Here is a 123,513-nt window from a genome sequence, read left to right on the forward strand (position 1 = left end):
CAGACTCAGCAATTTAGCAAGTCCTCGGCAACTCAGCGAGACCCTGTTTCAAAATAAAAAATAGAATAGGGCTGGTGGTATAGCTCTGAGGTTGAATGCCTCTGGGTTCAATCCTCAGTACCGCCAAATAAATAAATAAATAAATATTATAAAAACGGGGATGTAGCTTGAAGGTAGAATGCCCGTGGGTTCAATCTCCAGTAACACACACACACACACACACACACACACACACACACACACACACGCTGTGCCCAGAAGGGTCTGTCCCAGATAGACACTTACACGCATCTCTCCCTGGGAGTCCCTTGTTCCTTGTTTAAGGGATCTTGGAAAGGCAGACACCGGGCCTGGCTCCCGCGGGCCAGCTCAGGGCTGGGCGCTCCTGGGAGGACCCCGCAGAACTAGGGCAGCCGTCAACACCTAAACCGGCAGGGCAGGGTGCACCTGCCCAGTCCCAAGGACATCTAAAGGCCCGCCTCGCGACCTTCCGTTTGTGCTGGGCAAGGACTCAGAGCCCTGGAATCTCTCCTCGGCTGGGTGCTGCCTGGAGAGTCCTCTCACTGCTGGAGACTGGGCCTCAGTGGCCCCGCCTGGGAAATGGGTCCCACAGAGGAGGCCCAGAGGCCGGGCGCGGTGGCGCGCGCTCGTCATCCCAGCATTCGGGAGGCTGAGACCGGAGGATCAAGTTCGAGGCCAGCCTCGGCTACTTAGGCCCTCTGCAACTCAGCGAGAGTTTTATTCTTTATTTTGATTTATTTATCAAAATAAAGAATAAAAAATAGGGGAGGGGGGGTAGCTTGGAGGTCGAAGCTGCCCCTGGGTTCCATCCCCAGACCTGCAAAATAAAATGATAATAAAAATAATAAAAAATAATAAAGAATAAAGACTATGGACTGGGGGGTGTAGCTCGGAAGTAGAATGCCCCTGGGTTCCATCCCCGGTACCACTAAATAATAAATAAATAAGGCTGGGGTACAATGCCCCTGAGTTCCATCCCCAGTACCGGAAAAAAAAAAAAAAAAAAAGAGACCCAGGGTTGGACGGTGGTGGTGGCCCCAAGGGGTAATCGAAGGCCCTCCCTACTATGGGATTGGGGCTTGCTATGTGACCCCAGCTTCCAGACAGGGGTTCTGGGCCACCGTTCTCCACCTGCTTTAGCCAAAGTTTTCCCCTAAGGGGCCCTGGGGAAGCCAGCCAAACTGCCACCTGGCCCCCTTTGACCCATCTTCCGGGATGAGGCAGGAACTCCCATTCCCAACCACCCCTCTCTGGGCCCCCGGGGGACAGTCAGAGCCGAGGACTGTGCCAGCCAGGCCTCCCGGAGCTGTTCAGTCACCACCCTTATCCGGCGTCTGGCCCCACGGTTCACCTGGCTCAGTGGCCACAGTCTCTGAATTTTCCACAGGACCCGGCACTTCCTGTTGTTCTGCGGTAGGTCTGACCCGAAACTGGCAGGGGGGGTTGGAGTCCTCCCAGGACAGCCCCTGCTGGGTGACGGGGGCAGGGGGGGGTGAGCTGCTGGGGCCACCAACCCGGAAAGGGGGAAGGGAGGCTATTGTTTTTATGGGGTTATTTTGGGAGCTGGCACCTGGCACCCTTCCTGTTACCTAGTAAGTGCTCAAGAAACGGCCCAGCTCCTCCCCTAAGCGCCTTAAAGGCAATCCGTGGCTACAGACAACAGGTGCTTACAAAGCCTTAAGTGAGCTGGGCGCGATGGTGCACGCCTGTGATCCCAGTGCTTGGGAGGCGGAGACAGGAGGATTGAAGGGTCAAGACCAGCCTGGCAACTTAACGAGGCTCTCAGCAACCTGGGGAGACCCTGTTTCCAAATAAAAAAATAAAATAGAGCCGGGGGTGTGGCTTGGGGTAGGATGCTCCCGGGTCCCATCCCCAGTACCTCTAAATAAATAAATAAATAAATAAATAAATAAAGCCTCCAGTGGAGAAGTGCTGAACTCAGGGTTCAAGAGCAGAGGTTTTAAGCTGAGTATGGCTGCACATGCCCAGTACTTGGGAGGCTGAGAAAGGAGGATCCAAGGTTTGAGGCCAGGCTCAGCAACTTAGCAAGGCCATGTTTAAAAAAAAAAAAATTAGAGTCAGGCACGGTGGCGCACACTTGTCATCCCAGCGTTCGGGAGGCTGAGCCAGGAGGATCATGGTTCACGTACAGCCTCAACTACTTAGTGAGGCCCTTTGCAACTCAGTGAGACTCTGTTTCAAAATAAAGAATAAAAAGAAAAATAGGACTGGGGGTGTAGCTCAGAAGTAGAATGCCCCTGGGTTCCATCCCCAGTATCAAAAAAAAAAAAAGAACAAAATAAAAAATTAAAAACAGGGCTTGGGGGTATAGCTCGGAGGTAGAATGCCCTTGGGTTCAATCTCTAGTATCAAAAATAAAGGAGAGACAGACAGACAGATAACAGCAGAGGTCATAGGTCAGGCTGACCCTAGATCAAATCCTGACACCAGGTGTTCTTGAGCAAATGACTTTTCCTCCTGGTCCTCGGTTTCCTAAACCTGTTAATTGGGGCCAATAATAGCATCCACCTGCTAAGGATATATGTGAACCTGGAAAAAAATAAATGTCGGGCATTTCGCATACAGCAAGTGCCCACTAAGCGTCACGGCCATCGTGGGATGTCCTGACCCCACGCCTGAGCCCCCTCCTTGCTGGCTCCGCTCTGGGGCTGGGTCCTGAGGGCACAGCCAGGTGCACCCCCAGGCCGGACTCCCGGGACGGAGGGAGCGCACACTTCCGAGGTCAGCGCGGTTCTGGATCGCAGAGCTGGAGGAATCTGGGGATTTTTGTCCCGGCTGAGAAATCTGAGGGAGAGATGGCGCAATCGGGGCTCTGGCTGCCCCAGTGGGCCCCACTGCGGAGGACTGGCTGCCTCCTCCCTCTGGGACATGCTGGCCCTGTCCCCTGGGCGCTCACAGACGCAGAGTAAAGCAGGCCCTGCATTCACCGGGGACAGTGGCCCCTGTGCTGGGCCGGCCCTCACCTGACTCTGCTGTGCGCAGGACTCTCCTACCCATGATCAGTAACGTCGTCTTGGGAACCTAAAATTGACTATGGCAGAAAAATTTATAGCCCGGAAACTGGCAAATGCTAGAATGTTTCTTTTCTTTGCAGTACTGAAAATTAAACCCAGGGGCCTTCTACCTCTGAGCTACATCTCCGGCTCTGTTTTTCGTTCTTTATTTCTGAAACAGGGTCTCACTAAGTTGCAGAGGGCCTCACTAGGTAGTTCAGGCTGGCCTCAAACCTACAATCCCCCTGTCTCAGCCTCCCAGGTACTAAAATTATAAGCATGAGCCACCCCATCTGACTTACAATGTTTCTTTGAGCGTCTACAATGTTTCTTTGAGCGTCTACAATGTTTCTTTGAGGCTGCCATGTCTCTTTAGGAGTCTACAATGTTTCTTTGAGAGAGTTTGTTTACAAACTCAGTCCCCAGGCACTGGATTCTCCAGCCCTGTGGCCCTCTAGGCACTGCCCCTGAATTCCACACCCCTAATATTTTCTTACCTTCTCCCCCACACCCCAAACTCCCCTGCCTCCATCAAGTCTTTCATAAGGAGACTTCAAATTCCTGTTCCATCAAGTTACATAAACCCTCCCCATGCAATTGAATAAAGATGAGGGGGGAGGCCAGGCACTGCGGCACACGCCCGTGACCCCAGTACTCGAGAGGCTGAGACAGGAGGATCACAAGTTCAAGGCCAGCACCAGCAACTTGTCAAGATCTTCAGCAACCCGGTGAGACCCTGTTTAAAATATAAAAAAGGGGGAACAGGGAGGCTGGGAGTATAGCTCAGAGGTAAGATGTCTGTGGATTTAATTCCCAGTTGGGGGGGGGGGAGAAAGAAAGAAAGAAAGATAAAATCAGGAAGTAAAGCTGGGCGGTGGTGTGTGTCTAAGGCTGAGGCAGGAGGATGGCTTGAAGCCCAGAAGTTCAAGTCTAGCCTGGGCAACAGAGAGAGAGAGAGAGAGAGAGAGAGAGAGAGAGGGGGGGGGGTAGGTATCCTCGTGTCAAAATAAATAAATAAATAAAACCAGGAGGAATTCCTGCTTCCTCCAGCCTCTGAGGGAGCTGCCAGGCCGCCTCCTGGCAGCTGCTGGGAGCCCACAGGAACCCAGGGAGGGGGTCAATGGCTGCGGGGCATGGCGCCCCTCCCACAGCCCTGCTGGCAGGTTGGTGACCTCAGTCTCCAGGCCTCTTGTCCTTTGGCGATTTACACGTTCTCCCTCGCTCCTAAATGCCAGGGACGACGTCTGATTCATGCGGCACCTCCCACACTGCTTGGCACACAACACTCAAAACACACGTACGGGTGAAGTCGGATCCAGTTCCCCTGCAGGGCGCTGTGTGTGCGTGGCTCTCATTATAAAAACAGTCGTGCTATCTCTCCTCTACGGTGGCAGCTGAATCGGGGGCCCCCTGTACCCTGCACCCCCAAACCGGGGCGGGAGGAGCTACCTGGCCACCTCTAGACTCAGTTTCCCCTCCTGGAAAGTGGCCCGGCCCCTTCTGAGGCCTCGGCCGGGCCAGGTGACAGGTCCCTGGCGTAGATGAAGGATGGGGCTCTTTGTCTGGGACCTGAAAGCCCGCTTGTGATCCAGGGGCGGATTCTAGGCAGGAAGCCACGTGGACCAGGAGGCTGCGGGGGAGGTACGGGCAGGATTTCCAACCCCCCTCCTGTGCCAGCCGCCCAGGAAGCAGAGCGGAGGTCCCCTCCTCCTCCCAGGGCCCCAAAACAAGGTGTCTGTCTCTCAGCCTGCGCCCGCTTCCTCCTTCTCCCCCACCGCTGCGCCCAGGCCTTGGAATGAGGTGAGGAGGAGCAGGAAGCCACCCAAGCCTGTGTGTGTGTGTGTGTGTGTGTGTGTGTGTGTGTGTGTGTGTGTGGATTTCCTGAGCGGGTTTGTGGCCCAGGGCAAGGTCAGCCGAGATATTACATCCTATTTCTAGACAACCCAATCCCGCCCTCCCCAGGAGATGGGAGAGAGAGCTGAGATGCTGGAGCCCCAGAGCACTTTGGAGCAGCACCCCTTTTCACAGCAGGATGCCCAAGTTGGGGTGCAGCGGCCAGTGCCCGCAGACCTGCCGGCCTTCTGTAGACCAGTTGTTCTTTTTTTATTATTTCTTTTTTTATTTTTTTTGTGATGCTGGGGTGGAACCCAGGGGTTTTTTTCTACCTCCGGGCTACACTCCCAGACCTATTTTATACTTTATTTGGAAACAGGGTCTCACTAAGTTGCTGAGAGCCTCACTAAGTAGCTGAGGCTGGCTTCGAACCCGTGCGATCCTCCTGTCTCAGCCCGCCAAGTTCTGGGATTACAAGCGTGCGTCACCACACCCGGCTTTGTTCTTTATTTTAAAACAGGGTCTCACTGAGTTGCAAAGGGCCTCACTAAGTAGCTGAGGCTGGCCTCAAACCATGATCCTCCGGCCTCAAACTGCAATCCTCCTGTCTCAGTCTCCCAAATGCTGGGATTACAAATCTGTGCCACCACACCCAGCTCCCCCAGCCTTTTAAAAATTTAAAACAGAGTCTCACTATATGCTGAGGCTGTCCTTAAACTTGTGATCTTCCTGTCTCAGTCTCCCAAGCACTAGGATTACAAGGGTGTGCCTCCATGCCCTGACTGCAGACCAGTTGTTTATGTGAGGACTCTCTCCTCCGCTGAGCCAGGAGGGATAATGGGTTGAGCCTGCTACTATTTCTTTGGAGCTGAGGATTGAACCCAGAGGATTCTACGTCCAAGCTATACCCCAGTCCTGTTTTATTTTTATTTTAAAACAAGGTACTAGGTATGGGGGCATACACTTGTAATCCCTGTACTTGGGAGGCTGAGACAGGAGGATCACAGGTTTCTGGCCTGCTTCAGGTAGTGAGGCTCTCCACAACTTGGGACCCTGTTTCAAAATGAAAAATGAAAAAATAGGGCTGGGGTATGGGGTATAGCTCAGATGTAGAGTGCCCCTGGGTTCATCCTCCCCAGTACCACAAAATAATAATAATAATAATAATAATAATAATAATAATAATAAGGCATGGTGGTGCATGCTTGTAATCCCAGCATTCAGGAGGCTGAGACAGGAGGATCGCAGTTTGCGGCCAGCCTCAGTTACTTAGTGAGGCCCTTTGCAACTCAGTGAGACCCGGTTTCAAAATAAAGAATGAAAAATAAGCCGGGCATGGTGGCGCACGCTTGTCATCCCCATGCTTGGGAGGCTGAGACAGGAGGATCGCGCAGGTTCGAAGCCAGCCTCAGCTACTTAGTGAGGCTCTCAGCAACTTAGTGAGATCCTGTTTCCAAATAAACTATAAAATAGGTCTGGGGGTATAGTCCGGAGGTAGAAGGCCCTTGGGTGTCACCCCAGTACAAAAAAAAAAAAAAAGAATGAAAAATAGGGCTGGGGGTGTCGCTTGGAGGTAGAATGCCCCTGGGTTCCATCCCCAGTGCCACAAATAACAACAACAACAACAGTAATACAATAAAAGAGGGTGCACTCCATGCCCAGGTGCCTGAGTGCAAACCCCACCTTCTACCTGATACCAGAAACAGAACACACTCAAGGGAGAGACAGATGGTGGGAACTCTTCAAAATTAAAATTTTTGCTTTGCAAAAGACCACGCAAAGAGGAAAATGCAAATCAAAGCTGCAGGGAGAGATAGTCTCCCTCCACTTAGAACAGCTCTTACCAAAAAAACAGAAGAGAAGTGACGCTGGCAAGGATGCCGGGAAGGGGAAGTCGTGCTCGTCATCTGCGGGGATGTCAGTCTGCACAGCCATGATGGGAAAGAGTGGAGGCTCCTCAGCCGACTAAAAGGAGGACCAGAGCGTCCGGCGATCCGCAAAGTGTGTCTAAGAGACACGGCCAGCCCCGTGGTGAATGCGGCCCAAGTCACGGTAGCCAAGAGGTGGGCTCAGCCTCAGTGTCCACGGATGGATGGGTGGATGAAGAAAATGGAGTACTATTCGGCCGTGAAAAGAGCGAAATCCTCTCAGTCGCAGCAACGTGGATGAACCTGGAGGACGTTACGCTAAGAGAAATAAGCCAGGTACGAGCGCTTGGGAGGCTGAGACAGGAGGATCGCAGGTTCCAGGACCGCTTCATTCAGCAATTTAGTGAGAGTCTTGGCAACCTAGTGAGACCCTGTTTCAGGATAAAAATAAGGCCAGGTGTGGTGGCACACATTTGTAATCCCAGTACTTGGGAGGCTGAGACAGGAGGATCACAGGTTCATGGTCAGCCTTAGTAACTTAGACCATTTCCAAATAAAAAATAAAATAGAGTCGGGCGTGGTGGCGCACGCTTGTAATCCCTGCGCTTGGGAGGCGGAGACAGGAGGATCGCGCAGGTTCGAAGCCAGCCGTGCTGGCTTAAGAGACCCAAATAAAAATATAAAAAAATAGGTGTCTGGGAGAGCCCGGAGGTAGAAGGGCTTCCAGAAACTCCAGTACCACCAAAAAATAAAATAAAATAGGTCTGAGGGTGTAACTCAGAGGTAGAATGCCCCTGGGTTCTATCCCTAGTAACACACACACACACACACACACACACACACACACACACACACACACACAGAATAAATGTCAGAGGAGATAGATAGGCTAATTTCCCTGATTTTGTCATTACTCACATGCTGAAATATTATGCCATATCTCACAAAACAATCTACAATTATGGGTTAATTGAAAATAAAAATTTTCTGGGCAGGGTGGTACGCACTCATAATCCCAGTACTTGGGAGGCTGAGAAAAGAGGGTTGCGGGCTTGAAGTAACAAGACGGTCACCAATTCAGTGAGACCTTGTTTCAAAAAAAAAAAAAAATTAAGCCAGGTGTGGTGGTGCACACTTGTAATCCCAGTACTTGGGAGGCTGAGACAGGAGGATCAGAGGTTCCAAGCCAGCTTCAACAATTTAGTGAGGCCCTCCACAACTTAGTGAGACCCTGTTTCCAAATAACGAATAAAAAATAGGTCTGGGAGTATAGCTGGTAGGTAGAATGCCCCTGGATTTAATCCCCAGTATCACAAAAATAAATAATAAATAAATAAATAAATAAATAAAGGACTGGGCTCAGAGGTAGGATGTCCATGGGTTCAATCCCCAGCACCACAAAAGAAAGAGAAAGAAAGACAGTGAATTAAGTTGCTTAAACTGGGGTCTGGTATAGCTCAGTGTTAGAGATTGTGCTTAGCATGCATGAGGCCCTGGGTACTCCTTCTTTCTTTCTTTCTTTCTTTCTTTCTTTCTTTCTTTCTTTCTTTTGGAAAGGGTTTGGCTATGACCCCCTTTTTATGGGGAAAAAAGAGCCAATCTGAACCACCCAGTGATGCCCCAGCACCTGTGCTGTCAGCAGGAGGCGCCTCAAAGGGCAGGAACATAGTAGGTCCTCAGCGCCTTTCCTGGGGCGAAGGGCTGCGCTCAGAACCTGCAAACTGGTGCCCGTAATAATCAACCTTCCACCTCTCTGTCTCTCTGTCTCTGTCTCTATCTCTCTCTGTCTCTCTCTCTTTTCATTTGTTTGTTTTTTCGGTGCTGGGGATCAGACTCTACCACTAAGCCCCCCCCCAACAATTATTTTTACTATAATTACTCTTCTGTAATTATGAGAGAGACTGGGAATCGCTCCCTGGGGCATTCTACCTCTGAGCTATACCCCCAGCCCTATTTTATTTTATTTTTTTATTTTTTGGTGGTACTGGGGTTCCTGGAAGCCCTTCTACCTCCGGGCTACACTCCCAGACCTATTTTATATTTGGAAACAGGGTCTCTTAAGCCAGCGAGGCTGGCTCCGAACCTGCGCGATCCTCCTGTCTCCGCCTCCCAAGCATGCGCCACCATGCCCGGTTCCTATTTTATTTTTATTTTGGAACAGGGTCTCACGAGGCTGATGGGAGTCTCGCTATTTGTTTAGACTGGCCTTGAACCTGCGACCCTCCTGTCTCGACCTCCCAAGTACTAGGATTACAGGTGTGTGCCAACACGCCAGGCTCTTTTTTTTTTTTTTTTAATAGTACAGGGGATTGAAGCCAGGAGCATTCTATCTCCAAGCTACACCCCATTTTTATTTTCTCTTTAATTTAATTTAATTTTGTTTTATTGATACTGAGGATTGAGCGCAAGGGCATTCTACCTCCAGACTATGTCCCCAGCTTTTTCTTTTTAATGTTTTGTTTTGAAACAGGGTCTCCCCAGGTTACTGACAGTCTCACTGCACTGCCGAGGCTGCTCTCAGACCTTTGCTTCTCCAAGTATCGGGATTACAGGAAGGTACCACCATGCCCATTTATTTTTATTTTTTAAATTTTATTTATTTATTTATTTATTTATTTATTTATTTATTTATTTATTTATTTAGTGGCACTGGGGTTCCTGGAAGCCCTTCTACCTTGGGGCTAAGCGCGGGGATTACAAGCGTGCGCCACCACGCCCGGCCCTATTTATTTATTTATTTATTTATTTATTTATTTATTTTGGTACTAGGGATGAAACCCAGGGGCATTCTACCTCTGAGCCACACCCCTAGCCCTATTTTTTATTCTTTATTTTGAAACAGGGTCTCACTGAGTTGCAAAGGGCCTCGCTAAGTAGCTGAGTCTGGCCCTGAACCGTGATCCTCCGGTCTCAGCCTCCCAAATACTGGGATTACAAGTGTGCGCCACTATGCCCAGCTTTCACTCCTTATTTTGAAACAGGGTCTCATTAAATTGTGAAGGCCCTCACTAAGTAGCTGAGGCTGTCCTTGAACTTTCGATCCTCCTGTCTCAGCCTCCCAAGTCCTGGGATTAAAGGCCGGCACCACCGCTCCCAGCTCCTGAGAGGCCAGTTCCTGACGGAGGACCCATGTTCCCTCCAGGGCACCCAGATTTAGATGTGGGGTCTGCTCCCCTTCCCCCTGGAAGGCTGCCTTTCCAGCCGCAGCCCAGCCCTGGAGCGTTGTGTTGTTGGTTACCTAGGCGACCGAAGCTGGGCTGCTGGGCCACTGGCGTCTGAGCGCCCAGAGCAGGCGTCTCCTCAGGCTCCATCACTACCTGCCAGGGCCTCCTGGGCCCCAGCAAAAGCCCAGCAGGTGGAAAGGCGGCCGAGGCAGCACTCGGACCATGGCGCTGCCCTGGGAGGAATATTTCCGACTGGCTTTGCAAAAGAAGCTGCCCGCGTGAGTGGACACAGAGGCAGGGAGGCCGAGGAAGGAGGCCGCCGGCCCTTCTCCCCCAGCCCCTGGTCTCCTCTCCTTTGTGCATTTCAGGGTGGGGAGGAAGAGACCGAGGGTCTCAGAGGCCCTGTGACCTCCCCAAGGCTCAGGGCTGCTTGGGGCCGAGCCGGGCGGCCAGGTCTCGACCTGCGCTCTCTCCCCAGCGCAGCGGACCTCTAGGGAGACCAAATCCTGGGAATCAAGGAATCGTCCTGTGAGCTGGGAATCTGCGCTTGTAGGACTGGCGGGGACTGGTTCTGTCCCTGGACTACGGGCGGCGTGACCGCTGGTCCCAACCTCTGTTTCAACATCTGGAAAATAGCGGGGAGATATTAAAATCTCCTTTCCGCTTCCCCTCTTGGGGCTGGAGAGGGGCAGCCGCTGCTGCCGGACCCCCCTCCCCAGGTGTCCCTTCAGCTTGGCCGAGCAGGGAGCTGGCCCCCCACCCCATCTGTGGGCCCCCCCCCCAGAGCAGCATCCAGCCCCTGCAGGTCGCCGCCGCCATCCTCCCCAGGGCCCCCTTGGCTCTGCTCTCAAATTCTTCCCAGAACGGCCCCTCCCCATCGGAATGGCGCCATTTGTGACTATCCTGCAGCGCCGTCCCCTGACTCCTGTGAACCCAGAGGCATTCTACTTCCCAGACCCCCCACCCCCACGCCCGGTACTGGGATGGAGCTCAGGGGCATTCTACCTCAAAGCTACACTCCCAGCCCTATTTTTTAGTTTTCTTGTTTTTTGTATCTGGAAACAGGGTCTCACTAAGTTGCAGAGGGCCTCACTAAGTAGCTGAAGCTGTCTGAGAACTGCGATCCTCCGGTCTCAGCCCTCCAAACTGGGATTACAAGTGTGCGCCTGGCTTTAAAAAAATGATATATATATATTTTTTGTGTGTGATACTGAGGACGGAACCCAGGGGCATTCCACTTCCGAGTTACACCCTCTGCCTTACTTTTTATTCTTTATTTTGAAGCAGGGTCTCACTGAGTTGCAAAAGGCCTCACTAAGTAGTAGCTGAGGCTGTAGGTGAATCAAAATCCTCCTGTCTCAGCCTCCCAAGCGCTGGGATTACAAGCATGCACCACCACGACCCGCAAAAATAAAGAATTAAAAATAGATGCCGGGCATGGTGGGGCACGCTTGTAATCCCAGCGCTTGGGAGGCAGAGACAGGAGGATCGCATGGGTTCAAAGCCAGCCTCAGCTACTTAGTGAGGCCCTCGGCAACTTAGTGAGACCCTGTTTCCAGATAAAGTATAAAATAGGTCTGGGAGTATAGCTCGGAGGTAGAAAGCCTCTGGGTTCCACCCCCAGTACCACCAATAAATAAATCAATAATGATCAATAATCAATAATAAAAAATAGAATTGAGGTGTACCTCAGAAGTAGAATGCCCCTGGGTTGCATCCCCAGTAACACACACACACACACACACACACACACACACACACACACACGAGTTTCCCCTTACCCTCATTTTTCACTTAGCGCCTGCAGCGTCCTGTGGTCCCGGTCCTCAGGAGCCGGGCTCTCTGTGGCTCCCAGCGGGCTCACTCCTGGGGGGCCGCCTCTGCCATCTCCCCAGCAGCTGCACCTCGGCACCTGGGAGGTGCTGATGGGGTCGGCACTCAGTATTGCATGGACGGGAAATCCAGGTGGGGCGTTCTGGGCCCCATGGGGAGCTGGGGGATCTTCATCTTGGCTTCTTCCACCCCCATCTCCCCCAGGAAGACCCGGGAGCAGAGGGAGGGCCGCTGCCCGCCGGTGCTGCGTCTCCTGGAGAAGAAGCAGGAGCTGGCGGACGCCGACCGGACCCTGCGGGCCCGGAAGGAGGTGCGTCCAGAGGGAGCTTCTCAGGAGCCCAGACCGCAGGCGGGTGGCGAGGGGAGGGAGCCAACGCCTTAGGTCTAAGACACGTCTGTCGGGGACCACGCTGAGCCCGGCTGTCCTCATCGAGGGAGCAAGTGACGCCCGCCATCCATGCCAATAAAACTGTGTACCCGGAGCGCCTCTGTGCCAGCCTCGCTTTGCGATCTGGAGGGGTCGCCATGCTCCCTGCCCACATGACACTTAACGGTCTAGAGAGAAAACCAGACAAATGTGCGGTCTCTAGTTGCAGGACTTGGGAGGCTGAGGTAGGAGGATCGCAGGGTCGGGGCCAGCCTCTGCAACTTAGTGAGATGTGTCTCAGAGTGAGCACAGATGGCCAAGTGACGGGAGGGAGGAGAGGGTGGCATAGGCGGTCAGGGAGGGCGTGGACACCGGCGCTCCCGCCAAGGGGTGGCAGTGGGGGCTCCTTCCTGGGGTGGCGGTGGGAGCCACGGATGGGTTTGAGCCGGGGTGGGGGGCAGCGGCAGGATGGGGAACAATGGATGGGTGGGAGGGGCTGGGTGTGAACCTGAGAGCGTGGGATGGCGGAACCCCCAACACAGACACGCTTACCGCTCACCCCAGGAGTTTCAGGCTACCATGGCAGCCCTGCAGCAGCGCTGGGAAGAGCTGGGACAGAGGGACCAGGCGCTGAAGGAGTCCTTCGTCTCCTGCGACAAGCTCCTGCAGGTGGGTGGTGCTGGGGGGGGGACCCAAGGGCCCACTGAGCCGCAGGCATAGCAGAAGTGAGCGCGTTCCCGGAATCCCAGGACTTGGGAGGCGGACACAGGAGGATCACAGATTTAAGGCCAGCCTCAGCAATTCAGCAAGGCCCTCAGCAACCTAGCAAGATCCCTTATTTTATTTTTTTTAGGAGGGTACTGGGAGTTGAATTCAGAGACATTCCACCTCCGGGCTACACCCCCCCCCCCCGCCTGATTTTATTTTTATTTATTTATTTTTCTTTTTTACGGTACTGGGGATGGAGCCCAGGGTCATTCTGCCTCCAAGCTACACCCCAGTCCCCCCTTTTTATTATTTTCTTTCTTTCTTTCTTTCTTTCTTTCTTATTTTTGTGGTACTAGGGATGGAACTCAGGGGCATTCTACCTCTGAGCTACACCCCGACCCTATTTTTTATTCTTTATTTTGAAACAGAGTCTCACTGAGTTGCGAAGGGGCCTCACTACGTAGCTGAGGCTGGCCTCGAACCGCGATCCTCTGGTCTCCGCCTCTCGGATGCTGGAATTACAAGCGCGGGCCACCACGCCTGACTATTTTTAAAAATTTATTTATTTACTTTTTACTTTATTTTTGCGGTACTGGGGATGGAACCCAGGGACATTCTACCTCCGAGCTACACCCCCCAGCCCTATTTTTTATTCTCTGTTTTGAAACAGGGTCTCGCTGAGTTGCGAAGGGCCTCGCTAAGTAAAGCTGAGGCTGTTGGTGAGCCGAGGAGCCTCCTGTCTCAGCCTCCCGAATGCTGGGATTTAAGACCCTGTTTTAAAATTAAAAACAGAGGGAGAACGCCCCTGGGGACAGTCTCCAGTAACACACACACACACACACACACACACACACACACACACACACACACACGGCCTAGTGATGCTCGGCGTGGGTACCAGCCGCACTGCCCCCTGGGAGGCGGAGCGAGGACGGGGCGGGAGCCTGGGCCCTGACCTGCTCCGCCCGCAGGACTCCGAGGCCCGGCGCGTGCGCGCGCGGCGCAGGGCGGCGTCTGAGCGCGGGCGCGCGCGCCGGCAGGAGGCGGAGGCGCAGCGGCTGCGCGCGCAGCGGGAGGAGCTGCGGCGGGAGCGCGCCCGGCTGCAGCGGCGACTGCAGCGCCTGGAGCCGTGCGCGCGCCTGCTGGAGCGCGCGCTGGAGCAGCTGCCCGAGGTGAGGCCCGGCCGCCGGCTTGGGCGCCGACCGTGTGCCGCGCCGGCGCTCGGGAGCGCGCGCTGCGGGCCGCGGGCACGCGCGGTTCTCGGCTCACCCCCCAGGCCCCCAGGGAAGTGGGTCCTGTGGCTGTTAACCCATTTCACAGATGGGGAGACAGGTTTCAGAAAGCCAAGTTTCACCCAGAGTCATACAGCGTGGCATACGTGCGTGCGTGTGCAGGGTGGGGGTAGTGTCCCGAAAAATCAGTCTTTAGTACTAGGGATTGCACTCAGGGCCGTTCTATCTCTGAACTACACCTCCAGCCCTGTTTTATTTTTTATTTTAAAGTCGGGTCTAAGTTGCTGGAGGCTCTCGCTATGGGCTGGCCTCGAACCTGCGACCCTCCTGTCCCAGCCTCCCAAGTACTGGGACCACAGGTGTGCACCACCACGCCCAGTCTTGATAAATAATAGGGCGGCAGCCGGGCGTGGTGGCGCACGCTTGTAAATCCCAGCATTTGGGAGGCTGAGACAGGAGAATCGCGGTTCGCGGACAGCCTCGGCTACTTAGTGAGGCCCTCTGAAACTTAGTGAGACCCTGTTTCAAAGAAAAGAATAAAAAATTGGGCAGGGGGTGTAACTCGGAGATCGAATGCTTCTGGATTCCATCCCCAGACCCGCAAAAAAAAAAAAAAAAAAAATCGGGCTGGGGGGTGTAGCTTGGAGGTAGAATGCCCCTGGGTTCCATCCCCAGACCCGCAAAAAAAAAAAAAAGAAAGAAAAAGAAAAAGAAAAAGAAATCGGGCTGGGGGTGTAGCTCGGAGGTAGAATGCCCCTGGGTTCCATCCCTAGTGTCACAAAAGTAAGTCAATAAATAACATCGATAAATTGACTAAAAATGAGGGCTGGGGGTGTAGCTGGGAGGTGCACCGCCCCGGGTCCACCCACCCCCAGTACTGCAAATTTAGTTAACAGGCTCGCGGAGGGCGGGGGCTCGTGCGTCCCGCTCCGGCCGAGGTGCAGTGTCCCCCCCCCCCAGTTCCAGGAGGTGTCCGAGCTGGTGGCGCGCTTCGGCGGCCTGGCGGACACGCGGGCGGCGCTGCGGGCGGCGGAGCGCGGGCGGCTGGCGGAGCTGGAGGCGCTGCGGGCGCGGCTGGGGCGGCTGCGGGCCTCGGGCCGGGACGAGCTGCTGGCGCGGGGCCAGAGGCGCGCGCAGCTGCAGGAGCGGCTGGAGGCGGCGCGGGAGCGCGCGCTGCAGTGGGTACGAGCCGCGCGCGCCCGCCGGGGGGGGGGTCCCGGGCCCCGGGCCGCCCTGCCGGCGCCACCCGCAGCGCCAGTCCCCCGGGGCACCTGAGCGCGCCCGGCAGGTGCCTGGGGGGACCCCGGGCCCTGGGGTGTCTGAGCCGGGTGGCTCTCCAGGAGTCCAAGTGGATTCAGATCCAGAACACGGCGGCTGAGAAGACCCTGCTCCTGGGCCGAGCCAGGATGTCCGTGCTGTACCTGTTCCAGCTGGTGGGCCGCCACCTGAGGGAGCCGCCCGCCCTGGACGTGGAGGACACCGAGGGGCAGCTGGAGCAGGTGGGCTCCCCTCCCCGGGACGCGCCCAGCCCTGATTAAGTCGTGGGCCCGAGGAGCTGGCCGTCAAGCCAGGTCCCCTGTGGACAGGAGCTTGCCCCCGTGTAGGCCCCAGCGCGGATCCATCCTGACTCCGTGATCTGCTCTGTGTCCCGCAGAGAGCTGCTCCCCCCAGGTTTCAGGGGACCCCCTTGCTCCAGGATGCCAGCCCAGGCACGTCCACGTCCGGGCACCGTAGGCTCACGCTCAGGGTCCCTCTTTATCTCAGGCTCAAACCGCATAAACCGGAGACATCGTCAACAGGAAATTAGGACCTGGGTGTGTTGGTGCACGTCTGAAATCCAGGACTTGGGAGGCTGAGACAGGAGGGTCGCAGGTTTGAGCCCAGCCTCAGCAACTTAGCAAGGCCCTTGGGAACTTAGTGAGACTGTTTCCAAATAAAAATAAAAAGGGCTGCGGGTGTGTAGCTCGGAGGTAGAGTGCTCCCGAATTCCATGCTCAGTACCACACACAGAAAGAAAAAAAAGAAGAAGGAAAAGGAGGGGAGGGAGGAAAGAAATTAGAAGGTGGATGGGCACGTCTCACTCATCTCTGGCCCTCTGCTCCCTGCACAAGACCAACAGGCCCCAGCGTCTCTCGGGAGGAGGGCAGGTGGGGCAGCAGGTGCACGGAGCTTTATTTCTGCACAATGGCGCCACCAAGTGTCAACTTGGATCAAGCACACCTGCTTTCTCCATTCAGTGTGTGTGTGTGTGTGTGTGTGTGTGTGTGTGTGTGTGTGTGGTGTCCTGGATATTAGACCCAGTAGCACTGCACCTCTGAGCTAAACCTCTAAGCCCTCTTTTATTTTTTGCTTTGAAAACAGGGTCTCCCTAGGTTGCTGAGTCTCGGTATATTGCTGAGGCTGGCCTGGAGTCTGCAATCCTCCTGTTTCAGCCTCCCAAGTACTGGGACTTGCAGGCGGGGCCACTGTGCTTGACTTCTGCTCAGTTTGACAGGTTTATAAGCAGGTGGCTCCGTGTGTGTGTGTGTGTGTGTGTGTGTGTGTGTGGTGTGTGCTGGGGACTAAATCCACGGGTGTTCTACCTCCGAGCTACACCCCCAGCCTTATTTTGTTATTTTATTTATTATTATTATTATTATTATTATTATTATTATTATTATTATTATTATTTTGTGGTACTGGGGTTCCTGGAAGCCCTTGTACCTCCGGGCTACACTCCCAGACCTATTTCTATTTTTACATTTTTTTATTTGGAAACAGGGTCTCCTAAGCCAGCGCACGCGGCTGGCTTCGAACCTGCGCCATCCTCCTGTCCCTGCCTCCCAAGCGCAGGGATTACAAGCGTGCGCCACCGCGCCCGGCTGTTATTTTATTTTGAAAGAGGGTCTCACTAAGTTGACGCCAAGGGTGTCATTAAGTAGCTGAGGCTGGGCATGGACCTGCAAGCCTCCAGTCCCAGCCTCCTGAGTACTGGGATTACAAGCATGTGTCCAGCATGCCTGGCTCTTATTTTTCTTTTGAAGCAGGGTCTTACTAGGTTGCCGAGAGTCTCACTCCGTGTGGAGGGGCCGGACACCTGCGATCCTCCTGTCTCAGCCTCCCAGCTGCTGGGATCACACCACGCTCCGCCTCTGGGAACTAGACATGGTGGCGAGCTCACCACCTTTTTGGTGCCCCCTCAGGTGTCACCTAAGCAAACCTCAGAAGGAAAGCAGCTCTACCAAAAATGGGCACCCAAAGCAGGGCCCTTGAGGGGGCATAAGGGAGCCGGCCCCGCCCACTCGCGCTGGCCAGCGGCCAAGAACCCACAACCAGGTGTCCTTTGGCGCCACCTTGAGGTCGGTTAGATTCGCTGATGCCGCTGCACACCCTGTGGGCACACGCAGGCCCACGGCGGGCATAGGGCCGTTAGCCCCTCCACAGTTGGGCCCCACGATTAGTTAATAATTAATACTGGGGGTTGAACCCAGAGGCATTGTACTTCCAAGCTATATCCCCAGCCTGATTTTATTTATTTGGAAACAGGGTCCCGCTAGGTTGCAAAGAGCCTTATTAAATTTCCAGGGCTGGCCTCCAACCTGTAATCCTCCTGTCTCAGTCTCCCTCCCAAGTAGTGGGATTACAGACGTGCACCAACACACCCAGCTCGATGTAAGTTTTTGTAAGTGTCCTATCTATAGGATGCCTGCATACAGGGCATTGAAAGAAGAAGGGCCACCGGGCGCGATGGCGCACGCCTGTCATCCCAGCATTCGGGAGGCTGAGACTGGAGGATCGTGGTTCACGGCCAGCCTCAACTACTTAGTGAGGCCCTCTGCAACTTAGTGAGACCCTGTCTCAAAATAAAGAATAAAAAGTAGGGCAGGGGGTGTAGCTCGGAACCCGAATGCCCCTGGATTCCATCCCCAGACCTGCAAAAAAAAAAGAAAAAAGAAAAATGGAAGCCAGGTGGTGCACGCTTATAATCCCAATACTTGGGAGGCTTGAGATAGGAGGGTCACAGGTTAGCGGCAAGCCTCAGCTACTTAGTGCGGCCCTCTGCAATTTAGTGAAACCCTGTTTCAAAATATAGAATAGGCCGGGTGTGGTGGCCCACGCTTGTAATCCCCGTGCTTGGGAGGCGGAGACAGGAGGATCGCGCAGGTTCGAAGCCAGCCGCGTTTCAAAAATATAAAATAGGTCTGGGAGTGTACCCCGGAGGTAGAAGGGCTTCCAGAAACCCCAGTGCCACTACACACACACACACACACACACACACACACACACACACACACAGAATAAAAAAATAAGGCTGGGGGTGTAGCTCAGATGTAGAATGCCCCTGGGCTCAATCCCCAGTATACCCCCCCACACACACACACACAGAAAAAAAGAAAAAGAAAAAAAAAAAAGAAAAAAAGAAAGCGGGAGGCCTAGCGTAAGCAAAATACTAACAAGTGGGACGGGTTCCAGCTAGCCTCAGCAACTTGAGATCCTGTTTCTAAATAAAAAAATAAAAAGGGCGGGGGGGGGGGTGTCCGCAGGTCAGAGGCAGAGCGTCCCAGGGTTCCAAATAACTCGCGCAGGGGAAGCGGGAACGGGTCTGGTTACGGACTCGTGGCGTGGCCGGAGGTGACCTGCTGTGCCGTGCCAGGTGAAGCTGTGCGTCCTCGACCTCTCCGCCACGCTGGCCAGCCTTCCGCAGCCCAAGCCTGCCGCCCCCCTGCCCTGACCCAGGTGAGCGGTGGGGACGGGCCGGCCTCCCGTGGGTGCGGGTGCGGCGGCCCCTGCCCGTGTTTGCTCATCAGGATGGGCGCCGTGCCTGCCGTGTGGCGGCAGGTTACAGGGGCACGCGGCAGCACTCAGTGACGCAGGCCGTGGGGATGCGTAGGTACGAGGGGCCAGTGCCCGGCGTCTCGCCCGCCACAAGGCCTGGGGCTGCCGCCAGACGTGCCCGGGAAGCGCTCCAGCGCTCGGCCAACCGTCCAGCGATGTCGGGTGGACTCTGCCGGGTCCCAGCTGCTAGAGGCTGCATCTGACTCTCAGGACACAAGGGCGGGGAGAGCCAGAGGCAGGCGGAGGCGCAGGCCTGCCCGCCCTCCGCGGCCACCGGCGGCTCATTCTTCGTCTGCTCAGAGATGGCTGCGAAGTGGCCTCGGGATGGGGACACGCGGCCGTGTTAGCCGGGAGGATGGCGCAGGGCCTCTCCCTCCGGCCCCCATGCAGACCCGGCACCACCAGAGGTGCTCAATAAAGATTTATTACACTAAAACCCTCTCGGGCCGTGAGGCACTCGGCCCAGACCCCGTGGCGCCGACCTCTGAGCCCAGCACGCGGGCGAGGACGGCGGCCGCAGGGCTGTCCCTGCGGGTCTGGGGCTGCCCGGCTTTGCTGGCGCACCGAGCACCCTTCAGGACCCTGCGGCAATGTCTCGGTCTAGGCAGAGGCCACGGCTGTCCCGGCCCCACCCCGGCAGCCTCTTCAGGACGCCCGCTGGTGCCCTGCATGGGAATGCCGACCACGCTGGGGCCGCGGCGGCGGGTCCTGGCCCTCACATCCTCTTCCTCATCTTGCCCTTCCTGGAGGGGGCGCCCCGGCCGAAGGCGCCCCGCTTCAGCTCCTGCACCCGGCGGCGGTTGCGCGCCGACAGCTGCTTGAGGCCCCCGCGCTGCAGGAAGCGCATCTTCTGCGCCCGGCGCCGCTGCTTCAGGATCTGCTGCTTGGTCTTGAGCTCGGAGCGCACGCGGCCCGTGGGGGCGCCGGGGCTGCGGGGCGGGGCTGCACCTGCTGGAGGGAGGGACGGGAGCTCGCCTCTGGGCTGCGGAGTGGGAGCCGCCTCTCCCAGGGCCCAGGCCACGCCCCTCGCTGGCCACGCCCCTCCCCCTCCTCCCAGGGGCACAGACCACACACCTCTGGCCACGCCCCCACCCCTCCTCCCAGGACACTGACCACGCCCCTACCCCTCCTCCCAGGGACGCAGACCACGCCCCTGCCCCTCCTCCCAGGGACGCAGACCACGCCCCTACCCCTCCTCCCAGGGCCAGGCCACGCCCCCTGTCTGACCATGCCCCACCCCTCATCCCAGGGACGCAGACCACGCCCCTACCCCTCCTCCCAGGGCCAGGCCACGCCCCCACCCGCTGCTAATCTGTGCCCACCGCTGTGGCTGGCATCTGTACTAGGTGCTTAAGAGGAAGGTAAAAGAAGCCGGGCGTGGCGTGGTGGCGCACGCTTGTAACCCCAGCATCTGGGAGGCTGAGACCGGAGGATCGCAGTTCAGACAGCCTCAGCTACTTAGGCCCTTTGCAACTCAGTGAGACCCGGTTTCAAAATAATAAAAAATAGGGCAGGGGGTGTAGCTCGGAGGTCAAACACCCCTGGGTTCCATCCTCAGACCCGCAAAAAAAAAAAAAAAAAAAAAAAATCTGGGCACAGTGGTGCAGGCCTGTAATCCTAGTACTTGGGAGGCTGAGATTGGGAGATCGCAGGTTTGAGGACGGCCTCAGCAAGTAGTGAGGCTCTCATCAATCTAGTGAGACCCTATTTCCAGAAAAAAGTAAAGCAGGGCTGGGGGTGCAGCCTGGAGGTAGAATGCCCCTGGGTTTAATCCCCAGTAACACACACACACACACACACACACACACACACACACACACACACACACACACACACGATGGTCCATGCCTGTAATCCTGGCCTCTGGAGGCTGAGAAAAGAGAATCGCGAGTTCAAAGCCAGCCTCATCGACTTAGTGAGACCCTGTTTCACACTTTAAAAATTAAAAGGGCTGGGTGGGGGTGTAGCTCAAAGGCACAGCCTCCTGGGCTTCTCAGTCCAAAACAAATAAATTAATTAATTAATTCAGACAGCGCAGAGGGGAAGGAATAGGGCCGAGTAGCCCCACGGGCAGGCTCAGAGGCAGGGGACGTGGCCAGCCCCGCAGGGCCTGCAGGATGAGCTCGGCCAGGCGCCCCACTGTATGCCAGGGCCGCCGGCCCCTCCCGCCCCACCTGTGCAGGGGGGCCGGGGACGCGGCCACGAGGGAAGGGCGCTGATCTGCCTCCGCTGTGTGTGGCGACGTGGGCAGGGGCGCTGAGAGGGATTGGCGATGCCCAGCTCTGGGCCGTGAGCGGCTGCACCTCTCTGCGCCCGTCCTGCCCCCTGCACGACCCGCTCCCCGCTCGGCTCTCACCTGGGCCACGACCGGGCTTCCCACCTCTGCGGGGGCCTCGCTGGCCAGACGGCCCTTCCTCCTCGGAGTCGCGATCATCGATTTTCTGTTTCTGTTTCCACTTCTGGTATCTGGGACAAGGAGTTAAGGAAACTCCGAGCGGCACCTGATCAGAAGGGGGTAGGTCCTGGCCCCCCAGTAGCCAGACCCCCACAGGACCTGCGGGAAGCAGCCTGGCCCCGCCCACCCAGCAGCCCGGGCCCGCCCCTCCTGGCCCTATGCTGTCCTGAAAGCACCCTGGCCCCGCCCCTCTGGCCCCGCCCACCCAGGAGCCCTCCTAGAAGAATCCCGGCTCCGCCCACCCTGGGGGCCTGGCCCCGCCCCTCCTGACAGTAGCAGTCCTGGAAGCACCTGCCCCGCCCCCTATGGCCCCGCCCCTGGCTGACAGGTGCCTCCTGGAAGCACCCGGCCCCGCCCCTCCAGCCCCGCCCACCCCGGGAGCTTGGCCCCGCCCCTTCTAGCTCTGACAGGAGTCACCCTGGAAGCCCCGCCCTCCAGCCCCGCCCACCCCGAGCCGGCCCCACTGCCTGGGCTGCAGAGGGCCGCGCCTCCCCAGCGCTGCGGGATACAGGTCTCGCTTGTAGGAGCTGCTGATGTAGCGGCCGCTCTCGGTCTTGATCTTCTTCCTGTCCTCCTGTCCCGACTGCCCCACAAAGCGCTTCTTCTTCCGGTCCCTGCGGCAGGGGAAGGAATGGGGGCAGCTGGAGGCGGGGCCTGCGATGTCCGCTTGCCCCTTGGTCCTTCCCCCTCACTTGACAGGGGCTCGATAAAGGCCGACCCCGCCTGTCCCCCTTCCTCTGGCCGCCAGGGCTCCGGAGGGAGTTGGGGGCCCTGGCTGGCACCAGCCTCGGGCGGGTCAGGCCTTCTGGAACGTCCCCGTGCCCACCGCCCCGCTGAGACCCAGGTGGCGTCACCTCAGAATGCTCATGAACAAAATGGGTCACGAAGCCCGTCTAGAGAGGCCAGCCAGCAGACGGGTCAGAATCCCCGCGCCCCGCGGTGTGAACCTCCCATCCCACTGCGCAGGGTCCAGGGCCTCGGTGTCCCTGGACGCCCCCCGGGACACACTCGGGCACTCACCACTTGAGCTGCTGCCGGCCTCTGCTCAGGTTCCCCGACTCATCCCCCATCAGGTCGAGGACGGCGCCGGCCACCTGCTGCTCGAAGGCCCCCTCGGCACCCCCGACACTCAGGCTGCAAGGGAGGGTGGGTAAGGCCGGGCAGATGGGGCCCAGCCCCGCCTGCCCACAGGGTCCAGTGCCACTCACCCCCTCTCGCTGTCGAAGTCCTTGGGCCGGTAGGGGACGTAGAACTCCTGGTCCCGCTGCCGGGCCTCCTCCCTCCGCCTCTTGGCCCCTCCCTCAGGCCCCGGCCTCCGGCGTCGCTTCTGGCCCACGACCTCTGCGAAGACGTCCTGGCAGGCAGGAGGCCCAGCGTCAGCCCTGTGCGCAGCCAGAGCTGAGGGGCCCAGGGCTCCCAGGGGCCTGTGTGTGGGCGTGGAGACCCCATGGGCTACGAAACTCGGAAGTGCTGGATGCCCCAGACCTGCTGAGGACGTCAGTGTCTGCTGGGTTTCATGAGGGATGGATGCGTAAAATATTCCTATCATAATTATTATTATTATTATTTGGTACCAGGGATGGAATCAGGGCATTCTACCTCTGAACTATACTCCCAGCCCTATTTTCTATTATTTATTTTGAAACAGGGTCTTACTAAGTTTCAGAGGGCCTAAGTAGCTGAGGCTAGCCAATGGCTGAAAACCCGCGAGCCTCCCGTCTCAGCTTCCCAACTCCTGGAATTACAAATGTGTACCACCACACCTGGCTTTTGTCTTTTATTTATTTATTTTTTTTTTTTTTGGTGGTACTGGGGTTCCTGGAAGCCCTTCTACCTCGGGGCTACACTCCCAGACCTATTTTTACATTTTCATTTTGGAAACAGGGTCTCCTAAGCCAGCGCGTGGCTGGCTTCGAACCTGCGCGATCCTCCTGTCTCCGCCTCCCAAGCGCGGGGATGACAAGTGTGCGCCACCACGCCCGGCTTGTCTTTTATTTTGAAACAGGTTTTTGCTAAGTTGCTGCGGTTGGCCAGGAAACTGCTATCTCAGCCTCCAAGTACTGGGATTACAGGGGTGCGCCACCACGTCCAGCTCCCCCAGCCTTTCTTATTTTTTGATTTGAAATAGGGTCTTTCTAGGTTGCCGAGGCTGTCCTTCAATCTACATCCTTTCTACCTCAGCCTCTAAAGTATTGGGACCACAGGTGGGCGCCACCGTGCCCGGCTACAAGGTCCTATCCTGCAGGCCGGGAAGCAGAGGCTGTGGCTGGGACTCTCCCACGCCCCCCCCCCAGGCCCAACTCAGGGGCTCCGGGGTGCGGCCTGTACCTCCACGCTCCCTCCTGTGTCCTCCACGCTTCCTCCCGCGTCCTCCTCTGCCTGCTCGGGCTCCTCCTGCGGCACCGGGCAGCCCGGGCCTGCGCCTGCCAGGCCTTCCTGCCGCTCCTGCCGCCCCTGCCTGAAGCTGGCGATGGCCTTGCGGTCCTTCTCTCGCTTGGCGCGCATCATCTGGCTGCTGGGGTCCCGGCTGGAGGCGTTGATCTCAAAGATGGTCTGCAGAGGGAAACCGAGTCTGTTGCCTGCCGGCGCGAGTCCCTCCTGCCCACCCGCATCCCTCCCCGGAGGCGGCACCGGCGCTCTGCGCTTGCCGCCAGGAGGGAGGCCCACTCACCGCCCGGGCGCGGTAGTTCTTGATACTGTCCACCAGCCGCAGCCGCTGCAGCTCCCCCTCCTGGAAGCGCGAGCCTGGCAGGGAGGGCGGCGTGAGCCGGGCACTGTCCACAGGGCCCCCCGCCGCCCCCCGCCAGCCCGCGCCGGTGGGACTCACTGAAGAGCGGGTGCAGGCCCACGGCCGCCAGGTCCAGCTCCTTGGCCCTCTTGATGGACTCAGGCGAGGGCGCCGGCCGCGAGCGCACGTACTGCAGCTGCGCGTTGTCGGCCACGCGGCCCAGGCCCCGCAGCTCCAGCGACGCCTCGAGCGAGCTCCGCAGGCCGCCGTCCTCGTCGTCCACCACGCTCTGCGGCACCCGGCCCAGCACGCCGTCCGCGCCCACAGCACCTGCCCGCCCGGGACAGTGAGGGGCTTCCTGCGGCGGCTGCCCCCGGCCCGGGCCACGAAGCCGGCGATGAGCCAGGCCCGCACCCCAGTTTGCAAGTAAAGCCCAGGGGGCCACGGCGACGCGGCCGTTTATGTACCGCCAGCACTAAGGGCAGTGTTGGGGGATCCAGCCTGTCTCCTCCCAAAGCCAGGCGGGGCTGCACCCCACCGGCAGCTCCACCCCACCGGGCACTGCAGGGACGGGGCCTACCCAGCCCCACTCACCCGCTGTCTCCTCCTGGGGCCGGGCCAGGCTCAGGGAGCGGCCCAGGAACAGGTGCAGGTCCAGCAGGTAGGGGACCTCGTCTGGGGCCACCAAGGAGTAGGCCGTGCCGCTTCGGCCGGCCCGGGCCACACGGCCTTCGGGAGGAAAGGGTCAGGTGTAAGCAAAGGAAAGGACCCGAGTTCAGCCTGTCTCTGAGCCAGCCCTGCACCCCCGAGCCGCGGCCCCCACTTTGGAAGGGCACGGTCAGTCATGGTCTGATGGCTCACCCGCAGGAGGGAGGCAACCCTTGCTTGTTATCAGGACTGAGTCCTTAGCACCCCACCTTGGGGAATGCCCCCCAAGAAATAGTCAAGGCTGCACAATCACAGGAGGCCTGGGGCCGTCCTGACCGCAACAGTCCCACCGCTCGAATCAGGCAGCCCGGAGGGCATGGTCTCCGAGCCCCACCCCTCACGGCCCCGCCCTCACCCACGCGGTGCAGGAAGAGCTTGCCCTTGGCGGGGAAGCTGTAGTTGATGACGTTGTCCAGCAGCGGGATGTCCAGGCCGCGGGCGGCCAGGTCCGTCACGATGAGGGCCGAGCACTTGCCGTGCGTGAACTTGGCCAGGTTGATCTTGCGCGCCGTCTGGTCCAGGGCGCTGTAGATGTGGGCGCAGCTCACGCGCTGGGCTGTCAGCAGCTGCAGGGAGGCAGGAGGTGGTGAGGTGGCCTGAGGCCATGGGTTTGAAGCCCAGCTCGGCTCAGGGGCCCCAGCGGCCTCTTCCCACCACCTCCAGCCCCTGCAGGGCCGTCTGGGTTTCAGAGGAGACTGGTGCGCAGGGGGGCGCTGTAAATACGCCCTCGGGCACAAGCCGCATCCCCATCAGGCAAGTGCCCGAGCCTCAGTTTCCCCAGCTATCCACGGGAGAAGCCCGCTCCTCAGTGGCTGTTATGAGGACCAGTTAACGCGTACACAGCACTCACAAGGGAGCCTAGGGCGGAGGGCCTGACGTGCCCGCCACTCTTTAGAGTAGACCGGGCTTCACTCGCTGGAGCCCCGCCATGTGTGCGCGTCAACGAGGGCCAGCGAGCTGCGGCCTCAGATGGCCGAGCCCGGGGGCGGCTGCCATGAGCCTCGGGACTCCCCACGCCTCGCCCTGCAGACGGCACGTGGGCAGCGCCTTTGCCAAAGGCACCGAGCTGCCCTCGTCCGCTAAGGGCACGTTACGCAGCTCGCTGCACACGCATCAGGCCTCAATTCTAAAAGGTCAATCACACTGCACACTGAAAATCAACGGGACGGCGGGGAGGCGCTTCACAACAGCCCGGATACAAGGGGAACACAGACGGATCAAGACTGGCCAGGGCTTGAGAGTAGTAATGGTTCCTAGGTAATGCAGTCACTGCACTCTCTGTCTTTAGTAGGTGAAATTTCTCATTATAAAAGGAAAAAGGAGCTGCTGGCTGTCCGCCTGCCCCAGGAGGCCGGGCCGCCTCAGTGCTGCCCTCTGCTGGCCACACTCGGAAGTGGGCTCCGGGCTCAGGATGAAGGGTTTATTCCGCCGTCCCATCTCCCAGCCTTGCTCACCTCCGTGAGGTACTCGGCGTGGTGCTTTGTGGCCACAAACACCACTGTCTGGTCCTGGGGCCGCACCACGGTGCGCAGCAGGTGCAGCAGCACGGCGGCCTTGGTGTCCTCACGCACCAGGAGGAAGGAGGTCTGTGGGGACAGGGGCGGCCGGTGGGCTCTGGGGTCCCGGCCGTGGACCTGCAGGGCCCACCCTGCCGCCCGCAGGCCTCACCTTGAGCTGTTCGCTGAGCTTGGCATCCACATCCAGCCGGATGAGCACGGGCTCCGTGAGGCCTGTGGGGCAGGGAGGCCAGAGGCGGTCACGGAGGGGCGGGGCCCCGGAGTGGGGTCACCGAGGGGCGGGCCAGACCCCCCTGCGCCCAGCACCCCCGCCCACTCACCAGCCCGGGCAAACTCCACCAGCAGCTTGGGCAGTGTGGCGGAGAACAGCACCGTCTGGTGGCCCCCAGGGAGGCGGCCGATGATCTCCTGTATCTGCTCAGCAAACCCCATCTCAAAGAGCCTGGGTGGGAGGGGAGGAGGGCTGGAGCCGGGGGTCCCCAAGGCGGCCCTCATCCACAGCTCCTGTGGTACGTGTCTCTTGTCTGTCTTTCTTTCTTTCTTTCTTTCTTTCTTTCTTTCTTTCTTTTTCTTTTTTTGGTACTGGGGATAAAACCCTGGCGGGCAGTCTACCTCCGAGCTACACCCCCAGCCCTAATTTTTATTCTTTATTTTGAAACAGGGTCTCACTGAGTTGCAGAGGGCCTCACGAAGTACCTGAGGCTGGCCGCGAACCTGTGATCCTGCTGTCCCAGCCTCTCAAGTCCTGGGATTACACACACATACTGCCGTGGCCGGCTTTGAAAATCTTTTTAATTTAATGTGTGTGTGTGTGTGTGTGTGTGTGTGTGTGTGTGTGTGTTGCTGGGGGCTGAACCCAGGGCATTCTACCTCCAAGCTACACCACAGCCCAGCCCTTTTTTATTTGAAAACAGGGTCTCGCTAAGCTACCGAAAGCCTCAGTAAATTGCTGAGGCAGGCTTCAAACCCGTGATCCTCTTAGCTCAGCCTCTCAAATCCCGTGATCACAGGCAGGCAGCACCACAGCGGGCTGACCCTGAAATCCCGCCGTGGTCTGAGTTTCCTGCAGACCCATGTTGAGCTCACAGAGCGACCCTCATTCTGCACCAAGCAGCGGCCTCGGGACTCTGCAAGTCTCAGACTTCTAGTCCCACGGCACCCTGGGGTGAGCGCCGTCCCTCTGCCTCTGTAGAAGCAGCAGCCTCGGCCTAGGTCGCCCATGGCTTAGAGCTGGGATCTGATCCTCCCCACCTGGTCCCCAAGTCCATGCTCCGGACTTTGTGCTATTTTTAAGAATCTCTTTGAAAGCAGATGATGCCAGGCGTGGTGGAGCACACCTGAAATCCTAGTACTTGGGAGGCTGAGACAGGAAGGTCATAGGTTTGAGGCCAGCCGCAGCAACTTAGGGAGGCTGTTTCCAAATAAAAAAAATAAACAGGGCTGAGGGTGTATATTGGAGGTAGAATACTCCTGAGTTCAATCCCCAGTACCAGAAAAAAAAAAAAGCAGGTATTAATTTTTATTTTTTTTATTTGCAGGTTTGGGGATGGAACCCAGGGGCATTTGACCTCTGAGCTACACCCCCTGCCCTATTTTTTATTCTTTTTTTTTTTTTTTTTTTGGTGGGTCTAGGGGGTAGAACCCATGGACATTTGACCTCTGAGTTACACCCTCCGCACTATTTTATTCTTTTATTTTGAAACCAGGTCTCACTGAGTTGCAGAGGGCCTCACTAAGTAGCTGAGGCTGTCCGCGAACCATGATCCTCTGGTTCAGCCGCCTGAATGCTGGGATGACAAGCGTGCGCCACCACGCCCGGCTAAACTTTAATTATTGTTATCAATATTCCTAAGCTGGGCGTGGTGGCCCACGCTTGTCATCCCAGCATTCGGGAGGCTGAGACAGGAGGATTGCAGTTCGAGGACAGCCTCAGCTACTTAGTGAGGCCTTTTACAACAGAGCGAGATGCTGTTTCAAAATAAAAATAAATAGAGCTGCGGTGTAGCTCAGAGGCAAAATGCCCATCCCCAGTACTGCAAAAAAAAAAAAAAACCACTCCTAAAATGTGAAATGAGTAAGTGTTGGCCCAAGGTGCCCCAGAGTGACTTAGTGAGGCCCTCTGCAACTCACTGAGACCCGGCTTCAAAATAAAAGAATAAAATTAATAAGTGTTGGCCAGGCCGTGTCTGCAGCCCACACCTGGGCCCCTCTGGACAGCGCCGCCTCCTCCCGGCTGACTCTCCCTGCCCGCGCTTCCCCGGCCTGCGACGGCCCTGCCGGCGCTCGGGACGCCCCGACACGCACCTGTCGGCTTCGTCGAACACCACGTACTCCACGCCCTGCAGCCTGAGGTTCATCTCCACAGCCACGTGCATCAACCGCCCGGGGGTGGCGATGATTCTGGAAGGGGGTGCCAGGCCAGGTCATCCCGGGGCCAGCGCCACCCCCAGGCCCCCCTGCCCCCCAGGCACTGGCCATCTGAGGACGGAGCCCAGAGCGCCCTCCCTGGCCCACGAACTCACATGTCGGGATTTTCGTGCAAGGCGGCAAACTGGTCCTCCATCCTGCGGAGAAGGGGGTCGGCTCAACAGAGCAGGCGTGTTAGTGTCCTTTCCCGCGACCAAACGCCCAGCGCGCGCCCCCCGCCCAGGAACGCAGAACCCAGGCTTAGGACTGAGGAAAGGCTACTGCTGGGACACTACACAACGATCGCCTTGACCAAAGGTACAAGTTCAGACATGCTCAAGAATTATTACCCCAAAAGTTCCTCTAAGAGGCTCAACCACAAACCCGCCCTGTTCCCTCCACCTTTGGCCCACAGCGCCACCTAGTGCCTTTCCCTGAAACCGCCAGCTTCAACTAGACCACAAATTCCCTTATCGCTAAATTCCAGTGCTTAAACCTTCTAGGCAAATCGGGAGTGGTGGCGCACTGAAATCCGGGTACTTGGGAGGCTGAGACAGGAGAACTGCAGGTTTGAGGCCGACCTCAGCAACTCAACTAGACCCTCGGCAACTTAGCAAGACCCTGTTTAAAACTAAATAGGGCTGGGAGTGTAGGTCAGAGGTAGAATATCCCTAGGTCCAATCCCCAGGACCAAAACAATACAAAAAAGCCCAAACTTTTGGGCACAGATCTCTAACTTTAGTCCTCCTGTTAAACACCCGAGACACCTCGGAGCCAGGATCCTGGGTCAGGGGTAGCGTAGGAAGGCCAGGCCTCACTACAGAGATAAGAAATCACAACACGGGCAAAAGCTTTGCAAAGCAAAACTCTCAGGACGCAGAGTGACTGTTAACAGTGGCATCCAGAGAGAAGACAAAGAAGGGGCTGCCCGAGCCGGGCGTGGTGGCGCACATTCGGGAGGCTGAGATAGAAGGGTCACAGTTCGCGGACAGCCTCAGCTACTTAGTGAGGCCCTTTGCAACTGAAACCCTGTTTCAAAATAAAGAACAAAAAATAGGGATGGAGGGTCTAACTCAGAGGTAGAATGCCCCTGGGTTCCATCCCCAGTACCGCAAAAAAAAAAAAAAAAAAAAAAAAAAAAGCCGAGTGCGGTGGCGCACGCTCACAATCCCAGCATTCGGGAGGCTGAGACAGGAGGATCGCAGGTACATGACCAGTCTCAGTTACTTAGTGAGGCCCTTTGCAACCCAATGAGACCCTGTTTCAAAATAAAGAATAAAAAATAGGGCTGGGGGTGCAGCTCAGGGAGGGTGCAGCTATGGGCCGGGTGGGACGGGAGAAGGCGCTGTGACCCCGGCATCACCACCTGGCTCCAGGGTGACATGGGCGTGCCTCGGAGGGATGGAGCAGCCGGCAGGGATCACCACAGCCTGCAAATCCGAACATTACTCACTCGCGCTACTTGGGGTCTGAACACCCCAGGGTCCGACACCCACACAGCCCGGGGTCTGGCTGGCCCCTGAGCCCAGCCCTTCCTCTCGGGAGCCTCAGAACCTCTCTGCATATTTCAGTATTCCACATGCAGAGGGGCTGCCAGTACTAACAAGCTACACGGCTCAATCAATCCTGTCCTTGGAGAGCCTTGGAGCCTGCTGGCAAGGGGCGAGAGGGGTGCGGCCTAGGGGACCCTTACTTGTCTCCGCCCAGGATCAGGGCTGTCTTGAGGCCGGTGAATTTGCCCAGCTGTGGGGAGAGACAGACAGACAGACGCTGCTGAGCGAGGGTGGGGGTCAGATGGCAGCCTACCCGCCTCCCTGCCTGGTCCGAGGCGCGCCCGTTGCCCCGGCCCCCAGCCCTGCCCGGGCACCTCCTTGGTGAACTTCATGGTCTGCAGGGCCAGCTCCCGGGTGGGCGAGAGGATGAGCGCGCGGGCCCCCGCCTGCGCGCTGTGGGCCTTGAGCCGCTCGAACATGGGCAGGAGGAAGCAGGCCGTCTTGCCGCTGCCCGTGCGGGCCATGGCCACCACGTCCTTGCCGTCCAGGATTACCGGGATGGTCTGCACACACAGGCCAGGGGAGGGGTCAGGTCCCGCACCCACGCCCCCTGGGGAGTGCGGTGGGCCACCAGGGGGTCTCAGTGAACCCGATCCCCTTCTTACAAACAGCTGCCTGCACACCTCAGGGAGGGGTGCACCACCCCCAACTCCTGGCCCCGCTGCCACTGCCTTCTGGACGCAAGCCAGCTCGGGCTGCCGGCTCAGCCCACACACTGTCGGGCCGAGCTTTCTCCAATGGGTAAGCTACGTGGGGCCTCTGGCGGAGTGAAGGGAGATGTGGGAGATGGACCGAATGGCGGCTGCCCCTGGGGTAGACAGGAGGACAGAGACCCCCCACCCTGCCCAGCCACCACCCTCACCTTCCTCTGGATGGGCGTCGGCACCTTGTAACCCTTCTTCATGATACCTTTGAACACGGGGTAGCTAAAGCCTGGGAGAGACGGGGGAGCAATCAGGGAGGCCCACGGCAGCCGCAGGACGCGTTCCAGGACGTAGGACAGGTTCATCGACAGGGCAGAAGGCGAGAAAACAGAAATCAATGGAACAGAAACCGGGAGACGGAGCGAGACGTCAGAGTCAAGTCTTATTTGGATTCTGGTTTGAGTCCACGGACGCCAGGGTCACCATTTCTGCCCACTTTGTGTCAGGCCTGTTGTCCCGACTTCCCTGGAGACCCCGTCTGGGGCCTCAGTCCACCCAACACCTCCCACAGTGCGGGGCCCGGAGCAGACAGGAGCAATTGAGTGCAGAAGGCAGGATAAGCTGCTGCAGCCTGCTCGCTCACCCACCCATGGACTGGAAGCCTCCGGACTTCTTCTTCTTCTTGTTCTGAGCCCGCACCATCTCCCGGGTGTCCGGCTCCACGTCCGAGGGGCACTCCGAGGTGGGGAAGGCAGGCAGGGGTCTGCCAGGTCCCAACTGGAAGAAAAGGACAGAGAGGAAGCATCACTCCAGGCTCAACCAGACCACCAGGGGCAGGAGGGCTGTCCTCGCCCCCTGGATCACATCACTTCTTGGCTAACAGGTTCTCTGGGTCTAGGCCAGGACAGGAGGGGGGGCAGGGCGGCGAGCGGGCTCTGCAGACAGGCTGAGTGGCTAAGTGTGGATTGTACCCCAGGAATAGAAGCTGAAGAATGTGAGAAGGGCCACCTGCTGTCTGCCTGTGGAGCCACCCTCAAAACCTTCCCTGGCCGGGCGTGGTGGCGCACGCTTGTAATCCCCGCGCTTGGGAGGCTGAGACAGGAGGATCACACAGGTTCGAAGCCAGCCTCAGCTACTTAGTGAGGCTCTCGGCACCTTAGTGAGACCCTGTTTCCAAATAAAATACAAAATAGGTCTGGGAGTGTAGCCCAAAGGTATAAAGCCTCTGGGTTCCATCCCCGGCACCTCCAAAAAAAAAAAAAAAAAAAAAAAAAACCTTCCCTGGCTCATCAAAGAATGAGATGTGAGTCCAACTTCCTGATGATACATACTGCCTTTTTCTTTTCCTTTGGTGGTGCTGGAGATTGAACCCAGGAGCATTCGACCTCTGAGCGACAGGGTCTCGGCAGGCTGTGGAGTCTTGATACACTGCTGAGGCTGTCCTCAAACCTGCGATCGTCTTGTGTCAGCCTCCCTCGGACTGGGCTTACTGACATGTGCCACCACATTCCACTTAGTCAACTTAGTCAAGTTTCTTTCTTTTTTTTTTTTTTTTTTTTTGCGGTACTGGGGACTGAACCCAGAGGTATTCTACCTACGAGTTACGCCCCGGCCTTATGTTTTATTCTTTATTTTGAAACAGGGTCTCACCAAGTTGCAGAGGGCCTAGGTAGCTGAGGCTGGCAGTGAGCCCGAGATCCTCGTGTCTCAGCCTCCCAAGTACTGGGATCACAGGCGCGCGCCGCCACGCCCGGCTCGGCCAAGTTTCTTAATCCATCTAGGCCCCGGTCTCCTCAAGAAAACGGGGCTAACAGTATTTGGTCATAGGATTGCTGCTAGGGCTACACGATACGGCTTGTAAAACCCTCGGCAGGGAGCATGACACGTAGTAAATGGCCAACGAATACAAGTTTAACTTATTATTAGCTCCCCAGGAGTTTGGGGACGTCACTGTCCCCAGCACCGGCTCCGGCCTCTCCTTTATTCCACCTCCTAAAACCTGCTCCAAACTCCAAATCCAACCTTCTGCATTCCCACTTCTCATTGGCTGGCTGGGAACTGAGGCCCGCCTCCGCGGGCCGAGGCAGCCAATGAGAGGCGCGCCCCGGAGGCAGGCCGGCGGGCCCCGGGCGCGGGGAGCCGGGGGCTGCGGCCCCCGCGATGACAGCGGCGGCCCCGAGCCGGGCGGGCGGAGCTGAGGCCCGGGGCTCGCCCGGCGACCCCTGCCGCCCTGCGCCGGGGGAAACTGAGGCCGCGGGGGCCGCCGGGCCCCGGCCTTCCTCGGGCCCCGCGCTCCTACCTTCCGCGCCCGGGCGTCATCTTCCGCCTGGATCTCGAACTCGCCGTCCTCCGAGTCGCTGTCGCGGGCCCGGGAGGCCGCGCCCCGGCGCTTTCGGAGCCCCTTCTTCTTCCTCCACTGGGCCATGGCGCTCGAACCGGACCGAGGTCCGGCCGCCGGGCGCGTGCCGGCCGCCATGCGGGCCCCGGCGCTCGAACCCGGAAGTGGGCGGGGCCTGCGGGCCGAACCAAGTGCGCGGGGGGCGGCGCCGCGTCCGCGCGGCCTGGCTGGGCCGGGGTCCCGGCGGCCCGGGAGCCCTGCGCGCGCCCCCCGGATGGACGTGAGCGCGCCCCTCCGCGCGGCCTGCGGGGGTCCCGGGGCGTCGGAGAGGCGCAGATCCCCCCCGCCCCGGGCGCTGGTGGGCCGGCCCGCCCCGCCCCCTGCTGCGGGCTGCTGTGCCCGCGCGTCGCTGGGGCCCTGCAGCAGCTGCGGAGCGGGGCTGCGGCGCGCGCCGCGGGTGCCCGTGCAGACCCGGGGGGGACCCCGGCGCCGGGAGAGGGCCCCAAAGGTTGGACCCGCCGCCCGCAAGCCAAGATGCAGAGGTAGAAAGGGACCCAAGGGCGCGGGAGCCTCGGGCCCCGGCTTGGGGGTCACGGGGCCGGGAGGGGTGGACCCCCGGAGCAGAGGGGCTCGGGGGGTACCCCCGGATTCGCTTCAGGTTTCAAGTCTGCCTCCGCTGTTCCAGGTTAATAGGCGTGACCTGCTCCTGTGGCTTCATCCTCTGAAATCTCAGATCTGGGATCTGCAAGATGGATGTAATCGAAACCCTTCCCCGGGCTGTTGAGAGGATTAAATGATCGCCGGAGGTAGGCAAGGGGTCCCAAGCCGCGGCCTGACCCCACCTCCAGCCGTGCGCGGGGGCCCGTGGGGACGCCCCCTCCCTCCTCTTGACATTTGTTTTTGTTTTGTGGCTGGTGAGAGCTCTCCTTCGTACCCTTGGCTATTCTGGAGATGTGTGTTGAGCACGCATTGTATGCCAGAAACGCATATTTATTTTCTCGTTAAATATTTACCACTGCCGGGTATGGAGGTGTTTGCCTGTGATCCCAATACTTGGGAGGCTGAGACAGGAGGATCTCAGGTTGGAGGCCAGCCTCAGTAACTTAGGCTCTCTGTAACTTAGCCGGACCCTGTTTAAAAATAAAAAAAAAAATAAAGCCAGGCATAGGGCACACATCTGTAATCGCAGTACTTGGGAAGCAAGATGGGCGGCTCTCAGGTTCAAAGACAGCCTCAGCAACGTAGTGAGGCTTCCAGTAACTGGAGACCCTGTTTCCAAACAAAAAAGTTACAAAAGTCGGGGGGGGGGGCGGTAGAATAAATGGGGATAGATCAGATGCAGGACACCCCTGGGTTCAATCTCTAGTACCAAATAAAATGCCAGTTATACCCCGTTCCTACCATAAAATCAAAATTTTCTAGAATGCTTTGGCCGTGCCCCTTTGAGGACTGTTGAGAGAGAAGTCAGCCTTATTCCTCCTGGGGCGGGGATGGGGATGGAGGCTCCCGGGCCCGCCGGCCTTCCTCCCTGTTGGCTCAGGGATGCCCGTGCCCCTTCCACAGGGAACCCTGGAGGCAAGCTCCCGCAGGCCGAGCCCACCCGCCATCACCCAGGACCGCCGGCAGCGTGAGGCGCCCCGGGGAGCTGGCCGTGGCGGGATGCAGGCCGTCCGCCTTCAGCAGCGCTGCCGGGGTGGCTGCCGGGTCAGGGCCAGGGTGTCCTACGTGGACGAAACTCTGTTCGGCAGCCCTGCGGGCACCCGGCCCACCCCGCCCGACTTTGACCCGCCTTGGGTGCAGAAGGCGAACGGAATCCCCCGGGGAGGGGGCACCGGGCAGACGCAGGCCTCGCTGGCCAAGGGGACCTGCGAGAGCCCCCCGTCGAGGGGCAGCACCCCGACCCTCACGCCAAGAAATAAGAACAAGTACAGGTAACAGGTGGGGAGTACAGGGTACAGCCCCGAGCACCTCTGTGTGACCTTGGGCGCCGCGTGCCTCGACCTCTCTGAGTAGCATTTTACTCGATTTCTACCAAGTAGGGACCCGTGAGCCCTATTGGTAGAATCGTGGGGAGGGGGCTAAAAGCAGAGGGTACGGAAACGGTAGAGAAGTGACCAAGAAAGCACCGTGGAGCCGGGCGTGGTGGCGCACGCTTGTAATCCCCAGGCTTGGGAGGCTGAGACCGGAGGATCGCAGGTTGCAGGCCGCGGCTACTTAGTGAGGCCCTGTTTCAAAATAAAGATTAAAAGTGCAGCTGGGGGTGTAGCTCGGAGGTAAAATGCCCCTGGGTTCAATCCCCAGTAACACACACACACACACACACACACACACACACACACACGTATTTTAGGGTGGTGGGGTGATCTCGGTACTTGAGAGAGATAGACAGGCAGGTTGCCGGTTCCAGGCCAGTCTCAGCAACTAATAGATCCTGTTTCAGAATAAAAAGTAAAATAGGAGCCGGGCGTGGTGGCGCACGCTTGTAATCCCAGCATTTAGGTTGCCGAGACCTGAGGATCGCGGTGTGCGTGGGGGGTAGACAACCAGCAAGGGGCCGGTGGCATCAAGGGGGTTAGCCTCGCTGTGGTGCTAGGCTGGGAGGCAGGTCCCCGGCACCCATGGGTGCCGCTTCCCGCGCGCTTACTGCCTCGCTCTCCTCATTGCCAGACTGATCGGCCACACCCCGTCCTACTGTGACGAGTCTCTGTTCGGCTCCCGACCCGAGGGTGCCAGCCTGGAGGCGGCTTCCCGGATGGCGAAGGGGGATGTCGCCAAGCTCCGAGCCCTCTGCTGGACGCCGCCGGCCACCCCGAGGGGCGGCCGCTCCCCCCGCCCCAGGGAGACCCCGCTGCGAGCGGTTCATCCAGCCGGCCCCTGCCAGACGGCGCCCCGGGCGGGGGCGGACTTCCGGAAGGCGTCCCTCGATGGCCTGGATGCCCTGTGGCCCCTGCGGCGGGGGCGGTCCCATTCCCTCACCCGCCTGAATGCCCCCAGCACTGGTCACCCAGCTACCAGTGCCCCCCACGCAAACGGACCTCAGGATCCCAGGCCTTCCACGGCAGGGCAGGCCCTGCGGAGCCCGCGGGTGACTTCCAGGGCTCGCTCGGTCAGTGTCTCTGTGCCGGCCGCCCCTCGACGCGGCGGGGCCCCCCAGAAGCCAAAGCCCCCTTGGAAATGAGGTTGGTCCGTCAGGCTTGCCCGTGGGGTCGCGGTGAGGAACTCGGAGGTCCTGGCGAGGCCTGTGTCACCTGGGTGTCCCCAAGAGTTAGGGATGCCCCTGTGGCCGAGGTGGGCGGGCCTCCCTCCATCCTGACATTCTCCAGCGTGGGCTTGGGCTGTCCCTTTCGGGCTCTCTCGGGTCCTGCCTCGGCCACTTCAAGTCAGTGCCAACCTCGGCTCTCCACCTCCCGCTGTCCGGGCCCAAGGGTCCCCCTGCAGGCCGCACCCTGCTCCGGACTTGGCCTCCGCTGGCGTGTGAAGGCCCAGAGGTGTTTTCCTGGCCTGTGTGTGGTCACCGGAAACAAGAGCATCTGGGTAATATGTGGGCGGGGCTCTCATTTGCATATCCATGTATTTCTTACCATGTATTGAATACATCAGCAGCTCATCGAGGCCATGAGTGTTACGGCTTTCCCCTCCCCTTAGGTGAGGCCATTGTCCGGCCTGAGTTGATTTAAGTAACAAAGTCAAACAGGAGTGAGTGTGGTACAAGAATGCGCACAACTCTGGAGGGTGGCGGGCAGGCCACAGGGCAGGCCACAGCGGCTCGGACACAGGCTGCAGGCCCGCTGGACCCGGTTCCCGTCGCTGTCCTGTGATGGAACTCACAGCTAGGTCGCGGGTTCTTCCCCGCCCACAGCATGGGCTGTGATTTTGTGTTGAAATTACATGTACATACATAAACTTCCCACCTTAAAAGATGACCATGGAGCCAGGCGTGGTGGCGCACGCTTGTAATCCCAGCGTTTGGGAGGCTGAGACAGGAGAACTGTGCAAGTTGGAAGCCAACCTCAGCTAGTGAGGCCCTCTGCAACTCAGTGAGACCCTGTTTCAAAATAAAGAATAATTTTTAAAAAAAAGGCCTGGGGGTGTCGCTCCAAGGTAGAATGCCCCTGGGTTCCATTCCCAGTACTAAAAAAACCAAAAAGATAATAATAGGCTAGGCATGATGATTCAAGCCTGTAATCCCAGCACTTGGGAGGCAGAGACAGGAGGATCACCAGTTCGAAGCCAGCTTCAGCAAGTGCTAAGACTCCGTTTCGAAAAAAAATAGGGCTGGGGGTGTAGCTCCAAGGTAGAATGGCCCTGGGTTCAATCCCCAGCACGGGAACACACACCCGAAGCCATGGTCTGTGCGCTGTGGGCAGCTGGCCGCGTCCTGCTGCCCTGGTGGGGGACGGGTCTGCTGGGGCCAGGAGCTACATACAGCCCAGGGTTTGGTCTCCCGCGGGATTAAAGATTGTTTAGGTAGGATGGACACCCGGCCCACACTCAGGAAGCCAGGCACCTGGAAGAGGTGAAGAGGTTTTATTTTATTTATGTTCTCAATTGAGTGGTTAATTTTTTAAAATTAAGCCTCCCGGGCAGGGCGGGCGCTGGCTCTGCGCCTGCGTGGCCGGCGCCCGGGCGGGCTCACTTCTTGTCCTTGCCCTTGCCCCGCTTCTTCTTCTTGGACCGGAGCATGGAGCGCACCAGGTAGCCCTTCCACACGGCCTGGATGAGCGTGGCCGCGCGCATCATGGTCATGAGCTCCCGCTCTGCCTCCATCCGCTTCTTGGCGTTGACCTCGCGCTCGCTGCGGATCTGGGCGAACTCCTCCACCAGCACGTCGTGCCGGCGCCTCAGCTCCTCCAGCTGCAGCTTCTCCTCCTTGTGGACCTGGTCCAGGTCCTCGTACTCGTCCTGGGGGCGGACGGGGCCGGGGCAGCCTGCTGGCCGGGGCGCCTGGCCCAGCGCGGGCAGCCGCAAGGGAGGGCAGGGCTCTCCAAAGCCCTTCAAACCTCATCCCAAGTGGGGCGCAATTCCAGCCCCGGGGGCTGTTTCTGGGGTCAAACGACTCCGTAAAGGCTCGTCCCCGACGGGGCGGGCACACACAGCTGGGGTCAGGGTCTCAGACGCCTGGGCAGGGGCTGCTCCCTCGCGCACTGAGCTGAGGTCCCTGTCTGCCTGCGGCCCCTCCTGCTGTAACTGACGCCTGTTTCTCTACCTCCCTCCCTTCCTTCCGCTCTTCCTTCCCTCCGTCCACGGAAACACTCTGGCCATCTAGCATAGGAAGGCATCTCCAGAGACAGGACGAAGCTGGGCACACCAGTGCCTGCCAGCCCACCAGCATTATCAGGCTCCTTTTCTTTTTTTTTCTTTTGCAGTACTGGGGATGGAACCCAGGGGCATATACTATCTCCAAGCTACACCCCGGCCCTATTTGTTATTTGTTATTTTTTTGGTGGTACTGGGGTTCCTGGAAGCCCTTCTACCTCCGGGCTACACCCCCAGACCTATTTTATACTTGTTTAAAATTTGTTAACAGGGTCTCCTAAGCCAGCGCGTGCGGCTGGCTTCGAACCTGCGCCATCCTCCTGTCTCCTCCTCCCAAGCGCGGGGATGACAAGCGTGCACCACCGCGCCCGGCGTTATTCCTTATTTTGAAACAGGGTCTCGCTGAGTTGCAGGGGGCCTCCCTGAGTAGCTGAGGCTGGCCTCGAACTGCGGCCTCAGCTTCCCCAGTACTGGGATTACCAGCGCGCGCGCCTCGCCCAGCTTGGACCGCATTTTTTGTCCGTTGTGCGGTACAGGGGAAGGGCCCCGGCATGCCGCTCTGTTGACCAGCCCCTTGGTCAAGGTCACGCAGCGGTGAGTGGCACCGGCGCCTGGCACTTCTCAGGCGCGGGAGGCCGGGAGGTGGCGCCAGCGTTGTGAGGCGAGGGGCGCAGGGTCTGCAGCTGCTGCAGGAACCCGGGGACGCGGGAGGGGCTGCCCCGGGGTCTCCGGGGAAGCTCAGCGCTCCATCCAGACCCCGCTCCCCACCCCAGGGTATCTTGGGAAAAGCCTCGAAAAAGATTTATACCTGCTTCTCCCCCATCTCCACGTCGTATTTCTGGATCCAGTTCTCCACTTCAGTCTCCACTTTATATTTTTTCTAAAGAGATCCAAAGAGTCTCTGTTCACGGGGACAGTGTACGCACTGGACAGTACTGAGCCCTGGACACTGCGGGCCCAGGTGCCCCCTCCCGCCTGGCTTACTGACCGGCACAGGCAGGCTCCTGCTTTCACTTCACAGCCGAGGAAACAGGCGCGGCCAGGCTAACTCTCTGGCCTAAAAGGACAGAGCTAATGGGCGCCGGAGCCTCAAAATGGATTTGCGCTCAGTAGTGTGACCCCTGCAAATTCCAGGCAGCAGCAGGTACAAAGGCCCTGAGGCGGAACTGGTCAGCACAGCTGGAATGGAGTGGCCGGCCCGGAGCGTCCCTAGCGGGGTCGGAGGGGGGCTGTCGTTGAGGGGGTGCAGCGAGAGCCCTGGGTTCTAGTGCGGCGGAGAGCCACCAGGTACATTACGACGCAGCTCCTGGAGAGACACCGTCTGATTTTTGTTTTTAAAAGATCAGTTCCCATTCATAGAATAGAATAGTATTCAGCTAGGAAAAGGAATGAAGCCCTGACCCATGCTGCACCATGGGCAAACCTGGAAAACATGCCTAGTGGGCAGGTCTGGTGACACATGCCTGTAATCCCCGTACGTGGGAGGCTGAGTCAGGGGGATGGCAGGTTTGAGGACAGCCTCAGCAATGTGTCAAGACTCTCGGCCACCTGGTGACACCCTGTTTCAGAACAAATATTAAGTTGGGCATGGTGGCGCATGCCTGTAATCCCAGGAGTTGGGAGGCTGAGACAGGAGGATCCAGGTTCTTGGCTGGCCTCAGTTATATAGTGAGGATCTCTGCAACTTAGTAAGACCCTGTTTCAAAATAAAGGATAAAGACTGAGCTGGGAAGCCGGGCGTGGTGGCGCACGCTTGTAATCCCAGCATTCCGGAGGCCGAGACCCGGAGGATCACGGTTCGCGGACAGCGTCAGCTACTTAGTGAGGCCCTCTGCAACTCAGTGAGACCCGGTTTCAGAGTAAAGAATAAAAAATAGGGCAGGGGGTGTAGCTTGGAGGGCGAATGCCCTGGGTTCCATCCCCAGCCACAAAAAGGTGGGGGGATGGGCTGAGGGCACAGCTGGAAGCAGAATTCCCCAAGGTTCAGCTGGGTATGAGGTGCATGCCTGGAACCCTAGTGCTTGGGAGGCTGAGTCAGGAGGACTGAGGACGGCCTCAACAACATAGCAAAACTCTCAGCTACCTAGTGAGACCCTATTTCAAAACAAAAAATTACGCTGGGCATGGGGGTACATGTCTGTAATCTTAGTACTTGGGAGGCTGAGACAGGAGAATTACAGGTTCAAAGCCAGCCTCAGCAATATAGGGAGGTCCTATTTCCAAATAAAAAAATCAAATACAGCCGGACATGGTGGCACACCCGTATAATCCCAGCAGTTGGGAGGCTGAGACCGGAGGATCATGGTTCGCGGCCAGCCTCAGCTGCTTAGTGAGGCCCTGTGCAACTCAGTGAGACCCTGTTTCCAAATAAAGACTAAATAATAGGGCTGGAGGTGTAGCTTGGAGGTAGAATGCCCCTGGGTTCCATCCCCAGTATTGCAAGATAAAATAAAAAAAGAGCTGGGGATGTAGCTTGGAGGTAGAATACCCCTGGGCTAATAACAATTCCCTTGAGTTCAATCCCTAGTACCACAAAAATGGGGAGAATAAAAGAAGAAAAGAAAAAAAATATATGCTTAGAGAGGCCAGTATCAAAAGGCCCCATTTGTGGCTTGTTTAGGTGGAATGCCAAGAAAAGGCAAAGTCACAGTGCGGGGAGGGCTGGGGAGGCGGGAGGGAGGAGGGGCTGCTTACTGGGTACTGGGTCTCACTGTGAAGTGGTACAATGGACTGGACCTAACACAGCTGGGGGGTCTCCGGGGGTCTCACAACCTCGTGAATACACTGGAGACCCTAAAAGGGCTCAAAGCAAGTTTTCTTTTTTTTCTTTTTTCTTTTGTTTTGCGGGTCTGGGGATGGAACCCAGAGGCATTTGAACTCCGAGCTGCGCCCCCTGCCCTATTTTTTATTCTTTAGTTTGAAACCGGGTCTCACTGAGTTGCAGAGGGCCTCGCTAAATAGCTGAGGCTGTCCGCGAACCGCGATCCTCCGGTCTCAGCCTCCCAAATGCTGGGATGAGTGTGCGCCGCCACACCCGGCCTTCAAAGCAAGTTTTCAACGTGAGTACGGAGTACCGTGGATGGGCTGGAATCAGGCAGCCTTGGGCAGAATGCCCCTGGGTTCAGTCCCCAGCACCCGAGCCGGCTTTGCTCCTGGGCCCTCCTCTTGGGCCAGCCTGCCCCGCCCAGTCCTGCTTGCTGAGCAGGTGAGGGACAGCGCTGCCCGCCTCCCCCACGCCGCCCGGCAGCACACGTCCATGCATCTGCGCCTCTTTTCCTGGGGAAGAGGCCCATGACCTTCATCAGATGCTCAAAAGAGCTCTGACACTAAGACTGGGGCAAGCTTTAAAAAGTGTGCCCTTAGCCGGACGTGGCGGGCACGCTTGTCATCCCCGCGCTCGGGAGGCAGAGACAGGAGGATTGCGCAGGTTCGAAGCCAGCCCCGCGCGCTGGCTTAGGAGACCCTGTTTCCAAAAAATGTAAAAATAGGTCTGGGAGCGTAGCCCGGAGGTAGAAGGGCTTCCAGGAACCCCAGTACCACCAAAAAAAAGAAAAGAAAAAGTGTGCCCTTAAACGGGGCACGGTGGCGCATGCTGTAGTCCTAGTACTTGGGAGGCTGAGACAGGAGGATTGCTGTTTTGTGCTGTGCTAGTATTTAAAAAGTGCTCTGGTATTAACTTCCAATAAAGATATAGGAAGCAGCCAGGGTCTGGGCGCCACACAGGCACCCTGGCAGGCAGGAGCAGAGCTGGGTCCTTCACACTTCGCGACAGGCTGCCCTCTGTCCCTCCCCTCTGGCCTTTGTCCTCATGTTAACCCCCAGTACAAACGTAGAGACGAGCCAGGCATGGTGGCACATGCCAGTAATCCCAGCATCGGGAGGCTGAGACAGGAGGATCACGGTTCGCAGCCAGCCTCAGCTACTGAGTGAGGCCCTTGCAACTTAGTGAGACCCTGTTTCGAAGGCTAAAAAATAGGGCTGGAATGTAGCTCGGAGGTAGACTGCCCCTGGTCCAGTTCCCAGTAACACACACACACACACACACACACACACACACACACACACGAAAGCAGAGACAATTAAAGCCTTTAACCTTAGAAACATGTCGAGGCAATTAAAGCTTTGAGCCCTACACATATATAAAAACAGCTAAAAACTCTAAGATCACCGTGCCGCTGCCTGGCGATGTCAAGGGCCTTAGAGATTACGCACAGCGGCACTGGCTGTCATTTGCGCCTCTGTCTCCCTCTTGTTCTTTGGGACCCGGCCTTGGTATGTGGAAACATAAGCTCCGTGTCACTTCAAAGCACCCATAGTTGCTGGGCAACCAATACAGAACAACACAACCGAGGTAAAAACAAAGCAGATTATTGACTCCGCACCCTGTTAAGTGTACGGTCTGGAGACAAGGAGGTACCAGCTTCCTAATAAGTACTAGCCCATTGTCTTGGTAACACCAATAAGAAAATGGCCTTTAAGGGCCGGGGTCTGAGAGGTAAGCAGCGTTCCGTTGTCCGGCTCCCCATGTGTCCGCCAGGCACACTGCTCTTCTCTTCCCTTTCTATTTCCTACTGACTTTGTACTAAAGACTTCTTGAAGCTGCAGCTGAGCTGTTTTTAATTTCCCGATTCAATTTATCTATTTGAGTCGAGGAAAAGAACCCACAGTGGTGCCCCAGCGGGAACATTAGTCAGCCTCAGCTACTCAGTGAGGCCGTCCACAACGCAGTGCAACTCTCATACAAAACAGGGCTGAGGGGGTAACTCGGGCAGGATGCCCCTGGGCTCCATTCCCAGAACCCCTCACACACACACACACACACACACACACACACACTGTGTCCTTTGTGAGGAGAGAGATTAGAAACTGGATGCTGAGGAGAAGAGGAAGAAGAGGAATGGAGAAATAATGTCCCCAACATCTCCTGTGATGATCCGACAAGCCCTGCCTGCCGTCTCCTCAGAGGGAGTTGATTCGGTTTGCCTGAAGTTTCTGAGCTACGTCATGTCCTTTGTGTGGCATCTGACACATCTGACAGGCTGTAGCTGTCATCCCTGCAGCGTCAGAGGTGTTGGGGAACCTCCCCAGGCTCACACGGCACGCAGCAGTGCGGGAGTGGGGACCCCGTCTGTATTCCCCGTTCCTGGTCCTGGGTGCTGCCCCTCAGGCCTCCCGGGGGACACTGCCCAGCACTGCCGGACGTGGCCCCAGGGCCCCGCTGTCCCGCTGCCCCCTTCCCTGTCACCTTCCTCAGGGCCTGCTCAGACTCCCGGTTCTCCGTGACCAGGTTGTGGTACTGTGAGCGGAGCGTCAGCGTCTCCTGCTGGATCTTGGCCACCCGGGCCTGCGAGGCCCGGAGGTCCGCCTTCTGCTGCTTCTCCGCCTCCTGCTTGGTGCGCTGGAGGCTGTTCTCTGAGAACTTGAGCACCTGGTACAGGTGGTTTTTCAGTTCTTGGATCACGAAATTCTCCTTCTCCACCTGCGCCAGGATGCAGAAAGGCTGAGTTAATGCTGGCATGGCTACTGGCTACAGGTGGTCCCGGGAGCGCCCTGGCAGCAAGGGCCCTGTGGCCGGCATCTGCTTCCCTGTGAGGCTGGAAGCGCACTGTGCATCCCAGAACTTGGGAGGCTGAGACAGGAGGATCGCAGGTTTGAAGCCAGCCTCAACAACTTAGCAAGACCCTCTGCAACTTAGTGAGACCTTGTTTCCAAATAAGAAATAAAAAACAGGCCGGGGTTTTAGGTCAGAGGTAAAATACATCTGGGTTCAATCACTAGTGCCACTAAATAAAAATAAAATAAAAAAAAATAAATAATAAGTCGGGCATAGTGGTGCATGCTTGTAATCCCAGTACCTGGCAAGGTGAGACAAGAAAATCACAGGCTTAAGGACAGTGTCAGCAAATAGACTCTCATCAAGCTAGTGAGAATCTGTTTCCAAATAGGGCTGGAGATGTAGCTCGGAGTACAAAGCCTTTGAGTTTAATCCCCACTGCCACAAAAAAGAAAAAAAAAATTAGAGTATCCACCCAACCCTTGCTTCAGGACAAAGACCAACCCGAGCTGAGCCCGGAAGGCCCTGTGTGAGCTGCCTCCTGCTCCTCTCTCTGGCCCTTCTTTTACCTTCCTTTTTGTTCTCTGGCAGGCTGGGTTTCTGAACCAGCCGGGCTTATTTCTCCCCTCTCAGGGTCTCAGTACACACTCTCCCGTCCACCTGGAACAGGGCTTAGCAGACTAAGGCCCAGAGGCAAAAGCCAGCCGGTCACCTGTATTTGTAAATAAAGCTTTATTGGAACACAGTCCATTTGTTTAGGCGTTGTTTATGGCTGCTCGCACACCATACTAGATAACAGAGTGGTGTTGAGTCGTTCCAGTAGAGTCCAGTGGCCCCCCAAGCCCAGCACAATCACTGTGCGGCCCTTTGCAGACAACTGGTCAACCCCGGCTTGGCAGTCCTTCCTCAGCTCTTGCTGGGGCCAACCCTGTCATTCTTCATGTCTTGACTTCAGTATTTCTGACCCCCAGTACCCTCCCCCGACCAAAAAAAAAAAAAAACAAAAAAACCATGGAATAACTGAATGAAATTAAAAAAACAATAAAAACCAACAACTATTTTTTTAAAAAATACTGGGGATGGAACACAGGGGTCTTCTACCTCCAGGCTATACTCCTATAAAATATTTTATATTTTATTTGGGAACAAGGTCTCACTGAGTTGCAAAGGGCCTCACTAAGTAGCTGAGGCTGTCCACGGACTTCGATCTTCCTATCTCAGCCTCCCGATACTGGGATTACAAGCGTGCGCCACGACGCCCGGCTAACCCAACAACTCTTTGAAGGTGGAGGGAAACCCGACCTCCAAAGCCTTACCTCGGCGTCCCTGTTCTTCACTCTCGCCGCCAGGTCACTCTCGAGAGAATCGATGACCTCTTGGTTCCTCCTGTTCCGCCTGCTGATGTCCTGTATGAACTGGGCCTTGTCCCTCACCTCCATGGGGCTGGTGAGGAGCTTCTCAAACAGGAAGCCCCGGAGCTCCTCCAGGCACTCAATGAAGCACTGGGCCTCGGCGCTCCTGCCCAGCGCCTGCATCCGCAGGAGCCGGGCGGCCTGCGGCTGGGTGAGCAGGAGCCTCAGAATGTTCTTGGTGGAGTCTCGGATCTCCTGCATCAGCGGCAGGAGGCTGGCCTTGTGCAGCTCGACGGCCGAGGTGTGCTCCTGCCACCAGGCTTCGTCCAGCTCCTCCGCCTCCTGCAGCCTCCTCTCCTCCTCCTGCAGCTCGCTGACGCTGTCCAGGAGGGCCTGGCACAGGTCTTCGTGCTCCCGCAGCGCCCTGCCCACATCCTCGCCCGGCATCCCCTCCAGGGCCTCCGGGTGCAGTGCCACGTACGGCAGCAGCGTCACCAGCTCCACCTTGTAGATGGTGTCGTCCAGCACCGACATGATCCTCTTGGCCTCGATGGTGGTGAGCTTAGACTTGGAGAGGACCGGGGCTTTCTGCTGGTTGGCCGGCTTGTCACAGAGCTCGGTCTTCAGCGGTATCCGGCTGAGGTCCGGGCTTTGGTAGAGCGGGGCCACGGACACGATGTCCAGGGCCATGGCGTGTCTGTTCTGCAGACGCGGTGGGTCTCCTGCTTGGATTGTGTCTAGCGACCCTGCAAAGAAAGGAGCGGTGTCAGAGCTGTGCTGGCATCAGCGCGGCCACCACGGCCGTGCTGTCAACGCCAAGAGCGCGTCTCAGGCACACTGCGCTTTCCCCCAAGACCGCTTGCCTGCCGGGCAGTGTGGCTCCTAGCATTCGGGAGGCTAAGACTGGAGGATCGTGGTTTGCAGACAGCCTCAGCTACTTAGTGAGGCCCTTTGCAACTCAGTGGACCCTGTTTCAAAATAAAAAATAAAAACTAGGGCTGGGAGCATAGTCAAAGGTAGAAAGCCCCTGGTTCCATCCCCAGCACCGCAAAATTAACTAATTAATTAATTAATTAAATAGAGTCGAAGGTCCCTGGATTCAATCCCCGGCACTGCAGGCAGACACTATCTTATATCAGTAATTCACTGCACACCCTGTTCCCACCCTCCAGCCAACGTCCTGAGCTCCTTCTTCTGACGCTTTTCTTGAACCTGAGGTTTTCAGGGCAGCCACGAGCCCCTCGGCTTCCCTGAGGATGCAGCTTTCCCCCACGGCCACAGACCGCCAACTGAGTATTTAATGGGCGCCCATCTCCCCGCGACCCCCCGAGCCCCCAGGCATAAATCAGAACGCAGAATCCTCCCGCGAGCCAGACGCGCCGTTAATAGGAAATGTTTGCTTTCAGCCAAATTACCTCTTTTGCTTTAAAAGGCAAACTTGTTTTCTTTGATTAGGATGATACCCATCAGCTCCTGACAGCTCATTTGGGTAAACAAGAAAAAAGCGGGGGGGGGGGGGCGCGTGTGAGCGAGCCCACGGACAGAGCCACGCACTCTCCCTTGAATCCCCATCTGATCGTCTCCTGGGCCTTTTAATGTCGCCAACCCTTCTGTTCAAATCATTTCCAGCGGAAGCCGCCCCCTTTAAAGCCCCCGCCCCGAGAGCTACGCGGGATTGTTAATAGATGGGGACCTTTCATTGGGTCGTCCTGTTTGTCATTAGTTCTGCTGCTGAACTTTATAAATGGAAATATAGCTTTATCATGCAAATGATACCTCATCTTCATTCAAATAGGCCTGCTGGATATTTTATTTTATTTTTTATTTTTTATTTTTTATTTTTTTTTGGTGGTACTGGGGTTCCTGGAAGCCCTTCTATCTCCGGGCTACACTCCCAGACCTATTTTTATATTTTTATTTGGAAACAGGGTCTCCTAAGCCAGCGCAAGCGGCTGGCTTCGAACCTGCGCGATCCTCCTGTCTCTGCCTCCCAAGTGCCGGGGATTACAAGCGTGCCCACCACGCCCGGCCTGCTGGATATTTTATTACCCTCGCTTGCAGAACATTGGGAGGTGGAGAAAAAGATTTGAGCTGAATAATATATATATGCTATATTATATTAAAAATATATATTTTTTCTCTTGAAGACAGAAAGGAGAAGACCAACACATGGAAACATCTTAGGAGTCCAAGGCCAGTTAATAGAGAATTCAGAGGGTATCAAAAACAAAACAAGCCAGGCGAGGTGGCGCACACCAGGAATCCTCATACTTGGAAGGCTGAGACAGGAGGATGACTGGTTCGAGACCAGCCTCAGCTACTTAGTGAGACTGTTTCAATATAAAAAGTAAAAAGGCTGGGGGTGTAGCTCGGAGGTAGAATGCTCCAGGGTACAAAATAATAATAATAATAATAATAATAATAATAATAATAATAATAATGATGGAAGAAAGAAGGAAAAGAAAGAAAACTGAATGAAACAAAACTGGAATGTGTACAGGGTGGATCTCATTTTATGGAATTCTCTTTTAATACTGGCGGACTCTCAAGAACTTCCCTTGCACCAGGCTCTGGTCTAAACGTTTTCCAGGAATGAATTCTTAGAGACCACAAGACTTTACAAGGTAGGTGTTATTGTTAAATCCACTTTACAGACAAGGAAAGAAGGAAAGGGGGAGAGAGAGAGAGAGAGAGAGAGAGAGAGAGAGAGAGAGGTGAGTTAGTGACCTGAGCTGAGATGTCAGCCCAAGCCTTCTCTTTCATGAACCTGTACCCCAGAGCCACCATTCTGTGCAGTTTGCCATTCATTCATTCATTCATTCATTCATTCATTCACTTATTTGTGTGTGTGTGGTGCTAGAACCCAGGAATATTCTACCTCCAAGCTACACCCAGCTATTTTTTTTTTTTTTTGTGGTGCTGGGGGATGGAACCCAGGGGCATTCGACCTCCAAGCTATACCCCCAGCCCTATTTTTTATTCTTTATTTTGAAACAGCGTCTCACCGAGTTGCAGAGGGCCTCACTAAGTAGCTGAGGTTGTCTGTGAACCACGATCCTCCTGTCTCAGCCTCCCCAATGCTGGGATTACCAAGTGAGAGCCGCCATGCCCGGCTCAATTTTAGGTTGACTTCGGAAGTGACAAAATAGAATGAGATTTTCCGGGTGGGTCTCAGTGAATCCTCCAAGTAGGAAAGATGTAAAATATAGACATGGTCAAGATTCAGGTCCCTCAGCTGGGCGTGGTGGCGCACGCTTGTAATCCCGCGCTTGGGAGGCTGAGACGGGAGGATCGCACAGGTTCGAAGCCAGCCTCAGCTACTTAGTGAGGCTCTCGGCAACTTAGTGAGACCCTGTTTCCTAATAAAGTATAAAATAGGTCTGGGAGTGTAGCCCGGAGGTAGAAAGCCTCTGGGTTCCACCCCAGTACCTCCAAAAAAAAAAAAAAGAAAGAAAAGAAAAAGATTCAGGTCCCACAGGAAAACTATAAATATGAAGAGATTAACAACAATAAATATGAATGGATTTTCATAATCATAATCATATCTACTCCTGTCTAAATCACAGTCCTAGCCAGGCGTGATGGCGCATGCCTGTAATCCCAGTACTTGGGAGGCTGAGACAGGAGGATCGTAGGTTCAAGGCCAGCCTCAGCAAGGAGTGAGGCACTCAGCAACCTGGTGAGATTCTGTTTCAAACAAAAAATAAAATTGGGCTGGGGGCGTAGCTCAGAGGTAGGCAGCCCCTGGGTTCCAGCCCCAATACCACAAAATAATGATGAAGATTACAATAATAAAGCCGTTGTCCTCTAGAAAAAAGATCTGGTTCATAAGCTGAGTTTTGGGAAACATGGGTGCCAACCGTCCCCTGCCAGGGCCCCTGGCCAGTCCCTTATCTCTCTGGGCATGGGCGATGCCACCTGTCCCAGCCACATCCAAAGGCGGCCGAGTGGAGGAGGGCCGGGAAGGGCTGGGGAAGCCCGTTGGGAGCTGAAAGCCCTCTTCAAAGGCAAGTGCTTTTTATTTATACTATGAGGAGGCGTCGCTGAGGGGCCCGGGGCCTCAGGGCGCTGCGCCCTCTCCTGGGCTCAGAGGGAAGTGCAGGGGGTTATGAGCAAGCCGGCGAGACTGGTCCCTTTAAGCTTTCTTGGGGATGGACTAGAACCCGCAAGGTAAACCCAGGGGCGAGCATCCCCTCGCGCCTGCCCAGCGCGGCGCCTGGCGAGGACGCCCTGGGGGCCCGGAGGCCGGAGCCTCTGCCCCTGGACCTCGGGTATGGGCTCAGCATAGAGGGTGAGGTCTGGGAAAGGGAGCGGTGGCTGGCTTTCTTTCTTTCCTGTTTTCTTTTTTATTTTATTGTGGTACTGGGGATGGAACCCAGGGGCATTCTACCTCCGAGCTATACCCCAGCCCTATTTTTTATTCTATATTTTGAAACAGGATCTTACCGAGTTGCAGAGGGCCTCGCTAAGTAGCTGAGGTTGTTCTTGAACCTGGATCCTCCTGTCTCAGCCTCCCGAATGCTACCTCCGAGCTACACCCCCAGTCCTGTTTTTTTTTCTTTTATTTTTTCTTTGTGGCACTAGAGATGGAACCCAGGGACATTCTACCTCCGAGCTCCACCCCAGCCCTATTTTTAATTATTTATTTATTTATTTATTTTTGGTGGTACTGGGGTTCCTGGAAGCCCTTACACCTGCCGGCTACACTCCCAGACCTATTTTTACATTTTTATTTGGAAACAGGGTCTCCTAAGCCAGCGCGCGCGGCTGGCTTCGAACCTGCGCGATCCTCCTGTCTCTGCCTCCCGAGCGTGGGGATGACAAGCGTGCGCCGCCACGCCCGGCTTTTAATTTTTTTATTTTGAAACAGGGCCTCACTAAGTTGCGGAGGGCCTAAGTAGTTGAGGCTGTCCGCTAACTGCGATCCTCCTGTCTCGGCCTCCCCAGCGCGGGGATGACAAGTGTTCTACCTCTGAGCTACACTCCCAGCCCTACTTTATTTATTTATTTATTTATTCTTTTGGTGGTACTGTAGTGGAACCCAGAGGCTTTCTACCTCCGGGCTATATTCCCAGACCTATTGTATACTTTTATTTGGAAACAGGGTCTCACTAAGTTGCTGAGAGCCCCACTAAGTAGCTGAGGCTGGCTTTGAACCGGTGTGATCCTCCTGTCTCAGCCTCCCAAGCGCGGGGATTACAAGCGTGCACCACCACGCCCGGCTCCTACTTTATTTTTTCTTTGAAACAGGGCCTCACTAACTTGCTGAGGCTGGTCTCCAGGCTGCGCTCCTCCTGGGTCGGCCTCCATGTAGTGGGGTTACAGGGGTGCGCCGCCACGTCGGATTTACAGACGTCTTAATTCAGAACAAGCACCGCGGCACCGTGACCACAGCGCACACCCACTCTCCCCTTGACTCGGGATTTGGCCTTTTGGCCTGCCATGGTTAGGTTGGTTTTGACTCTCACTTCCTCTTGGCCTCTCTCCAGGTGGACTGGGGAACAGCCACTCAGATTTGACTGGGTTAGAAGATACAGCTAAGAGCCGGGCGTGGTGGGCACGCTTGTCATCCCAGCACTCCGGAGGCTGAGCCCGGAGGACGGCGGCTCGCGGCCAGCCTCAGCTACTTAGTGGGGCCCTCTGCAACTCAGTGAGACCCGGTTTCAGAATAAAGAATTAAAAAATAGCGCTGGGGCTGGAGCTCGGAGGTTGAATGCCTCTGGGTTCCATCCCCAGGACAACAAGAAAAAATAAATAAAATAAAATAAAATGCAGCCAGGAGACATTTGGTGAAAAACTGGATAAACTTCCTTCCATTTTATTTTATTTTTTCATGGTACTAGGGATGAAACTCAGGGGCATTTTACCTCCAAGCTACACCTCCAGCCCTATTTTATTTTTGATTTGGCCAAAAGTGTTTTTTTTGTTTTGTTTTGTTTTGTTTTTTTTTGGTGGTACTGGGGACAGAACCCAGAGGCTTTCTACCTCTGGGCTATACTCCCAGACCTATTTTATATTTTATTTGGAGACAGGGTCTCACTAAGTTGCTGAGAGCCTCACTAAGTAGCTGAGGCTGGCTTTGAACCTGTGCGATCCTCCTGTCTCAGCCTCCCAAGCGCGGGGATGACAAGCGTGCGCCACCACGCCCGGCTTGGCCAGAAGTTTTGGCGGCGCACGCTTGCAATCCTAGTACTTGGGAGGCTGAGACAGGAGGATCACGGTACGAGGACAGCCCCAGCCACTTAGTGAGGCCCTCTGCAACCTAGAGAGATCCTGTTTGAAAATAAAGAATAAAAAATAGGGCAGGGGGTGTAGCTCAGAGGTAGAATGCCTCTGGGTTCAGTCTCCAGCACCTCACACACAAACAAACAAAAAACAACAAAAAACAGGGCTTGTGTAGTTTCTGGAACATGCTTATAATAGCTGCTTTGACAGTTTATCTGCTAAATCTAACATCTGGGGACAAACAGACAATTCCTAGTCACTGTTTTTCTCCCTGGTGTATGTTCAGACTTTCTTCTTTCTTTCCACATCTCACAACTTTTTGTTGGATACTGGACATTTTCAGTAACAGTCGAAGCAACTCTCTATTCTGAATTTTTCTTCCTGATAGTTGATCTTGTTTTGCATGTGTGAATAAGTTGTGTGTGTGTGTGTGTGTGTGTGTGTGTGTGTGTGTGTGTGAATCTTTTTATAAGGGTATCACTTTTTTTTTGTGGTACTGGGGGTGGAACCCAGGGGCCTTCTATCTCTGGGCTACACTCCCAGACCTATTTTATATTTTATTTGGAAACAGGGTCTCACTAAGTTGCTGAGAGCCTCACTAAGTGGCTGAGGCTGGCTTCGAACCTGTGAGATCCTTGTACTCAGCTCTAAGGGTATCACTAAACTGCTGGCCTCAATCCTCCTGACTCAGCCTCCCAAGCGCCAGGATTACAGGAGTGTGCCACTACACCCGGCCAGCTTGTGTGTTCCATCAGTAACTGCCTGGACTGTACCTGTCCTGTGGGTTTCCTCTGCTGCGTGTGCAACTCCACTGGATCCTCCCCTTATATTTCTCTTAGAGGCTTTTCTCGGCCTCTAAAATGCTGGGATCACACGCGTGCGCGCCACGCCCGGCTCCACGCTACACTCCCATGTCCTAAGGGCGAGGCGCGGGCCCTGCAGTGGACAGGCGGAGGGCAGAGCAGAGGCAGGGCCGGGGGAGGACGCCCTGAGGTGGTGCAGCCTGGGGCAGGGGCAGGGGAGTAGGTCTCGGAGCTGGGATGGGATTGCAGTGGGGCTGACTTCTGTGGAGTCCACAGGAGGGCGGACTAGATCTCCATTCGCCCTTCCGTCCATCCCAACCCTTCCCCACCGGGCTGCTCACCTGCTCTGAGGACGCTAGGTTTCCCTTTCTACGCTCAGTGGTCGCTGCGGTCTCTACAGTTGCTAGGTTACCCGCCAATCTCAGAAGGCGGGACTCAGTGTCTGACTGACTTTGCTTCTCGCCATTCAACGCCTCGCTCCGCTCCGCTAGCGCCACCTCCCGGATCTTAACCAATCAGAAGCATCCTTTCTCTGACGTTCCACCAATCGAAAGATCAGAGACTTCCTAAAGGAGTAAGGCGGGAAGAACGGGAGGGGCAAGAGGTGGAGCTCCTTGGTCCCGCCCCCTCGCAGGAAGGCGGGTGATGAATCCCGCATCCTCAGTGGGCGAGAACGAGGGAAGGACGTGAGGCTCGGCCAATCGGCGTCCACGATGGCATCCCGCGTGGCCAATAGGCCGCGGCGGAGGGGAAACGGGGCGGAGCGGGCGGGGTTGAGGGACGGTAGGCGGCGGATCGAAGAGCTGGCGCAGCTGCTGTGGTGGCAGCGGCTGGAGCGGCGGTGGCTGAGGCGGCTGCAGCAGCTCCGCGATCGGGGCTTTGGCGGCGGCGCCTGCGGGCTGGGCTGCGCGGTGCGGATCCCGGTGCGCGATCCGGGTTCCTGGGGAGGCGCGTGTAAGAATCCCAGGGGTGCGAGGGTTTGGCCCGAGGGCGAGGGCAGGGGTCAGAGGTCGCCGGAGTAAGGGGTTGCAGCTGGCACCCGGGAGCGGGAGGCGGACGGGGTGGGCTCGGAGTGGTCTCGGGGCCATCACCGCCGTGCGGATCTCTCTGCAGCCCGGGCTGGGGCTTTGCACCCGGGTCCTCGCCCCCGGCCCCCTGGGGCGACCCCCACTCCGCGTGGGGTCGCGGAGCAGCTCCGGGAGCACGTGGAGCTGGAGCCAGCACCCGCCTCTTCCTTCCTCCCTCGCCCTCCCCTCTCGCTCGCGTCCTCAGGTGACCCCGCAGTACAGTCGTGCCCCGGACGGGCTGCCCCCGGGGACAGCCAGATGGCAGCCAGCGCGGGGGCCCGGGACCTTTCTCCAGGGGTCACCTTCTGGGTCCTCTGTGGAGGAAGAGCCAAAGCCCGCAGAAGGAGCACTGGGCCAGGAGCCAACAGTCCTGAGTTCTAGGGGACTCTGCTCTGCCCGGGCACTTGTGACCTTGGGTAACTCCTTTCCCTTCTCTGGGCCTTATTATTATTTTTTTCCTCTCTCTCTTTCTGGAAAATGATGGTTTTGAATTCAAATCGAGGAGCCATGGTAGGGTATTATTTAGATAGGGAGGGTCCTGGAATTCAGGCTGCCGGAATTGCAATGTTTTCCCTGCTGTTTACGTCGAAGAGGCAAGTTAAGTTAACCATCTGGGAAGCTCGGTTTCCTCATCGGGAAGATGGGGCTGAGGGATATAGCTGAGAGGATTTATCAACAGCGGTACTGTTGATGGTTTAAGCCACACAGCCTTTCTGCACGTGGGGTCTCAGCTGTGCATTGCGGGATGGTCAGAGGCGCCTCTGCTTAGTAGCCATCACTCCCCGCTGGTGACAACCAGAATGTTCTCCAGACATAGTGTCCCCTGGGGTGAAGCTACCCCAGCTGAGAGGCGCTTGGACTAAGAGAGGAAGCAGACACACACCGAACAGTTAAGACATAAAACCCACTAGCGAGAGCTGGGCTTGTCATCCCAGGACTCGGGAGGCTGAGACAGGAGGATCGCAGGTCCGCGGCCAGCCTCAGCTACTCAGTGAGGCCCTCTGCAAGTTATTGAGACCCTGTTTCAAAATAAAGAATTAAAAAGTTGGGCTGAGGGTATAGCTCGGAGATAGGATGCCCCTGGGTTCGATCCCCAGCACTAAAAAAATAAACAAACAAAAATCCTACTAGCGGTTATGATGATACTGATGGAAACTTCGAGACCTCTTCTTGGTGAATTGAGAAGATTAGTAGTCTCCTGCCTTCAGAGTAAATATGGGAGGGATCATTATTAAAGATGGGTGACAGATACAAGAAAGTTTGTTTATAAGTTCTACTTCTGAGTATATTTGGGGAAAAAAATCCCGGGGAAAAAAGTTAAACCAGAGACGAGGATAGTGGTAGAATGTGGGCTTAGGGTATTAGAGGTCTTGGGTTCGATCCCCAGCACCAAAGAAAGAAAACTGAAAAACAAAACAAAATGAAACAGTTTATATGTATTTTTTGGTGATACTATGAATTGAACTCGAGGGCATTCTACCTCTGAGCTACAGCTTCAGCTCTATTTTATTTTATTTATATTTATTTATTTGCAGGTCTGGGGATGGAACCCAGAGGCATTCGACCTCCAAGCTACACCCCCTGCCCTATTTTTTATTCTTTATTTTGAAACCGGGTCTCACTGAGTTGCAGAGGGCCTCGCTAAGTAGCTGAGGCTGTCCGCGAACCGCGATCCTCCTGTCTCAGCCTCCCGAATGCTGGGATGACAAGTGGTCGCCACCACGCCCGGCCTTATTTTATTTTATTTTATTGTCCTGAAACAGGCTTTCACTAGGTTGCTGAGTGTCTTGGTAAATTAATGAGGCGGGTCTCAGAACCTAGGATCCTCCTGTCAAGGGATTACAGGCGGTGCACCACCACACTGGGCTCCAAATGAAACATTATTCTTTTTTTTTTTTTTTGGTAGTGCTGGGGTTCCTGGAAACCCTTCTACCTCCGGGCTACACTCCCAGACCTGTTTTTTATATATTTTTTGGAAACAGGATTCTCTTACTCCAGCGCGCCTGGCTTTGAACCTGCGCGATCCTCCTGTCTCCGCCTCCCAAGCACGGGGATGACAAGGGTGCGCCACCACGCCCGGCGTAACATTATTCTTAAGACAGCCTAATCGTGGTGTCACACCTGGGATGACTTCTTCTTCCTCCCTAATGAGACTTAAAAGCAAAATAAATCCCCTGCTCCAGAGGAAGCTTTGCCAAGTCTTCTCACAGGAAGCTTGCCGGGTGATGAGAGCGAATTACTACGTGCCTTGAGGCTGGTAGCTGGCCGCTTTGGCGGCCTTGTTTAAAACCGATGTGCAAACGATGTGCTGTTCCCGGTGATGGGGCAGGATCTGCCTGGAGTTATTCTGGTCTTTGGTTAAAATAGTAAGTGGCCCAGTTACCATTCTGCCGGTCAGTTTAGAGACAGAGTTGCCGGGCTTGAGGAAGGAGCCCGCTGAGCCTGCGGCTGGTGGAGTTCAAAGGTCTTCGGGCCAGATCGGAGTCTTGGCATGTTCTTGGCTCCTCCTTAGCGGAAATGGGGAGGTATAAATAGAAACTTCCTAACAGGCTGCTTCTGGCTGTTTTAAACGGGGTGTTAGGGATGAGCTCTTCTGCTGTGTGAGCCTGGATATCAACTAAAACAAAAAAAGATATATATATATATATATATATATATATATATATATATATACGTGTGTGTGTGTGTGTGTGTGTGTGTGTGTGTGTGTGTGCATGTATATATATACCTTTTTTAAAAAATTTTCTTTTGTGGTACTGGGGGTGGAACCCAGGGGCTTTCCACCTCCGGGCTATACTCCCAGACCTATTTTATACTTTATTTGGAAACAGGGTCTCACTAAGTTGCTGAGAGCCTCACTAAGTAGCTGAGGCTGGCTTCGAACCTGTGCGAGCCTCCTGTCCCAAGCACGGGGATTACAAGCATGCGCCACCACGCCCGGCTGTATATATACCTTTATACATACATATTCTTTTTTTTGTGTGTGTGTGTTACTGGGGTTTCTGGAAGCCCTTCTACCTGTGGGCTACACTCCCAGACCTATTTTTTTTTATATATATATTTTTACTTGGAAACGGTTTCCTAAGCCAGAGAGGCTGGCTTCGAACCTGTGCAATCCTCCTGTCTCTGCCTCCCAAGCGCAGGGATTACGAGCGTGCCTACCACGCCCGGCTTTTTGTTTTGTTTTTTATGTTTGGTACTGGGGATTGAATTCAAAGGTAGTCTACCTCTGAACTACACCTCTGGCCCCAATTTTTTTAAATTTTTTATTTGTTTTACTTTTTATTTGAAACAGCATCTTTTTAGGATGATAGGAGGCTTCCTACTTGCTGAGGCTGACCTGAACCTGCGTTCCTCCTGTCTCAGGCTCCCAAGGACTGGGATTACAAGCGCGTGTCACCATGCCCGGCTACGCACACATTTTTTCCATATTTTCATCCCCTTTCCTTTCCGCCGCAGACACCTAAATTTAGTATATTGCCTGTATAAGAGTGGTCTGTATTGTTTCCCTCCAGTGTTCAGAATGTGAGGAGTGTGTACAATCTCAGGAATGTGAGGAGTGTGTACATACACACACGTGTCTGAGAGGCTAGTTAAATAAGCAAAAATGAACGTTGCTAATTAGAAAAGACAGAAAAGCCAGGCGTGGTGGCGCACGCTGGTAATCCCAGCACTTGGGAGGCTGAGGTCAGAGGATCCCGGTTCACAGACAGCCTCAGCTACTTAGTGAGGCCCTCCGCAACTTAGTGAGAACCTGTTTCAAAATAAAGAATAAAAAATAAGGCTGGGGGTGTGGCTTGAAGGTAGAGTACTCCTGGTTCTACCCCTAGTACTGGGGAAAGAAAAAAAAAGACTTTGAGAGGCTGAGACAGGAGGGTCACTGGTTGGGGACAGCCTCAGTAACATAGTGAAGCTTTTAGCAGCAATCTATAAAGACCCTTTCCAAACAAACAAACAAAAAATAAAAAAAGAAAGGGCTGGATGGAGGTGTATCTTGGAAGTAGAATACCCCTGGGTTCAATTCCCATTACCACACACAAGTAAAATAAACACATAAAAAGCTGCGTACTGCCGGGCGTGGTGGGCACGCTTGTAATCCCCGCGCTTGGGAGGCAGAGACAGGAGGATCACGCAGGTTCGAAGCCAGACGTGCGTGCTGGCTTAGGAGACCCTGTTTCCAAATAAAAATGTAAAAAATAGGTCTGGGAGTGTAGCCCGGAGGTAGAAGGGCTCCCAGGAACCCCAGTACCACACACACACACACACACACACACACACACACACAATAAAAACAAAGCTGGGTACTGTGGCACGTGCCTGTAATACCAGTGCTTGGGAGGCTGAGACAGGAGGATCACAGGTTCGAGGACAGCCTTAGCTAGTAGTGAGATTCTCAGCAACCTAGCAAGTCCGTTTCAAAATACAGGGTTGGGTGTGTGGCTCAGAGGTAGAATAACCCTAAATTCAATCTTTAACACCACAAAACAAAACGACTAAGTTAAAAAAAAATCTGGGCAAACATGGAAGACTTGGCGTGATAACTTTTTATCGGTCATTGAAGATAGGTTATTTAAAGATATTGTAGTGTAACGACGGGAAACCCAGGCCTTGAGTCAGGCTGCAGAGTTCCAAGCTTGGCTTTCTAGCTGTGGATTCCTGGGCGAGTTGCTTGGCCTCTCTGTGTCTAAAGTTTCCCCCTCAGTAACAGGGGGGATAAAAATCTTAACTATCCTGTAGGGCTATTATGAAGTTTCAGTCAGCTTTTACTTATGCATTGTTAATACAGCCCCTGGTATATAATAAGTATTCACTGAGTATTAAACATTATTATTATTTTAATTACTATGTGTGTGTGTGTGTGTTACTGAGAACTGAACCCAGTGGTGCTCTACCTCGGAGCTTTATCCCCAGACCTATTTTATTTTGAAATAGGGCCTTGCTAGGTTGTTGAGGGTCTTGTTAAGTTGCTGAGGCTGGCCTTGAACCGGTGATCCTCCTGTCTCAGCCTCCCAAGTACTGGGATTACAAGTGTGTGCTACCATGTTTTTTTTTTGTTTTTGGGGTTTTTTTTTGCAGGTCTGGGGATAGAACCCAGGGGCATTCTACCTTCGAGCTACACCCCCAGCCCTATTTTTTATTCTTTATTTTGAAACAGGGTCTCACTGAGTTGCAGGGGCCTCATTAAGTAGCTGAGGCTGTCCGCGAACCGTGATCCTCCCGTCTTAGACTCCACAATGCTGGGATTATAAGCGTGCGCCACCACGCCTGGCTTTCCTCCCCTGTATTTTAATGCTAGTTTACTTTTATAAGTTTAAAAAAATTTTAAGATAGAATTCCCATATTCAGTACTCTCCGGTGGTTTTTCGAGTAGCCGTCAGGTTGTGCGACCATCCCCGCGCCCTCGTTTCTGGACATCGGCTGTCGGTTGGGGTTCTGTTTGAATAATCGTCTTTCTTTATCTTCCGTCCTCAGAAGATGCCTCTCATGGAGAAATTTCTGAGAAGCACCTCCGAGCCAGTAGCTTTGAAAGGAAGCTCAAACGCAAACGAGAGACTATTTAAAGCCCTGGACATCGCGTCCTGAGGGCCGCGGGCGAGGAGGACATGGCCGTGAGCTTAGACGACGACGTGCCCCTCATCCTGACCTTGGACGAGGCGGGCAGCGCCGCCCCGGCTCCCCCCGACGGCCTGGGCCAAGAGGAGCCGCCAGGCAAAGGTGAGATGCTGGGCTGGGCTGGGCTGGGCTGGCTTTGCTATTTCTCACCTGATGGGGGAGGCAAGTGCCCCGTTACCCCCAAACTGACACAGACAGACGCTACTCAGGAGACTGTGCTCTGTGGGGTGTGCATGTGTGTGTGTGTGTGTGTGTGAGATACTAGGGATTGGACCTAGGGGCTTTCTACCTCTGAGCTATACCTCCAGCCCTGTTTTATTTATTGATTTATTATTATTATTATTATTATTATTATTATTATTATTATGGGGATGGAACCCAGGGGCATTCAACCTCCAAGCTATACCCCCTGCCCTCTTTTTCATTCTTTATTTTGAAACAGGGTCTCACTAAGTTATGGAGGGCCTCACTGAGTAGCTGGGGTTGTCCACAAACCACAATCCTCTGGACTCAGCCTCCCAAATGCTGGGATTACAAACGTGCGCCACCACGCCCAGCTTTAATTTATTATTATTATTATTATTATTTTTGCATGCTAGGGATGGAACCCAAGGGCATTCGACCTCCTGCCCTATTTTTTATTCTTTATTCTGAAACAGGGTCTCACTAAGTTGCGGAGGGCCTCACTAAATAGCTGAGGCTGTCTGCGAACTGTGATCCTCCAGTCTCAGCCTCCCAAATACTGGGATTACAAGTGTGCGCCACCACACCCGGCAACAGCCCTATTTTTTATTCTTTATTTTGAAACAGGGTCTCACGGAGTTGCGGAGGGCCTCACTAAGTAGCTGAGGCTGTCCGCGAACCGCGATCCTCTGCTCTCAGCCTCCCGAATGCTGAGGTTTCAAGCACACGCCACCACGCCCAGCTATATTTTATTTTATTTTATTGTGGTCCTGGGGATGGAACCCAGGGGGCATTCTACCTCCGAGCTATACCCCGAGCCCTATTTTTTATTCTTTATTTTTACATTTTTTTTCAGTTTTTAAAAAATTTTTTATTGTTATGTGGATCATATTGACAATGGCATACATTCACACAGTGCTTGGTGCCCTGACACTGAGTGTCTAGGCTGACCACGCTACATTCATACTTTTACACGGATTCAAATGTAGCTCCTCCATTGATCAACCTCAGCCCCTTCCTCTCCTACCCTTCCATTCTCGCTTTGCTGAGGTTTCCCCTCCTTTATCTGGAGTCCCACTGGTATTTCTAATACTCCCTATTTGGGGCGTATTAGAGAAAACATAGTCCCTTTTCTTTCTGTGCTTGGCCGATCGCACTTAACATAATGTTCTCCAGGTCTTTCCATCTTCTTGCGAATGACATGGTTTTGTTCTTCTTTATAGCTGAATAGTATTCCATTGTGTGTATTTCCCATAATTTTGCGATCCATTCATCTGTTGATGGAGACCTAGGTTGGTTCCATATTTTGGCTATTGTGAATTGTGCTGTTATGAACATAGGTAGGCATATGTCACTGTAGTTCTCTGATTTCAACCCCTTCGGACAAATACCCAGGAGTGGTAGAGCCGGATCGTATGGTGGATCCATTCTCAATTTTCTAAGGAATCTCCACATTGATCTCCATAGCGGCTGAACTAGTTTACACTCCCACCAACAGTGTACAAGAGTTCCTCTTTCCCCTTATTCTCACCAGCATTTGTTGTTATTTGACTTCTTTGTGCTTGCTACTCTGTTTATTCTTTATTTTGAAGCAGGGTCTCACTGGGTTGAAAAGGGCCTCGCTAAATAAGTAGCTGAGGCTGTCCTCAACCGCCATCCTCCTGTCTCAGCCTCCCAAATGCTGGGATTATAAGTGTAGGCCACAACGTCTGGCTTTTATTTTAAAACAGGGTCTCACAAAGTTCTAGAAGGCCTTTCTAAGTTTAGCTAAGGCTAACTGCAAACTTAAGATCTCTGCCTCCCAAGTATTGGGATTATAGGCATGTGTCACCAAGCCTAGCTCCTTTGTTTCTTTGTTTATTTATTTATGGTTCTGGGGATTCAACCTAGAGGGATTCTACCTCCAAGCTATGGCCCCAGCCTAATTTTACTTTTTTTTTAATTTGGAAACAGGGCCCCCACTATCTTGCTGAGAGCCTCTTGAGGTTGTTGGGGCTCAGCCTTCAAAGTACTGGGATTACAAGTGTGCACCACCACACCTAGTTCCTCTTTTATTTATTTAATTAATTAATTAATGTTGGGGGGTACTGGGGATGGAATCCAGGGCCATTCCATCTCTAAGCTACACTCCCAGCCCTATATTTTATTCTTTTTTTTGGAAACAGGGTCTCACTGAGTTGCAAAGGGCCTCACTAAGTAGTAGCTGAGGCTGTCTGCGAACCACGATCCTCCTGTCTCGGCCTCCCAAATGCTGGGATTGCAAGTGTGCGCCACCATGCCCGGCCTCTCTTTTATTTTTTACTTCAAAATGGGGTCTCACGACGTTGCGGAGGGCCTCACTCAGTTGCTGCCGAGGCTGCCCTTGAGCCTGCAATCCCCCCGACTCAGCCTCCCAAGTACTGGGATTACAGGCACGTGCCACCCGCCTGGCTGGGGCCCACAGCTTTCGATGCCCACTCTTGACTTTGGTAGAGTCCCGGGGGTTCTAGCCCCTCTCCTGGAGCCCCACCGCCCTCAGCCTCAGCACCTGGGGCTTGGCAGGGACCTCGGGCAAACCTCCTCCTTCCTGTCCCATTTCTTGTTAAAACAAAGACACAGAATTGCAGGCGGCCTCCATCTGCTCCACTGTAAGGCCGTCGTCGGCTGCGCCTCCCACTTCCCTCTCCTCGCCTGCGCTGCCAGGACGGGCTGGGGGCGCGGTTGTCGGGAGCCATTGATCTGCGGACCTGGGGTTTCTCTTGTTCTTCCTCCCAAGCACGAAGTAAGCCCAAGAGAGGTGTGAGCTTTAAATTTTTTAGATTTTAAGTGTGTTTCTGGCAGAACGAGAGGCCTTAAAACCCTTTCTGGTCCTTGTCCCACACAGCCATTTATTTCTTACACTTAAGCCGTGGCTTAAAATAACTTCTTTTCTGGAGGGTCCTAGGATGTCCCGGAGCAGTGCTTCAGGGGCCCCGAAGCAAACGGAGACCCTCTCCCTGCGCCGCTGAGCCAGGGCAGGAGGAGCGACTTTTCTCCTGTTAATAAGACGCTTGGAGCCCTGGAGACGGGAGCCCTGCTCTGCTGTCTCCTTTGTCCTGAGAGCTCACAGCTGGGTCACAGGGAGCTCAGCCGCCTCCCCTGGGAATGAAGAAGGACGGTGGTGTTCCTGGGCTGAGGGTGCAGCCGGCATCCACGCCTCTCCCTATACATACACGGGGTCATCCGGAAAGATGAGACCATAAACCGGATTTGTTTCCCCCAGGTGGGGTTGAGAGAGCAGTGGGTTTGATTTCTGTCTCTTAGCTATTTCTGAGAGTTCCTTACAAGGGGCACAGTATTATCCCTATTTTACAGGAGGGGAAGGAAATTAACAAGAAAGGTCAAGTAACTCATCTAAGGTCACACAGTAAGGGGGCCGAGCAGAGATTGGAACTTACGATGATCTGACTTTAAAGTTTCTTCCTCTCTTCCCTGTCTTTTTTTCTTTTTTTATGGTACTGAGTATTGAACACAGGGGCATTCTACTTCTGAGCTACAAAGTCTAAATAGCGCCCTGGGCGTCCCGGCGAGGGCCACTTTTTGATTCTGTCCAAGCTTCCAAGTGGACAGCGGATGTCCAGCTGTCTGCAGGGTAAAAAGGGGGAGAGGAACCCAGTTCTGTGTCCAGATATGGCTTTGATGGGCAGGAAACAGGCCAGAGAGACGATGGAACTCACCTCAGACAGCCACCGGTGGGTTCTTAAAGAAGTCAGCTGAGTGGGGCGTGGTGGCTCACGCTTGTAATCCCAGCATTCGGGAGGCTGAGACTGGAGGATCGCGGTTCGCGGACAGCCTCAGCTACTTAGTGAGGCCCCTTGAAACTCAGTGAGACCCTGTTTCAAAATAAAAAATACAGCCGGGCGTGGTGGCACACGCTTGTAATCCCAGCATTCGGGAGGCTGAGACCTGGAGGATCGTGGTTCGCGGACAGCCTCAGCTACTTAGTGAAGCCCTTTGCAACTTAGTGAGTCCCAGTTTCAAAACAAAGAATAAAAAATAGGGCAGGGGGTGTAGCTCGGAGGTCAATTGCCCCTGGGTTCCATCCCCAGAGCAGCAAAATAAATAAATAAATAAAAATAAAGAATACAAAATAAGGCTGGGGTTGGAGCTCAGAGATGGAATGCCCCTGGTTCGATTCCTAGTAACACACGCACACATACAAATAAGTAAAAAGAACAGAGAAATAAGCCAGGCGTGGTGGCGCTCACTTGTAATCCCAGCATTCGGGAGGCTGAGATCTGGAGGATCGCGGTTCGCGGACAGCCTCAGCTACTTAGTGAGGCCCTCTGCAACTCAGTGAGACCCGGTTTCAAAATAAAGAATAAAAAATAGGGTAGGGGCTGTAGCTCGGAGGTCAAATGCCCCTGGATTCCATCCCCAGACCCGCAAAAAAAAAAAAAAAAAAAAAGAACAGAGAAACAAACACCTCCCTAACCACTTGGATTTGGCGTGTTCTGCGCAGCCCCGCAACGTTTCCATTTCTCCTCTCCCGCTTTTACTGGGTCATTTACTAAAACCTAAGAGGCAGCGGGTGCTCCCCTCCGAGCCAGGCTGGGGCCAGCTACAGAGCTGCGCCCTGGAAAGGAGGCTTGGGAGGGGGTCATGCTGGGCTTCTGGCACCCACCTTCCCCCGAGGCCCGGGCCCTGCTGTCAGTCTGAAGCAGAGCCAACCTGGTAATTTCCCTGCATTTAAGTCCTCAGCCAAGCGCTTTCTCCTGCGCTTTCTCTCTCTCTCTCTCTCTCTCTCTCTCTCTCTCTCTCTCTCTCTCAATTAGGTGCTGGGGATTGAACCCAGGAGCATTCTACCTCTGAGCTACACCCCCAGTCTGATGTTTATTTTTATTTATTTATTTATTTATTTATTTATTTATTTATTTATTTATTTTGGTACTGGGGTTCCTGGAAACCCTTCTACCTCCGTGCTACACTCCCAGGCCTATTTTTTTTTTTTTAATATATTTTACTTGGAAACAGAGTCTCTTAAGCCAGCGAGACTGGCTTCGAACCTGTGCGATCCTCCTGTCTCTGCCTCCCAAGCCCGATCCTCCTGTCTCTATTTTTTAATTTGGAAACAAGGGCTTCATAATTGCTGACAGCTCAATGAGTTGCTGAGGCTGGCCTTGAATCTTCAATCCTCCTGTCTCTGCCTCCTAAGTCCTGGGATTATAGGCGTGTGCCACTGCAGCCGGGCCCCCTGCACGTTCTTTTTTCTTTTTTTTCTTTTTTTTCTTTTTTTTCTTTTTGCAGTACTGGGGATGGAATCCAGGGGCATTCTACCTCCGAGCTACACCCCCGGCCCTATTTTTTATTCTTTATTTTGAAACAGGGTCTCACTGAGTTGCAAAGGGCCTCACTAAGTAGTAGGTGAGGCTGTCCTCGAACTGTGATCCTCCTTGTCTCAGCCTCCCAGCCCCTGCGTGTTCTTAAACCTCTGCGCCTTGCCAGCCTGCAGCGTGTTTTCCAGCCTCTCCCTTGCTCTGGGGCTCCAGTTCTATCTTGAAAATCCTGCCTGTGACACCATCTCTTTGAACTTCCCCTCCCGACAGAGGAAATTACCCTCTGCCTGTCTGCCTCGCCCTGTTGGTTGGGCTTTCACTATTGCCAGCAGCTCCTGCGTGGTCATGACTTGTCTGGTCGCCTACTGGGCCCTGAGGCCCGCGCATCTCTGTAGCCCGGTGCCTACAGTCTGTAGGTACTCCTCAAATTATGGGGTAAATAGGCCTTAGGGTTTGGGGGGCCCTGCGGCTCGTGGGCTCTAGGAAACCTTCCTTAGAGGCTCTTGCCCCTTCTCTTTTTTTAATTTTATTTTTTTAATTTAATTTTTTTATTTTTTTGCGGGTCTGAGGATGGAACCCAGGGGCACTTGACCTCCGAGCTACACCCCCTGCCCTATTTTTTATTCTTTATTTTGAAACCGGGTCTCACTGAGTTGCAGAGGGCCTCACTAAGTAGCTGAGGCTGTCCGCGAACCGCGATCCTCCAGGTCTCAGCCTCCCGAATGCTGGGATGACAAGCGTGCGCCACCACACCCGGCCTCTTGTCTCTTCTAAGCAGTAGTTTGACTTCCATTTCTCCCAACATGGCTCCTTGTCCCCAAGACCCCGGCCATCGGCTCTAGCCCATGGCTGCCGTAAACATTCTAGGTACTGAGGACAGAGACCGAGCTGGCTTCCAAAGGGCGGGCGTCTCTGTGGAGCTGGGGCTTTATTTTTCTTTTATTCTTTTTTTTTTCTTTTTGCAGTACTGGGGATGAAGCTCAGGGGCATTCTACCTTTGAGCTACACCCCCGGCCCTATTTTTTATTCTTTATAAAGTCTCACTGAGTTGCAAAGGGCCTCGCTAAGTAGCTGAGGCTGGCCGTGAACCATGATCTCTTATCTCAGCCTCCCAAGTACTGGGATAGCAGGCGTATGCCACCATGCCTGGCTCTCTTTTTATTTATTTTATTTTCATATTTATTTACTTGTTTGTTTATTTGTGTGTGTGTGGTACTGGGGATGGAACCCAGAGGCCTTCTAACCTCCGAGCTACACCCCCAGCCCTATTTTATATTTTATTTGGAAACAGGGTCTTACTAAAATGGCTGAGAGCCTCACTAAGCAGCTGAGGCTGGCTTCGAACCTGCAATCCTCCTGCCTCAACCTCCCAAGTACTGGGATTATAAGCATGCGCCACCACACCCGGCTTTCCCTTTTTTATATTATTTTATTTATTTATTTATTTATTTTGGTAGTACTGGGGGTAGAACCTAGAGGTTTTCTACCTCCGGGCTATACTCCCAGACCCATTTTATACTTTATTTGGAAACAGGGTCTCACTAAGTTCCTGAGAGCCTCACTAGACAGCTGAGGCTGGCTTCAAACCCTGGGCGATCCTCCTGTCTCAGCCTCCCAATCTTGGGGATTACAAGCGTGCGCCATCATGCCTGGCTTCCCTTTTTTATTTTTTATTAAAAAAAAAAAAACAGGGTCTCCTTTATTTGCCAAGGGTCTCACTAAGCTGCTGAGGCTGGCCTCAAACCTGCAATCTTCCTGTCTCATCTTTATGAGTACTGGGATTGCTGGCTTGCACCGCTGCGGCGGGCTCCTCTGGTTACCTCTTCAAAGACCCTGGCTCACGTTCTTAGCTAATAGAGGTGAGGACATCAACATATAAATCTCGAGGGGACACAGTGCCACCATAGCACTCCCAGCCTGTGTGCGACCAGGTCCTGGGGATCCCGCTGAGCCACGTGTGACCTTTGCCTCTGTGCTAGAGCCATATCCCCTGAGGAAACGTCAAGCCTGGGGGTTTCTCCTTATTTGGACAAGCGTGGATTTTGCCCTAGACGCATCGTCTTTGGGCTGACAGTGGCTGCTGGGCTGGTAACGAATCACTCAGGGAGAGCCGTGGCAGGTTGATAGAGGACGGAGGTAGGAGCAGAGATATTTATTATTATTATTATTATTATTATTATTATTATTATTATTATTATTATTATTTTGGTGGTACTGGGGTTCCTGGTAGCCCTTCTACCTTCGGGCTACACTCCCAGACCTATTTTTACATTTTTATTTGGAAACAGGGTCTCCTAAGCCAGCGCGCGCGGCTGGCTTCAAACCTGCGCGATCCTCCTGTCTCCGCCTCCCAAGCGCGGGGATTACAAGCGTGCCCACCACGCCCGGTGAGCAGAGATATTTAAAGCTCGGAAACGAGGCGCAACTTTGAAGCCAGTCCCCGGGGCTGGCATTTGACGGGGTTCAGCGACAGCCGGCCGTCTGCGATGCGCGCCGGCTGTGGTCCAGAGCACCGGTGGATGCTGTGGGCCTTCAGTGCGATTTTCCACGGTACTTCTGGCCACACCCAGCTCTTGGCTTCCCAGGGTCAACAGACTTACTGCCGCCAGTGGGCCTGCACCCCTCTCCTGGTGTCGAGGTCAGGGATGCAGGGACAGCCGAGGCGGGAGCAGGGTCCGGATCCCCTGGCCCGCTTTGGGGCTTGGTTGTCCTTGGTTTCCTGGTGACAGTCCATAGGTGACAGAGCAGGGAACGCCCCCCCCCATGCCTGGCATCCCGCTGGGTACCTAGGATGCAGGGTATCACACATGATGCCCTGACTCCTTTTCCAGAGGCTTCCTGCAGCCAGAGCCACTGGGTACCAGGTTCAGTCAAGGTAGGCCAGAAAGTGGTGCAGGGGCACATGCCCGCAAAGCCAGGACCTGGGAGGCTGAGACGGGAGGATTGCAGGTTCAAAGCCAGCCTCAGCAACTTAAAGAGACCTTCAACAACTTAGCAAGATCCTATTTTAAAAGAAAAAAATAAAATAGGGCTAGGAGCGTAGCTGAGAGGGAGAATACCCCTGGATTTAATACCCAAAACCACACGCACACGCACACACACACGCACACACGGGCCAGAGCTGCTGGCCTGGGGCAGATGTGGCTCAGAGGCTCCAGGCAGGAGCTTCGAGGTTGTTAAGGAGGATCGTGCACCTCTGTGAACTGGGGCTGACTCTGCACCAGAAATCTGACCCGTGGCTCTGTGACCCAGCGTCCCCACTGACCTTATCAAAGAGCCAAGGACGCACAGGAGCCTCTCACTGTCTCGTTGCTTGTGAGACCCTGGGTGGTGGCGGGGTGGAGCATGTGAGCACTGCAGAGGCTCCGGACTCCCAGTCCTGGCTTCTCCAAGCCTCCGCCTCTGCCTCGGTAGAATGGGATCGGGCCTGGGGACTCTGAGACCACTCCCGTGACCACGTGGTCAGCGCTCAGCCAGTCGTGCAGTATGATCCAGCCTTGCAAGGTGGCGCCTGTCATCCCAGTACTTGGGAGGCTGAGACGGGAGGACCGCAGGTTCGAGGACAGCCTCAGCAAGTAGCGACACTCAGCGTCCTCCCGAGACCCTGTTTCCAACTAAAAGTAAAACAGGGCTGGGGGCGTGGCTCAGAGATAGAATGCCCCTGGGTTCAATCCCTAGTAACACACACACACACACACACAGACACACACACACACTCAGACACTCACCATGATCTGTGATTACAGCCAGAGGCTGGGCCGCCTTTTTGGGGTGTCCAACCCATGCCAAAGCGGAGTCCTCTGTGCCTCCCTCCCAGCTCAGAAGGGGGCCGCCCCGCGCCCCAGGGGAGCTGGGGCAGCCTGGCAGCTGGAGACCAGGCAGCAATTCGAGTTCCTCCGTATCCCTCGGCGCCCGGGCGCTCGGCTCTGCCGGGGTTCCCCTGACTTTTCTAGGCCTTCGCCAGGCAGATCGCCGGGTGCCATCGCGCTGTCGGCGGCACCAGTTAAAATAAGTGAGCACCTCGCACGCTGGGCCGGAGCCTCGTGCCGGGGACCTGGGTCTCTGCCTTCCTCGGCCCTCCGTGTCTTCATGGGGGGATCCTGTCTGTTGCCTCGGGCCCCCCGCCACGAAATGCCATCTCTCCCTGCACACGCAGAAGGTCGCTGCGTGTAAACGGCATTGGCAGCTGGGCGCAGGCTGCGTGCCTGCTGCGCCGTTTCCCCGAGCGCCCTGGGGAGAGGGAGCCGAGTTCACGATCGCGCTGAAAGTGCTTCCTGAGGCACAACTGCCGGCTTCCCAGCCTCCAGGTCCGGGAGGGGACGCAGGGGGGCTGGCAAGGCTCGCAGCTGCCAGCCTGGTTGACGCGGCCTCTCGGGTCTTGTCTCAGATTACGGCACATGGCCCAGAGAGGGCACCGTGCAGGGAGGAGGAAGGACCCGAGCCAGGAGCCGCAGGGCCCCATCCTACCTTTGTGCTCAGGGAGCCGTCCCAAGGGGCCACTCTTTCCCTGATCTGAACTCAGTCCCCGATCTGAACCCTGCACTCCCCAGCCAGGGCTGTATGTAAGAAAGCACATGCTGGTCACTGGGCGTGGTGGCGCACGCTCGTAAGCCCAGCATTTGAGAGGCGGAAACAGGAGGATCCTGGTTCGAGGCCAGCCTCAGCTGCTTAGTGAGGCCCTCTGCAACTCAGTGAGACCCTGTTTCAAAATAAAGAATACAAAATAGGGTTGTGGGTGTAACTTGGAGGTAGAATGCCCTTGGGTTCCATACCTAGTACAGAGAGAGAGAGAGAAAGGGAGGGAGGGAGGGAGGGAGAGAGAGAAAGAGAGAAAGGAAGGAAGGAAGGAAGGAAGAAAGAAAGATAGGGCTGGGAACATTTGGGAGGCTGAGACTGGAGGATCATGGTTCGCGGACAGCCTTAGCTACTTAGGCCCTCTGTAACTTAGTGAGACCCTGTTTCAAAATAAAGATTAAAAAATAAGGCAGAGGGTGTAGCTTGGAGGTCGAATGACCCTGGGTTCCATCCCTAGTACTACAAAACGAATGAATGAATGAATGAATGAATGAATGAATGAATGGAGGAAGGAAGGAAGGGAGGGCTGGAGGTAGAATGCCCTGGTCCCATCTCTCGTACTGCGGTGAAGCACATGCTGGTCCCCAGGACCTGTGTCTGGGGCCCCGGCCCTGCTCTGGGAGGTGCTCAGGGCTTTGCTGGTGCCGTCTATCACTCGGGCCTCACAGCAGATCTCTGAGCTCAGGGTTTTCCCCTCAGCACCAGAAGAAATAAGGCTCCCAGGGTTGAACCTTGCCCAGGCTCACAAAGCTGCTTTGACAGCATTTGAACCCAGGGCTTCTGACTCCAGAGCTAATCTCTTACTGCAATAAAAGAGATAGGGTTTTAGGATTTCTCTTGGGAAGCTGGGTTCTCGCTTTTTTCTTTTCTTTTAATTCAGCTTTTCTTCCTGTGGGCCCAGTGGTGCACGCCTGGAATCCCAGTACTTGGGAGGCTGAGACAGGAGGATTGCAGGTTTGCAGCCAGCCTCAGCAATTTTGCCAGGCCTTCTTCAACTTAGGGAGACTCTGTTTCAAAGTAAAAATTAAGCCGCGTGGTGGTGCATGCTTGTTATCCTAGTACTTGGGAGGCTGAGACAGGAGAATTGCTGGTTCATAGCCAGCCTCAGCACTTTAGCAAGGCCTTCTGCAACTTAGTGAGACCTTGTTTCAAAATAAATAAGCTGAGCTGGCATGGTGGCGCACGCTTGTCATCCCCGCGCTTGGGAGGCTGAGACAGGAGGATCGCGCAGGTTCGAAGCCAGCCACGCGCGCTGGCTTAGGAGACCCTGTTTCCAAATAAAAATGTAAAAATAGGTCTGGGAGTGTAGCCCGGAGGTAGAAGGGCTTCCAGGAACCCCAGTACCACCAAAAAAAAAATATAAAAAATAAATAAGCTGGGCATGGTGGCGCATGTTCATTATCCTAGTGCTTGGGAGGCCGAGACAGGAGAATCTCAGTTTCACGGCGAGCCTCAGAAACTTTGCGAGGCCTTCCACAACTTAGTGAGACCTTGTTTTAAAATAAAAAATAAAACAGGGCTAGAGATACAGCTCAGAAGTAGAAAGCCCCTGTTTTCATTCCTAGTACCCCCCCACACACACACACAATTTTAAAAATAAAATAAAATAATAAAATAGGGCTGGGGGTATAGCTCAGGGGTAGAATTCCCCTGGTTTTCATCTCCAGCTCAGAAGTAGAAAGCTCCTGGTTTCAATTCCTAGTAACACACACACACACACACACACACACACACACACACACACAATTTTAAAAATAAAATAAAATAAAATAGGGCTGGGGGTATAACTCAGGGGTAGAATTCCCCTGGTTTCAACCTCCAGTTACACACACACACACACACACACACACACACACACCCCACAAATAAAATAGGGCTTGGGGTATAGCTCGGAGGCAGAATGCCCCTGGATTCAATTCTAGCACCCAGAATGAACAAATACCTTTTCTTCCTGTAAAGTATTTCATTTCTGTAAAGCTATTCCAGTTGGAGTCTCAGGCCTGAATCTCCTTGAACACCGTGAAAATGGCAAAGCGCCTAGTCCTTCACTGTAAAATCTGTGTGTTTTTGAGCCAGAGAAACTAGGCTTGGGAAACCAGACCAGAGAGGAAGCCGCAGCTTCCTGGCCACCCGCACCCTTCCCGGCGCTTCCTCCTGTGGGCCTTGGGCCCTCCGAATCCACCATGGTGCTCAGAATAAGAAAATTGGGGCTGAAAATGAGAACTGGCAGGAGCCTGGGTTGGGAAGGGAAGGAGGGACGAGGGAGGATGAGCTCGGGGCAGAAGGGCCCAGGCTGGTCCCAACGGGAGGGCTTCCGGGGAATGGATGGTCCAGGCCGGGCTGAACCCAGAGTCGGGGTGCTGGTGCCTGTGTTGTCCTTTGCCCCCGAGAGCCTCCTTTGCTTTGTTTGCTCGCACTTGGGGCGCAGATTGCCACAGTGTGGTTTCTCCAGCCCCCCACCTGCTCACGAGGCTCTGGCTCAGAGGAAGTGACCTCCGTGTGTTAAGACCCGGGAGCTCAGCTGTCCTGGGCTCCCCCGGCACTGTGTGCTCTGCAGAGGGGCAGCCGCCCCGAGCTGGCCAGTCCTGGCCACGGAGGGTCACAGGCTGGTAGCGCATTTTCCAGCTTTTTCAAGTCAGTTAGAACCCTAAGCTGTGTGTGTGTGTGTGTGTGTGTGTGTGTGTGTGTGTGTGTGTGTGTTTGCAGTACTGGCGATGGAACCCAGGGGTATTGTACCTCTGAGCTGCACCCCCAGCCCTATTTTTTAGTCTCTTTTTGTTTTTTGAAACAGGGTCTCACTGAGTTGCGAGGGGCCTTTGCTAAGTAGCTGAGGCTGTCCGCGAACCATGATCCTCCGGTCTCCACCTCCTGAATGCTGGGATCGCCAGCGTGCGCCGCCACGCCCGGCCACAGCTGTCCTGTTGGCTTTTGGATATTAGCAATCGATCCATATGTCTTAATATGTAGCCAGCTGAATAAACCCGGTCAGTAGGGTGCCACTGTATGACCTGTGGCACAGAACATGTCAGTCCAACCGCCGTTTCATGTCCAGAACAATCTGCTTCAAATTAGGAGCCGGGCGCCGAGGCAGCGCCCCCTTGTAATCCTGTGCTTGGGAGGTCGAGACAGGAGGCTCTGCGCCTCTCAGCCAGCCTCTGCAACTTTGCGAGGCCCTCTGCAACTTAGCGAGACCTTGTTTCAAAATAAAAAAAAAAAGGAGCCGGGCGTGGTGGCGCACGCTTGTAATTCCCGCGCTTGGGAGGCTGAGACAGGAGGATCGCACGGGTTCGAAGCCAGCCTCAGCTACTTAGTGAGGCTCTCGGCAACTTAGTGAGACCCTGTTTCCAAATAAAATAGAAAAAAGGTCTGGGCCCGGAGGTAGAAAGCCTCTGGGTTCCACTCCGGGCTGGAGGTGTAGCTCAGAGGCAGAACGCTCCCGGGTCCAATCCGTAGTTATACACGCATATGTGCAGACACAGCGGTCCCCGGTGGCGCTCAGAGGCAGCCCCGTTTGCCTCCAAGTGCGTCCTGGGGAAGATGGGGCCGCTCTCAGCTTTGAAACAAAGCTACAGCTGCTGGAGCCGGGGGCTGGTGTGTCAGCCGGGGCAGCAGGAGCGGGCGGCGCAGACAGCGCCGCTCCCTGGCCCCTGTGATTTAGTGGGTGCTTCCTGTCTGCCATGGTTCCTGTGATTTTCTCCAGTGCCCGTCTGCCCCCCTTCTTTCTTAGCTGCTTCCTGCCCAACTTTAAGGCCATCTTCTCTGTCTTTAGAAACTTGATCCAAGCCGGCAGTGACCTTTACTTATTTATATTTTGTTTGTTTTTAGGCTTTGACTTTGAGATCTATGACAAAGATTTAAGCAACCATGAGAAGGGCAAAAGAGGCCGGGCGCGGTGGGCACACTCGTCATCCCAGCATTCGGGAGGCTGAGACAGGCGGATTGTGGTTCGAGGACAGCCTCAGCTACTTAGTGAGGCCCTCGGCAACTCAGTGAGACCCTGTTTCAAAATAAAGAATACAAAATAGGGCTGGGGTGGAGCTCAGAGGTAGAATGACCCTGGGTTCCATCCCTGGCACTGCCAAAAAAAAAAAAAAAAAGAAAAGAAAGAAAGAAAGAAAGAAAGAAAGAAAGAAAGGAAGAAAAAGAGCTGGGCATGTTGGTGCACTTGTAATCCCAGCATTTGGGAGACTGAGACTGAAGGATCGTGGTTCATGGGGGTTTGGTATAGCTCAGAGGTAGAATGCCCCTGGGTTCCATCCCCAGGACTGCAGAAAAAAAAACAAAAACAGAAACCAACAACAACAACAACAACAACAACAAAAAACCCTTCTTGTTTTTGTCCACTGAAAAGTAAGAATTTTGCAAGTGGCCGGCACGAGTTTCTTTAGGACTTAGAGCAACCGTTGTGGAGGCTGTATAAGACAGGCAGGAATGCAGCGGGCATGGCGTGGGGTGAGGCGAGTCATGGTTTCCTGGCCACAACACGGAGGAGCCAGTTCTGCAGGTCATTGTAGGAGGGCTGAGGGAGGGCCATGGCCGCAGGGAGTGTCTGCCAGGGGGGGATGCAGGCTGGAGGCTGTCTGTGGTCTGTGGTCAGCTGGAGATTAAGCCTGGCTGAGCTGAATCTTTAAAGGGACAGAGAACAGGAATTGCAAGACTCTCCCCAAAGAAAGGGCGGGCGTGCTTGGGTTGGAGGTGGGAGAGTTGGATGCACCAGGCAGCCCTTGTGCTTGGTCCCATCGGGGGCAGCGTAGCCCTGTTGTCTGATGCCACTATGCGTCCTGGTGCCAGTTGCTGGGGGGGCTTGCAGCCCTGGGGTGAATTCTGCTGGCGCAGCATTCTGGAGAGACAGACAGACAGACAGACACAGAGACGCAGAGGTGAAGCTCAGTTAAGGGGGTGGCAGATCCGCGTGGACCAGCGTGATGTGGGGTCCTGGGGAGAGGGAAACGTCCCTGGATGAGGTGAGGAGGGGCGGGAGCCTGCCTCGGCAGGGCTGTGGGAGCGGGTCCGCCATGGGCAGGCTGGGTTGGGGCGTGGGTGAGAACCTGTAAGCCAACACAGCCATCGCTGCTTGACCTGAGGCAGGTGGCACACCCTCTCAGAGCTTTGGTTTCCTTACCCACAAAATGACACAAGCCGGGCGTGGCGGCGCACGCTTGTAATCCCAATATTCTGGAGGCTGAGACAGGAGGATCGCGCACAGACGGCCTCAGCTACTTAGTGAGGCTCTTTGTAACTCAGCGAGACCCTGTTTTAAAATAAAGAAAAAAATAACAGGGCTGGGGGTGTCACTCGGAGGGGTGTCGCTTGGAGGTAGAATGTCCCTGGCTTTCACCCCTAGTACCGCAAAAACAAAAACCAAAAAAAAAAAAAAAAAACCTATTGTGAGGTTAAACCTCTGGCACCCGGGCAGCACTTGGGACCTGCGTGATCTGGCAGAGTTGAGCACCCGGCAGGAACCAGTTCCCGCCGGCCACCTCAGGGTATCACCTGAGCTCCTAAGAACCCTCAGGGCTAGAAACCCTGGGCTGCGCTGGCCACCCTAGGGGTGGAGTGGAGAGGTACTCTTGACATCTTTCTCCCTGGATTCCTGCGCTGCCCAGCCTTGCAGCTTTCCCAGGGCGGGTGTGGACAGCCTGGAAGCCCAGCTCTGTTCCTGCCTCTCTGAGACACTCAGGAAATCTCTAGACGATGCCGAGCCTGGAGGGCTCCCGCCGCCCTGGCCTGCGGGGAGGGCGCCTCTAGATTAGAGGCCTTGGGAAAAGAGAGCGGGCAGGTGGAAGGTCTGGCTGTAGTGTAGCCCTGCTGTGCCTGACTGATGCCACCAGGCCCTGCCCTGGGGAACCGAAAGGACCCCCAGATCCAGGCCCACTCTCCTGATGAGGAAAACACGGCCCTCGCTGCTTCCGGCAGTCAGCTCCGGCTTCGCTGCAGCGCCCCGCGCAGCCCCAGACGGACCCTGCGTCCTGCGCTCGGCTGATCAGGCCCAGCCCCGGCTCTGTCCTTTTCCCTCAGTGGAGAGACTGGGACGGGCCTTCACATACCCTGTGAGTACCGAGGAGTTGGCATCTGAGCAGACAATTCCTGTATTTCGATTGCAATTATTTTTTCTGATCTCCCTCCCATTTTTTTTCTTTTTTTGGTACTGGGAATTGAACCCAGGGACATTCTTTCTCTAAGCTACATCCCCAGCCCTTTATTTATTTATTTATTTATTTATTTATTTACTTACTTATTTCGGTACTGGGAATGGAACCCAGGGGCATTCTACTTCCAAGCTATAACCCCAGCCCGATTTTTTATTCTGTATTTTATTTTTTGCAGTATTGGGGATGGAACCCAGGGGCATTCTACCTCCGAGCTACATCCCTGCCCAATTTTTTATTCTTTATTTTGAAACAGGGTCTCACTGAGTTGCAGAGGGCCTCGCTAAGTAGCTGAGGCTGCCCGCGAGCCGCGATCCTCCTGTCTGGGCCTCCCAAATGCTGGGATTACCAGTGTGCGCCACCACACCCGGCTCCCTTTTTATTTTTTATTTTGAGACAGGGTCTCACTACGTTGCTGAGAATCTTGCTATGTTTCCAGGCTGGTCTTGAACCTGCGACCCTCCTAGCTCAGCCTCCCGAGTGCTGGAATGACAGGTGCGCGCCACCACGCCTAGCCGGGCCTCCATTCTGCCTTACTTCATCCCCGAAATCAGAACCAATAATTTTTCAAACATGCAGTTGTTTATATAATCTTATTTATTTAGTAAGCACAGCATCTCACTTATGTTCCCGTATAAGCCCTTCTACTTCTGTGCTCCGCGGGCCTGCCGTCTCTCTGTCTTCAGCCATGATCCTACTTTCACATTCTTCCTTCAGCTGCAGGCCTGAGTGAATCTGTCCATCTGCTCTGTCTGTCTATGCAACTCTCTTTCTCTTTTTTTTTCTTTCTTTCTTTCTTTTTTGTTTGGAATCAGGGTCTTGCGGGCTTTCTGAGAGCCTCGCTGCATTGCGGAGGCTGGCGTCAAACCCGTCATCCTCCTGTCTCAGCCTCCCAGCTCCTGTGATTACAGGCGTGCCCACCACACCCGGTCTGAGTTCTCCTCGTCCGTCTCCCTAACCAGTTCGCGCACACAGGCCTGCGCCCTCCCCAGCTCCTGGGTGTGATGGATTCCAGGTGCCTCTTTGGGCTCGGCCGTGTCGTGAGATGGATTCCTAGAGGTTGGGAGAAAATGGAATTGGGGGCGAATTAGATCACGTAAGATATGGCTGCAGGGCTGCGCTGGCAAGGGGCCTTTGCACGGGATGAGTAAGGCCCCTCTGTTCATCAGCGCCGACTCGGCTTTTGTCAGTCACACCTGCTTCGATGGAGCCTTTACCAGTTTGTGGGTTTCTTTCCGGGATGGCTGTTGGAGAAGCTGGCCGGGCCCGGGCGGGGAGGTAGGCGCCCAAGCCCGTGGGATCTTTCGGCAGATTGTGGCTTTTTAAAGTTCTGCCACTGTGCCTCTTCCGGTAGTACAAGTTTTGCAAAGGCAGGTGCCAGGTCTTTTGCACACATACTTAATTAAACAGACATTAAGTGACATATCGGGGGTGAGTCACCGGCTTGCACCACCACCCAGGGTCCTGGATGGCGCTGTCTGACAGCTTGGCCAGCTCCCGGAGCCGTCTGGGGTCACGGAGAGACTCCTGCCCACGTGACCGGGTCAGAAATAGTGCCGGCGGGGTGGGGCCGGGCTGCCGGGTGGGGCTCCGATTCCAGGATCTACAGCAGGTGTTCTGTGATTGCCATCAGCCTGGGGGGGGCTTGACCCCACTTCGCCTGACCTCTGACTTCTGACCCCTACCCCCCCCAGGTCCACCACTCATAGCCTCAGACTGCCACACTCTCCTTTTAATCTGTGTCTTTGGTGTCTGGCCGTCCATTTTATCGTTCTTATTTCTTTAGCTCTTTCTGAACATCAGCTCGGGCAGAGCCTCTGTGCTCCGCACCGGCTAATGGCTTGGCAGCGCTCCAAGGCGCCGGATGGGCTGGCTCCCGCCCGTGGGTGGTCGCCGGCGAGCGCGATGTCTTCTCTCTGTGGCTCTCGCGGGTCCCCTCTTCTCGCAGGCTGTTCACACTTGACTGGCCCCCCTCGTTGGCGATCGCGGTTGTCAAGCGCACCCCGCAGCCAGTCTGGTTACCTCGCTCGGGCTCAGATTTTATCAGTGCCAAAGTCCGCTCGGTCTCTGGGCCAGTTGGCCTGTTTGGTCTCACTGCATTTTTCTTTCTTTCTTTTTTCCTGTTTGTTCTTGGAGACCAGACACTATCCCAGAGTGGGGAGAGGCTTACAAATCTGGAAACGGCCTGGGAGGATTCCCAGACCGTGAGAATAAGATTCTCTGACACTCGGCCCCGTTCTAACATATTTTTCAGCTGCCTAGTCTGTTGCAGAGGAGGGGTCTAGATGTCGAAGCATCATCTCTCGGTAGCCGAGCAAGACTGGATGAGGCCTCAGTTTCTGGGTCTGGAAAATGGGGACAAAAATATCAATAGGCAGGGTTGACCTAAAGATGAATTGAGTCTGGGCACTCTTGTAATTCTGGCACTTGGGAGGCGGAGACAGGAGGATTGAGGGTTCAAGGCCAGCTATTGCAACTTAGCAAGGCCCTCAACCACGTAGCAATATCGTGTTTCAAAGTAAAAAATAAAAAAGGCAAAAAAATAAAAAGATTAAATTGGCCGGGGGTTTGGTGGTACTCTCCTTAATCCCAAGACTAGATTGCCAATTCCAAGGCCATTCTCAGCAATTTAGCGAGGCCCTCCACAATTTAGTGAGACCCTATTTCAAAATAAAAAATAAAATTGGGCTGGTAGTGTAGCTCAGAAGTAGAATGCCCTTGGGCTCAATCCCCAGTACAAAAAAAAACAAAGTAAAACAAAACAGAAAACCACAAGAGACTAAGAAGTGGGCAACTTTGTATCACGTATCACTTTACCACTCAGTAAATGAAAGTAGAAATAGTATTGTAGCAGCTTTAGTATCAACAAAGAAGCAATATTGCCCTCTTCTGAGCCCCTGAGCGGCTTCAAAGGCCTCTCTCCCCTGAGAACGTGAGCCCTTTCTTCCTCAGATTAAGTTCTCTGACTTCCTTTTCAGTAACATGAACTGGAGCCTTCTTAATGACCCGATTGTAGCAATTGTGGGCAATAGCTAAGTTCCTTGACCGCCACCCCGGTTGCATTGCAGAAATCGAGCAGCTGCGTTTCCTACCATCCCTTAGGCCTCTATCTTATGTTTCTTTCTTTCCTTTTCTTCTTTCTTTCTTTCTTTCTTTCTTTTTTTTTTTTGTGGTACTGGGGTTCCCAGAAGCCCTTCTACCTCCGGGCTACAGTCCCAGACCTATTTTTTATATTTTTTTAATTTGGAAACAGGGTCTCTTAAGCCAGCAAGGCTGGCTCTGAACCAGAGCGATCCTCCTGTCTCCGCCCCCCAAACGTGGGGATGACAAGCGTGCGCCCCCACGCCCGGCTATCTTATGTTTCTTTATGATGCCTCTTTTGGGGTGCCTTCCCAATCCATCAGAAAAGGAAACTGAGTCGAAACAAAGGACCCCGCCCAGTGTCTGGTCAGCGGCTGCCTAAGGGTTCTGTCCCCTTGGAGAAGTGGGGTGCCCAAGCCATCCCGCTGTCTGAGGGAGAGCTGTCACCCGTCCTGTCTCCTGGGTCCCCCCTATTACCCTGCCCGGTATTGCTGGTTTTTGGGGGCTGAGCCTCCCGGGGCAGCAGCAAACCCAGATGTGGGACACGGCTGGTGTTCCGGGAGCTGGGCCAAGCCCGCCCAAGGCCCGCGGGCCGGGGCTCGAGTCGCCCAGAGCGCGCTGAGGAGAGAATACGCCTGTACCTCGCCGGCTCCTCTCTGTGTCTGCGCTTCGCAATTAGTGTTTCTGACGCTTCCAAATGCAGACAGGACAGATGTCGGCACAGGTGCGGCTCTCTACTGGGAACCGCGGAGCCTGCGCCTGCCTCCCCGTGCAGTCGCTAGACGGTGAGCTGCGAAGAGCCCAGCGCTCTGCGCCTGAAACTCGGGAGGGAGCGGAGGCCCCGCCACAGCGCACCTGGAGCGGCCAGCACCATCCATGTCGGGCCCTGACCTTCATGGACTAAAAATATCCTGTCCCGACCCCCCGAGAACTTCCCATGCACATCAGGAAGGCATGCGTGGCGGCAGGGACCAGACACGGTTCTCTGACCTGGAAGAGTAGCTGGGAGGATTCGACGAAGAAAAGGACCCTAGTGGTCCCTGGTGGACGTGACCTGCCCTCTGAACACACGCCCGCCGTGGCAGAAACGAAGCAAGACAGGCACGGTGGTGCACGCATGTAGTCCCAGTACTGGGGAGGCTAAGACAGGAGGATCACAGGTTCGAGGCCAGCCTCAGCAAGTAGTGAGACTCTTAATGACCTAGTGAGAGCCGGGCGTGGTGGTGCACGCCTGTAATCCCAGCATTCCGGAGGCTGAGACAGGAGGATCGCGGTTCAAGGCCAGTTTCAGCCTCCCAAGTACTGGGGTTACAGGTGTGTGCCACCATGCCCGGCGTGGTTTTATATTTTCTAATCCAACACGTAGCACCATGCTAGTATACAGTAGGTGCCAAATCAGTGTCTCTTTAAATTAAGCCACATGCGTTTGCCTGTCGCAGACCAGAATTTCGTAGACTTCGTTCTTCTTTTTCCTCAACATAATCTAATAAGACTAGAGAGGTGTCAGCCAGGCACAGCGGTACACCTCATCTATAATCCAACAGCTCGAAGGCTGAGGTAGAAGGGTCACAAGTTCGAGGCCAGCCTGGGGGACTTAGTCAAACCCTGTCTCAATTAAAACCAAAAAGAGCTGGGCATGGTGGTGCACATTTGTAATCCCTGTGCTTGGGAGGCTGAGACAAGAGGATGGCAGGTTAGAGGTCAGCCTCAGCAAGTCGTGAGACTCTCGTCAATTTAGTGAGACCCTGTTTCAAAATTAAAAACAAAAACAAAAACAAAAACAAACAAACAAACAAACAAACAAAAAATATATATATATGGCTGAAGATGTAGCTCAGAGGAAAAATGCCTCTTTTAAATCACCAGTACACACACACACACACACACACACACACACACACACACACACAGTGGTAGAGCATCCCTGGTTCAGTCTCCATATTGCAAAAAACTAAAAACCCCAAAGAAGACGGTCAAGGTCCTGTCTGCCACCTCCAGGGTTCCCTGGCCCTGTGGCCGCCTGGGGCAGGCACTGCGGCGGCCCTGTGCCCTGGTTTCCTAGCACTCCCCGCCTGCGCACTTCTTTGTTGCCGGCCCACGCCCGCCTTCCTGCTTCCTCTGTTTATAGCCGCTGCCCGCAGCCCTCTGGCCCTTTCCCTGCGAAGTGCCCGGGCCTGGCCCCAGGGACCATTCCCTCTGACCTCAGCCACCCGAGTCCCTGTCACATGGCTCAGAACAGAGCCGGCGTGGCGCAGGGCATTCGCCCAGGCCGGAGTCCTTTCTGGAATTGCACCTGAGCCCCGTTACCGGCAGCTCTCTCTCTCCTCGGTGTCAGCCTTCTGCAGGACAGGATTTAGCTTATGCCGGCCATGCGGAGGAGGACCGAGCGGCAAGCTCGCTGTGCCGGGTTGGCATGGCTGCCCGGGCTTTTCTGGGCGTGTGCACTGAAAATGTGGGTCCGCTCTCCGCTCCATCTTGCAGCCTCAGAAAGAGAAGGCCTGCGCGGAGGGGAACGTGCGTTCTGCTGGTTTTCTCTGCCGCGTCTGGTGCCCGGCTCCCGTCTGGGGCTTTGAAGCGCCAGCCGGCGCAGAGGCATCATGGCGCACTTTGCCCCCGAAAGCTCTGCAGCCAGCCCGGCTTCTTTTCTCCCCTCCCCAAACCTTTTCCCATGGAGTGGGGCCGCCCGCGACAACTGGCCAGGGGTTGGGCAGTTGCTCGTTGGCATTCTGGTGGGCACTGGTTTCCGGAGGGCTCTGAGTATGCTTTGTGGGTGTGCACAATGGTTTTTGCAGCGCCCGGAGCGGAGCTGGCACCGGTCCCAGTTTACGAGTGAAGAAACCGGGGCTCTGGGGAGGAAGATCACGAGCAGGCAGGACAGGGAGGGCTCGGCAGGGCGAACCGGGGCGTCCAGGGCTACATTTATCTCCAAGAGGCTGCGCGTGTGCGAGCGGGTGTTTGTTTAGGAAGGCTTGGGGCTCCGGGGGTGCTAGAGCGCTTGCCTTGCTTAGGCTTGTGACTGCCTCTGGGTTTCATCCCCAGCACCACGCACACACGCACGCACGCACGCACGCACAAAAGGGACAGGGAGAGGAGAATGCGGGCGGCTGTGAGCCCTTAAGAACTCAAGATGGAAGGGAGGGACCATAGGAATGGGCCTCAGGATCTGAGAGATCGACTGTTCTGCCCGTTTGCTCCTGGATTCTTTCTGATCAGAGCTGCCTCCCCAGAGTGGCCTTTTATTCAAAGTGACCTATCTCCCCAGGTCCCAAAGCAGACCCCCATGGTAGATTCCCCAGCCCAAGCTCACCCTGCACCTGCAGGGAGGGCGGGATGGGAGGCCCTCCCTGCCCAGCCGTCTTTCCCTCCCTCCCTCCCTCCCTCCCTCCCTCCCTCTCGAGGCTTCCCCCCTCCCCGGTGCTTTATGGCCGGCATATGGAAACTGTTTCCATTTACCCAGCAGCACCAGGATGCTGCTCCACGCTGGGCTCCAGCAAACGGAAACCCTGGATTCCCTGCAGGGTCATTTCAGAGGCTGCATGCAAAGCAGCCAGCTGTTTGCAGGGGCGGCGGGCCTGTTACATCAGCGTGGAGGAGCGAGGCCATCTGTGTAAACAGGTCAGCCTGCCCTGTCTGCGTCCTGCGTGCGCCGGCCTCTCCTGGGCCCCCAGCCATTTTGAGCAGTGGTTGTGTAGCCTGCAGCCTGTCAGCAAAGCGGTTTCCTCCGGTTCCTTGTCCCCCGGCCCCCAGTGACTTCAAGTTCACCTCCCTGGGGCTCACTGCCTGTGTTGGGGAGGGAAATTCAGGGGTTGGGGCAGGCGCAGAAATCTCCAGTGGCCAAGGTCTGCAGGCCTGTTCTTTGGGCCCCGTCTCACAAGAGAGCTCCCTGCCCAGGGCACCGAAAGTGCAGAACACGCTGTTTCCCGCCTTGGAACTTTCCCCAGAGGCTCAGAATGCCATCTTCCTGTTTGCCAAGAACGCATCTGCTCAGATGCTCAGCCTCCCGCGGCCTCTGAAGGCCACAGAGTGCAGACGCTCGCGTGAGAGCCGCTCAGCCGCCTCCCAGGCCAGGCAGGAATGCAGAGGCAGGGCCTGGCTGTCACCCTCCTGCGGGAAGCGGTGGAAGCCCGGGCCCCCGAGCGCCCCGGGATGAGGTCGTCCCAGCCCCTCCAGCTGGAACCCCGCAGCGTGCCCTGGTCCTCACTGTTCGATTCACCCGGAAGATGTACCCCCGCTCCAGGCAAGGAGGAGGCCAAAGTCAGAGGCCACAGGGTTAATGGTGATGGAGGGGCCGTTCCCGGCCAGCGTCCAGGACGGCACAGGGGCCGTGTGGGGTCAGCGCCATCATTTGCGTGGAGCTGGTGTTCGTGTCCCCTGCCAGGGAACCCTGCCCACCCGCTTACTTCCCGCTTTATGCGGGCCGGGCAGCCTGGGATCAGTTCCCCCCAAAAGCAGAGCCCCACCATCAGGCCCTGTACGCCCTTTTAACTCACACTGGCTCGCGGGGACCCGGCGCCACCGTGGCCCGCTCTGCGCCCCTCTTCCCGGCTCCTCTGCCCTGGCCTTAAGCCCCCCCCCCACCTTCGGAAGCTGCTGAGCCTTTGAGCACACCGTGTACCCCGACAATAGGCAGTGGGGAGCTGGGGCTCTCCCACCCCTCTGTGCAGAAGCAGACAGCAGGGACCCGCGGTGGCCGGCTCTGCGCCACAGGGCACAAAAAGTGCTTTTGGACGCGGCTGCTCCACAGTCTGGGCATGAAAGGAGCGGGAAGGCCCGCCCGCTCGCCCTTTCTCTAATCTCTAAATGTGCCACCAGCCGCCCAGGCCTGGGCCCAAGGAGGCTTTTCCAGGACACCTGTGGCTTTGTTGAAAAGCCCCTCCGCCGCCCAGGTGACCCAGGGCCTTTCAGCCCTGACCCCGCGTCCCTGCGTGACAGCCGCGCACCAGCCGGCGGCCGCGCCCTTTCCTCAGGCGCCAGGCTGAATGGTCAGCCGTCCAGAACAGCGGGCGAGGAGGGGGGGCTCTCTCTTCTCTCCTTGTAGCTTTTACAGCGTGCTTTTCTTCTTAAAGGCTTTACCACAAATTACCCTCCTACAAAATAGTCCCTCTACGGGCATTCTTTAGCAGAATGATCTTTAAAAATACAGAGATCGTGCCCCTAGTACTCTTTTGGTACTAGGGATTGAACCTAGGGGCGTTCTACCTCCAAGCTATACCCTCAGTTCTTTTTATTTTTTATATTTATTTATTTATTTATTTTTGGTGGTACTGAGGGTGGAACCCAGAGGCTTTTCTACCTCCGGGCTATACTCCCAGACCTGTTTTATATTTTATTTGGAAACAGGGTCTCACTAAGTTGCTGAGAGCCTCGCTAAGTAGCTGAGGCTGGCTTCGAACCTGCGCGATCCTCCTGTCTCAGCCTCCCAAGCGCGGGGATGACAAGCCTGCGCCACCACGCCCAGCTCAGTTCTTTTCATTTTGAAACATCAGCTCATTAAATTGCTGAGGCTGGCCTTGAGCCTGCGATCCTCCTGTCTCAGCCTCCCAAGTACTGGGATTACAGGCCTGTGCCACCATGCCTGGCTGGCCCTAGTTGTTTTTTTGTTGTTGTATGGGGGATGGAACCCAGGGACATTCGACCTCAGAGCTACACCCCAGCCCTATTTTTTTTTGTTGTTGTTGTTTACTTTTGAAACGGTTTTACTAAATTGCAGGGGGCCTCACTAAGTAGCTAAGGCTGGCTGCGAACCTGAGATCCTCCTGTTTCAGCTTCCCAGCTACTGGGATGACGATTGTGCACTATCACGCCTGACTTTTTTTTTTTTTTTTACAATATTAAAATACCAAATTTAAAAGTTCACACACACACACACACACACACACACACACACACACACACGATCTCTCATGGTGCAGGCCATGGCTTAGAGAAGGAGCCAGGGAGAAGTGAGCTTTCTAAAAATTGACAGATAAACCAGGCATGGTGGCACACACCTCCAATCCCAGTACTGCTTGGGAGGCTGAGACAGGAGGATTGCAGGTTCGCAGCCAGCTTCAGCTACTTAGAGAGGCCCTCTGCAACTCAGACCATGTTTCAAAATAAATAATAAAAATTAGGGCTGGAGGTATAGCTCAGAGGTAGAATGACCCGGAGTTCGATCCTCTGTACCAATTTAAAAAAAAAAAGTGACGTATGCTATTTGTACATATTTGTATATGATTTTTTTTCTTTCTTTCTTTGGTGGTACTGGGGTTCCTGGAAACCCTTCTACCTCTGGGATACACTCCCAGACCTATTTTTTATATTTTTGTTTGGAAACAGGGTCTGTTAAGCCAGCGAGGCTGGCTTCGAACCTGCGCGATCCTCCTGTCTCCGCCTCCCAAGCGTGGGGATGACAAGCGTGCCCACCGCGCCCGGCTGTATATGATAATTCGATGCACATATCCAACGTGTGATGGTCAAGGACATGTGACTGCAAGGTCCGGGCACTGGCAGCACCTGGAAGGCTGTTCTGTGTCCACCGGGGGGGATGTGCTTCCCCTGAGCCCCTTCAGTCCGAGTCTCAGCTTTGATGCAGCCGTTCTGTTTAGCACCTGCAGGCCGAGTACACAAGTGCTCATCCCTTGTTCTCTGATTCGGGGTCACAGTTGCTAAACCTGCCTTGCACCTGTGCACTGTCAGTCAGAAGACGGTGCCCGACGGTGACCCTGCACGGACAGCTGCTGAGGCTGGCCTCGAACCTGTGACCCTCCTGTCCCAGCCTCCCGAGTATTAGTGTTACTGCCCTCTTGGACAAAGGTCTTAAAGACCTCCTCATTCATGCCTTTTATTATTTATTTATTTATTTATTTATTTATTTATTTTTGTGGGGCTGGGGCTGGAACCCAGAGGCATTTGACCTCCGAGCTACACCCCCTGCCCAATTTTTTATTCTTTATTTTGAAACAGGGTCTCACTGAGTTGCGGAGGGCCTCACTAAGTAGCCGAGGCTGTCCGCGAACCGCGATCCTCCGGTCTCAGCCTCCCGAATGCTGGGATGACAAGCGTGCGCCGCCACGCCCGGCTTCATTGCTGTCTTTCAGAGATGGGGAACCTGAGGGTCAGGGAGGGGATGTGATGCCAGGTAGAGGAGGGACCAGCCAGGTACGAAGGTGGGTCTGGGTCCCAGGCCTCCGGGCTGTCCACCTAGAGCATTCCTTCTCCAACTCTACAACCAAGGACTGACGTGTTCGCAAGACAACATGGAAGCAGCTTGCGAGAACAGGGAAGCCCAGCACGAGGCCCCTGTGGCCAGAGTTCCTAAAGGCTGGCTCTCATCCTTGGACTTTGCTCGCCCTGGACGGATTGCAGAGTGGCTTGAAGGAACACTCAGCCGCTCAGCACAGCGGTTCCGAGCTCAGACCTCCATCCTCTGGCCTGTCGCTTTCTAGATGGGTGAGACCCTGGGCATGGCCCCCCACGCCTGCCTCCCTCGCGTCTTTTGTAAAATGGGGTTCTAGCGGTGCCCGCCTCGTTGGTTTGTCTTGAAGGTGAACTATTCAGTGTCTATAAAGTGCTCACACTAGCGTCCGGCGCTCAGAATACCTCCTTGCGGTGTTGTCATGGGTGACGGTAGCAGAAGCCGACTTGCTTCTACCTAGACTTGTGGGGCACGGTTAATCGGGAAGCTGGAGAGGTTCCCGCGTGTACTAACAAAGATGCCAGTGCCCCCTCCCAGCAGCAAGGCCGGCGTGTGAGCTCACACACTTCCCTTAAACTCCTTGTACAGCAGAATTGGCCAAAGGAAGCTGGATGCAGCGCTGCACACCTGTAATCTCAGTACTCGGGAGGCTGAGGCAGGAGGATTGCAGGTTCTAGTCCAGCCTCAGCTGTGAGATTCTCAGCAATTTAGCAAGAACTTGTCTCAAAAAAAAAAAAAAAGTGCATGCTTGTAATACCAGTACTTGGGAGGCTGAGATAGGGTATCACAGTTTGCAGCCAGCCTCAGCTACTTAGTGAGGCCCTCTGCAACTTAGTGAGACCCTGTTCCCAAATAAAGAATAAAAAGCAGGTCTGGGGGTGTAGCTTGGAGGCAGAATGGCCCTGAGTTCAATCACCAGTACCGCAAAAACAACAATAAAAGTTTAAAAGGGCTATGGGTATATTTCAGAGGTAGAATGTCCCTGGGTTCAATCCCCAGCATGAAAGAAAGAAAGAAAGAGAGAAAGAATGAACAGTATCACATTCCCCATGGGATTATGGTGAGAATGACAGAGTTTAATAAGCACAGGCACATGGCACAGAGCCTGCAAGTGCTGGCACCTTGTTTTTAAATTTATTTTAATTAATTAATTTATTTATTTTTGTGGGTCTGGGGATGTAACCCAGGGGCATTCAACCTCCAAGCCACACTAAGTACCTGAGGCTGGCTTTGAACCATGATCCTCCTGTCTCAGCCTCCCAAGTGCTGGGATTACAAACATGCGCCACCATGCCCGGCTAAACCATTGTAATTTTAAGGAGCAACTTCATTTTTAGTAACAACAAAAGTATGAAATACTCGGTGACAAATCTAACAACCATCACCACCACAACAAAAAATGTGTAAGATTTATACACCAAAACCTATGACATTGCTGAGAAAAATGAAAGCTCTATAGAAATTGAGAGGTATACCATGTTCATGGATGTATGAAGATGTTAGATCTCCTCAGTAAACTCAACACAATCTCAGTCAAAAATCCCAGCAGGTATTTATTTTTATTTTTATAAAAACTGACTATTCTAAGCTGGGCATGGTGATGCATACTTGTAATCCCAGTACTTGGAAGCTGAGACAGGAGGATTGCAGGTTTGCGGCCAGCCTCAGCCAGCCAACTAGTGAGGCCCTCTTCAATTTAGTGAGACCCTCTTTCAAAATAAAGAATAAAAAATAGGGCTGGGGGTATAGCTCAAAGGTAGAATGCCCCTGGATTCAAGTCCTGGTACTGAAAAAAAAAAGAAAGTGACTATTCTAAAATTTATATAGAAATGCAAAATAGCTTTGAAGAGATGAACAAAGTTGGTGGAATAATACTACTTTCACCTTGTGTGAATGTAACTAAATTGTTATAGTTATTTTGGAAAATATTTGGCATTTGGGGAAAGTTTGGCCTTTCTAAAAAGGTTAAATGTAGTCTGGCATGGTGGCACGCGCTTGTAATCCCAGCATTCAGGAGGCTGAGACAGGAGGATCGCACAGGTTCAAAGTCAGCCTCAGCTACTTAGTGAGGCCCTTTGCAATTTAGTGAGAACCTGTTTCAAAATAAAGAATAAAAATTAGGGCTGGGGGTGTAGCTCAGAGGTCAAATGCCCCTGGGTTCCATCCCCAGTACCGCACACACACAAAAAAAAGTGCATGTTCTTGTTTGCCCCTATAACTTAGTACAAGTTGTTTTTAAAAATAGACAGGAAGAGCCAGGCATGGTGGCATAAGTCTGTAATTCCACTACTTGGGAAGCTGAGACAGGAGGATCGCGGGTTCAAGGCCAGCCTCTGCAACTTCGCAAGACTCCTAGCAACCTAGTGAAACCCTGATTCTAAACAAATAAATAAAAAGGGCTGGGGGTGTAGCTCAGAGGTAGAACGCTCCTGGATTCAACCTCCAGCACCACAAAAAAAGACAATACAATTCACTTCAGTATAACTCAGAACAGGGGTTAGGAAAGGTTTGGCGATGGCCAGACCCAGTCGCCCTCGCCTGGCAGTCCCGGGTCGGGAAGCCCCTCTGATCCCACAGCCCCATGACCCCACCGTCCTCCTGCCCTTGCTGCGTGATCGTGAGCCTGACCCATCTGCCTCCTGCTGCCTCTGCAAATCTCAGTATCCAAGGACTTGACTGTACCTCCTGACAGGCGATCGTGCGGAGTGGGGTTCTGGGGAGGCCACGCTTTCGTCCCTGAGTCACATTTTCTCAGTCAGTTAACAGGTGAAGAGCCCTTTCCTGGTGTCCCCGTTTATCAAAGGTCTCAGGAGGGTCTTGACGTCTGTCCTGAGCAGCCCGGCCGGAGCCCTCTCAGCTCGGCTCGCTCTGGGAAGCCGAGGGTCCCGGGGTGCCCAGGCTTATCTCCTTGCTGCCCTTCCCTCTTGACTTCCTCCTCAGGCAGCCACGGGGGGAGAGCCCCTCCCGAGTTGCCCAGGAAGTGTGCCAAGCTCGGCCCTCCCCGGCCGGCACCCAGACCTGAGCCAGAGCCTGTGTTCCAGGACAGCTGGGGACTCTGCCAGGCCTGGTCACCTGCCCGGGGCCAGAGGTGCTTGAGCCACAGCCAGTGTGGAGGAGGGGAGGGAGCGGGCATCCTGCCCAGGCTCACAGGGCAGGCAGGGCACGGGGCGGTGGTGGTGGTGGTGGTGCTGTGTCAGCGGGAGGATCATGGAGGGAAAGCCCTGCCCCAGGGCCAAGCCCTGTCCTTAAAAAGAAGAAAAAGGAAGCCGGGTGTGGTGGTGCAAGCTTGTAATCCCAGCATTTGGGAGGCTGAGACAGGAGGATCGCAGTTCTCAGACAAACCCTCAGCTACTTAGTGAGGCCCTCCGCAACTCAGTGAGACTCTGTTTCAAAATAAAGAATAAAAAATAGGGCAGGGGGTGTAGCTCGGAGGTAGAATGTCCCTGGGTTCAATTCCCTGTACACGTACACACACACACACACACACACACACACACACAGGCTGGGCGTGGTGGCGCACGCTTGCAATCCCCACGCTTAGGAGGCTGAGACAGGAGGATCGCACAGGTTCGAAGCCAGCCTCAGCTACTTAGGCTCTCAGCATCTTAGTGAGACCCTGTTTCCAAATAAAGTATAAAATAGGTCTGGAATATAGCCCAGAGGTAGAAAGCCCCTGGCTTCCATCCCAGTAATGAGAGAAAGAGAGAGAGAGAGGGAGAGGGAGAGAGAGGGCGAGCACACGCTTGCGCGAGCTTGGCATGGTGGTGCACGCTTGTAATCCCAGTACTTGGGAGGCTGAAATAGGAGGATCGCTGTTGGAGGCCAGCCTCAGCTACTTAGGCCCTCTGCAACTTAGCGAGACTCTATTTCAAAATAAAGAATAAAAAATAGGGCAGGGGGGTGTAGCTTGGAGGTAGAATGCCCTGGGTTTCATCCCCAGTACTACAAATAAATAAATAAATAAATGAATGAATAAATAAATAAGTAAGTAAGTAACTAAGTATGAAAAGGACTGGGGGTAGCTTGGAGGTAGACTGCCCTGTTTCTGGTCCCCAGAACCACAACAAACAAACAAAAAAACCACTGTCCTTGCGTTCTCGTTTAACCCTGTTTCAAAATAAAGAATAAAAATAGGGCGGGGGTGTGGCTCAGAGGTAGAATGCCCCTGGGTTCCATCCTCAGACCCGCAAAAAAAATAAAAATAAAAAAAATTCAGATATCTGTTGGGTATTTATTCTCTGCGCACGCTCATTCTTGCTGCCGCTGGCACCCGGGACGGGGCAGCCCTGGCAGCGGATGGGCTCTGTGGATGGGGCGGGCTGACGGCCCCGCGCTCTGACCTCCGGAGCCGGGTTGTAAGCTGACGCCTCTCCTTCCAACGCAGATGGGGAGAACCATGCCGTCAACGATGCCCGGGCCCCCAGTTCGGTCTCTGGGGTCGAGAGCCCCCCCGCCAGCCCCACGGGACACAACTGGGAGATGAATTATCAAGAAGCGGCGATCTACCTCCAGGTGAGTGTCTCTGGTCAGCACCCGACTGTTCCCCGCACCTGGGGGCGGGCGGGATAGTTGGGGCTCTGGGAGAAGTTGGGGTTCCTGACCCTGCTCACTTCCAATTAGTCTTTCTCTGCCTCTCTCTCTCTCTTTGTGGTACTGGGGATTGAACCCAAGGGCATATCTTCAAGGTTGCTGAGAGTTTCACTAAATTGCTGAGGCTGTCCTCAGACCTGTCTCAGCCTCCCGTCTCAGCCTCCTGAGTACTGGATTTCAGGTCTGTGCCGCCATGCCCAGCTTTAGGCTCTCATTTGAAGACAGGACAGTAATCTGTGTGGGTCTTGTGGGAAACATGAGCGCGAGACCCTGTTTCAAAATAAAAAATAAAAACCGGGTGTGGCGGTATTAGTACTTGGGAGGCTGGGACGGGAAGATCGCAGGTTTGCAGCCAGCCTCGGCTTAGTGAGGTGTCCACAACTCAGTGAGACCCTGTTTCAAAATAAAGAATAAAAATAGGGCGGGGGTGTGGCTCAGAGGTAGAATGCCCCTGGGTTCCATCCTCAGACCCGCAAAAAAATAAAAATAAAAAAAATTCAGATATCTGTTGGGTATTTATTCAGCTATATTTATATATTTATTTATTTAGGCACTGGGTTTTGAACTCAGAAACAGTCTACTGCTGGGTCACATCCCCAGCCTGCTCTCTTTTTTATTTTTTATTTATTTTTAATCTTTATTTATTTTTCCGTGTGTGTGCGCGCGCGTGTGCACTCTACTGGGGCTTGAACCCAGGGACACTCTACCTCTAGCCCTGTTTTAGTTTTTAAGTTGCTGAGACTGGCCTTGAACCTGCGATCTTCCTGTCTCAGCCTCCTTGGTTACTGGGATTACAGGCCTGTGCCACCATGCCCAGTTTTTATTTATTTATTTATTTATTTATTTATTTATTTATTTATTTATTTATTTATGGTACTGGGGTTTCTGGAAGCCCTTCTACCTCCGGGCTACACTCCCAGACCTATTTTATATTTTTATTTGGAAACAGGGTCTCTTAAGCCAGAGAGGCTGGCTTCGAACCTGTGCGATCCTCCTGTCTCCGCCTCCCAAGCGCGGGATTACAAGCGTGCGCCACCACGCCCGGCTATTTATTTTCTTATTGTGGTGCTGGGGATAGAACCCAGGAGCATTCTACCTCTGAGCTCCACCCATCCCCAGCCCTGTTTTTTTATTCTTTATTTTGAAACCGGGTCTCACTGAGTTGTCGAGGACCTCGCTAAGTAGCTGAGGCTGTCCGCGAACCGCAGTCATCCTGTTTCAGTCTCCCAAGTACGTGGGTTGATTAGAAGCACGTACCACCAGGCCCGGCGTTCTCTTTTTTTACTTTGACACAGTGTCTAGCTAAGTTGCTGAGCGCCAAGCCGGGCATGGTGGCTTGGAGGTAGAATATCCCCGGGCCCGATCCCCAGCACCGCAGAGAACAACTACAACAAAATGGGAAATTGAGCGTTTTCAGCTGGCCGCAGTGGCGCCTGCCTGCGATTCCAGTACTTGGGAGGCTGAGACAGAAGGCTCACAGTTCGAGGACAGCCTCAGCAACTTAGCAAGGCTCCCAGCAGCCTACTGAGACCCTGCTTCAAATTTTTAAAAAGAGGGTGGCTGAGAGTATAGCTCGGAGGTAAAATGTCTCTGGATTCACTCCTTAGTACCAGGAAAACACGAAAGAATTTAGCTTTGTTTTTCTCAGTACTGGGGATAGAGCCCAGGGCATTCTACCTCCGAGCTACACCCCCAGCCATACTTTTTATTCTTTATTTTGAAGCCGGGTCTCACTGAGTTGCCGAGGGCCTCGCTAAGTAGCTGAGGATGTCCGCGAACCGCGATCCTCCTGTCTCGGCCTCCCGGATGCTGGGATTACATGCGCCAGCACGCCCGGCTTAGAATTGAGCTTTGTGCGCCGCCGCCTCTCCCCACCTCCCGCCGCCAGCCCCGGCCCTGGCACCTCGGGGCCGGCGCCCTCAGCCCTCCCGTCTCTCCAGGAAGGCGAGGACAACGACAAGTTCTTCACCCACCCCAAGGACACCAAAGCGCTGGCCGCCTACCTCTTCGCACACAATCACCTCTTCTACCTGATGGAGCTGCTCACGGCCCTGCTGCTGCTGCTGCTGTCCCTGTGCGAGGCGCCCGCCGTCCCCGCGCTCCGGCTCGGCATTTACGTGAGCGCCTGGGCTGGGGGCGGGCAACGTCAGCGGCCCGAGAGGGAACATTCCAGAAGGGCGGAGGCCCCCCCTCCCCGCATACGGTCCTGAGACAATAGCTGTGGGTGGTCAGTGGGGCCCTGGGTGCCGGATGCTGTGGTCTCATCTGGGGGGTCCCTGCTGGTGAACGGACGTCACTTGGCTCTGTGGGAGTCTGCGCACTTGTCTCCCTGAGGACCGGTGCCCACACTGTGGCATTGATGGCAGGGTCCTGTCCCCACACCTGGAATGCCAGTACTTGGGAGGCTGGGGTGGGAGGATCTCAGGTTCAAGGCCAGCCTCAGCAACTTAGTGATACTCTCAGCAACTAGAGAGACTCTGCTTCCAAACAAAAAAAAGAAAAAGGGCCGGGCATGGTGGGGCACGCTCATCATCCCAGTACTTAGGAGGCTGAGACAGGAAGTTGTCAGTTTGCGGACAGCCTCAGCGACTACTTAGTGAGGCCCTTTGCAACTCAGTGAGACTCTGTTTCCAAATAAAGAATAAAAAATAGGGCTAAGAGTATAGCTCAGAGGTAGAATGCCCCTGGGTTTCATCCCCATTACCGCAATAAATAAATAAATAAATAAATAAATAAATAAATAAATGTCCCGGGGGTGTAGCTCGGAGGTAGAATGCCCCTGGAGATATATCCCTATTACAAAATAAAAGCTGGGCGTGTTGGCACAAGCTTATAATCCCAGCATTTGGGAGGCCGAGATAGGAGGATCTCAGTTCGAGGACAGCCCCAGCTACTTAGTGAGGCCCTTTGCAATCCAATGAGATCCTGTTTCAAAAAACAATAAATAGGGCTGGGGGGTGTAGCTTGGAGGTAGAATACCCCTGGGTTCCAACCCCAATACCGCAAAAATTAAAATTAAAAAGAAAATAAAATAGTTCTCCCAACCTCTGTGAGAAGACTGCAGGTGTGGCCGCTGCTGGCGGGGGCTGGGGTGTGGGCGGCCCCGTCCCCACAGACATGCCCACCCTGGGCAGCCTCAGGCAGCCTGGGGAGGCCTCCTGGGGCAGGGAAGGAAGCCCTGGCGACTGGGCTCTGCCTTTCTCGGCCTCCCCTCCCGTCGCCCTTCATCCTGCCCCCAACGCCATGCAGAATGGCCCGGCATCCTTCCCCCCCACTCCTCCTCGTCCCTCCCATCGGAGATGCCCCTTCTTTTTCCTAGAAACACGAGGCTTCCCGCCTGCCGGGTCTTGCGTTCCAGCTGCAGGGCCCGCCCGGTTCCGTTCACCCAGGGGCCGCATCTGGCCACCGCTGGCCCAGGTCGTGGCGTTGACCCCACCCTGTCCCTGGGCCCAAGCAGATGCGGCTCAAGCCGGGGGCTTCCCTGCGTCCCTCGGGTCCCGGGGCTCAGCACGGGGAACGGGGATTGGAGAGCCCGCTGTCTGTTTAATGGCCCTTGTATCTTAGACATTTGGATTTTCAATTAAATTCTGGTGTTTTTCCCCTCCCGTTCCGTTTTTTTAAGCCCCGAGTTCCTGCTGCTTTAAAGCCGTTTATGGGTCTTTTGTAGATTATATGAAATCCTTCCTGGAGCAAGTCTAGATATAAAATTTTATCTTAGCTCTTTTTTTTCCTTTTTTTTCTTTTCATCTTGAAACTCGGGCTCCTTCCTGATTTTTTTATGATGCGGGGACCAGCAGGTCTGCTTCTCAGACACGGAGCTTTATATTTAGAAGTTCTGGGAAGACTTCCATTCCCACGACTGTGCCTGGCATCCGGGGCCGGGGTGCGCGCGGCGGGCGGGTGTGGGAGGAGGGGGCGGTGGCGTGATGGGACCCGCAGGGACGCATCCCCAGCCCTCTGGCCGCAGGTGCACGCCACCCTGGAGCTCTTCGCCCTGATGGTGGTGGTGTTCGAGCTGTGTATGAAGCTGCGTTGGCTGGGCCTCCACACCTTCATCCGGCACAAGCGGACCATGGTCAAGGTGATGGGAAGACATTGTATATTCTTTCCCCCGGGGTCTTCCGCCCGGTCGGGGCCCTGTCCGCAGCACATCTCCGGTTCTTCCAGGCCCTGGCATCCTGGCAGTGCCTGGTGACCGGGAGGGAGATGAGATGCCCTTCCTATTTTACATGGAGCCTCATGGGAGCGAGGGGGTGTCAGGCCCAGAGAGAGGGGCTTTGGGCCCAGCCAGGCCAGCGGCTAGCATCGTGCACCTTCTCTGTGCGTCGGAGTGGGGTGTCAGTAGGAGCTTGTCAGGGCGAATGTGCCCAAGAGGGCAGAGATGGCGCTGAGCCGCCAGCCTTGGGGCTTCTGGGTGCAAGCGGGAGCCAGAGAAGTAGGTACCGGGGAGATGCCACGGGCTGGGTAGCAGTTTTGCTCCGGTTAACACCGGCAGGCGGCCGTGAGCGCCCCTGTGTTGCGTCCCCCTGGGCCGCACAGCTGATGGCCGGCGCCTGTGCCCGCAGACCTCCGTGCTGGCCGTGCAGTTCCTCGAGGCCATCGTGGTGTTGGTACGGCAGACGTCCCACGCGCGGGTCACCCGGGCGCTGCGCTGTATCTTCCTGGTGGACTGTCGGTACTGCGGCGGGGTCCGGCGGTAAGGCGGGGACGGGGCGGCAGGCGCAGGAGCTGGGTCCACAGGTGGGGACTCCGGTCCAGTCCGAGCACCTCGTTTACGCTGAGGGTTCAGAACCTGCCCACACAGGCGACTGGGCAAAGTCCACCCAGGCGGCCCTCCTGCCGCTTCGCCAAGGCCTCGGGCCGAACTCAAACTAGACTGAGCCAGAGAGGGGTTTGATGTGTATTTTTGGAGATGTCATCCAGAAAACTTCTGCCCCGGATCCCATTGGTGATGGGGCTGGCAGTCCCTCCCCTGTGCCCATCCTCGGGGCTGGAACGAGTGTCCCAGGACCCGGTGGCCCTGAAGTGTCTTCACCCGCTCCCCTTCCCGCCCTGGAAGCCGGCCGTGGCGCCCGGGCCGCGCGCTGACTCCCCTCTCCTGCCGGGGTCCCAGGCAGAGGGGACGGTCCTTGCCGCACCTGCCCCGGCCCTTCCCACCCCAAGACTGGGGGCGCCAGCTGCATCAGGGAAGCATAAAGCTCAGTGTCCCTTTCGGGTGAGATGGGGCTTAGCATTCTAGGTCAGGAGTGCAGATTCCCTCCCACCAGCACGCCCCCTCCCCCCACCCCGCTCAGCCACCATCTCTCTCTCCAGCAACCTGCGGCAGATCTTCCAGTCCCTGCCGCCCTTCATGGATATCCTCCTGCTGCTGCTGTTCTTCATGATTATCTTTGCCATACTCGGTGAGTGCTCCAGGCCCAGGGTCACAGCCTCAGTGAGTGTTCCAGGCCCAGGGTCACGGCCTCAGTGAGTGCTCCAGACCCAGGGTCACAGCCTCAGTGAGTGCTCCAGGCCCAGGGTCACGGCCTCAGTGAGTGCTCCAGACCCAGGGTCACAGCCTCAGTGAGTGCTCCAGGCCCAGGGTCACGGCCTCAGTGAGTGCTCCAGGCCCAGGGTCACGGCCTCAGTGAGTGCTCCAGGCCCAGGGTCACAGCCTCAGTGAGTGCTCCAGGCCCAGGGTCCGAGTGCCCCAGGCGACTAGAGTCGGGCACTGTAGACGGTGACTTAGAAACCCAGGGCTGTGCTGCTCCCAGTTCTGGAGGCCGGAGTCCTCGGTTCTGGGGGCCTGAATCCTCGGTTCTGGAGGCCGGAGTCCTCGGTTCTGGGGGCCGGAGTCCTCGGCCACAGCGGGCGCTGTCTCGCTGTGCCCTCATGTTGGATGGGCAAGGGTTTCTTGGCAGCTTCTCTTTTCTCTGGATGGGGCTTGGAATTGAACCCAGGGCCTCATACACACTGGATAGGCCCTCCACCACTGAGCTGTGCCCCAGCTCTCCCTCCCTCCTCCCTTCCTTCCTTCCTTCCTTCCTTCCTTTCCTTCTTTCCTTTGCCGCCTCCTCCTTCTTCTTCTTGTACTGGGGATTGAACTTAGAGCATTCTACCTCCAAGCCACACTATTTTATTTATATTATGATTTATTATTATTATATTATTTATTTATTTATTTATTTATTTATTTATTTATTTTAGTGGTAGTGGGGTTCCTGGAAGCCCTTCTCCCTCCGGGCTACACTCCCAGACCTATTTTATATTTTTATTTCGAAACAGGGTCTCTTAAGCCAGTGCGGCTGGCTTCAAACCTGCGCGATCCTCCTGTCTCCGCCTCCCAAGTGCGGGGATGACAAGCGTGCGCCACCACGCCCGGCTATTATTGTTGTTATTTTGTGGTACTGGAGATTGAACCCAGGGGCAGTCTACCTCTGAGCTACATCTCCAGCCCTATTTTTCATTCTTCCTTTGAACTAGGGCCTCACTAAGTTGCGGAGGGCCTCACTAAGGAGCGGAGGCTGGCCACCGATCTGCAATCCTCTGGTCTCAGCCTCCCAAATCCTGGGATTACAAGCGTGCACCACCAAGCCTGGCTGTTATTTTTTATTTTGAAAGAGGGTTTCACTAAGTTGTTGAGGGTCTTGCTAAGTTGGCTTCAAACCTGCGATCCTCCTGTCTTAGCTTCCCAAGTACTGGGATTGCAGGCATGTGCCACCGTGCCGGGCTCCCAACCCTTTTTTACTTTATTTTGAGACAGGGTACGACTAAGTTGCTCCAGGTGGCCTAGAACTTGCGATCTTCCTGTTTCAGCCGCCCGAGTAGCTGGGATGGCAGGCGTGGCCTCCACCCCCGGCTTACAAATCGCTCTTGTGCTTCCAATTTGCTTTTAAAGTTCATTCATGTTGGCTGAGCATGGTGGTGCATGCGTGTAATCCCAGGACTTGGAAGCTGAGCTGGGAGGATCATGGTTCACGGCCAGCCTCAGCAACTTTTTTTTTTTTTTTTTTTTTGTGGCGGGTCTGGGGATGGAACCCATGGGCATTCACCCTCCGGGCTACACCCCCTGCCCTATTTTTTATTCTTTATTTTGAAACAGGGTCTCACTGAGTTGCAGAGGGCCTCGCTAAGTAGCTGAGACTGTCCGCGAACCGCGACCCTCCGGTCTCAGCCTCCTGAATGCTGGGATGACAAGTGTGTGCCACCACACCCGCTCATCAGCAACTTTTAGGCCCTCGACAACTTAGATCTTGTTTCCAAATAAAAAATAAAATAGGACTGGGGGTGAAGCTCAGGGGTAGAATACCCATGAGCCTAATCTCCAGTATAATAATAATAATAATAATAATAATAATAATAATAATAGTAATAATGATATTCATCCATTCTGATGTGTGCAGGCAGTGTGCTGGCTGTCACCGGCGTGTGGCAAGCATACCAAAACTTACTGTTAGGCTCTGACATGTCCCACACCACAGCTCCCTCCTGCGGGAGCGTTTCCTGGTACACATCCTGACACTTTCTCTGAGGCGTGTGCCTGGGCCTTTAGGTTCTGTCACTTCAGCTTTTCCAGATATCAAGCAGATTGGGAGGGCGAGGCAGGAGGATCGCACAGGTTCGAAGCCAGCCTCAGCTACTTAGCGAGGCGCTCAGCAACTCAGCGAGACCCTGTTTCCAAATAAAATATAAAATAGGTCTGGGAGTGTAGCACGGGGGTAGAAAAGCCCCTGGGTTCCACCCCAGTACCACACCCCCCCCAAAAAAAAATACCAGACAGAGTCATGGTCTTTCTCCCTTGGGGGCAGCCCCACCTCTCCAGCTAGCGGGGACCCTGTGGCCTTAGAGCCAGACCCAGGGCTCAGATGTTGGGGTCCCTGCATGGCCAAGGAACTGGTGTCCTGACTCTGGGACTCCTTGGGTGGTGATAGAGTGGAGACAGAGAATCCAGACACACAGGCCAGTGCCAGTGCAGACCCTGGGGCCTGGCGACCGCCCAAGGTCAAGCCGCTGGCCCCCACGTCCGACCTGCCACCCACTCCTGAGAGTCGCATGCGTCTCCAGCAAGACTGACTTCACCAAGGACAGAGACATCAAGAATTTGGGAATGGCTCATTCTGGGAGGGAGGGAGGGAGGGGAGGGAGGAGGGAAGGGAGGAGGGAGGGAGGAATGGTATCCCCATTCCAGGACATCTGATATGGGGAAGCGGCAGGACCCCTTTGGAATTCAACTTAGCTGGGCGTGGTGACGCACACCTGTCATCCCAGTACTCGGGAGGCTGAGGCAGGAGGATTGCCGGATGAGGACAGCCTCAGCAAGTAGTGAGACTCAGCAACCTAGTAAGACCTTGTTTTCAAAATAAAAATGAAATAGAACTAGGAATATAGCTTGGAGGAGGTAGAATGACCCTGGGTTCACACACACACACACACACACACACACACACATACACACACACACGGAATTTGGCTTCACTGTCCTTTTCAAAGCCAAGGACTAGAGACCAGCAGCCTGGATTACAGATCCAGCCCACATGTGTGTTCTGTTTGGTCTGAGAACTGAGCCGCGTTTTAAAATTAGACTTTACACAGAATCCACACCTCCAGCCTTTGAAAGAATACACTCAGCCGGGCGCGGTGGGCGCTTGTGATCCTGGCACTTGGAGGCGGAGACGGGAGGATCGCGGTTCGCGGACAGCCTCAGCTACTTAGTGAGGCCCTTTGCAACTCAGTGAGACCCTGCTTCAAAATAAAGAATAAGAAATAGGGCTGGGGGTGTAGCTCGGAGGTAGAATGCCCCTGGGTTCCATCCCCAGTACTGCGAGCACACACACACAAACACACACACACACACACACACACACACACACAGTTAAAAAATAAAAAGTAAAATAGGGCTGGGGGTGTGGCTCAGAGGTAGGATGCCCCTGGGTTCAGTCCCCAGTACAAGAAAGACAGACAGACAGACTCAACAGTCCTTGAACACATTTCCAACGCAGCAGCAGGTGTCCACGCCCGGTTGCACCTGCTCCCTTAGAGGGCACGTTCTCCCGGGTCCGCAGTCCTGCCCCGTGGCTCGCCTTGGCCCATCGCACTCATTACATCCATTCTTCCAATCCTTTGGACACTTGGGTTTGAAACTTCTGCTCTAACCCCATTTTTGGTCTGTTTTTCTGCCACATTCTAGGTTTCTACTTGTTCTCTCCTAACCCTTCCGACCCCGTAAGTACTTGACGTCTTTGTCCCTTGTCTTATGTCAGGCTAGAGCGACTCTGGCCACGGCCAGCTTGGGGAGGGGGCGCCCTGCCTGGCTCCCAGCGCGGCTTCCAGCACCTGAGAGTCCCGGGCCCTCGGGCCTGCGTCCTGTCCTTCCTCCAGAGCTCGGGGAATTCTCTTTCCCGTCCTCGAGAGAAATGTTTCCAGGATCAGGTTCAGAATGTCAGAACTTTCTGGCAGAGGAACAGAGGAGGAGAGCCAGGCTAATTGCTTGGACATGAGACACTCCAGGGAAGATCCCCCAGAGGCAGCAGCCTGTGTTTGCCAGAAGGATGGAGTTCAGGAGGACGGGGATGGAGTTCAGGAGGACGGGGATGGAGTTCAGGAGGATGAGGGATGGAATTTAGGGGGGTGGGGATGGAGTTGAGGGGGATGGGATGGAGTTTGGGAGGACGGGGATGGAGTTGAGGGGGACGGGATGGAGTTTGGGAGGACGGGGATGGAGTTGAGGGGGACGGGATGGAGTTTGGGAGGACGGGGATGGAGTTGAGGGGGACAGGATGGAGTTTGGGAGGACGGGGATGGAGTTGAGGGGGATGGGGATGGAGTTGAGGGGGACGGGATGGAGTCGGGAGGACGGGGATGGAGTTGAGGGGGACGGGATGGAGTCGGGAGGACGGGGATGGAGTTGAGGGGGACGGGGATGGAGTTGAGGGGGACGGGATGGAGTCGGGAGGACGGGGATGGAGTTGAGGGGGACGGGGATGGAGTTGAGGGGGACGGGATGGAGTTCGGGAGGATGGGGATGGAGTTGAGGGGGATGGGGATGGAGTTGAGGGGGACGGGATGGAGTTTGGGAGGACGGGGATGGAGTTCAGGAGGATGAGGGATGGAGTCGGGAGGACAGGGATGGAGTTCGGGGGGGGGGGTGGAGGAGGGAGAGGAAGCAGGCGGGGCAGGTGGCGCTGCAGGCCGTCCTTCCGTGGTCCATACCGTGCTGTGCTCTCAACACGGCCCGCTCCTTCCTCCCAGTATTTCAGCACGCTGGAGAACAGCATTGTGAGTCTGTTTGTCCTCCTGACCACGGCCAAGTGAGTGTGGGCCGCCCTCGCCTCGTATAGCTGCGGGGTGCGGCCGGGGGGGACCCAGGGGAAGGAGCGAGGCTGGCGGCCGGGGCTGGGGTGGGGGGCTCTGTGACCCTTGGCCCTGAGGGAGGCAGAGGCAGAGGCGGCGCCCGCTCAGGGTGACCCACCGCAAACTCAGCTTCCCAGACGTGATGATGCCGTCCTACGCCCGGAACCCCTGGTCCTGCGTCTTCTTCATAGTGTACCTGTCCATCGAGCTGTACTTCATTATGAACCTGGTGAGTGGCCGCCGTCGCTCTCCGGACAGGACGCTGGGCCGGGAGGTCCCAGACTCGTTGTCAAGGGTGGTAGCGTTTTGGGGAGCAGCCCGTGGGGACTAAGGTGAGCCAGCCCCTCGCGGCGGCAGCCTCTCAGGTTTGTGCCGACACCGCCATTGCAGATGGGGCTATTTTTGAAGCCGAGGCCGCGCTGGGATCTTCTTGTTCTTACAGCAGACATTTATTTATTTTTCATTTTTTGCAATACCGGGGATGGAGCCCAGTGCTCCTCAGGGGCATTTTTTTTTTTGGGTGGTACTGGGGGTGGAACCCAGAGGCTTCCTACCTACGGGCTACACTCCCAGACCTTTTTTATATTTTATTTGGAAACAGGGTCTCACTAAGTTGCTGAGAGCCTCACTCAGTAGCTGAGGCTGGCTTCGGACCCGTGCGATCCTCCTGTCTCAGCCTCCCAAGCGCGGGGATTACAAGCATGCGCTACCACACCCGGCTCTCAGGGGCATTTTACCTCCGAGCTACACCCCCAGCCCATTCATTCATTCATTCATTCATACTGGGGATGGAATCCAGGGGCATTCGACCTCCAAGCTATACCCCCAGCCCTATTTTTATTCTTTATTTTGAAACAGGGTCTCACTAAGTAGCTGAGGCTGGCCAGGGACCTACGATCCTCCTGTCTCAGCCTCCTGGGATTACAAGCATGCGCCACCATGCCCGGCTGGGTCTGTGTTTCTTCGTGGGTTTGTGTGTGGTGCTGGGGACCGGATCCATGGTCTCGTACGTGCAGGACAAACGCTCTTCTGCTGAGTCGTGTCCTCAGCCCGTTACGTTTCTTCATACACTTCTGAGAAGGGTTTTCACAATGATTGCTACAGTCAGGCCCAGTATAGAAATGGAAATTACTTTCTCTGGGTAAACTAGAGAAATCTAGAAATTTGGAGGGGTGTGTGTGTTACTGGGAGTAGAACCCAGAAGTGCTCTACCACTGAGCTATACCCCGAATCCTTTTTATTTCACTTTATTAATTTTTTTTTGGTACTGGAGATTGAGCCTGGAGCATTCTGCCTCCAAGCTGCACCACCAGCCCTTTTTATTTTTCATTTTGAAACAGTGTCTCTCTAACTTGCTGAGGGTCTAAGTGCCTGAGGCTGGCCTTGAACCTGCGGTCCTCCTGTCTCAGGCTCCACATCCTGGGATCGCAGGCCTGGGCCACCATACCCAGCTATATGGCTGATTTTATGGCATACCTGGTTATAACCACAGGGTTGAACAGTTGCCACCGAGTCCAATGGGCTTCGAGCTGCAAGTATTCATCAAAGAACCCTTGAAGAAAACGTTTGCTCACAGCCAGGCATGGAGGCGCACACCTATGATCCCAGGACTTGGGGGGATGAGAGGGGAGCATTGAAGATTTGAAGCCAGCCTTAGCAATTTCGTGAGACTCTCGGCGACGTAGCACGACCCTGTCTCAAAATAAAAGTACTAAGCCGGGCAGGATAGCACGTGCCTATGATACCAATACTTGGGAGGCTGAGACAAGAGGATCGGAGTTCAAGGCCAGCCCCAGCAACTTAGTGAGACTCTGTTTAAAAATAAAAAGTTAAGCCCGGCGTGGCGGCGCACGCTTGTAATCCCCGCGCTTGGGAGGCAGAGACAGGAAGATCGCGCAGGTTCGAAGCCAGCTGCGCTGGCTTCAGAGACCCTGTTTCCAAATAAAAAAGTATAAAAATAGGTCTGGGAGCATAGCTCGGAGGTAGAAGGGCTTCCAGGAAGCCCAGTATCACCAATAAATAAATAAATTAATTAAATAAAAATAAAAAGTTAAATAAAATAGGGTTGGGGTATAACTCAGAGGTAGAATGCCTCTAGGTTCAATTCCCAGTACCAAAAAGACAAAAGAAAAAATTTTCTCACCTTTGATCTAAGCAGAAAAGGTGGAGGACCAATTGGAAGGGGTGGGAGGACGATAGAGTTCCCCTGAATAGGTTTCTGAGCTGGTGTGATGGCACACGCCTCGAATCCCAGGACTTGGGAGGCTGAGACAGGAGGATCGTAGGTTTGCAGCCAGCTCAGCTGCTTAGTGAGGCTTCGCAACTTAGTGAGACCCTGTTTCAAAATAAAAGAATAGCCGGGTGTGGTGGCGCAGGCTTGTAATCCCCATAATCCCCACGCTTGGGAGGCGGAGACAGGTTTGAAGCCAGCCTCACTGGCCTAAGAGACCCTGTTTCCAAATAAAAATATAAAATAGGTCTGGGAGTATAGCCCAGAGGAGGAAGGGTTTCCAGGAACCCCAGTACCACAAATAAATAAATAAATAAATAAATAAATAAATAAATAAATAAATAAAATAATAAAAGAAATAGGGCAGGGATGTAGCTCGGAGGTCAAAGGCCCCTGGGTTCCATCCCCAGACCCTCGAAGAGAGAGAGAGAGAGAGAGAGAGAGAGAGAGAGAGAGAGAGAGAGAGAGAGAAATTGCGCAATTGGGCTGGGGGAAGAAAGAAAGAAGGAAAGAAAGGAAGAAAGAAAGAAAGGAAAGAAGAAAGAAAGAACAATATAGGGCTGGGTGTAGCTCAGAGGTAGAATGCCCCTGGGTTCCATCCCTAATACCGTGTTGTCTGATAGCACAAATGACATCATGTATAACCGGCGTCGTGCCAGGCAACCCAGACTGTTACTTCCTGGGGTGCAGGCCCCTCGCTCCCCTGGTGTCTGGGGCCACCCACGAAGCTGTGGGACCCCGCCCCGGGCGCAGGGGTGTCCCTTCCAGCCCCGGGTCAGGAGGGCACTCGGCCTCTGCCCACTGGGAACCCGGGTGCGCCCGCTGCCCTGTGCCCGCCCAGCCGGGCCGCGCAGTGGCTGGCGGGAAGCAGAGCCCCGGGGATGGCGGGGTCCCACAGCAGCGGCCGACCCCGCGAGGGCTGCCAGGGCCGTGCTTGTCCCTCACAGCTCCTGGCCGTGGTGTTCGACACCTTCAACGACATCGAGAAACGCAAGTTCAAGTCTCTGCTGTTGCATAAGCGAACCGCCATCCAGCATGCCTACCGCCTGCTCGTCAGCCAGCGGGTAGGGGCTGCGCCCCCGGGCGCCGGGTCGGCCTTCCGTCTCTGCCCAAGCAGCCCCTCGGGAGGCAGGGACTTGGGATGAGGAGTCCCGCGGGTGGGAGAGTGAGCAGCGCCCTGGGGTCTCATGCTGGGCATGATCTGATCTGGATTTTCCTACTTTCTGTACCCCTCTTCCCCCAGAGGCCCGCTGGCATCTCCTACAGACAGTTTGAAGGCCTGATGCGCTTCTACAAGCCCCGGATGAATGCCCGGGAGCGCTTTCTCGCTTTCAAGGCCCTGAATCAGAGCAACACGCCTCTGCTCAGGTAAGGACAGGGCTGGGCAGCTGGGCTGCAGGAAGTAATCCCGGAACTTGGGAGGCTGAGACAGGAGGATCACAGGTTTGAGGCCAGCCTCAGCAACTTAGCAAGACTCTCCCAACCTAACAAGACCCTGTTTCAAAACAAAAATAAGCCGGGCGTGGTGGCGCACACTTGTAATCCCAGAATTTGGGAGGCTGAGGATCAGGGTTCGCGGCCAGCCTCAGCTATTTAGTGAGGCCCTCTGCAACTTAGAGACCCTGTTTCAAAATAAAGAACAAGAACCAGGCGTGGTGGCGCGCGCTTGTAATCCCAGCATTCGGGAGGTTGAGACCAGAGGATCGCGGTTCGAGGACAGCCTCAGCTACTTAGGCCCTTCGCAATTCAGTGAGACCCTGGTTCAAAATAAAGAATAAAAAATAGGGCTGGAGGTGCAGCTCGGAGATAGAATGCCCCTGGGTTCCATCCCCAGTACCACAAAAATATAAAAAAAAAATTTAAATAAAAATAAAAAAAATTATAATGGGGCTGGGGATATAGCTTGGTGGTAGAATGCCCCCTGGGTTCAATCCCTAGTACAAATAAATAAATAAATAAATAAAAAATAAATAAATAAATGTAAAAAAATTTAAAAAGGGCTGTGGGTGTAGCTCGGAAGTAGAATGCCCCTGGGTTCGACGGCCAGTACCTCAGAAAGGAAAGAAAAAGGGCGACAGGCGCCGGCCCAGCTGCCCAGCCTGGAGCCCCGGGGCGGGTGGGGTGGCCGCAGGGAAGCAGGTGGACGGATCGGGGATCGTCCATCCCCAGCACAGCAGCGAGGGACTGACCCCGAGGTCCACCGGGCGGTGCTCGTCTTCCAGACGGTTGAGGCAGGAAAGCGTAGGCCTGCCGCCGAGGGGGCAGCTTGTGGCCTTGCTGGCGCCCAGGCATTGAAGCCACGACAGTCAGCGAGCCCTGAGTCGCCCTAGGCCCTGGTGACAGGCGCTCAGAATCCTGCAGGTGGGGACCCCCGAGCCGGAGCCCCGCGGGGCCACTCTGACTTTTCCACCTTGTCGTTTTGCCGTGACAGCCTGAAGGACTTCTATGACATCTATGAAATTGCTGCCCTGAAGTGGAAGGCGAGTGCTCTGTGAGGCGGCTCCCCGGCAGGGCGATGGGGAGGAAGCACCCAAAGGCCCCTGGGCTCTCGGCTCGGCCCAGGCACCCTGAGAGCAGAGCCCCGGGCTGACCTGGCGACGTAGCGCGTGGTTAGGGGCACCAACTCTCAGACCCCGAGAGTCACTGGGACGTCAGGCAAGACTCACCTGTGACACCCGTGACGGGAACCCCCACCTGGGCCGGGCGTGGTGGCGCAGGCCTGTAATCCCAGTACTTGGGAGGCTGGGACAGAGGATCGTAGGTTCGAGGCCAGCCTCGGCAAGTAGTGAGACTCTCATCAACCTAGCGAGACCCTGTTTCCAAATAAAACTAAAAAATGGGCTGGGGGATATAGCTCAGAGGTAGAAGCCCCCTGGGCTCAATCCCCAGTAACACACACACGTACACACACTCACACCAAAGTAACCCCCACCTGCAGTGATACAGGACTCTGAATATAGGGCATACATGTGGTACACCACATTGGCACGGAGTTAGCCAGCTGGGGAGGGGAGGCCAGCGTCCTGGCCCTGACGGCCTCCCACGGCCCTGTCGCCCTGTAGGCAAAGAAAAACAGGGAGCACTGGTTTGATGACCTTCCCAGGACCGCCTTCCTCATCTTCAAAGGTAAGGTCAAGGAGGCTGAGACAGGAGGTCGCAGGTTCGGGGCCAGCCTCGGCAACTTAGACCGTTTCCAGATAAAAAAATAAAAAGGGCTAGGGGTGTACCTCAGAGGTAGACTACTCATGGGTTCAATCACCAGGACCAAACACACACACACACACACACACAAATCCAATAGCATTGAGACTGCAAATCACACGTGGTGGCGCAGGCTCGTCATCCCAGCATTCGGGAGGCTGAGACAGGAGGATCCGGGTTCACGGCCAGCCTCAGCTACTTAGTGAGGCCCTCCGCAACTCAGTGAGACCCTGTTTCAAATAAAGAATAAAGAAGCAGGGCTGGGGGTGTAGGTTGGGGGTAGAATGCTCTGGATTCCATCCCCAGTATTGCAAAAAAAAAAAAAAAAACCCAAACAACATGTGGTCGGGTAATGTGCTCTTGCATATGAAAATTCTAATTTTAACATTTCTTCTTTCCAAATAGGAATTAATATCCTTGTGAAGTCCAAGGCTTTCCAGTATTTCATGTGTAAGTGTGAAACGTCTCATCTCGAGGCCCCTCTCCTCCTGAGCCCTTTGCTGTCCTAGAGGGCGAAGGATGAAGAGATTTGTCCTCCAGTCATGTTTTTTTACTTTATTACAGAAAGAGACAAGCGTGGCGGGCGTGGCGGCGCACGCCTGGAACCCAGTACTTGGGAGGGAGGCTGAGGCGGGGGCACTGCAACTTAGCAAGGCAGCTTCAAAATGAGAACCGAGTAGGGTTAGGGGTGTCGCTTAGAGGTAGAAAGTACCTGGGTTCAATATCCAGTACAAAAGAAGGGAAGGGAGGGAGGGAGGAAGGGAGGGAGGAAGGAAGGAAGGAAAGGAAAGGAGGGAGGAAGGGAGGGAGGAAGGAAGGAAGGAAAGGAGGGAGGAAGGGAGGGAGGAAGGAAGGAAGGAAAGGAGGGAAGAAGGGAGGGAGGGAGGGAGGAAGGAAAGGAGGGAGGGAGGGAGGGAGGAAGGAAGGAAGGAAGGAAAGGAGGGAGGAAGGGAGGAAGGAAAGGAGGGAGGAAGGGAGGGAGGAAGGGAGGAGCGAGCATGGGGCTGGGAATATGGTTTGATGGTGGAACACATACTTAACATGTATAAGACCCTGGATTCAGTCCCAGCACCAAAGTGAGAGGGAGAGGGAGAGGGAGATGGAGGGAGGGAGGGAGAGAGAAAGAAGGAGGAGGAGGGAGGGAAGGAAGGAAGGAAGGGATGGAGGGAAGAAGGGAGGAAGGGAAGAGCTGTGTGCAACATTTTCAAAGATAACTCTAGCCGGGCATGGTGGTGCATACTTGTAGGAGGCTGAGACAAAAGGATCACAGGTTTGAGGCCAGTCTCAGAAATCTAGTGAGACTCTCAACAACTTAGCAAGACCCAGTTTCAAAGTAAAACGAATAAAACAGGGCTATGGGTGTGGCTCGGAGGTAGAATGCACCTGGGTTCAAGCCCCAGTACCAAAAATAAAAAATAAAAAACAACAAAAATCCCAACCAAATTCTGTGTTCGTCCTGATACCTCAAATTCAGGATTAGAGGATTCCAGCCTAACCCCATCACATCAAGGTGATGTATGTAGATGCCCAGTCTTTTTTTTTTTTTTTTTTTTTGTGGTACTGAGGGTGGAACCCAGGGGCTTTCTACCTCCGGGCTACACTCCCAGACCTATTTTATACTTTATTTGGAAACAGGTCTCACTAAGTTGCTGAGAGCCTCACTAAGTAGCCGAGGCTGGCTTCGAACCCATGCGATCCTCCTGTCTCCGCCTCCCAAGCGCGGGGATGACAAGCGTGCGCCACCACGCCCGGCTGCCCAGTCTTAAGATCCAGGTTCCTAGCAACACTAGCTCAATTACTCAACTGCTTTACAATATCAGAAGATCCATCCCCGCAAAATTCCAACACATAATTACTAGGAACCCAGGGACGCACAGTCGGACGGCTGGGTTACAGGTCACCCCGAATGGTTCTTTCCACCTGGGCACGGCACCAACTGGATACACATTTATGTTTCCTTTCTCCTTGATTAATTTTAGAGATTGCTTCTTTAATTTTGTCTCACAATTTTGTTGACTGTATGATTCTCTATCAGAGCTACAAAACAAAATCTACTCAAGGAAATTTATTTATTTATTTATTTATTTATTTATTTTTTGGTGGTACTGGGGTTCCTGGAAACCCTTCTACCCCCGGGCTACACTCCCAGACCTATTTTTATACTTTTTTTTTTTTTTTTTTGGAAACAGGGTCTCCTAAGCCAGCGCGCGCGGCTGGCTTCGAACCTGCGCGATCCTCCTGTCTCCGCCTCCCAAGTGCGGGGATGACAAGCGTGCCCACCACACCCGGCTATCTTTCCATTTTTCAAAAACCATAAAAGAGAGAGACAGTATAGATGCATATCTCCCTGTTTGAAATAAATAATAGCCTACTTTGCAAACTTTTTTTTCCCCAGTTAACAATATGTTCTGGAGCCGACTGCTTAGTAACATAGAGATGTATCTTATTTCTTTCTCGTGATTGACAGCATGCGGTCTCATGGTTACATCCTAGTCGTGGGGAGAGCTGGCCCTCATTCTTATGATTGATAGGACGCTGTTTTATGAACGTATCGGTCTATACAACTAGTCATTGATGGTCACTGGCAATCATTTCGTCAGCGCTGCTATGAATAGCTTCCAGGATACATCTCTTTGTATTTTTGCAAGGACACCATTGGACTGGATCCAGGCAATGGGGTTACTGGGGAAATTTTCTTTCTTTTTTTTTTTTTTTTTTTGGTGGTACTGGGGGGTGGAACCCAGAGGCTTTCTACTTCTGAGCTACACTCCCAGACCTTTTTTATATTTTATTTGGAAACAAGGTCTCACTAAGTTGCCGAGAGCCTCACTAAGTAGCTGAGGCTGGCTTCGAACCCGTGCGATCCTCCTGTCTCAGCCTCCCAAGCGCGGGGATTACGAGGGTGCGCCACCACGCCTGGCTCTACTGGGGAAATTTTCAATGTCTTTACAGTTTTGCTAAGTGGTTCCTGCAGTCATTTTTTGGGGGGAGAGGGGTCTGGGGATGGAACCCAGGAGTATTTGACCTCCAAGCTACACCCCCTGCTCTATTTTTTATTCTTTATTTTGAAACAGGGTCTCACTAAGTTGCAGAGGGCCTCAATAAGTAGCTAGCAGCATTTGGGAAGCTGAGACAGGAGGATGGGGGTTAGCAGCCATTCTCAGCTACTTAGGCCATTTGCAATGCAGTGAGACCCTGTTTCAAATTAAAATATAAAATAGGTCTGGTAGTATAGCCTGGAGGCAGAAAAGCCCCTGGGTTCCAACCCCAATACAAAAAAAAAAAATAATAATCCCCAGTACCATTTTAAAAAAGTGTTTTTTGAGATATTCCTTGCTGTTTCGGCCCCACAATAAGAGCAGAAAGCAAAAAGCTATTCCCTGTCCGATGGTGTATGGAGCAGCCCCTTGTCTGCCTGCCCCAGAGCCTCCCACAAATCAACCAGGGGGTGGCCATGACTCCCTGTCCTATCTTTGTTGTGGCCCATTTCAGACTTGGTGGTGGCGGTGAACGGGGTGTGGATCCTTGTGGAGACCTTCATGCTGAAAGGTGAGCGCGGCGGCAGGGCCCGGGTCGCGCCCTGCGGGAGGCAGGTGCACCTGCTCAGCCCCAGGATAAGCCTTCTCTCCTGCAGGCGGGAACTTCTTCTCCAAACACGTGCCCTGGAGCTACGTCGTCTTTCTTACCAGTAAGTGTCCGGTGTGGCTCAGCCACGGCTTCTAAACACAGGCTGGGAAAATTTCATTGCCTTTAGCATCTCTGAGGTTCTGGGAGCCTTAAAGAGAAGGACCAGGCAGGGTGGCTCACGCCTGTAATCCCGGTATTTGGGAGGCTGAGACGGGAGGATCGCAGAAAGTTCCAAAGCCAGCCTCCGCAGCTAAGTAAGGCCGCCTGCAATTTAGCGGGACCTTGTTTCCAAATAAGAAATAATAGGCCGGGCGTGGTGGCGCATATTTGTAATCCTCACACTTGGGAGGCTGAGACAGGAGGATTGCGCAGGTTCGAAGCCAGCCTCGGCTACTTAGTGAGGCTTTCAGCAATGCAGTGAGACCCTGTTTCGAAATAAAATATAAAATAGGTCTGGCCAGGTGTGGTGGCGCACGCTTGTAATCCCTGCGCTTGGGAGGCTGAGACAGGAGGATCGCATGGGTTCGAAGCCAGCCTCAGCTACTTAGTGAGGCTCTCAGCAATGCAGTAAGACCCTGTTTCCAAATAAAATATAAATAGGTCTGGGAGTATAGCCTGGAGGTAGAAAGCCTCTGGGTTCCACCCCCAGTACCACCAAAAATAAATAAATAAATAAATAAATAAATAAATAAATAAAATAGGTCTGGGAGTATAGTTCGGAGATAGAAAAGCTCCTGGGTTCCACCCTCAGTACCATGAAAAAAAAAATAGAAGCCAAATAAGAAATAAAGTAGGACTGGCGGTATAGTTCAGAGGTAGAACACTCCAGCAACACACATACACAGACAGACACACACACACAGAAGGAACAGAAATTCAGTCTGATCATACGTGCATGCACAAGGAGGGGTGGGGCGCGCCTCTTGTTAAGCAAGGTGCCTCATGGGCCTCCACCCGCGTGGTCCAGGCCCTTGCCCTGGGTGCAGAGAGGAGCCTGAGCCCCTTCGGGCTGGAGAGGGGCCGGGCGCGCCGCTGACCTCCTCCCCCTTCGCCTGTCCACAGTCTACGGGGTGGAGCTGTTCCTAAAGGTGGCCGGCCTGGGGCCCGTGGAATACCTTTCCTCTGGATGGAACCTGTAAGTGGACACCGTGTCCTGCCCCTGGGCTGAGACGCTCCCGCCAGCCGTGGGTCCTCTCCCTGCACACGCCTGACATCCGCGCCCTTCTGGAGATGCGACTGGAAGGCCGGAGGACAAGTCCTTCTCCCGAGGCAGTTGTGCCATGGCTCAGGAACTCCCCGGGGTCGGGTTCCTGTCCGCAGCCCTGGGCCGCCATGCTTGTCTTTCTGGAAATAGGCCCAGGTCCCTTAGGCCGGTGGCTCCTCCAGAGTCACCAAGACCTCAACACCCACAGAGAAGCCCCCCTTCTTGGTGACGCGGAGACCACGTGGCCCGTCACCCTGTCCACGGGGTTTCAGTTACCTCTCTCTCTTTTTTTTTTTTTTTTTTTGCAGGTCTGGGGATGGAACCCAGGGGCTTTTGACCTCCGAGCTATACCCCCTGCCCTACTTTTTATTCTTTATTTTGAAACCGGGTCTCCCTGAGTTGCGGAGGGCCTCACTGAGTAGCTGAGGCTGTCCGCGAACTGTGATCCTCCAGGTCTCAGCCTCCCGAATGCTGGGATTACAAGCGTGCGTCACCACGCCCGACTTCAGTTACCTCTCTTTAAAGTTAACTCTCAAGCAAGCCATGGTGGCACACGCTTGTCATCCCTGCACTTGGGAGGCTGAGACAGGAGGATCGTGGTTCGCAGCCAGCCCCAGCTACTTAGTGAGGCCCTCTGCAACTCAGTGAGACCCTGTTTCAAAATAAAGAAGAAAAAATAGGGCAGGGGGTGTAGCTCAGAGGTCAAATGCCCCTGGGTTCCATCCCCAGACCCGCAATAAATAAATAAATAAATAAACTCTCCTAGCTGGGTGTGGTGGCGCACACTTGTAATCCCAGTACTTGGGGAGGCTGAGACAAGAGGATTGCAGTTCACAGCCAGCCTCAGCTACTTAGTGAGGCTCTTTGCAACGTAGTGAGACCCTGTTTCAAAATAAAGGATAAAAAATTGGGCTGGGGGTGTAGCTCAGAGGTAGAATGCCCCAGGTTCAACCCCCAACACCACACACATAAATAAATAAATAAATAAATAAATAAATAAATAAATAAATAAAGTTAACTCAGCTGTGAAATCCAGCTATGATCACAAGATTCAGGGTCACGAGAGTCACAGCAATTCATGAGCAGAAGAGGAAGAAGCCGGGTGCAGCGGCGTGTACCTGTAGCCCCGGCTCCTGGGGAGGTTGAGGCAGGAGGATCGCTTGGGCCCAGGGAGCTCGAGGCCAGCCTGGCAGCTCAGTGATGACCCCCCCCATCTCAAGAAAAGATGAAAAATGGGTCGGGGGTGTAGCTCAGTGGGAAAGCAACAACGTAGCATATGCCCTGGGTTCCATCTGCAGCTCCGCAGAAAGGAAGGAAGGAAGGAGAGAAGAAAAGAGAGAGCGTGCCTTACACATCTGTAGACAAGGGCCTCTGTCCTCTTCTGGTGGGACTCTCACCGGAAGTCCCCACCCTCCTCCCTCAGCTCCTGGGGTCAGGCGGGCCCCAGCGTCGCTGATGTCTGGGCGCAGCAATCCCAGGCCTCTGGCACTGACCCTCCTTGCAGATCCTCAAGCATTTGTGGGCTCGGAGCATCAAGGCCCGCACCGTGACCAGGCCTGGCTGTGGCCGCGGCCTGGCCTCCTAGGAGTCTGGCTGGGAGCCGGGCTGGGCGAGGGGGATGGAGCCCCGGGGTCGCTGACCAGCCCGCGGCTTCTCCCCGGCCAGGTTCGACTTCTCCGTCACGGCGTTCGCCTTCCTGGGCCTGCTGGCTCTGGCCCTCAACATGGAGCCCTTCTATTTCATCGTGGTCCTGCGCCCCCTGCAGCTGCTGAGGTGACCGGCTAGGGCTGGGGACGGGGAGGGTGGGAGGTGGGAGCCCCCGGGGCTGGTGGCCCCGCTGCAGTCACGGACGTCACGCGCGCAGAGGCAGCGGGCCTCACAGCGGGGCGCGGGCACTGGGGTCTCGGGCTGCACGTGGCAGCTTGGCCGAGACAGGGCCCCGGGGGCTGCCAACCTCCAGAGCTCAGAGCAGCACCTCGGCACCCGCGCGGCCTCTGATAGATGGCAGCCCCCCGTGGGCGTCTCCTGCTTTCCCAGGGGCCCCAGGGTCTCCCTGAATTTCCTACTGCAGCTTGACCCATGTCCACCGCCCGTCCACTCCTCCCCAGGAGGCCACCTGGGGAAGAGCCTGCATACCCCTCTTCTCACCCCGCCCCCCATTTGCACGAGCTCCTCTGGGAACCTCAGTTCCCTCCTGGTCTTGTTGAATCGTCCATAGCAAGGCCTGGCCACTCTCCGAGCTGCCCGGGTCATTTGCTAACTGTGGTGGACCCTGGCCACCACCTCCTCATTATATAAGAGGCTCCAAGGGACAGGGCATAACTCAGGGAGCGTCCCATCCAGTCCCAATGTCCTGGGGTCACCACATCCCTGCCTGCTGCCCAAGTCAGAGGGCAGCAGGCTCAGCCACCTTCCCCGCGTGGAGGGCTGGGAGGCCGGGCTCCTGCACGCTCTGAAGGGGGGCTCAGCCCGGGCCCCTGCACTGTGTGACCGGCTGCCCTCTGTCACCCAGGTTGTTTAAACTCAAAAAGCGCTACCGGAACGTGCTGGACACCATGTTCGAGCTGCTACCGCGCATGGCCAGGTACTGCCCGCCCCTGGGCCCACCGGGCTGGGCTGCGAGGCCTGTGAGTCTGGTAATGGGGCGTCTGTTCTAGAATCCAGAACCGAGCCATTTTTACCCCACTGGGGAGCCACGAGGCCCCTCCCCTGCAGGCCCTTTCCCTGGGGCGCCTGGCTAGGGCGTGTCTGGCCGCGGTCAGTCAGAGGGCCCTCCTCCGGAGCCTGGCCCCCTGCCTGGCCCGACTCAGCGGCCTCCGCCTCCTCCGCAGCCTGGGTCTCACCCTGCTCATCTTCTACTACTCCTTTGCCATCGTGGGCATGGAATTCTTCTGCGGACTCCTGTACCCCAACTGTTGCAAGTGAGTAGATTGGGGGGGCACCCGACAGCCCGCCCTCCGGGGTCCTGAGCCTGAGTTGGGACCGCCTCGGCCTTGGGATCCCGGGGACATGCCTCTCGAAGCCACAGCACCTGCAGGGCCCCCGGTCGGCTCGGCGCTCGGGGCCTCGGGCACCCAGGGAGCCCAGTGCGGGCCTGAGCGGGGACTTCTCGGGCCAGCGGTGTCTGAGCCAGTTTCCCCGGGAGCCGCGCTCCCGTCAGCGCCCCCTGCTCAGAACAGAGTGGCCGGCCAGGGTCCAGGCCTTCTTCCCACTTCTGTTGGGACCCAGGTCTCCTAAGATCTGCCTGTTAGGATTGGACAGGACACAGGACAGAAGGTCATGGGGCGCAGGGAGAGAGCGGGAGCCTGGCCCCTGAACGCTCTCCCCTTTTTTTTTCTTTTTTGTGGCACTGGGAATTGAACCCAGATACCTCCGAGCTACATTCCCAGCCCTATTTTATTTTTATTTGGAAACAGGGTCTTCCTAGGTTGATGGGAGTCTCCTTGCTGAGGCTGCCCTCGAACCTGCCATCCTCCTATCTCAGCCTCCCAAGTACAGTTGGGTCGCTGCGGCCTCCGGCGCTGATGACGTAATAGTTGGCGCTGGTGGCCGCAGGGAGCGGCAGCTGCGCGAGCCCATGATGATGGCTCACAGGCTTTTTTCTTTTTTGCAGAGTCCGTGCAAAATGCCCAGGAGCCTCCTCCAGACGGAGGCTGGCAGGGGGTTAGGGCTCTGCCTCCCGAGCAGGCTACCAGGCGGCCTAAGCTCTAGACTCTTAGAAGCGCTGGCCATGCTTTTTTGTTTTTGTTTTTGTTTTTGGTGGTACTGGGGATGGAACCCTTCTTCTACCTCCAGGCTACACTCCCAGACCTATTTTTATATTTTTTATTTGGAAACAGCGTCTCTTAGGCCAGCAAGGCTGGCTTTGAAACTGCAGGATCCTCCTGTCTCCGCCTCCCAAGCACAGGGATTACAAGCGTGCGCCACCACGCCAGGCCGCTGGCCTTGGTTTTAACAGAACATCAGGAAGGACGGGCAAGAGAAGGGCTAGCCAGGGCTCCTTAAAAGGGGGCGAGGCCGGGCTTGGTGGGCACGCTTGTAATCCCCGTGCTTGGGAGGCGGAGACAGGAGGATGGCGGAGGTGGAGACAGGAGGATGGCGCAGGTTCAAAGCCAGCCACACACGCTGGCTTAGGAGACCCTGTTTCCAAATAAAAATGTAAAAATAGGTCTGGGAGTGTAGCCCAGAGGTAGAAGGGCTTCCAGGAACCCCAGCACCACTAAATAAATAAATAAATAAATAAATAAATAAATAAATAAATGTAAAATTAAAATAGGGCCGGAGGTGTTGCTCAGAGCCGAAAAAGCTCCTGAGTTTAACCCCCAGCTCTATAAAGGGAATGACGCTGTGGAGAAGCCGTGGAGATTTTCCTCCCCGGGGCGAGCGCGAGGAGCCCCCAGGCTGGGGACGTGCACGGCAGCACGGCCTCCCCTTCCTTCCCTGGTGGGAAGAGAGAGAGGGGAGCCCCGCCGCAGAGACGCCCTGCCAGGGCAGATGGGAGCAGGAGGGAGGCGCTGCCAGGGCCTGCGGGGGGCTCCATGGCGGGCCTTGGCTCGCGCGAGCCGTCCTCCGTGGAGGCGAGCGATGGTCTCGTGACTCTTGTCCCCCGGCCAGCACCAGCACAGTGGCCGACGCCTACCGCCTGCTCAATCACACGGTGGGCAACAGGACCGTCACGGAGGGGGGCTACTACTACCTAAACAACTTCGACAACATCCTCAACAGCTTCGGTGAGCGCAGACCCGCGGCGGGGACGGTCCTGGCCCCGCCGGTGCCTCCCAGACGTGGCGCAGGCAGCCGCGTGGCCGTCCTGCTCTGGGGTCTCCTCGGGTCCCGCTGGAGTGTGGAGTCCGGGCCAGTTCCCTTGGCCACCAGACCTTAGTCCTTTACTGATAGTTTTCCAGCATCAGGGCAAAGAACCCTAGGCCTTAGGCGGAGGGTGTGGCCCGCGCGAGGCTGCCCCCGCCGGTCACGGTGCCAGCCCATGCGTTGCCCCTACACCTTCGGCCTCCCACGACCCTGCTGGGCCCCCTACTTCTGTGGATAAGCCAGGGTGGGGCTGGGGGGAAATGGCCCTGTCAGGCAGGCACTCAAGAGGAAGAGGGGGCCCTGCGTGGTGGCGCACGCTTGTGATCCCAGCATTCGGGAGGCTGAGACTGGAGGATCGCGGTTCGCGGACAGCCTCAGCTACTTAGTGAGGCCCTCTGCAACTCAGTGAGACCCGGTTTCAAAAGAAAGACTAAGAAAATAGGGCTGGGGGTGTAGCTCAGAGGTCGAATGCCCCTGGGGTCCATCTTAAGTACTACAAAAAAGAAAAAGAGGAGTGGGGGTGCCCTCAGGACAGTCAGCGCAGATCTCCCTCTAATCCCCGCGCCCACCGCTCTCCGGGCTGGACGGCCAACTCAGAGGGCGCCCCTGGAGGACAGGCACCTTGATGGGAATCCCTGAGGGGCAGGTGGCACCTTCCCCACCTTCGACTTAGCGCATGCGCCCAGGGGTGGTGGAGAGAGGCCCTGGGAACTGCCTCGCAGGGCCAGCTCCGATCCGGACCCTTCTGTCCCCTTCTCTCCGCAGTGACCTTGTTCGAGCTCACTGTGGTCAACAACTGGTACATCATCATGGTAAGGACCTCGGTTGGCTCCTGGGGGCTCCCCACGCGCCGGCCGCCCTCTCCCGGAGCTCTCAGGGCTGGCTCCGGGGTCCATGGTATCAGCACCGGCTGCGCTCACCTGCCCTTCTGCCTCCCCGAGCAGCCCGAGTCTGACCCTCTCCCGCTGCCCGGGAGCGACTGTTCAGCCAAGAAACGGTGCCCCGCCTCAGGCAAGGTGGCACCCGCCTGTGGTCTCAGCCCCGCGGAGGCTGCGGCGGGAGGATGGCTTGAGATCTAGCCGCCCGGGCGACTCAGTGACACCCTGTCTCTAAAACAGAAAAACAGCAGGGAAAGGGTATTTTTGTTGTGGCTTCTTACATTCTCCTGAGTTCGCATTTCTACTCGGAATAAAGTTCAGGTGGACTAGTCGGGATCTGCCCACCTTCCTTTTGGATTTTTTTTTTTTTTTTTTTTTTTTTTTTTTTTTTTTTTTTTTGGTACTAGGGATTGAACCTGGGGCATTCTACCTCTGAGCTATGACCCTGGCCCTTAAAAAAATTTTTTTTTAATATTTATTTATTTATTTTTGCAGCAGTGGGGATGCAACCCAGGAATATTCTACCTCAGAGCTACACTCCCATCTCTACTTTTTTATTCTTTATTTTATTTTATTGTGGTACTGGGAGTGGAACCCAGGGGCTTTCTACCTCTGGGCTATACTCCCAGACCTATTTTATATTTAATTTGGAAACAGGGTCTCACTAAGTAGCTGAGGCTGGCTTCGAACCTGTGTGATCCTCCTGTCTCAGTCTCCCAAGCGCAGGGATTACATGCATGCGCCACCATGCCCAGCTTCTTCTTTATTTTAAAACAGGGTCTCACTGAGTTGCAGAGGGCCTCACTAAGTAGCTGAGGCTGTCTGTGAACCATGATCCTCCTGTCTCAGCCTCCCAAATGCTGGGATTGCAAGCGTGCGCCACCACGCCCAGCTATTTTTTATTTTTTACAGTACTCGAGATTGGACCCAGGGGCATTCTTCCGAGCTACACCCCCAGGCCCTTCTTTTGTTTGGAAATAGGGTTTCACCAGGTTTCTGAAGGTCTCGCCAGGTTGCTGAGGCTGGTCCCCAGCCCGTGATGCTCTTGTGTCAGCCCCCCAAGGAGTGGGATTACAGGCACGCGCCGCACACGGGCTAGGAAGGGATCTTTGACCCCAGGGGAGCGAGCCGTCTCTGTCCCCCACACCGAGAGGCGGTCCTCGAGGTGCTGCAGGGTGGTGGCACCGCCCGGGCCTCGCTCCCTCACCGGCCATGCCCGCCCGCAGGAAGGCGTCACCTCGCAGACCTCGCACTGGAGCCGGCTGTACTTCATGACCTTTTACATCGTGACCATGGTAGGCAGCCGGTGCCCTGCCCGCCGGGCTCCCGGGCCCTGCAGTGCGGCCGCGCAGTGACCGTCCTCCCGCAGGTGGTAATGACCATCATCGTGGCCTTCATCCTGGACGCCTTCGTCTTCCGAATGAACTATAGCCGCAAGAGCCAGGACTCGGAAGGTCCGTGCGCACCCCGGCCGCCGCCCTCCGCTGTCTGTCTGCCTGGGTGTCGGGTGTGAAGCTGCTGTCTGTCTGTCTGGGTGTGAAGCTGCTGTCTGTCTGGGTGTGAAGCTACTGTCTGTCTGGGTGTGGAGATGGCTGTCTGCCTGCCTGGGTATTGGGCATGCAGCCGGCTGTCTGTCTCTCTGTCTGGGTGTGGAGGCGGCTGTCTGTCTGCCTGGGTGTGAAGCTGTCTATCTATCTGCCTGGGTGTGGAGCTGGCTGTCTGTCTGTCTGTCTGCCTGGGTGTGGAGCCGGCTGTCTGTCTGCCTGGGTGTTGGGTGTGCAGCCGGCTGCCTGTCTGTCTGGGTGTGGCGCCGGCCGTCGGTCCATCACTTCCTGGCAGGCTGGGTAGTCCTCCAGTCTCTAGAGCGTCAGCTTCTTCTCTGTCCAGCTTGTCTGTAAAGCTCTTATTTGCATTGATTTTTCAAATATTTAATCACAGAAAGGATCGTGCTCTGGATCTCATTTTAAAGTGAAAACAGAGCCGCACGCGTTTGGCGCATGCTTGTAACCCCAGCATTCGGGAGGCTGAGCACGGACAATCATGGTTCGTGGCCAGCCTCAGCTGCTTAGCGAGTTGCGAGCTCCTTGCAACTCAGTGAGACCCTGTTTCAAAACAAAGAATGAAGCCGGGCGTGGTGGCGCACGCTTGTAATCCCCGCGCTTGGGAGGCTGAGACAGGAGGATCGCACGGGTTCGAAGCCAGCCTCAGCTACTGAGTGAGGCTCTCAGCAACTTAGTGAGACCCTGTTTTCAAATAAAATATAAATAGGTCTGGGAGTATAGCCCGGAGGTAGAAAGCCTCTGGGTTCCATCCCTGGTACCACCAAAAAAAGCAAAAACAAAAAGTAAAAACATCCGTGTTGTGGTTTGAGGAGGGTCAGGTGCAGAGGGGCGGGTGTGGGGCAGCCTCTCCCTCTCCCTTGTCTTCCTCTGACTCTTCCAGACTAAACAGAGAAGCAACAAAGAGGAGGCCTGTGGGGAAGGGTCGGGAGGCAAGGCCGTGTCTTGCATTGGTTTTGCCATCTTTCCGAGTAGCGCGTTGGTTCTACCGGGTTCTTGGTTCCAGGGGTGTAAAAGCTGGTGCCGGAAGCGGCGGCCGGCGTCCCTCCCGCAGCATGGCTGCCCAGGCCTCCAGGCAGCCTGCTCGTTCCGCTCATAGCCCCGCACACTGCTCCACATTCTTTCCAAATTCTCCCTGAAACCGCCCATACACCTGTGCAGGCTTTTTTTTTTTTTTTTTTTTGCAGTACTAGGGACTGGACCCTGGGGCATTCCACCTCTGAGCTACACTCCCAGCCTTATTTTTTTATTCTTTGAGAAAAGGTTTCACTAGGTTGCCGAGGCTGGCCGCGAACACGCAATCCTCCTTTCTCAGCCTCCCAAGTCCCGGGATTACAAGCGTGCGCCACCACACGGGTGCGCCTGTTTATATTTCTTCCCAGACCTCTGCGGTATGGGCTCCGGGGCCAGCACTGCTTGCTCGGAGACCCCTCCTGAGGGCCTCTGTCCCCTGTGGTCTGCCGGCTAGGGCTCCACTCCTGATGTCCCCGCAAGTGGAGAGGGTGACCCTAGGACCCCCCGGAGCCACAGGGAGAGTGGCCCCGGGCTCCGGGCTCCTTCCAACCCTCGGCCCTCCCCGCAGTTGACAGCGGCATCACCCTGGAGAAGGAGATGTCCAAAGAAGAGCTGCTTGCCATCCTGGAGCTCTACCGGGAGGTGCGAGGGGCCTCGTCCGACATCACCCGGCTGCTGGAGACGCTCTCGCAGATGGAGCGGTATCAGGTGAGCGGCCCTGGGCCTCATGCAAGGGGCGGCGGGTGCCCTGGGGTCATCCCTCCTCAGATATTGCCGGCCCTCTTGGGTGGCGACCTCGCAGATCGCCAGCGGGTACCAGGGCCCCGCACCGTCTGCACCCGAGCCCAGCAGCCTCTGCTCCTCTTCAGCAAAATTCCCTGGTGTTTCTGGGGCGGAGATCGAGGACTAAGAGTGATCTGAGCCTCAAGATGTACCAGGAGGAGATCCAGGTGGGAGCCCAGCCGGCTGCACCCAGGCGCCTCCTGGGAGGGGAGACGGGAGGCTGGGGACCTTGTGGACCATCCGTTGGGTTTTCCTGGGCATAAAACAGGGACATATTTCCTGCCAAGCTCAGAAGGGGGAACACAGGGGAATCCCTTTTTGCACACAAGCCCGGCACGGTGATGCCCATCTGTAATCTCAGTACTTGGGTAGCTGAGACAGGAGGATCGCAGGTTCGAGGCCAGCCTCAACGGCTTGCTGAAGACCTCAGCAACTTTGTGAGACCCTGTTTCAAAATTAAAAAAAAAAGAGCCAGGTGTGGTGGTACACACTTGTAATCCCAGCATTTGGGAGGCTGAGACAGGAGGGTCGTGGCTCGCGGCCAGCCTCAGCTACTTAGGCCCTTTGCAACTCAGTGAGACTGTTTCCAAATAGAGAATAAGAAATCAGGCAGGGGGTGTAGCTCAGAGGTAGAAGGCCCCTGGGTTCCATTCCCAGAACCACAAAAAAATTTTCTTAAAATAAATAATAAACAGGCTGGGCGTGGTGGCCCACGCTTGTAATCCCAGCGCTTGGGAGGCTGAGACAGGAGGATCGCACAGGTTCGAAGCCAGCCTCGGCTACTTAGTGAGGCTCTCAGCAACTTAGACCCTGTTTTCAAACAAAATATAAAATAGGTCTGGGAGTATAGCCTGAAGGTAGAAAAGCCCCTGGTTCCACCCCCAGTACCACCAAAAAATAAAAATAAAAATAAAAAGGGCTGGGGGTATAACTCCGAGATAGAATGACTGGGTTGAATCCCCATTGCCGAGAGAGAGAGAGAGAGAGAGAGAGAGAGAGAGAGAGAGAGAGAGAGAGGTAGGGAGAGAGTGTGTGAGTCATGTACACAAATGTTTGAGGATGGAACTCCAGCTGGGGGCAGTCCACCCACCGGCATGCACAGGGGCCGGGGAAGCAGGGTTCTCAAGGAGGGCGGCCCCCAGCCCTCAATGCCGCCTGCTCTGTGCCCCAGGAGTGGTACGAGGAGCACGCCCGGGAGCAGGAGCTACCCCTGCAGGAGCACCTCGGCCGCGACGTCACCATCCCCACCGCCCAGCAGCCCCCCGGCAGCCGCCAGCGCTCCCAGACCGTCACCTAGCCAGCCCGGAAGCCATCTCCTCTATGCAATCACACAATAGTATTTTACTACCATGTATCAAAATAATATAATATGTGTGCATATATACACATATTCATATATATGCACATATTTATATAGAGAAAGAAAAGGCCTAGCTGGGGTTCGACTGTGGCCGCCCCCATCCCGTCTTCCTCAACTCTGAAGTCCGCTGGGTCTGGGGGATCAGGCCGGGCTGGCTCTCCCCGCCGCCGTGGAAAGATCTAGAACCCTTCACAGCAAGACTTCTTGAGTAGACTCTGCCATCTCCGGGGGCTGGCCGCAGAATCAGGGCTCGGCCAGCTCCATGCCCGTCTTCCTACAAGCTGCCCGCCGGCTCACGCCCCCGGCAGCTCCGCACTAACTCCCTGCAGCCCCCGTCACTCGGGCCCGGCTTCAGGGACACAACCACTTTGAAAGATGGGCCCGCGACCCCCAGGGTGGCGGGCTCTGTCGATGATTACGTAACGGATGCCCCTCTGGGGACCGCATGGGATTGTGACGGAGGGGTGAACAGATCCGAGCCGCTGCTGGATGCAGGTGGCAAACTTGGGCTCCTAAGCTTTCTCTCCGATGCCACTTGGGTTTAGCCTGTGTTACCCCAAATCCTCCTATCTGGGCCTCCTGTGGTAAGAGGGAAGCCGGCAGGAGGCCCACGGGTGGCCACAGCCGGTTCCTGAACCGGGCTTTCTCAGCTCAACCCCATTTCCCCACCATTCACCCGTCCAGCAGAAGGATGCGGGTGGTTGATGCAGGGCCCTGCTGAGGACCGCGGCGGAGCCTGCGCGTGTGCAATAGGTGTCACTGCTGGAGTGGGGGCGGCTGCCTCACTGGCCTCGGGCTGGACAGGGCCCCAGCTCGGCCAGCGTCTGCAGCTGGGTTGCCTCTCACTGCGAGTCAGCAGGTCCAGGGGCTGCTTGACCACCCAAGTAATCAAGGACTCTCGCGATGGTCGCGGCAGGATGGGCGCTTGGATGCCCGCGGTCCAGGGAGCAGAGACCCAGCCCGGCATCCCCCGGCCAGTCGGCCTCCCCATCCACCTCCATGCTCCCTGAGACTTGGGACGGGGCAGCCCCGACGTTTCCCCAGCAGAAGGGGCGACAGAGCCTGGTCCCAGGGGCGAAGTAGCTGATTCCCTCTCCTCTCCCTGGTGGCCACAGGCAGTTTCCGGCCTCTGCAGGGTGGGGAGCGAATATTCCCATTTTAAAAGCACAGTGCTTTGGGAGAGCAGTCATGGAAAACCACTGATTCCCCGTGAGGCCGACAGTCCTCCTCCTCCTCCTCCTCCTCCTCCTCCTCCTCCTCCGAGGGCGGTGGGCCACCACAGGAGCCCCAGGCCAGACTCCCCTCTTCTCCAGGGAAAGAACTATTTGCACAACCGGGTGCCTTTTTTAGCTTTTGCGTATTGGAATGGGCGTTTTGGATACAGGGTGAGGAGCAGCCTCCGAAGGAGGCTGGACTGACTGTCTGACCCAAGCTTGGGGCCTCTGTCCAGTACTCTCCTGTGTCCCCAGCTGCTAACTCAGGAGAGCCTGGACACCGGGGTGGGGGGCCGGCCCCAAGGCAGTGCGGCCTCGGCCCTGTTGGGAGGGGCGCTGGCGGGAGCAGGACGGCCATAGTGCCCGCCGGCCAGACCCAAGCCAGTGCCGGCCACGGCATCTGAACTAAGGGCGCGTGTCCCCCAGGGTCACCGTGGTCCCGTCCCATTGGCCCTCCTTCATGTAGCTCAGGCGCCACCCCCTCACCCCCACGTCGCAGCCGAGTGGGACCAGGCGACCCTCGCCGCCGGCTGGCCACGGCCCAGCCCGGCGGGGACAGCCACGCGCATGCGCTGCGCGCCCTCCCCACCAGCCTTATTCCACACCACGCAGACAATCATTTTGTACGGATCGCGGGAGCAACACCGCGCGATGTGAGGTTTTGTACATTGTCGATTTGTTACCTAGAAACCCGCCGTGTCTCTGGATTTCTGGCATATTCATAAAGAGCCTCTGCTTTGTAAGTGTGGCCTCTGCCTCGTGACCTCGGGTCTGCTGGGGAGGGGAAAGGGCAGGGGGCCCCGTCTGTCCATCGCTGGTCCCTCCCCCATCTCCCAAAGCGCCCGCATCCGCGCATGGGCACCTGCCGCAGGTGTGAGGTCTTGTGCGTGCCACCTTCTGTATACTGGAAATAGTTAATCTTTTTTTATTTTAGATATGGAAAAAGGACAGCCGAATCCCTTTTCATGGGGACCAGGCACACAAAATTTTCCTGCTGAAAAGGTGGGATTTCTGGGGGCCCTTCCCGGGGGCTCAGAGCAGGCTAGCCTCAGCCCTGGCTCCCTCTGGCCACAAGGACTCCCGTCTTGCGGCAAGGGACCCAGAGTCCCGAGTGCAGAATTGTAGAAGAGTCTAGCGCCACCGTCCAGCGTGGCAGCCACTAAGTTCAAACATCAGGAGTTC

The 123,513-nt window shown here is 55.2% G+C and overlaps 5 protein-coding genes across 6 annotated transcripts; 3 read left to right on the plus strand and 2 right to left on the minus strand.

Moving 5' to 3' along the window:
- Positions 1–10,122: 10,122 nt before the first annotated feature.
- CFAP73 (cilia and flagella associated protein 73) lies at positions 10,123–18,751 on the plus strand (the record flags this gene model as incomplete). Its single annotated transcript, XM_080717768.1, has 9 exons — positions 10,123–10,178; positions 10,645–10,794; positions 11,731–11,865; positions 11,938–12,043; positions 12,665–12,769; positions 13,780–13,980; positions 15,001–15,222; positions 15,381–15,539; positions 18,674–18,751. The coding sequence occupies 9 exons, from the start codon at positions 10,123–10,125 to the stop codon at positions 18,749–18,751; spliced, it is 1,212 nt and encodes a 403-aa protein (XP_080573894.1).
- Positions 18,752–19,570: 819 nt separating this feature from the next.
- DDX54 (DEAD-box helicase 54) lies at positions 19,571–33,342 on the minus strand (the record flags this gene model as incomplete). 2 transcript variants are annotated; one of them, XM_080717965.1, is made up of 20 exons in its annotated part: positions 19,571–19,803; positions 21,212–21,321; positions 21,820–21,924; positions 22,331–22,444; positions 22,519–22,664; positions 23,639–23,863; positions 23,982–24,055; positions 24,138–24,368; positions 24,633–24,767; positions 25,102–25,312; positions 26,201–26,332; positions 26,415–26,476; positions 26,584–26,705; positions 28,568–28,663; positions 28,786–28,827; positions 30,363–30,412; positions 30,537–30,725; positions 31,085–31,155; positions 31,514–31,643; positions 33,166–33,342. In XM_080717965.1, the coding sequence occupies 20 exons, from the start codon at positions 33,340–33,342 to the stop codon at positions 19,571–19,573; spliced, it is 2,655 nt and encodes an 884-aa protein (XP_080574091.1). The 2 variants fall into 2 exon arrangements, with proteins under 2 accessions (XP_080574091.1, XP_080574090.1); XM_080717964.1 differs by having other exon boundaries at positions 19,571–19,806.
- Positions 33,343–34,795: 1,453 nt separating this feature from the next.
- On the plus strand, positions 34,796–36,382 carry RITA1 (RBPJ interacting and tubulin associated 1; the record flags this gene model as incomplete). The annotated part of the gene is made up of 2 exons (XM_080717975.1): positions 34,796–35,135; positions 35,872–36,382. Exons 1-2 carry the CDS (start codon positions 34,864–34,866, stop codon positions 36,380–36,382), a joined length of 783 nt encoding a protein of 260 aa, XP_080574101.1. The 5' UTR covers positions 34,796–34,863.
- Positions 36,383–37,836: 1,454 nt separating this feature from the next.
- Positions 37,837–46,056, minus strand: DRC10 (dynein regulatory complex subunit 10; the record flags this gene model as incomplete). Its single annotated transcript, XM_080717769.1, has 4 exons — positions 37,837–38,106; positions 39,269–39,340; positions 43,706–43,939; positions 45,331–46,056. 4 exons carry the CDS (start codon positions 46,054–46,056, stop codon positions 37,837–37,839), a joined length of 1,302 nt encoding a protein of 433 aa, XP_080573895.1.
- A 7,144-nt stretch (positions 46,057–53,200) lies between these two features.
- TPCN1 (two pore segment channel 1) lies at positions 53,201–121,054 on the plus strand (the record flags this gene model as incomplete). The annotated part of the gene is made up of 28 exons (XM_080717966.1): positions 53,201–53,348; positions 58,937–59,176; positions 89,918–90,045; positions 92,064–92,240; positions 94,091–94,204; positions 94,689–94,819; positions 95,437–95,525; positions 99,290–99,324; positions 100,351–100,409; positions 100,582–100,681; positions 103,630–103,746; positions 103,926–104,050; positions 105,114–105,162; positions 105,745–105,808; positions 106,289–106,333; positions 109,376–109,432; positions 109,518–109,571; positions 110,573–110,645; positions 112,380–112,487; positions 113,227–113,298; positions 113,546–113,635; positions 115,329–115,444; positions 116,289–116,335; positions 117,628–117,696; positions 117,771–117,855; positions 119,543–119,682; positions 119,844–119,924; positions 120,929–121,054. Exons 2-28 carry the CDS (start codon positions 59,065–59,067, stop codon positions 121,052–121,054), a joined length of 2,463 nt encoding a protein of 820 aa, XP_080574092.1. The 5' UTR covers positions 53,201–53,348; positions 58,937–59,064.
- Between the last annotated feature and the right edge of the window lie 2,459 nt (positions 121,055–123,513).

The sequence above is a fragment of the Muscardinus avellanarius genome (assembly GCF_963383645.1).
Source record: "Muscardinus avellanarius genome assembly, chromosome: 21".
NCBI classification, from domain to species: domain Eukaryota; kingdom Metazoa; phylum Chordata; class Mammalia; order Rodentia; family Gliridae; genus Muscardinus; species Muscardinus avellanarius.